Source organism: Sus scrofa, chromosome 13 (genome assembly GCF_054392235.1).
Source record: "Sus scrofa isolate SSC_HxYL_T2T_F1_AM1 chromosome 13, Sscrofa_HxYL_maternal_Yorkshire_Landrace_v2.0, whole genome shotgun sequence".
In the NCBI taxonomy this organism is placed as follows: Eukaryota; Metazoa; Chordata; class Mammalia; order Artiodactyla; family Suidae; genus Sus; species Sus scrofa.
In genome coordinates, this window is record NC_139395.1 from 89,491,679 (window position 1) to 89,635,857 (window position 144,179).

The following is a 144,179-nucleotide window of genomic DNA, read 5'->3' on the forward strand; positions in this document are numbered from 1 at the left end:
GTATTTGTACCTTGCTGTACTCCTGGGGTAGCTGGAGGAGAGTCATGACCTTCCTGGCAGTTTTCACAGTAAAGACTGGGATTAGAGAACTCCCAGGACCACAGGGGTAGGGCCTGGCACCTACAGGCAATTTTTGCTGGGCTATCTGGAATTCCTGCCCTTCAGGGATTTCAGAAGCAGGGCTTGGTGTCTGCTTACAGCTGGTCTCCTGGCAGCCCCTGGGTTTGAATTTCATGAAGGAACCAGAGGTTTGTACCCACTCTGTACTCTTAGTAGGTGGTTTCTCATTGCCTGAAAGGCTCCCAGAGGAGGAAGCCCTGATAGTGGTCCTGTCCTTCTTCCTCTCCTTCAATGCCTCTTGGTGTCTTGTCGCTCTGGTGGGACCTGGTTTCTTCTGAATACACCCTCCAGTGTCACCATCCCGCCTCTTTAGGCTGTCTCAGAGCAACCAACCCTGGTCATCTCCCTGAATCTGACTTCTGAATCCTGAATATCAGCTCCTAGCCCCCAGCCGCTCTTGGGGGATGAAGCTGGGAAGTGCAGTTCCAGGGTTCTGACCCTCCGTGCTTGCTCTTTGTTTGAGGGTTCTGACCCTCAAAATAAAGTTCACTCTTTATTTGGCCCCTTGAAAACTGCCTGCTGCTCTTTGCTTCTAGGCTCCAAAGATCCCCCTCCACTCTGGCGGATCTCCCTGTGCTGAGAGGGCTGCCCAGAGTGCGGGACCTTTTTCTCCCACACAGCTCCCTCCTTGGGGGTGCAAGTCCCATCCTGGTTCCTTTCTCTCTTTCTTTCCTCTATTTTTGTTTCTTCTCCCCCTTATCCTACTCAGGCTTATGGGGGTTGTCTTGGCTTTTCAGAAGTCTGATATCTGCTGTTGGTGTTCAGCAGATGTTCCGTGTGGATTTTTAAACTCGTAGATGTATGCTTAATGTTTTTGTGGGAGGAGGTGAGCTCTGGGTCCTATTCCTCTGCCATTTCCTCTGATCCCCCTGTAATTTTCTTTTGTTGTAGTGGCTGTGTCTGATTTTGGTATCAGGGTAATGCTGGCCTCATAAAATGGGTTTGGAAGTGGTTCCTCCTCTTCTATTTTTGAAAGAGTCTGAGAAGGAGAGGTATTCTTTAAATATTTACTAGAATTTACCAGTAAAGCTATCTGGTCCTGGATTTTTGTTAAGAGGGTTTGGATTACTGATTCAATCTCCTTATTAGTAATCAGTCTAATCAAATTTTTTATTTCTTCATGATTTAGTCTTTGTGGTTTTTACATTTCTAGTCCAGTTTGTTGGTATATAATTTTTCATAGTATACTTATGATTCTTTGTATCTATGTGATATCACTATAATTAATGTCTCTGCTTTCATTTCTTTTTCTTTTTGTCTTTTTAGGGTCATCCTCTCAGCATATGGAAGTTCTCAGGCTAGGGGTCTAACCGGAGCTACAGCTGCCGGCCCACACCACAGCCACAGCAACATGGGATCCGAGCCACGTCTGTGACCTACACCGCAGCTCACGGCAATGCTGGATCCTTAACCCATTGAGCGAGGCCAGGGATCGAACCTTTAGCCTCACGGTTCCTAGTCAGATTCTTTCCGCTGTGCCACAACAGGAACTCCATAATTTTTTTTTCTTGATGAGTCTACCTAAGGTTTGTTTCCTTAGTTTTATTTGATATATCATTTCTGCTCTGCATTATTTCCTTCTTTCTATAAATTTAGACTTAACTTTTTCTTTTTCTAGTTCCTTGAGGTCTAAAATTAGGTTGAGATCTTTCTTGTTTCTTAATAAGGCATTTACCACTATTAACTTCCCTCTTAGAACTTCTTTTGCTGCATCGCATAATTGTTAGTATGTTGTATTTCCATTTTTATTTTTCTCAAAGTATTTTTTGATTTCTCTTTTGAGGCCTTCTTTGACCCATTGGTTGTTCAGTAGCATATTGTTTAATCTCCATACGTTTGTGAATTTAACTACTTCCCCTTGTAATTGATTTCTAGTTTCATACCATCGTGGTTTGAAAAGATGCTTGGTATGCTTTCAATCTTTTTAAATTTATTGACTTGTTTTGTGTCCTGGAGAATTTTTTTATTTTTTATTTTTTTCTATTATAGTTGATTTATATTGTTCTGTCAATTTCTGCTGTATAGTAACGTAACCCAGTGATACATACATACATACATGTGTGTACGTATGTATATATAAGATATATATTTTTTTCTCACGTTTTCCTTGTCCTGGAGAATATTTTATGTGCACTTGAGAAAAATGTGTATTCTGTTTCTTTGTGGATGGAATGTTCTGTATTTGTCTGTTAAGTCCATTTGATCTAATGTGTCATTTAAGGCCAGTGTTTTTATATTGATTTTCATCGGGATGACCTACCCATTGATTAAAATAGGATATTAAGGTGCTGTCTACTTCTTCCTTTAGGAGTATTAATTTCTGCTTTTATATATTTGCTTCTATATTCAGGGCATAAATATTTACAAATGTTATATCTTCTTGACATTTTTATCATTATTTAATAACTTTCTTTGCCTCTTAAGACAGTCTTTGAATTGAAGTCTGTTTTGACAAATATATGTATAGCTACTCCAGCTTTTTTTGTTTGTTTCCATTTTCATGAAATATCTTTTTTTAAAAAATCATTTGGGCTGCAACTGTGGCAAGCAGAAATTCCTGGGCCAGGGATTAAACCTGAGCCAAAGCAGTGACAATGCCAAATCCTTAACTGCTAGGCCATCAGAGAACTCCTGGAATATCTTTTTTACATCCCTTCATTTTTTGTGTCCCTACACCCAGAGCAAGTCTCTCATGAGACTCATATAGATGGGTCTTTTTAAAAATCCTTTCAGCTACTCTATGGTTTCTGTTGTTGTTTTGGCCACCCGGTGGCGTATGGAGTTCCAGGGCTAGAGATCAGATCTGAGCTGCAATTGTGACCTACACTGCAGCTGTGGCAACATGGGACCCATTATACCACTGTGCTGGGCCAGGGATAGAACCTGTGTCCTTGTGTTGCAGAGACACTGCCTAATCCATTGAACTCCTACTCTATGTCTTTTAATTGGAGAATTTATTCCATTTACATTTAAAATAATTATTGATGTGTATGTAGTTATTGCCATTTTGTTAATTGTTTTCTGGCTATTTTGTAATTCCTCTATTCCTTTTCTCATCTCTTGCTCTCTTACTTTTTGATTTGATGGTTTTCTGTAGTAGTATGGTTAGAGTCCTGTCTCTTTGTCTTTTGTGTATTGACTGTAGGTTTTTGCTTTTAGGTTACCATGAACTTACTTAAAACAACATAATATAATAGCTTATTTTAAGTTGATAACAACTTAAGTTTGATCTCATTCTAAAGCTCTACATTTTTACTCCCACCACCATTTACCTCTTATCTTGTACATCCATTAGCAAATTATTATAGTTATAATTTTTACCACTTTTGAGTTCCCACTGTGGCTCAGCAGAAACAAATCTGACTAATAACCATGAGGACACAGGTTTGATCCCTGACCTCACCCAGTGGGTTAAGGATCTGGCATTGCCATGAACTGTGGTGTAGGTTACAGATGTGCCTTGGATCTGGCGTTGCTGTGGCTGTGGCATAGGCCAGCATCTATAGCTCCTATTGGACCTCTAGCCTGGAAACCTCCATATGCCATGGGTGTGGCCCTAAAAAGACTATATATGTGTGTGTGTGTATGTGTGTGTGTGTGTATACACACTATATTTATATATATATACACTATATTTATATACATACACTATATTTATATACATACATATTGGGGTCAGTATTCTTTTTTTTTTGTTTTGTTTTTTTTTTTGGTCTTTTTGTCTTTTTGCTTTTTCTAGGGCCGCTTCCCATGGCATATGGAGGTTCCCAGGCTAGGGGTCTAATCAGAGCTGTAGCCGCTGGCCTGCACCAGAGCCACAGCAACATGGGATCTGAGCTGCGTCTGCGAACTATACCACAACTCACAGCAACGCCAAATCCTCAACCCACTGAGCAAGGCCAGGGATCAAACCTGCAATTTCATGGTTCCTAGTTGGATTTGTTAACCACTGCGCCACAATGGGAACTCCTGGGGTCAGTATTCTTTGTTTTTTTTTCCCCTGAATTCCCTCTGGGCTCACTGGCTCACACTTGGGAGTGGCTGCACTCACAGATGACTGTGACATCGTTTGCTTTAAAGAAAAATACTGTCCGGATGGTGGTATTTCAGAAATACCAAACTGTGAAATCTCTCTCCAAAGAGGCAGGGGGAAATAATAATGTATATGTGATAAAGGTGAAGGGGGGTGGTGCATGCAGCCATGCACACAAATTTTACAAAAGTTTGCTTCTGGTCTCATGAAGCTTACTCCTAGTTACAAGGAGCAGACATCACCATGAAGGATTTTAGTGTTTTTCTAGATATGAGGAGATGCAAGAAGTGGGCTCATAAAATCTTCTAAAAATACCTAACTCTCTTGAAAACCTGTTCTTCCAGTTTTCCCAGAGCACAGAGTGCCTCACTTCTGCTCTGCTGGGGGGTGATGCAGGGCAGCCACTGCAACGGCTCATGGTTTAATCCATGTAGAGGCTGATGGCACGTGCCAATTTCCAGTACACAACACAATCTCCTTTCTCAGAGATACCAGTTATCTGGGGCAAGGCAGAGGGGGAGAGTAGAGATGGTGCCCACTTTCTGGGGTCTCTGGAGAAGACTGTGACCAGCTCTTAGGTGTGCATTTAATCAGATGCCTGACCCCAGGTCATAGCTATGAAGACATGCTAATAGACCTCTTTCACAGAAAGCCTGGCTGCGTTTTAGTCTGCCAGCCTTATGATGTGCCCTGGGGGTAGTAGCTGGTTAAAGATTGATTCTCCCTTTGTTGCAGTGTGGGTCCGGTGAATGTAAGCCCTGCTGGCCACCAGAACCAAGTGATCAAGTCACGTCCCCTAGGCAGCAGCCACAAAGACCCAGAGTCAGGCATGGGCACACGTTCCTTTTCAGGAGATTCCAGTGACCCGGAGTGAAGCAGAGGGAGCTTCCATGGCTTCTGCAGACTTTAAAAAGTACGTCAGGAGACCTCTCCATGTGTATTTAATTAGAAGCTCCCCCCTCAGGTTGTAGCAATGAAGATAAGTACTAGCCTTCTTTCATAGAAAAAGTAGGTGTTTCTTTTGCTTCCGTGTTGTGCCCTGGGGGTGGTAGCTGTTTAAGGACATGCTCCATTTGTTACAGTCCTATGAGACCCACTGGCGTAAACCCCACTGACCACCAGAGCCAGGTGATCAAGGGGTATCGTGTGAGTGGCAGCTGCAAAAATCAGGGCACCAGGCAAGTGCACCAGCTCCTTTCTGGGAGATCCTGGCAATCTGGAGTGAAGCAGAGAGTGCTGGGGTGTGGTGGCCTCCATCTTTTGGAGAGTGTTTCAGTGGACCCCTCTTTGTTAAAATGAGTGCCTGCTCCTCAGGCTGAAGCTTTTTTTGTTTTTGTTTTTGTTTAGTTTAGTTTTTGTGCACCTACAGAAGTTTCCAAGCCAGGGATCAAATGTACCCACACCACAGCAGGGACCCAAGCCACAACAGTGACAATTCTGGATCCTTAACCACTAGGCCACCGGGGAACTCCTATTTTTTGTTGTTTAATGGCTGTACTTGTGACATATGGAAGTTTCCAGGCCAGGGATTGAATCTGAGCTGCAGCTGTGACAGTGCTGGATACTTTAGCCCACTGGGCTGGACCAGAGATTGAAACCATGCTTCCACAGTGACCTGAGCCACTGCAGTCGGACTCTTAAGCCAGTGCACCACAGAGGGAATATTTATTTTTTTTAAATTGAGGTATAGTTGATGTGTGCTATATTTCAAGTGTACAGCAGTGATTCCCAATTTAAAAAGGTTATATTCCATTTATAATTATTATAAAGCCCAAAGGTTTATGATGAGCAGCTAGACCTCTTAACGGTCTGCCTCTGAACGGGGCCCTGGGATGGGGGTGTTCCCAGATCACTGTAGCCTTGTAGGTCTTGTGGACGCAAGCTCCTTTGGCTGTTAAACTGGATGTTTTGGAAGCTTGTCTCTCAGGTGCAGGTCTTAAAAGTTGGGGTGTCAGATGCAGGGCTCAAAGTCTTTGCTTCCAGGGAGACACTCCGAGTTGCCAGTTCCCTTCTGACTGTGGATTGCTGTGGTAGGGGTGGGGTTTATAGTGAGATTGGGTCTCAGCCTTCCCTTACTTGCTTTGATGTGACTCTCATTTCCTGATGTGTAAGGTTTGCTTAGCTACTTTGGGGGTTTCTTTCAGAGGACATTGTTCTGTATGTAACTGCAAATTGTGTCTCCCTGAGAGTAGAGTTCAGGAACCACTAACATCATCTTGAACTGGAGCTCTCCTTACTCAGTGTTGATTGATTTTAGGTAGAAAGATCTAGAAGCTTGATCAAATTCAAGTTTAAGTCACTGGGCTACAGGCAAGAGTACTTGGCAGATGGTCCCTGCTTCCTATTGCATTGCATCAGGAGGCATGTCTGGCTGTCTTGAGTGACCAATGACTTCAGGTATTACCAGTTTGGTCAAATATTATAAAATGCCCCATTTGCCTAGATCTATAATTTTTCATTAGGAGCTCTAAAATGGCTTGCTTCTTTCATTTCTTCTGCACTTATTGCCTGTAATTATTCAATAGGGTTTTTCCACGACTGTCATGTTATCCTGAAATGCAGTTCATACCGGTATAATTGCTTGATTCTCTCCTTTCATTTATCAGTTTCTATTGCTTTAACATTCTTTTAGGGCTTGAAAAATCCCAATTAAGTATTTGTACCATGGCTTTTCTCCCCATAAATACCTCACAAATTAAAAACACTTGATACTTTTTTTTGGGGGGGGGTGGCATGCAGAAGTTCCTGGGCCAGGGATCATACCCAAGCCACAGCAGTGACCATGCCAAGTCCTAAACCACTAGGCTACCAGGAAACTCAATACTTTTAATTACAGAACCACAAATGCTAAACAAGTAGAGATGGTTCCACCAAAAGGCACTCTTTATAGGGAGCTGGGTGCTTTTTTTTTTTTTTTTTTTTTTTTTTGTCTTTTTGCCTTTTCTAGGGCCACTTCCCACGGCATATGGAGGTTCCCAGGCTAGGGGTCTAATCGGAGCTGTAGCCACTGGCATACTCTAGAGCCACAGCAACGTGGGATCCGAGCCGTGTCTGCGACCTACACCACAGCTCACGGCAACACCGGATCCTTAACCCACTGAGCAGGGCCAAGGATTGAACCGGCAATCTCATGGTTCCTAGTCGGATTAAGTAACCACTGCACCATGATGGGAACTCCATTGCTTGACAGATATAGATTAAAAATACTTTTAGGACTATAGAGTGGGGGTCAGCTCACTATGGCCCACTGCCTACTTCTGTATGGCCTTGAGCTAAGAATGGTTTTTACATTTTAAAGAGTTGGAGGGGAAAAAAATGCCACAAAGATCAGTGGACACGAAATGTTTACTCTCCAGGCTTCTATAGAGAGTTTGCCAACCCGATACGAAGCAACCTGTATGAAAGCACCGGATTGAAAGGCGTTGTCTGTGAAGTTGTTGTAGGACCGGGAAATGTCCCATCCTGAGATGGACCACAAGAAAGGATCCTTGGCTTTGCCCAAAAATTCGTAAGTGAGCCAGAGAAATTGTGTTTATTTATAAAGATATACATTCCATAGGCAGAATGTGGCTGTCTCAGAGAGAGCAGCCCCAGGGCATGGGGACTTTATGGGCCGAGTAATTTAACAAGCTAAGGAGTTGGAAGGAATATTCTTGCTATTTTGGGGAAGGGGTGGGATTTCCCGGAAAGTGGGCCAACTGCCCACATTTTGGCCTTTTGTGGTCAGCCTCAGAAATGTCCTGGAGTAAGGGGGAGTGATTTATAGTATTACAATAAAGGTATAATGAGCTAAAGCCCAATTACCAGACTATTCTTAAAGCTATGTGGCTCTAGCCGATTCCAACCAATTTTTGTGGCATCCTTACAGCTGTGCCTCTCTTTCATTTTTCTAGAGGTTCTTTTCTCCCCTTTCCCTCCTGTCTCAAAATAGGTTTGGATTAAAGAGTGGTTTGTGTTTTTTGGGTGGGAGGTCACAGATATGAACTCTGAGCTCTATCCTACAAAAATGTCCTTATGTCCATTCCTGGGCCGTATGGCCGGGTTAAGAACTTCTGCACAGTAATATTGTATTAGTCTGCTCGGGCAGCCAAAAGAGAACTCCAGAGTGGGTGGCTTAAACAAATTTCTCACAACTCTGGAGGATAGCGAGGTGGAAGTGCTGGCAGGGGTGGCTTCTGGTAAGGCATCACCTCCTGACTTGGAGACAGCCTCTCTTTCCTTGGGGCCCATGAACTTCTGGTTTCTCCTTATAAGGCCACCCATCCTACCAAATCAGGGCACCACCCATAGGACCTCACTTAACCTCAATTACCTCCTATAAGGCCCAATCTGCAAGTACAATCACAGATGGGGTTAAGCTTCAACCTATGAAATTTTCTCTTAAGGGAGTGGGTGGGGGCAGGGAAGACACAAGTCAGCCCATAACATAAATACTAAATTTGAAGGAGCATGTGTTCTAAGTGCTTTGCTCCTGAACCCAGGCACCCTACATGCTAAGGAGTCGTATTTGTTGAATTAATGGTGATGAAGTCAAAACGAAACATAAGAAAATTCACGGAGGAAAACAAGATGCTAATAGAAGTATCACAGATTAAAATACTGCAGCAAGTCTTTTTTATTTTTTTCCCCAAACCCACAGCACTGTAAGTTGCCAGGCTAGGAGTTGAATTGGAGCTGCAGCTGCTGGCCTACACCACAGCAACGCGGGATCCAAGCTGTGTCACAGCTCACGGGCAATGCTGGATCCTTAACCCAGGCTTGTTACTGCTGAGTCAGGACAGGAACTCCAAAACACTGTAGCAATTCTAAGGAGAAAGTAAGAATAATCAAAGAAAGTTTTTTCCTTTTTAAACAATATACCTGGGGTTCCCACTGTGGCTCAGCGGGTTATGAACCTGACTACTATCCGTGAGGATGTGAGTTCAATCCCTGGCCTTGTTCAGTGGGTTAAGGATCTGGCATTGACGTGAGCTGTGGTGTAGGTTGCAGATGTGGCTCAGATCTGAGTTGCTGTGGCGTAGGCTGGCAGGTGCAGCTCTGATCTGACCCCCTAGCCTGGGAACTTCCATATGCTACGGGTGCCACCCTAAAAAAAAAAAAAAAAAAAAAAAAAAGACACCTACCTATGCTTGGAGTCATTTGCCTTTAACACACAGCAGTATAAGAAACAAAACTGAGTTGAAATGGTTTATGCAGGGTGTAGACAGATTCTGGAGTCAAGAGAAGCTGAGATCTGGAGCCTTAAAATTGTAAACTATGTACTTAAGGCCTGAACTGGAAAAACAGTTAATAATTTTAGCAGAAAATAGTACATTAGGTCATTTTTTCCGGGATAGAAATAGAAATATTTGTTTTAGCAACAGCGTGCTCATCAAGGAGATCTGAAGAGTAGCCACTTCAAAGAATTTTTTTTTCTTTTTAGGGCCACACCCACAGCATATGGAAGTTTCCAGGCCAGGGGTCGAATCAGAGCTATAGCTTCCAGCCTACACTACAGCCACAGCCACACAGGATCTGAGCCATGTCTGCCACCTATACCAGAGCTCATGGCAATGCCGGATCCCTGACCCACTGAGAGAACCCACATCCTCATGAATACTAGTCAGGTTCGTTTCTACTGTGCCACAACGGAAACTCCTCAAATAATTTTTAAATTTAGGGAGATACTTACTGCAAACTGCCAATGGAAGATCCAGTTAACACCAAATGGCTCTAATAAAACCAGGCCCATGGTTTTTTGGGGGGTAAGGAATAGGAGTACAGTTTTCTTGACAATGCCACCTGCTTGGTGGTGTAGGAATTTGTATTGTCCTAAGCTATCAATTAGCTCAGAGCTGAAAAGTGAAGGGCAGGGATGACCCTGACTCCAGTTACAGGAAAATCTGATGAAAACTTCAGGGGTTTGGTGTCCATTTGAATTTGCCTCTTGAAGAATCATTAGAAGAGTTCCTGTCATGGCGTAGCAGAAACGAATCTGACTAGGAACCATGAGGTTGCGGGTTCGATCCCTGGCCTCGCTCAATGGGTTAAGGATCTGGCATTGCCGTGAGCTGTGGTGTAGGTTGCAGATGTGGCTCGGATACCAAGTTGCTGTGGCTCTGGTGTAGGCTGGAAGCTGTAGCTCCGATTAGACTCCTAGCCTGGGAACCTCCATATGCCATGGGTGTGGCCCTAAAAAGCAAAAAACAAAAACAACACATTAAGAATTGAACAGTTTACAGCAAAGTTATGGTCTTAACTAATTTGTCCTTTAAACAAAGTGAGGTAGCTTTATATTTAGAGGATTGTGGTCATGCACATAGTTTTGGTGTTTAGGTTTAGATTAATAAAGGCTAATGCATTTGTATTTTTTTTTAACCCAGTAGAACAATATTCTTCACAAACAATATCAGAAATGTTAACTAGAAATTTGCTTTTTAAGCCAATTTTACAAATCTTTTATTGTAACGAGAATAGATACCAGACTGCTTTTTTTTTTTTAACTTATCTATTTCAACAACTATTTTGAGTCACTACTTTTATTCTTTATTGTCTTTATTTTCCAAGTTTTGGTGCCCAAACTTGGCAAACGTCATGGAGATTCATACAAACATGCATATACACATATACACACACTCATTTACGTTTAAAGTCTCGGTTCCTCATTAACCCTTGTAGCTCAGGCTCCTGTTAAAAAGACGTAAAATGGTAAGATAAAAATCAGGGAAAACGTTAATAAATTCCAATTGATAACTTCCTTATTGTTATTTAAGTAGACATTTTAAGGCAAAATCCATCACCTTGCTAAAACTTCCACTAAGTTATAGACTCAGATATTTACACGAAAATAAATAAACCAAAAGCCCCTTTCACATGTCAATATGGTTTAGCAACAACCTAGCTGAGCAGTTGTATTCTGTTGTTATTTCAGTGACTTTCCACTCAGGAACAGTTTAATATTTCAGTGATTAAAATTTCAGTTGTTAAAAAACTAACTTTAAGCAGGGTCATTGTTTCACTGAAGTGGAATTCTTCAGGTTCTTGTCTTTATGATACAAATCCATCAGAGTAACGTTCAAGCTATTAATTTGAAAAACATTTAATGTTTGGTAACTAAGTACAATTACTGTACTCTAGGGCGTTTGATTTTATTTTTCTCGGTAGGAGCTTTCCTCTTTTGTGAGAATCCAGGCCCAGGTTCCTTATTGTTCGGAAGAAAGGAAACAGCTTCTGGTAGACAGTAATTTTCTACTGGAGGTGGGGATTCCTATGAAAGGGGAAAAAAAAAAGCAACATTGTTCATTGTTTTCAGTTAGCAAACTATTAATCAGGTAATAGATTCCTTTATTCTATTTCATGACCAGAAAAACTTAAACATTTGTCTTTCAAGGTAGCTATTTAGCACTTGTCACCTTTAGTGAACAGATTCCGTGTGACAAAATTTTACCTTTTATCAGAAAAATGAGTTTATAGCTCAGGCAGAGTGGGGCCAGCTCACTCTCATATTTTCTTCTGTAAAATATGAATTAAAAACAGAATATGGAAAATATGGTAAAATACAGTAAACAGCTATCATTTAAGTGTGAGTTTTTACTGTAAATTTTTGAAAATCTTTTAATTTTTCCAATAAATGTGAGGAAGGTGTTTTTATTCTTGATTTCACAGATAAAAATAATACAATGTTACGTAACTAGCAGGTGACAAAGTCAAAAATTCATATACTTTTCCACTTGACTCCAAAACCCTTGCATTTTCTTCTTAACAACCATATTCCAACATAAAGAAAAGGACTCTTTCCTCTTATTTTCATTGTAATAAAAATTTTCTGGAAATATGGCAGACTGAAGAACACAAAAATAAACACCAGAAAATACTGGGTAAGTGCCTTTTAACTCTCCCACAGATAACAAGTATAACTTCTGACCTATAAGATACTATAGAAGTAACAAAACCAGGCGAATACAGAAGAGGGGTTCACATCTGGAAAGAAAGGCATGTAACAGGGTGAATTCCCCTTTTCATTTTTTATAGCTTGTAGTCTGAGAAGAAGACCTCTCTGTGTCATGCTGACTGGCTCAACATCTAATAGAAAACACTGAAGAAGCAGAGGACAGAATGGCAACCACAATACTAGAAACTGAAGTGAGAAATTCCAGAAAGTTTGGGGGGAACCCACATTGTGCTGTAAATGCTGACCAAATTCCTTGCTTGACCTCTAAATCATGTATGTGCAGAGACTCAAGGTAAGGCTCAAAGCAGCAAACTGCAATTTGAGCTGCCACTCACTGCCTGCTAAACAAATCAAATGTGTGAGTTCCCTTCATGGCTCAGCAGTTAATGAACTCGACTAGGATCCATGAGGACATGGGTTCAATCCCTGGCCTCACTCAGTGTGTTAAGGATCTGGCGTTGCCATCAGCTGTGGCAACTTCCATAGGCCACAGGTTCGGCCTTAAAAAGCAGAACAAGGAGTTCCTGTTGTGGCTCAGTGGTTAACGAATCTGACTAGGAACTATGAGGTTGTGGGTTTGATCCCTGGCCTTGCTCAGTGGGTTGAGGATCCGGCGTTGCTGTAAGCTGTGGTGTAGGTTGCAGACTCGGCTCAGATCCCGCGTTGCTGTGGCTCTGGCGTAGGCTGGCGGCTACAGCTCTGATTAGACTCCTAGCCTGGGAACCTCCATATGCCGAGGGAGCGGCCCCAGAAAAGGCAAAAAAAAAAAAAAAAAAAAAAAAAAAAAAAAAAAAAAAAAAAAAAAAGGCAGAACAAAATAAAAAAACAAATAAAATGGTACTCTTCAGAGGAAAGACAGAATCTACAGTTTCTACAACCGATTCATAATGTCCAGGATACATTCAAAATTACTACACACATGATAGAAACAGAACATGAATTATTCTCAAGAAAAACAATCACACCCAAAATGGAAATACTCTAAGCTAAGAAAAATACATATATACTGAAAATTTAAAAATGCTCATGAAAGGAATCAAAGACAACCTAAATAAACAGAGATAAGCTGTTTTCAAGGACTGAAAGAATTAACATACTAAAGATGTCAATCACTCAAACTGATCGGTAGGTTTAATGCAATTCCTATCAAAATCACAGCAAGATATTTTTATAGGCAAACAAGCTTACTTAAAAATTTACATATAATGATGCAGGCAAAAAAAAAATTAATGCCCTAAAATAGCAACAATTTTGAAAAAGACGAATAAAGAAGAAATCACTGCCTAAAGATCATCATATCAACTGAAATGGACTTATATATACAGTAATTAAGAGTTTTGCAGAGGGAATGACACCGAAATGGATAGAAGAGAACAGAATTCAGAAAGAGACCCCCACAAAATGCCCAACCTAACTCTGACAAAGGTCCAAATGCAACCAAATGAGGACAGTTCTTTTAACAAATGGTGATGGAGCAACTGGACATTTTGAGGCAGAAAACCCCTCAAACAACCCCTCTGTCGGTTTTGACCTAAACCTCACACCTTTTATGAAAACTGGCTCAAAATGGATCATCAACATAAAATGTAAAAATTACAAAACCTTTTTGAAAACTTCTGTTTTGCAAAAAACCCTGTTAAGAGGATAAAGGTAAAATGGATGGAGAGATAAGCCACAAACTTGGAGAAAACATGTGCAAATACATTTCCAATAAAAGACTAGTATCTATTATAAACAATTCTCAAGGGCAAAAAACAATTCAATTATAAAATGGGCAAAAAATATGCATTTCAATAAAGAGGATATAAAGATGGAAAAAAGCACACACAGAAAGACATTCACTTGGATTAGCCTTTAGGGAAATACAAGTGAAAAGATATCATCACAAGAAAAGATCATCATATCAACTGAAATGGCTAAAATAAAAAATGACAAGTAAATGCTGATGAGGATACAAAGAAACTGACTGGATCCTCATATATTGATGGTGTGAATGGAAAATATGACCACTCTGGAAACATTCTTGGGCATTTATCTCAGTGCAATGAAATCTTATATTCACATACAAACCTGTACAGAAACGTTCACAGCAGCTTTCTTCATAGCTCCAAACAGGAAACAACCCAGATGTCCTTCAATAGGTTAATGATTAAACTAACTGTGATACATCTGTACTACTCAGCAATAAAAGGTAATAAAAAGTATTATGCAATAATCTGGATGAATCTCAAAGGAATTTTACTGAGAAAAGGCAATCACCCCAATTTACATACTATATTAATTCCACTTAAGATTTAAAAAAGGGGAGTTCCCGTCGTGGCGCAGTGGTTAACGAATCCGACTAGGAACCATGAGGTTGCGGGTTCGGTCCCTGGCCTTACTCAGTGGGTTAACGATCCAGCGTTGCCATGAGCTGTGGTGTAGGTGGCAGACGCGGCTCGGATCCCACGTTGCTGTGGCTGTGGCATAGGCTGGCAGCTACAGCTCCGATTCGACCCCTAGCCTGGGAACCTCCATATGCCGCGGGAGCGGCCCAAGAAAGGGCAAAAAAACAAACAAAAAAAAAAGATTTAAAAAAGAACACAATTATAGAAACAGACAATAGATTAGTGGTCACTAGGAGTAAGAGCTGGGAGGATGGGGGAGAAGAAGGAGGTGGGTCTGGTTAAGAACAGGCAAAATGAGGGATTCTAGTAATGACAGAACTATATCTTGACTGTGGTGGTGGATACATGAATTTACACATGATAAAAGTGCAGAAATCTGAATAAGATTATTAGATTGTATCGATGCCGGAATCCAGGTTGTAATACCGTACTATACTTTTTGCAAGATGCTATGCATCGGGGGAATCTGGAGAAAGTGTATACAGGATCTCTCTGCATTATTTCTTTTACTGAATGTAGATGCACAGTTATTTCAAAATGAAAAGTTTTATTTATTTATTTTTGTCTTTTTAGGGCTGCACCCACGGCATATGGAGATTCCCAGGCTAAGGGTCAAATTGGAGCTGTAGCTGCTGGCCTACGCCACAGCTCACGGCAACGCCAGATCCTTAGCCCACTGAGTGAGACCAGGGATCAAATTTGCAACCTCATGGTTCCTAGTCGGATTCATTTCTGCTGTGCCACGACAGGCACTCTCCTCAAACTGAAAAGTTTTTTAAAAAGCAACAGAACATCTTGCTTATGACCCAAATGTTAAAAATAGTAAACAATGATTCCAACATAACTATTGTAACTGTGCTTATGCTGTAAAGGAAAATATTCTTAAAATGAGTGAAATGAGGAAATCTCAGCACAAAAATAGAAACCACAGAAAAGAACCTGAGATTTTTTTTTTTTTTTTTTGGTTGCCCTTGTGGCATACAAAAGTTCTCCGGCCAGAGACTGAACCCATGCCACAACGGTGATAACACCAGATCCTTAACTTGCCAGGCCACTGGGGAACTCTGAATCAGATATTTTGATATAAGAAATATATTTAATACCTAAAATCTTACTGGATAGGCTTAAGAACAGATGAAGATAACAGGGGGGGAAAAAAAAATCAATGAAGTTGGAGGTGAATAAACAGGAGTTAGATAGCCAGAAGAATACAGAGAAAAATAAGTGAACACAGCCTTGGGGACCTGTGGGACAATATCAAAAGGAGTAACTGAATTCCCAGACAAGAAAGAATGGAGTAGAAAAAAATAGCAGAATGAAGAAATAATGCCCGAAATTTCCCAAACTTGGTGAGAGACATAAACTTACAGATTAAAGAAGCTCTGCAGATACCAACCAGTATTAACACAAAGAAACCACACCTGAAATATCACAAATGGTTGAAATCCAAAGATGAAGAAAAAATTCCAAGCATAGCCAGGGAAAAAAATGATACATTGCATAAAGGGGAACAATTCAAATTACCACTAACTTCTCATCGGAAGCAACAGTGGCCAGGAGAGCACGAAGTCTTTATAATAGTAGTAGAAGAAAAAAAAATACCAACCCCAAATTCTATATCCTGCCAAATATCTTTAAGAGTAATGGTAAAACAGACATTTTCAAAAAAAGACAACTAGAATTTGTCTCCATCATATTTGAACTACAAAATAAAGTTCTTCAGGCTGAAGGAAAATGATGTCAGATAGAAATTTGGATCTTCAGAAAGAATACTCAAAATGGTATACATTAGGGTAAGTATAAAAGACTTTTTTTCTTTTGATTTCCTTAAAATATATAGGATTGTTTAAAGCAAAACTTGTTATACTGATATAAAATAACAGATATATATATAAAATATATGACAAACATACCACAAAGCAGGGGCCAGCAAATTCTTTCTATGAAGGACCATACATTAAATATCTTAGTAGTTGCAAATCTCTATTGCAACTACTCAACCCTGTAGTTTGCAGTGCATAAGCAGCCTAAGTGAATATACAAATGAATAGATATAGCTGACTTTCAATAAAACTTTATTTATAAAATAGGCAATGGGCTGAATTTAGCCTGTGGGGTATAGTTTACTGACCCCTGGCTTGAAGAACAGGGGAAGCAAATGAATTTATATATGGTTGCAAGATTTCTACATTTTATGTAAGGTGGCACAATATTAACTTTAGGAAGACTATGAAAAATTACGAAAGTATATTGTAACCTGTAGAGCAAAACACTCCCACCGAAAAAAGAAAGTTTTTGTTTTAGAAAGACAATGTAAGAAACGGAATTCTAAAAAATTAAATAGCAAAAAAGGAAAGAAAAAAAATAACTGAAGAACTAAAGAGACAAACCAAAAACAAACGGTAAAAATCAAATCCAGTATTAGTAAATACATCATGCATTAAACATTCCAGAGAATACAAAGCAAGACCCATCTATACCCTTTTTGCAAGAAAGCAATTTTATTTAATTAGTTACTTTTTTTGGCTGTACTCACAGTGTATGGAAGTTCCCAGGCAGGGATTGAACCTGCACTAGAGCAGTGATCTGAGCCACAGCAGTGACAACACTGGATCCTTAACCTGCTGAGCCACCAGGGAACTCCAAGAAAACCATTTTAAATATAAAGACACATATAATTTAAATTTTTAAAAAGAGAGAGAGGAGTTCCTGCTGTGTCACAGTGGGCTAAGAATCAAACTGTAGTGGCTCGGTCACTGTGGAGGCACAGGTTTGATCCACAGCCCAGCACAGTGCATTAAAGGATCTGGCATTGCCACAGCTTTAGCACAGGTCGAAGCTGCTGCTGGGATTCAATCCAGGGCTTGGGAACTTCCATATGCTATGGATGTGGCCATTAAAAAAAAAGAGAGAGAGAAATAAAACAAAACAAAACAAAACCATTTACAATTGCATCAAAAGAATAAAATACCTGGGAATAAATTTAACCAAGGAGGTAAAATACCTGTAAGTTGAAAACTACAAGACCACTGATGTAAGAAACTGAAGGAGATACAAAATAAAGGAAAAGATATTCCATGCTCATGGATTGGGAGAATTAATATTGTTAAAATGTCCACACTACACAAAGCAATCTAGTGATTCAATGCAATCTGTATCAAAATTCCAATGGCATTTTTCAGAATCAGAACAAACAATCCTAAAATTTGTATGGAACCACAGATAATCAAAGCAATTCTGAGAGAGAACAACAAAGTTGGAGGCATCATGCTCTCTGATTTCAAACTATATTACGAAGCTACAGTAATCAAAATATTATGATACCAGCATAAAAAGAGATCTATGGAAAAGAATAGAGAGCGCAGGAAAAAACTCACGCATACATTGTCAATTATGACAAAGGTGCCAAAAATATATAATAGGGAAAAGACAGTCTTCAATAGATAGTACTGGGAAAACTGAACTACTACAAGCAAAAGAATGAAACCTGACCACTATGTGACATCATACACAAAAATAAGCTCAAGATGGATTAGACTTGAATGTAAAAACATAAAAAATCCCCCACAGTTTCCTCTGTGGTGCAATGGGATTGGCAGCATCTCTGCAGCACTAGGATGTAGGTTTGGTCCCTGCCTGGCACAGTGAATTAAAGGATTTGGCACTGTTGCTGCCACAAGTGCAGCTTGGATATGATCCCTGGCTTGGCAACTCCATATGCCATGGGGTGGCCAAAAAAGGAGGAAGGAAAAAAAAAAAAGACTTGAATATAAGACCCAAAGTCATAAAACTAGAAAAAAAAAAAAATAGAAGATAGGCAGCAAACTCCTTGACACTGGCTTTGGTAATGATTTTTTTTTGACACCAAAAGGAAAGTTAACAAGCAAAAATAACAAAAGCACACAAAAAAGCTCTTGCACAGTAAAGGGAACCATCAACAAAATGAAGAGGCAACTTACCAAATGGTAGAAAATACCTGCAAATTACACATCTGATAAGGGGCTAATATCCTATATATATATAAAGACATACAACTTAACAGCAAAAAAAAAAAAAAAAAAAACCTGATTAAAAAACAGGCAAAGGATCTGAATAGATATTTCTCCAAATAAGTCAGACAGCTAAAAAAACACATGAAAAGGTGTTCAACATCACTAATCAACAGAGAAATGCAAATCAAAACCACAGCAAAATATCACCTCATACCTGTTAAAATGGCTAATATAAAAAAGACAAGAGATAACTTGTGTTGTCAAGGATGTTGAGAAAAGGGAACCTCTGTGTCCCATTGGTGGGAATGTAAATGGTGCAGCCACGATGGAAAGCAGTATGGAGGTTCCACAAAAAATTAAATACAGAACTGCCATATGATCCAATAATTTTACTCCTAGGTATTTATCCAAATGAAACAAAAACACTAACTCAAAAGATATCTACACTCCCATGTTCACTGCAGCATTTTTCTTTTTCTTTTTTTTACAATAGCCAAGACAAAGAAACAACCTAACTGTCCATCAATGAATGAATGGATAAAGAAAATGTGACACAAACACACACATATACACACACCAATGGAATACTATTAAACCATTAAAGAGGAAATCCTGCCAATTGTGGCAATATGAATGGAGCATGAGGGTATTAAGCTAAGTTAAAAAAAAAGTAAGACAGAGAAATATAAATATTGTATGCTCTCTTGTAGGTGGCATTTAAAAAACATAACACAACACCCTCAAAACTCAATAGATACAGAGAACAGGCCTGATACATGCAAGGACTGCGAGATGGGCAAACCCTGGATGAGGGTGGTCAGGAAGTATAAAATTGTTGTCAAAATAAATGTCATGGGATATAATACACAGAATGATGGGTAAGTTAATAGTACTGTATAGGATTTTTTTTTTTTTTTTTTTTTTTTTGCTTTTTAAGGCTGTACCTGTGGCATATGGAGGTTCCTGGGCTAGGGGTCTAATTAGAGCTATAGCTGCTGGCCTACACCCCAGCCACAGCCATACCAGATCCAAGCCATGTCTGTGACCTATATCACAGCTCATGCAATGCTTAACCCACTGAGCGAGGCCAGGGATCGAATTTGCAACCTCATAGTTCCTAGTCGGATTCGTTTCTGCTTCGCCATGATGGGAACTCTTGTATAGGATATTTGAAAGCTATTGAGAGTCAACCTTGCGAGTTCTTATCCCAAGATAAAATTGTAATAATGTGGGAGTTCTCATTGTGATGCAGTGGAAACGAATCCGACTAGGAACCATGAGGCTGCGGGTTCGATCCCTGGCCTCGCTCAGTGGGTTAAGGATCCGGCATTGCCGTGAGCTGTGTTGTAGGTCACAGACGCAGCTTGGATCCAGCGTTGCTGTGGCTGTGATGTAGGCCGGCAGCTGTAGCTCCGATTGGACCCCTAGCCGGGGAACCACTGTATGCCATGGGTGTGGCCCTAAAAAGCAAAAAAAAGTTAGTATGTGTGGTGATGGATATTGACTTATTGTGGGAATCATTTCACAGTATACATATACTGAATCATTATTCTGTACATCTAAATAATGTTATATACCAACTACATCTCACTGTTTAAAAAAGGGTAGCCAGGAATATCATTTTAGGCAGATGGGAAAACTCCTCACTGGGTAAAATGAAACAATTCAAGAAGCACTAGGAGAGGCTAAATCTAGGAGAGGGTGTCCAATAACTCATCCATCCGCACTATCGCACCCAGTTCAAAACTGTCTGACAAGATCTAACTATGTGCTTAGTACTACTTCTTTTTTTTCTTTTTGGCTGTGCCCAAAGCATGCAGAAGTTCCTGGGCCAGGGACTGAACCCATTCCATAGCAGTGACCTGAGCCATAGTAGTGACAATGCTGGATCTTTAAGTTGCTGTACCACCAGGGAACTCCAAGAGGATGTCATCAAAAAAATAAAATGTAAATTCAAAAAATGAAAAAACAGAAGACTCAACTGAGGAAATCTCAAAAAATGAAGATAAAATAAGTGAAAAATATAAAATCTAATTTACAAATGGTAGAAGTACAGGAAGTAGAAAAAAAATCATCATTAAAATTATTCAAGATTCCCCAGGAGTGGAGTTCCTGCTGTGCTACAATGGGTTAAGAATCTGATTGCAGTGGCTTGGGATGCTGCAGAGGCATGAGTTCAATCTCCAGCATGCTGCAGTGCCCTGACCCAAGAATTTCTATATGCTGCAGATGTGGCCACAAAAAAAAAGATTTCCCGGAATGCAAAGATAGAAGTCACCAACCAGAAGAGGTCCAACAGGTGCCTAGCATAATATAAACAGACCCTCATGTTGAAATTTCAGAAAATAGGAACTTCCCACTAGACTACAGTTACATGTAAAGGAATAAGAATGAGAGTGGAATGCTCAACAGCAATACTAGAGGCAAGGAGACAACCAAAAGGCTAAGCAGTTTCCAACCCAGAATCTGATGCCCACCCAATCAGTCAAGTATGAGCACAGAAAAAAGAATCTTTACACACAGAAAGTCTCAAACATGGTGGATCTCTCCTGTGTTCTTTCTCAAGAAGAGACCTTCATCAAAATGAGAGAGCTGATCAGGATGACACGGGATTCAGAAACAGGAGATCCAGGAGTTGCCATTGTGGCTCAGCAGTAAGGAATCAGACCAATATGCACGGGGACACGGGTTCAATCCCTGGCCTCACTCAGTGGGTTAAGGATCCAGCGTTGCTGTAAGGTGTGGTGTAGGTCACAGACACAGCTTGGATCCCATGTTGCTGTGGCTGTGGCGTAAGCTGGCAGATGTAGCTCCGATTCGACCCCTAGCCTCGGAACCTCCATATGCTGCAAGTGTGGCCCACTAAAAAAGGCAAAAAAAAAAAAAAAAAGAAAGAAAGAAAAGAAAACAGGAGACCCAACAGAGAAGAGACAAAAGATGCTGACTAGAACTCCTGGGGTGATGGCAGTGCAGAGGTATACAGAGGTGGCCATCCAGATTGCAGCGATGTGACTGAAGACATGTTGAAGGCTGTTATCACCAAGATCCCAGCGGCCATCTCTCCTAGCTTCTAACCTGACATCAGAACACTGGGGTGAGCCTATCTCAGTCTTATCTGTTCTTGGCTTGTCCTGACCATGACCTTGACAGAAAGTTCCTGCTCTCCCCTCACTGGCCTGCTCCTTAACCTACAGAACTGTTCTGTTTTGACCTACTCCTGAGAGTCAGAGGTAGGCAATGATGAACTCAGATGCAGAAATACAGAGCAGCTCTTTTCCTCAGTGCATTTCTCCAGACATCTAGTACTTGATACACATGACCACCCTGAGAAAGGTAGGGACACGAACAACCAAAAGTCAGACAGTGATGACTTCTGATGGGGAAGGAGGAAGATGCAACTGGGGAAAAGCAACAGGCAGCTCCCGTGGCACTAGCAATCTTCTATTTCTAGCATCTTTTTTTCTTTTTTTTTTTTTTTGTCTTTTTGCCTTTTCTAGGGCCGCTTCCTGCAGCATACGGAGGTTCCCAGGCTAGGGGTTGAATCGGAGCTTTAGCCACCGGCCTACACCACAGCCACAGTTACACCAGATCCGAGCTGCATCTGCGACCTACACCCCAACTCATGGCAACACCGGATCGTTAACCCACTGAGCAAGGCCAGGGATAGAACCCGAAACCTCATGGTCCCTAGTCGGATTCGTTAACCACTGAGCCACGACGGGAACTCCAACATTTTGCTATTCTTTAACTAGGACATATGTCCATGACCTATACACTTTTTATATGTAAGGAAAAAAGAAAAGAAAAACAAACCCAAATGATAGCACATATTCAAATGCTTAACACAGCACAAACTGCAAGTGATCCATCTTGGATGGCAGCTGTATCCCTGAAATAGGAACTTCCGCAGGGATGAGGTTCAGGAAGTCTCTACATCCCTCCCGAGGGTAAAAACTTAAATCCTCATATGTCTCAACAAATAGAGATTTTTAAAAAATTATTTAGAAGTTCAAGGAGAGCTATTACTGGTTTACTAATTCCTAATCAGTATGCCTCACTGCTTTATGACAAAGGCTTTGTGTTTATGTTTCAGGCATTCCTCTATTAAACCCTGACCAACTTCCAAACACAAGCAGCAATAAACACAAAACAGGTTGAGTTTTGGTTTCCCCCTATTTTTACACTATTCTGTTGAAATCCTTTGTAATAAGACCTTTATGACCATGTCTCCCATCTTGCTAATTCTGGATGGAATTTTGGGCACTCTGGTGTCAGGAAGATTTTTTTTGCCCATTCAAGTCATCTAGTGTATTATCCCTTCATGTAGCAAATGCTTGATTTACCTTATTGTCTAATACAGGTGTTTACAATGTATGAAGCAAAAGGTCAAGAAAATTTAAAAAGAACCATTGGTTAAATGTTTCTTCTTGGGCCATGGAATCAATTTCTACTTTCTTTATATTACAACATTTTAAAGAGCACTTTTAAAGTGTTTCGAGGAACCTAGGTTTTGACCGTTCTCATAGTTAACTTCCAGGCTACATGTTTATATATGTGTTCATTATTATAAAAATACTGAAATTGAAGGGAGTTGAGTAGAGGAGAATGACATTCTACGAATAACAAGCTAAGGGTTTTGTTGTGTACTCACATCTCTATGCACACAAGCGCATTTCTGATAATGAAGTCAAGGACCAGATCTTACAAACCTGCATAAGATAATCAGCAATGTATTCTGTTTTCAAGCAGTATACATTCTGGGCAGCAGCTTCTGCTATATTAACTCCTGAGTCATCTGGTTTCAGTTTATTAAAGTCAGAAAAGAGATGTGTAGCTTCTTTAAATAAAGATACAGAACGACCAGGTAGCACCTAGGGGAAAAAACCAAGGTATCACCATCAATCAGTGTCCCAAAGTACAAAATAGTTCAACTGTATAATCTATATATAAGGATTACCACCTAATAAACTACAAAAAACAAGAACTTATCACAGCAACCTCAGTTAGAAATAATTGTAAAAAACTCAGTAAGTTGATTCAATACAAACCTTTGCTCCTCCTGACTGAAGAAGGCGTTTGAATCCTGCTTCTCGAGACTGATCAACATGTAAAATAGCCTTCCACCCACTAAATGCCCCCTATAGGAAGAAAAAAAAAAAAACAAAAACAAAAGTGTTGAAATTATTTGGAAAATGAATATCAAAATACAGAAAATCCATTATTTTATCTGCAGACTTAGTTTTATGTTAATGAAAAATCTTGTAGCCTTTACTTTTGATGAACACAGCAATAACTGTATTGGTCTAAAAACTTTGAAACAGAGCCATGGTGTCTGGCACATACGCCATCAATAAATATTTGAATAATGAAGGGAAATGATTTAATGATTAGGTAACATTAAAACAAAGCAACTTGACAGTTGTTTAGTCTTTTCTAGTATTTTTTTTTCTTACAATTAATCAAAGGTAGAGCGTAAAGCACAGCTGCTTAGATTAGATGAAGCCTCCATCATACTTCTCCTGAAAATGTTTACAAATGAGAAATATAAAATATTTAAGTACAGTACTGACAAAGCCAGAGGAAATACTCTAAAAGACAGGGAATCAAGGCTAACATGGATTTGGAGACAGCAGAGAACTCAGAATACCACACAAAAAATGATATCATCCGGGTTTATAATCTTTTCATGAGCCATGGACTGGTTTGGCAATCTAGTAAAACCTATGGATCTGTCCTCTTATTTTTTTAAAATAAGAGTTTTATAGAGATGTAATTTCCATACCATATGTTCTTTAAATGTTTGAAATAAAATATAAAGTATTTTTTACAAAGTTTTTATTGAAAATTATCAAAATATTAAAAAATTTGTCACATAATAGAGGTACTTCTATATCGAACTATATAAACTGAAAATATTTAGTCAAAAGTACTAAATGATACAATATCTAATACATCCATATATATCTAGATCTACTAAATGATAATACATCTAAACTGGAGTTTCCTGGTGGCCTAGCAGGTTAAGGATCCAGCACTGTCACTGCTGTGGCTTGGGTTTGATCCCTGGCCCAGGAACTTCTGCATGCTGCAAGCACAGCCAAAAAACAAACAAACAAAAACCAAAAACATCTAGTCTACTGACTATCATAGCTTACTAGCCTACATTGACATAACACATTAGCCTACAGGTTGGCAAAATCATCTAACACAAAGCCAGCTTTACAATAAAGTGGTTGAATATTTCATGCAATTTATAGAATACTATACTGAAAGTGAAAACCAGAATGGTTGTTTACCCTTATTGATCATATGGCTGACTGGGAGCTGTGGTTTGCTGCTGCTGTACAGCATCAAAATAGAATACTATTACTGCACACTGCTAGCCCAGGAAAAGACCAAAATTGAAAATTCAAAGTATGGTTTCTACTGAATGTGTATCTCTTATGTACTATAATTTTAAAGTAGTGACAAACATAAATAATATTTCAAGTTGCAATCACATTGCAAGCAAAAATATTGGATTTCTGTCTGTGGGGCAAAGTCACAGTAGTGTTAATGATTGTATGATTTGTTGCCTAGACTCATAAGGAAGGAAATGCTAACTTTCAGTTATAGAGTAGTAAAAATAAGGTTGTATTTCCTCTCCCACCTGAGGTATATAGCCTTCCTGAATTTCATCTATAAACTCCTTTGGGAGAGTCTGTGGACTCCAAGTTGAGAAGCCCTGAAGCTAAATGCTGAAGAGATTCTTTAGAAGAAATACTGTATGAGTCATATTTTACACACATAAATGACTTTTTTTTCTTCTTATGGGCACACCTGTGGCACATGGAAGTTCCCAGGCCAGGGGTCAAATTGGAACTGCAGCTGCAGGCCTATACCATGTCCACAGCCAACACTGGATCCAAACCACATCTTCAACCTACTGCAGCTTGTGGCAATGCCAGATCCTTAACCCACTGAGCCAGGCCAGGGATTGAACCTGCATCCTCACAGAGACCACGTCAGGTCCTTAACCTGCTGAGCCACGACAGGAACTCCTAAAGGATTTTTAAAAGACCCATCAGTAGGAGTTGCCTGGTGGCCTAGTAGTTAAGGATTCAGTGGTGTCATTGCTGTGGCTCAGGTTCAATTTTTGGCCTGGGAACTTTGACACACTGCAGTGTGGTCAATAAAATAAAATAAAAAATAAAAAATAAAAGAGGCATCAACATTACATATACGTCTGTTGGTCATAATTAAAATAATTAGAAATTGAGACTAAGTTTATTTATTTTTGCTTTTTAGGGTTATACCTGCAGCAAATGGAAGTTTCCAGGCTGGGTCTAACAGAGCTACAGCTGCTGGCCTACACCATAGCCACAGCAACTCGGTATCCCAGCTGTGTCTGTGACCTACAACCACGCTCACGGCAATGCAGGATCCCCGGCCCACTGATCAAGGTCAGGGATTGAACCCGCATCCTCATGGATACTGGTTGGACTCATTTCCACTGTGCCACAAGGTGAACTCTGTAAGCTCAATTTAGAATGCCCAATTTAAGTATATCAATCAAGGGATAAAGACAAATAAAATTATTCTTTTGTCAAAGGCATTCTCTTAAAAAATAAATAGGAGTTCCCATTAGGTGAGCTGTGGTGTAGGTCGAAGATGCGGCTTGAATCCCACGTTGCTATGGCTGTGGCTGTGGTGTAGGCCAGCAGCTATAGCTCTAATTCAACCCTGGGAACTTCCATATGCCATGGATGTGGCCCTAAAAAGCAAATAAAAAATAAAAATAAATAAAAATAAAAACCTGGGATGGTCATGATATCAAATGCTATTTATATTACCTACATAATTATATATATTAATACCTCAACAATGCCTGATTCTTGTCTTTGCTGGATTTTTTTCCTCCATCTCATTGCTGCAAGTGCTAGTTTTCGCTGCTGTACACTGATTCCAGTCAAAACATCAAGTATGGAACTGCTTCCCCATTCATAGTCTTCTTCCTGGAGAATTAGTCCAACAAATTTTTAAGTTTCTAAAATATGTTCTCAAGGAGTTTACAATCTAATAAAAGTTATAAGCTATACATTTCATTCATATAAATACAGAGTACTAAGTAAGCATCAGTTTACGAGCATGGAGGAAATGCAGATTAATTTGGCTTCATAGGAAAGTCAAGTACATCTGGCTTCTAACTAGAAATGAGAAAAATAATTGGTACAACCTCTATGGAAAACAATATGGAGGTACCCCCAGAAAACTAAATATAGAACTACCAACCAGCTATAATGGAAAAAATAAAAATCATTTAAAAAAAGAAAAAAGAACTATCATATGACCCAGTAATCTCACTCTTGGGTATATACCCAGACAAAACTCCTTGAAAAAGATACATGCACCCATGTGTTCACTGCAGCACTATTCACAATAGCCAAGATATGGAAACAACCTAAATGTCCATCAACAGGTGAAGGGATTAAGAAGATGGGGTATATATACACAATGGAATACTACTCAGCCATAAAAAAGAACAAAATAATGCCATCTGCAGTAACATGGATGGAACCAGAGACTCTCATACTAAGTGAAGTAAGTCTGAAAGAGAAAGACAAATACCATATGATATTACTTATATCTGGACTCTAACAAATGACGCAAATAAACCTTTCTACAGAAAAGAAACTCATGGTCTCGGAGAATAGACTTGTGGTTGCCCAGGGGGAGTGGAAGGGAGTGGGATGGACTCAGAATCTGGGGTTAATAGAGGCAAACTATTGCATTTGGAATGGATAAGCAATGAGATCCTGCTGTATAGCACTAGGAACTATACCTAATCACTTGTCTCACATGATAATGTGAGAAAAAGAATGTATTATGTATGCGTGACTGGGTCACCTTGCTGTACAGTAGAATTTTTTTTTAATTCAATGAATTTTATTACATTTATAGTTGTACAACAATCATCACAATTCAATTTTATAGTATTTCCATCCCAAACCCCCAGCCCAACTCCCCACCCCCAACCTGTCTCCTCTGGAGACCATAAGTTTTTCAAAGTCTGTGAGTCAGTATTGTACAGCAGAAAATTGATAGAACACAGTAAACCAACTATAACGGAAAAAATAAAAATCATTAAAAAAAGAAATACATTGCACACATTTCTTTTTTTGGGGGGCATGCATTTCTAAGAAACACAGATAACTACAACTCAGTAAATGGTAATTTAGATTATCAGGTTCCACCTACTATAAGATGAACCCCACAGAAGGACATGGTCTCAGAGGAGGTATGTATCAATAGTTTGATTACCTGTCTATATTAGAGAGATTCCCTAAGGAATCCTGATTGAAAACTTCAAAAACTACATGATAGATATTACTGTGATAGTTAGAAACCAAAATATTTCAAATAATTAGTTTATTATTTTATGGGCTAACAGTAAAGATAAAAGCTTACAATGAGATACTCCTGAAAGTTTTCTAATGTTATTTGAATTCAAAAATTTCAAATCAATTAAAACTGCTATAACTAAGAATCTGGGTCTGAGATCTTTAAGTATTTTTGCTTTAATTGTTAACATGGATCTTATAAATTTGGTATAGTCTAACTGCTCATATTTGGTTATTTCAATGATATGAATGGTCAGTGTACGTGCTAAAATAAATTATTAAGACATTTACTTTCAAGAGTTCCTGTCATGGCTCAGCGGTAACAAACCCATCTAGTATCCATGAGGACATAGGTTCGATCCCTGGCCTTGCTCAGTGGGTTAAGGATCTGGCATTGCCGTGAGCTATTGCATAGGTTGCAGACATGGCTTGGATCCCTCGTTGCTGTGGCTGTGGTTAGGCCAGCAGCTGCAGCTCCAATTTGACCCCTAGCCTGGGAACTTCCATATGCCGTGGGTGGGGCCCTAAAAAGACCAAAAAAAAAAAAAAAATACTTTAGAAGAAAAAAGACCCTTCACATTAATTTGCATACACACCGGCACGAAGCGCCCAGCAGTCCTGCATGCTTCAAGGTAGGAGCGATGGAGCACCCACTTTCCAGCTGCCACTGAGGCTAAATACTTCTCGTTCCGAAGTGGATGTCCCACAACAATATGTGTACAGTTGGGATCAAAGCACTGCTTCTCAATCACTAATCCACCTTAATTAAAGAAAAATTGATACTTTGTTGATTTTTAACCTTTTCCTAGGAAAAATGTACTTGACCTATGCAGAGAATTATCTGTACAAAATGCACCAGATAACAAAACCCCTGACAATTATTTTACTTTACATATATATTTTTATAAAGTAATGTTTACTATGAAAATTTTAAATGCAAATTAGATAAAACAGTAAAATGAACTGGCTACCTAGGCTCTAAATTTATCAAAATTTTGTCATCCTTATTTCAACCTACCTCCCCCCCCTTTTTGCTTAACCATTTTAAGGCAAATCCAAGAAATCATTTTAATCTGCTCCTATGTAGTCAGTATGCATCTCTAAAATAGACGGAAATTTTTTTTACAGGTACAATGCCATTATCAGATCTAATATAATTTAAAAAATTCTTTATCTCACTACTAAATCCTTGGTCAAATTTTCTTGCTTATCTGCAATTGGTTTGTTACAATTAAGATAATACGAGGAAAAAGGTATGAGTAAAATATCAGCTTATGTAAAGCATGGCTTTTGATTTATACTTTAGAAGTTAACTTGACTACTGGTTAAGCAAGGTGATATCAAGGACTAAGATTTCAACAAAACAGTAGAACTCTGCCCATGCTTTACAGATGACTAATGATAATAGCCGTAATACTTTTGAACACTTAACTATATATATGGCAGGGACTACTGAAAGTTGAAAGTATTACATCATTTAATTCTCATAACCCTGTGAACCTTGGTTACTATTATGTGAAGTTTACACGAGGACACAGGGATAGAGTAACTCACCCAGGATCACAGTGACGAAAGAACAATACGGTAAAAATTCCATTATAAATATCAATATCTAATTCTACAGAACAAGTTTATTCTGTGATCCAGACAACAAAACAGACCCACTTATTTATGTACATCAGTTGGTTACAGCTGCTTCATTTATACAATAAAGGGTCTCTTGGCATTTCAGTATTAAAAACCCTCTAGTCACATGGAGTTCCTGCTGTGGCTCGGTGGGTTAAGAATCTGACTATAGCAGCTCAGGTTGCTTCAGAGGTGCAGGTTCAATCCCCCACCCTACAGTAGGTTAAAGTATCTGCTATTGCTGCAGCTGTGGTGCAGGTTGAAGCTGCAGCTCAGATTTGATCCCTGGCCTGGGAACTTCCATATGTTGTGGGTGTGGCCATAAAAAACAACAAAGTAGAAACAAGCTCTCATCACAAACTCTCATTCTAGCACAGTCTGCACTCATCTGTCTCTGCTCTCTGTCCTCCTAGGTAAGTCTCTGCTAGCTGCTACTACTCTTGCCCAGAATTAACAGAGATGGAGCAATATCTAGAAAACAGACACATGAAAGCATTCCATTTGGTGACCTCTACGTAAAGCTTAGCAATTCTGACTAATCTCCATCTAATTTATTAGGTAACTGGGAAACAAAGTGTTCCATATGAGTAAAGTTTCCAAAAACTATAGCTTCTCAAGTGACAGAAATCTTTAAAGAAAACAAACACAAAAATGTATATCATAGTTCTCCACAACCCTAAAAGGATAGCAATAAATGACACTTAATCTTTTCTTTTTCTTTTTAAAAAAAATGTTTAAGGGCCACACGTACAGCATATGGAAGTTCCTGAGCTAGAGGTTGAATTGGAGCCATAGCTGCTGGCCTACACCACTGTCACAGCAATGTGGGATCCGAGCTGCATGAGACCTTAACCCACTAAGCAAGGCTAGGCATCAAACCTATGCCTTTATGGATACTAGTTGGGTTTGTTTCTGCTGAGCCACAGTGATAACTCCACACTTAATTTTTTGATGATTGAAGGCTACTATTAAAAACAACCATTACTTTTTTTTCCCTCTGTCAGTCATGCTAGCAGCATGTGAAAGTTCCCAGGCCAGGGATCAAACCTGCACCACAGCAGTGACCTGAGCTGCTGTAGTGATAATGCCAGATCCTTAACCCACCACACCACAAGGGAACTCCTACCCATTACTTCCTTTTTTGGGGGGCTGTAGCCATGGCATATGGAGATTCTGCGGCTAGGGGTCGAATCACAGCTACAGCTGCCAGCCTACACCACAGCCATAGCCACAGCTACGCCAGATCCTAGCCACATGTGAGATGTACACCACAGCTCACAGAAACGCTGGATCCTTAACCCATTGAGCAAGGCCAGGGATCAAACCTGCAACCTCATGATTCCTAGTCGGATTCATTTCCCCTGCACCACCAATGGGAACTCCGAACTCCTACCCACTACTTCTTAATGTTTTCTCTAGGTCAAGCTGTTCTCTTTTTTCTTTTTCAGCTGCCCCTGTGGTATATGGAAGTTCCTGGGCCAGTGAGCAAATCCGGGCTGGAGCTGCAACTATGCCACAGCTGCAGCAATGCTGGATCCTTAATCAGCATTAAACTGGTACCTCCACAGAGATAAGCCAGATCATTAACCCACTGCACTGCAGCCACAGCAGGAACTCTCCAAGTTGTTCTCTTTCAATACTGTTCTTAATTCTACAGGGCTGCTTCGCCCCAAACAGTACCACTAGCTACATGTAGCTACTGAATACGTGAAGCACAGTGTGTCCAAACTGATGTGTGTACTAAGCATAAAATATATCCCAGATTTCAAAGACTTCATAAGAAAAAAAGTTAAACATCCCATTGATAACTTATCTTAATTACATGTTGAATATAATATTTTGCATATACCAGTTTAAATAAAATCTATATTTAAATTAATTTCACCTGTTTCTTTTTACTTTTGAAAATACAGCTGGTGGAAAGTTTACCTTTCTAGTATGTTGCTTCCAGAAAGGTGTCAGATGGAGAGCCTGACAACTAGTGGAGGAAGAATATCAATATGGAGAAGCTCCTCTCTGGGTATTAACTTAACTTCATTAAAACATAGTTTTAATTATATTTAAATCTGTAATTCCACTGACTTTTGTCCAAGATTCAACAATGAACAAATGCGTGAAGCAGCACAAGAAATTCTTAAAGCTTAATGGTTGGTTTCAATTTAAATACTTAAATCTAATGACCCAGTGACTCTAGATTTAGATTAGAGAGTTATAAAATCAAAGTTCTATTGCTGACTCAACTCAGCATATAGTCTTAGACAAGTTACCCATTCTTTTTTATCTCCATGTCTACAGCTTACAAATGATATCAATAATTAGCTTACATTTGACTTCCAAATAAGGTGGGACATTTTTAACCTAAGTAAAATACTTGTACCTAGTTTTTCAATCAGATGACAATAATCAATACGTTCTTGAGGATTCAGAGATGACAGCTGAAATATGTACTGTTTTTTTAAGTCTTCATGAGTTTCCTCTATCGTTATAACCTGGAATAAAAGAGTTTACTTTAGAAAAAAATTACATTAAAAGAGTTATCAGGTCTATGGTTCTTTTACAGTGACATTTTACTTAGTCTTCTGAGTTCTCAAGTATAGAGTAATAATAGAGTGCAAAGAAATAGTTTTCAACATCTGACGAACCCTTGATATTGATATCAACAAATTTGAATGCAGTATAACGGCAATATCCAAAAGCCTTAGCACCATACTAAGGATTAACAAACCTTTTCTCTAGGGTGTGGAGCCACAGGTGGGTTGGCTAGGGGGAAGGCAATACTGGGGGCTTGAGGCGTAGGGATCAGGTGGCTGTCTTTTATTGGAGTTTCCACTTCTTCAGAGACCGGGTGTTTTGGGGCTTCAGTCACACAAATGTTCCCAGGATCACAGACAGCTGAGGGCAATAAAATGCTGCAGTGTGATGTTATCCAAAACAAAGTCTGGGAAATATTCTCATCTGTCTTAGCCAAGATGATATTAAACACAAATTCTGGAATGTATAAAGTACATGCAAAAGAAGTAGCCTATTTCTACAGCTGATAAAAAAATGCAATTACTTAGCTTTAAAAGGGCTTTAAATGGTATTATCTGTGTGCTTTTCCAATGCTCGCTTTGTCTAGTTGTTTTTTGCTTTTTAGGGCCGCATCCACAGCATATAGAAATTCCCAGGCTAAGGGCTGAATTAGAACTACAACTGCTGGCTTACATCTCAGCCACAGCAACACAGGATCTGAGCCATGTCTGTGACCTACACCACAGCTCGTGGCAACATCAGATATCCAACTCACTGAAGAGGCCAGGGATCGAACCCTTGTCCTCATGGATACTGGTTGGATTCATTTCCGCTTCAACGGGTACCACTCCAACCAATTTCTTTTATCAGTAAAATGAAACCAAATTTAAAAAATGAGAGTAACTCTACACTTGGAGGAAATCAGAAGCAGAGATAAATCTATACATTTAGTATAGGGAAATAATCATATGATATGAAAGAGAAGGGGTGGGGGAAGATGACCTAAATAACAGATAAGAAGCATTTTCTTTTCAAGGTAGAGTCCAAGAAAGAAAAAATAAGGAATTCATAAAGAAACTCATACAACTCCAAACAACAAATTTTGTAGGTATGTGCTCAGTGGAATTTAGAAGACAACAGATGAAAACAGGAGAAAAACCAAGTATTAACTATACAAATACAAAAGGCACTGGAAAAATGGGGGGAAAAATGCCTAATCCTAGATTTCACAATATAAGAATCAAAATATATTTTTCAGTTTACTGATAAATTACCTCAATTTACAATTATTTTTCTGACTTTTTAAATTTAAACTCAAATCAGAAACATCTAGCGAGTTTTTTGTTTGCATGTACAATTCAGAGAACCACAAGGTGCTTATCTATTTTTAAGGAGTTAGCATTACCTAACACAAACAAATAAATAGACTCCTTTCTCATTACCCTGTGCAGCAATTTCTGAATCATGTAAAGGCTCCTGGAAAGGAGAATCCTCCAGTTTTTTAACGTCAACCTGAAGCTCAGAGTATTGTGTGGGACAGCTAGGCCACTGCAAATTGCTGGCAAGTCTTGCTCTCTCTTCCCTGGCTGTAGGGTCATCCCAAATGATCTGTTCATTTTGGGAGGGCTCAGTGTTGATATCAGGTACTGTTTGACGAGACTGCCTAAGGAATAAAAGTGAAAATTTAATAAACAGATAGCCATAACAAAATCCGCTCATAAATTCCCTAAGTTAGATTGTAAATTGGTAGCTCACCTTTATATGTCCATCATCTAACACACAGTAAACATTTGAAAATACTTATGAAACACATTATTTGGACTGAACATGCATACACTTAAAAGTGTTAAAGAAAGGTGAAAAAAATTCTAAAATGATTGCTGCATTTAAAAAAAGGATTTCTGGGAGTTGCCGTTGTGGCTCAGTGGTTAACGAATCCGACTAGGAACCATGAGGTTTCGGGTTCGATCCCTGCCCTCGCTCAGTGGGTTGGTAATCTGGCGTTGCCATGAGCTGTGGCATAGGTGGCAGACTCAGCTCAGATCACAGGTTGCTATGGTTCTGGTGTAGGCCGGCGGCTACAGCTCCAATTAGACCCCTGGCCTGGGAACCTCCACATGTCGAGGGTGCGGCCCTTAAAAAAAAGGCAAAAAAGACAAAAAAGACAAAAAAAAAAAAAAAAAAAAAGGGATTTCTCGGAGTTCCCATTGTGGCTCAGCGGTAACCAATCTGACTAGTATCCATGAGGATGTGGGTTCAATCCCTGGTCTTGCTCAGTGGGTAAAGGATCTGGTGTTGCTGTGAGCTGTGGTGTAGGTCACAGACGAGGCTCTGAGCTGGTGTGGCTGTGGCTGTGGTGTAGGCTGGCAGCTGTAGATCTGATTTGACCCCAAGCCTGGGAATTTCCATATGCCACGGGTGCAGCCCTAAAAAGCAAAAAGATTTCTCTTGATTATATAGCCTTGGGGAAACATGGTAATATTTAGAAACCTCATCACTTTACTTACCAGTTAATATTTGTATTCTTTTTTTGGCCATGCCTGAGGCATATGGATGTTCCCCAGTCAGGGATCAAACCTGTGCCATGGCAGTAATCAGAGCCATAGCAGTGATCCTTAACCCAATGGAACTCCCAGTAGTTGTATTTTTATCACTTGAAATAATTAAGAAATATAATTACATGGGAAGCACAGTGTTTATAGGCTGCCTTAAAAAAAAAACCACGTCCTTTTGGCTACTGGTAACCAAACCTCCCAGAACCTAAGGTAGACCAGCTATACAGTGGACTAGAGTGAAGTGTATTTTATGGTGTCACGTAACAATTCCACTGGAAAGGTGACAGAATTCCAACTATTTTCCCTCAATGTGTATATACTGAATATTCCCATGTATAAACATATATGGAATCTTAGAAAAATAATTCGCCAAAGCTGATGGCACTCCCAAAGAGTTCATTTGCCTCAAATACCAGGAAGATGGCTCTTTATTCTCAGAGTATATTTATTTATTCAGACTTGACAAAAAAATCTAGGCTCTCTCTGATAAAAAAGACCTGAAGTATATTAAACAGAGAACCATTTTTGCTGAGTACTCAGATAAAGAAATAGCCTCATGAAATACAAGTTAATGTAAGATAAATGCATAGTTCAGCTAATCAAGATATGAGTACCATAACACTCATCATACAATTAGAGATTTTTCTATCAAGGAAAAGATGAAAAAGATGAATTCATGTTATGGAACTTAAGTCACATCACACTAAGATCTGTAATCACCTTCCCTAGAAGATATGTTTATAAAGAAGATTTATAAAGACATTTACAAAGATGCATGTAGTTCCAATAAGAAATCACTGCTTAAATACATACATATATATGTACTTACTGTTAAAAATTAAAATTACTTAACTCCAAAACTAACAGGACTGTCCATTGAATCCAATTCAAACAAGACAAACTAGATCTTAAAATCACTTCTTTCTCAGAGGAGGTAATAAAATGCATTAATCATGCCTTATTGGAAGCAGGTGCTTGATATGGAACAAACCTCTGCTTCCTGTTCTCCAGTAAGAATGCTAGAACTGCTCGGAACAAGGGAAGGAAGGAGGAAAAGCTAGGAAGGCCAGGAGGAAAGAAAAGCTATTCTGCCATCAGTGACAGGTACGGACCTCAGTGCCTCTAGGACTCTACTTCGTCCGCTGCGGGCAGAGCGAGTGCTGTCAGGGGTTGAAGAGGCACTGTTACAACCACTTCTTGAAAGGGAATTCCTCTGCCCCTGGGGTTTCACTATTGAAGTTGCAGACATTATCTCCTGCAGCTGCTTTTGAAAGTTTTCTCTCATCTCCAAGGTCTGTGTCAGAGCTTGAAACAAACATAAGTACACCAATAAAGTTAAGTTTCTCCTTTTTTTAATCTACCCTATTCACAGTAATTATTAAATCTAGATTTGGTTGAACATAAATTTATTAACTTGACATTTACCAAATACTTACTACAGGCTACGGTAATATACTAAGACTATGAATCCTGCAGAACATAACAGCAGCCCTTACTGTGAGGACTGTATAGAAAGTAATCAGCAAGCCCTTTGCAAACACCTTGCTAAGATCTGCAGCCCTCACCCTTTTGTAGAGTTTCGTGCCTCCTTCTGACCCTTCAGGCTCTTAAGTCCGACAGTCACTTGTGATTGATGATTTTCCCCTATGATCCTTGAAAACACAGACCACAACGTATTTATCTTTGGTTTCATTGTAGACTAAACACTTAAGTAGGGGGGGTTCCCGTCGTGGCGCAGTGGTTAACAAATCCGACTAGGAACCATGAGGTTGAGGGTTTGATCCCTGGCCTTGCTCAGTACGTTAAGGATCTGGTGTTGCTGTGAGCTGTGGTGTAGGTCTCAGAAGCGGCTTGGATCTGGTGTTGCTGTGGCTCTGGCATCGGCCGGCGGCTACAGCCCCAATTCGACCCCTAGCCTGGGAACCTCCATATGCCGAGGGAGCAGCCCTAGAAAAGGCAGAAAGACAAAAAAAAAAAAAAAAAAAAAAAAAACACACACACACAAAAGTAGGTACTAAATATACACTTTTCTAATGGACAGAGTGGGACTAAGTAAACAGGTAAATCATAGACAGGAAAAGCTCTGGAAGAGTAGAATAAAGAAAACAGAGGAGTTCCCGTCGTGGCGCAGTGGTTAACGAATCCGACTAGGAACCATGAGGTTGCGGGTTCGGTCCCTGCCCTTGCTCAGTGGGTTAATGATCCGGCGTTGCCGTGAGCTGTGGTGTAGGTTGCAGACGCGGCTCGGATCCTGCGTTGCTGTGGCTCTGGTGTAGGCTGGTGGCTACAGCTCCGATTCGACTCCTAGCCTGGGAACCTCCATATGCCGCAGGAGCGGCCCAAGAAATAGCAACAACAACAACAACAAAAAGACAAAAAAAAAAAAAAAAAAAAAAAAAAAGAAAACAGAAAATGTTAATCCATTAAAAAGAGGACATATGCTGCTGCACTCTTTACAATAGCAAGAAGTTAGAAATAACCTACGTACCCATCAACAAGGGACAGGCTAAATAAAGTGGGCCATTTGTACTGTGAATAAATACTACACAGTTGCCAAAAAAGGGAAAAAGACAGAAGCTCCTTATGTACTAATGTGAAACACGCCACAAGATAAACTGTTAAATAAAAAGATCAAGATCAAAGTATATAGTAGTTCACCATTTACATATTTTTAAAAAAGTAGGTAAGTAGAAAACATTTATGTTTATGATTGTGTTTTGCATAAAACAGCTCTAGAAGGATCCATAAGAAGATGGATCCCACCAGAAGGTGGAAGAAACTCTTCATACCTACCTCTGTATCTTTAAAATCACGTAAACTTATGTTAAAAATACAGTACATATAATTAAACTTTTTGAAAAATACCAAAAAGAACTAAAGAACTGAAGAACAAATTCTTGAAAAATACCTTTAATTGAATAGGGCTGTGTTGCACTAACTCCATAAAATACCTAGTTTCACAAATTTCACAGATTTCACCAATCATTTAAAGCTTTGCTATTACTGAATGACTGGCATGGAACCTCAACTCAATCCTCAAACAGATGCTTTACTTATATTTAGCAACATAGAAAATAACTTTATTCATCTATCTGATGCAATGGAAGCATTCTATATGAAAGATACATATTTACAAAAAAACTTATTTTGTAATTTTAAAATATTTTACCTCCTTTAGAGTCATTCCTTCCATTTCCATTTGCTGTTGCTGATTCTTTATTACCGGTGGTCATACTGTCTATATCATTTTCTTCTATGGGCAAATGATCTGCCTATTGAAGGAGAAAAATGACAATTTTTCAAACCAAGCCTGGTATAAGATTCATGGTAACCTACGATTGCACATTCATTCAGCTTAAAGAGGGGTAAGTGTATCATACACATCATCTACCTCATCATCCATTGCTGTTGAATCAGCTGACAGTAGTCGATTATTACAGAGTCTGCCATCTTGCACTGCACTGATATCCAGACTCATTTTAGGATTATAAGTATGTGGATAAAGAGATTCAGGAAGATGTTTATACTCTTGGGCACACTGCAATACAATGGTATGCATTGAGACAGGACTGAAAAAAAAAAACCTTAGCAAATAAGTGACCTTAAGTACGATAAAGACAACCAATACATTATGTTCTAAGACAGCGAAAGTTCATAAAATTAAAGTTTGGAAAAGTAGTTGACACTTAATAATTCCACCACACAAATGATGAGTTGTCCTCACTTTTTAATGTTACGTCCATTAAAATATAAACCTAATTCTATTTCTATGCTTTTGTCAAGGTATAAATCGCATTCCAGGGAATACCCAGAAAGAAAATGAAAGAAAAGAAACACAGTTCTAAACTAATTAAACTATTTGGCATGCTAAAATAATTCTGCTCAAATTTTTATAATCTTCTATCACATCATTTTTAACTAGTGAAAATAATCAGAGAATCAGAAAAAGTACCCAGTAAAGTCCCATTAAGCATTCAAAGATTAAAGATCTTAAGTTTCTGATGCCAAAGAAATCAAATGTGTAATTAACTGAGGTTATCAACTTGTTTATACACAGGGAAGTAGGTTTGCCCCTTGAAATAATGTTTGTATACATTTTCATTTAACAGGGAGGGGAGAAAAAACTATGGCTTACTTCTAAAAGCCAGTGCTCTGAAACAATGTGTACTCCTCTTTCTTTTACAGATTTATACTCCCGATTAGTGTCATTTGGTCGCCCTTGATAGATAAAATGAGTCACTGTTTCATCAAAACTCCACCTGAAACAACCAAGTACAAAAAATTGAATACCCAAGAGGAATAAGTACGTTAAAGACATAAACAGAATACTCTTGACCTTCACAAAACTTTCAAGAACCAGAGTAAGCAAAAACATTAAATGATAGGCTCCACTTTTGTTGTCAAATTTTATATGTATATCTCTAGGAATATAAATACAGAGAGATGTCTGAAGGATAGTCTTTAAAATATTACTTTCTTTTCTGAATTTTCAATTTCCTCTTTTATAATATCACCTTATGGTAACAATAAAGATATTTTCAGGTTAATGAAATGGCAAAGCATTCAATCTGTCCTCCAGTTATTGGCAGTCACTGTTCATTGTACATTTGCTCTGTGCTCCACAGGAGACTATGTATTCCAAATAGCATTATTTCATCCATTCCTCCCAACAATCCTAGAATATTGGTATTATTTTATACACTTAACAGATAAGAAACCTGAAGGGCATGGTTAAAGTCACATGTTCAAGGATATAAAGTAAGTGGTAGAGCCAGTTTTGACTTTAAAACTCACTTTTAGCTATTATACTGTGCTCCTGATTTCTTCCCATTTAACATTTTCTTGACCTAGGAAAATAATCTAAAAAAGTAAATTATGTCATTCTTCAAAAGATCTTTTTGGGAGTTCCTGTCGTGGTGCAGCGGAAACGAATTCGACTAGGAACCATGCGGGTTCGATCCCTGGCCTCCATCAGTGGGTTAAGGATCCAGTGTTGCTGTGAGCTGTGGTGTAGGTCGCAGACACAGCTTGGATCTGGCGTTGCTGTGGCTATGGTGTAGGCTGGTGGCTACAGCTCCAATTCGACCCCTAGACTGGGAACCTCCATGTGCTGTGGGTGCAGCCCTATAAAGACAGGAAAAAAAAAAAGATCGTTTATAACTACTCAGCTCTTGCCTTGCTGTACACAAGCTGCAGTAGGTAATAGGTAAACAAATTGCTGGATTCCAATGAAACTTTACTTACAAAAACAGATGGCTGTCCTGCCCAATCCTTCATCTAGATTAGTGCTTTCAGCAAAACTGCTAACTTTAGGAACTACTTTGGAAATTGGTGGAGTGATTTCATTATTAGAATAATATATGTTTGTATATGCTGGCTGTGCTACTTGCATTTAGGGATGCCAGAAATTCTGTCATAACAGTCATAACAAACAATTATCCCTACATGATTTCTCAATGTCCTGACAAATTCTTATCAGTTAAAAAAAAGTTCTAATTAGATGAGTCTAGAACCTGTTTTACATATAAAGACAGTTTATATGTTTTGCAGTTTTAATATACACTAATATACCAGACAAGCAACTACTGAGTAATTGATGGAAGACTGCCCTTTGCTTACTTTGAAACTTTGCTAATAACTCTTGGTGAAGTCATATTACCAACAGAAATGCTGCTCATGGTATTTGAGTCTCCATATCTGTTTCAGATCTTTTTTTTTTTTTTTTTTTTTTTTTTTTTGTCTTTTTGCCTTTTCTAGGGCTGCTCCTGAGGCATATGGAGGCTCCCAGGCTAGGGGTCTACTCAGAGCTGTAGCGGCCAGCCTAGGCCAGAGCCACAGCAACACGGGATCCCAGCAGTGTCTGCAACGTACACCACAGCTCACGGCAACGCTGGATCCTTAACCCACTGAGCAAGGCCAGGGACCGAACCCGCAACCTCATGGTTCCTAGTCAGATTCGTTAACCACTGCACCACGACAGGAACTCCATCTGCTTTAGATCTATAGCTGAATCATTTGAAGTGATCTTACACATGTATGTAAAAATATAAGTACTCCATTTCCATCTAATGTTGTCAGGCATAGGCATTTACATACTAAATATACATTCTATCATTATTATCTTTTACTGACTTAATTATTTTTTATATTATAAAAGTTGATAAATTAATGAAATCCATTTCAGTAGAAGGAATGTTTTATAAATATTTGTAATAAAAAGGGAATGCCATGTTGAGGTCTGGTCTAAAAGCTTAACTGTCAGCAGGTGGAGCCAGTATCAGATGATCTCTTCAGAAAGGATGTCCTAGTCCTAACTTATGGAAGGGAACATCAGGGACATCTTCACTTGAAAACTGACTACTCTATGAACACATACATACTATAACTTCTGCATATTAAGAGTTCTTGGAGTTCCTGTTGTGGTGCAGAGGAAATGAATCCAACTAGTATCCATGAGGATCAGGGCTTGATCTCTAGCCTCACTCAGTGGGTCGGGGATCTGGCACTGCCATGAGCCATGGTAGAGGTCACAGATGCCACTTGGATCTGGCATTGCTGTGGCTGTGGTATAGGCCAGCAGCTATAGCTGTGATTGGACCCCGAGCCTGGGAACTTCCATATGCCCCAAGTGCGGCCCTAAAAAGCAAAAAAAAGAGTTCTTCCCTCTCATTCATTACCAACTCTGAGAAATCCACTTTAGGAATACATTTAATGCAAACTTTAATGCAACTGACCAGTTAAATCTTATTTAGGACTTTCAGCAATATATTTTATTTTTTCATACTGAGAGGACTGGCATTTTATTTTAAACTTTATAAAAACACAAGTCCTATATGGTCCCTTTAAATCTTACATCAAGTCCACATCCAAACAACACTCAAGGAAGCATTAAATTCTGCTAAATATGTATATTCTTACAGGGCTACTGTGAGGATAAAATGAGATAATACTTGCATTATATATACTAAGTGATCAGCAACTGGTAATAGGTAATATAATATAATAGCAGATAATTATAATATTAGACAATTATTATAGAATATATCTGTAGTTTAGACAATACAAATAAGTTATAAAAAGAAAGCTTCACTATTCTATAATAGATGAATTAACCACTAAATACTTATAACTATTGCAGATTTATTTTATTTTTACATTCTACTGATCTAATTTCTTTTCAAATAGAAAGATAACTGAAATAAGACTGACCAAAGGGAAAGATAAATCTAATCATATTCCTCAAACTGTTAGTTACTTGTAAAACTATCATTATGCTATCTATGAATGGCTGAAAACAAGTGATCAAGGGAGCTAACACCACAGACAATGGAGGAGCACAATCAACTCAGGATTGGATAGACAAGGGTCTCTCAATCCCTGAAACTGAATCCACTTGTGCTAGAGACCTGTCTCTAGTTTGGCTGAAAGGTTGAGAGTGGATCTGATAATCTATGCCTCCAAAGTAGTAAAAATGATAGAAATTAAAACAAAAAAGACAAAAAAAAAAGTTTCCATCATGGCTCAGTGGTTAATGAACCCTACCAGCATCCATGAGGATGCAGGTTTGAGGTCTGATCCCTGGCCCTGCTCAGTGGGTTAAGGATCTGGTGTTGCCATGAGCCGTGGTGTAGTTCACAGATGCAGCTCAGATCCAGCGCTTCTGTGGCCCTGGCGTAGGCTGGTGGCTACAGCTCTGATTCGACTCCTAGCCTGGGAACTTCCATATGCCGCTGGTATGGCCCTAAAAGACAACAACAACAAAAATCCTTTAAAAAGACCATTTTAATTCAGGAGTGCTGCAGTACTTGCCACTACTCACACTAAGAAAATCACTATGGTAAAAACATGCTTAATCTCAGACCTAAATGTATTACTAGACTATATAAACTCCTTGAAGACAAGGATCTTTCTAGATTGTCCTCATTCATGGATCCCAAGTTTCTAGAACAGTGAATGGCACAACATAGGTTCTCACATATTTATTAATATACCCTAAAAAGATACATATAAGAGTGAATTGATATGGGAGAGGGTATTTTAAAAAGATGCGGTAAATTAAAAGTCAATTGGAGAGATTCTATAGATATAACCAACTGAAAAGCAAAATAACTTTTTTTTTGGTAGATGCTCACAATAGTTTAAGGTTCCCCATAAATTTAAGGCCATATAACCACCAAACAGAAAGATGTGCCAACTACCTGTAGTCTGCTCCTAGAGAGGCTGCAATCCCATTTAGTTCACTCTGCTTCTTGCTGAGTTTTTTACTAACACAGACTACTACCTTGTGAAGAGGTTTTGGAGCTTCTTCCTGCCCATGGAAAATAAAAGAAACAAATCAACCATTATCGCTTTAAAGGTTTTGTGTAAAACTTACTTGTAATTAGAAATTTAATTCTACCTTTTCTGATTGGGCATCCTTCAGCTGAGGGCTGGCAGAAAGAGCAACAGCATTTCGAGAGCTATTTGCCAAAGCAAGTTTCAAGTTTCTGACAATGACTTCTGAGAGTGGTGTACTCAGTTTTCTTTTCTGCTGGCTGGGACCTCCTGGAGTTTGTAAGACTGCAAGTGCATCCTGCACATATAGAGGGGGAGAGGGAAGAAAGGAAAAGGAGGAGAAAAGGAAAGAGAAAGAAGAGGGGAGAGAAGGGAAATGAGAAATAGAATAAGAGGGGGAAAAAAGAGGTAAAGAGAAAAGGGGAATAATTCTCAATATTAACTGGATTATAGCTTTAACCCCCTCCAGCTTTCCTCCAAACTACACCAAAAGAACGAAATACTACCTGAATCTATACACAATTAAGAAAAAAAAATTTCATAGTGTCCAGCAAAATGGCTCAAAGAGACTAACAAGCTTAACACTTTCAGTAGCGTTTACCGTATTTGCTTGATCTTATAGTTGAAGTTGCAGTTAAAATACCAAAAAAACCAAACAAACAAGCAAACAAACAAACAAAAAAACACAGAGGGAAACAAGCAAGCAAGGATGAATTAAAAAAAAAAAGACATGAACTACAAGAAATATTAAAAAGTCAGATTGAGCTGAGAACTGTGAAAAATCTTCAGAGGCACAAATTTTATTCCTATTCCCAGGCCACCCTCAAGTCCCATGTGAGCAGAGGTCACTGCTGTCCAGGACTTGAGCTCATTCTCTTTCCCAGCTGTATAGTCTCCCATGTATATACAGCAGAAGGTATTTAACCAGTACTCACTGATGAATTATTATAACAATCTTTTTCCCATATAACAATGCAGTGAATAACCTTATACACACATTTTGCACATGCAAAAGTAAAGGGAAAATTTAAACAAGATGTATGCACCCACACTGACATTTCCATAAGCAAAAGCATTAATGTTTCCCATGCTTGACAGCACAGTGGTCAAGTAAACAAATTTTTCTTTTTTGCCAATCTGATAGGTTAAAAACATATCTGCATGCTCTTATATGACAAACCTACAGCCAATATAAAGTCAATGGAGAAAAGCTGAAAGCCTTCCTGCTAAAATCTCGAACAAGAAAAGAATGCCCATCCTCACCACTTTTACTCAACAAAGTATTGGAAGTCCTAGCTACAGCAATCAGACAAAAAAAAAAGTATCTAAATTGGAAAAGAAGAGGTATAACTGTCACCATATGCAGATGACATGATATTATATATAGAAAACCTTAAGGACTCCACACAAAAACTATTCCAACTGATCGACAAGTTCAGCAAAGTAGCAGGATATAAGATTAACATTCAGAAATCAGCTGCACTTCTGTACACTAACAATGAAATATTAGAAACAGAATACATAAAAAATACCTTTTAAAATCACACCCCAGGGGAGTCCCTGTTGTGGCACAGCAGAAAAGAATCTGACTAGGAACCATGAGGTTGCAGGTTTGATCTCCGGCCTCACTCAGTGAGTTAAGGATCCAGCGTTGCCAGGAGCTGTGGTGTAGGTTGCAGGCACAGCTCGGATCTGGCATTGCTCTGGCTGTGGTGTAGGCCAGCAGGTGTAACTCCGATTAGACTCCTAGCCTGGGAACCTCCATATGCTGCGGGTGCAGCCCTAAAAAGGACAAAAGGTAAAAAAGTAGAAAATAAAAAATAAAATTGCACCCCCAAAAATTAAATACCTAGGAATCAACTTGACCAAGGAGGTGAAAGACTTATACACTGGGAACTATAAGGCACTAATCAAGGAAACTGAAGAAGATTTAAAGAAATAGATACCCTATTGGAAGAATGGGATTGGAAGAATTAACATCATTAAAATGGCCATACTATCCAAAGCAATATATAGATTTAATTCAATCTCTATCAAGTTACCCATAACATTTTCCACAGAACCAGAACAATCAACATTTATAGGGAACCATAAAAGACCCAGAACTGTTAAAACCATCCTGAGGAAAAAACAACAAAGCAGGAGGCATCACTCTCCTAAACTTAGACAACATTACAAAGCTATGCTAATCAAGAGAGTGTGGTACTGGTACAAAAAAAGACATATGGATCAATGGAACAGAATAGAGACCTCAGAAATAAATTAAGACACCTACAGTCAATTCAATCTTTGACAAAGGAGGCAAGAATATAAAATAGGAAATAGACAGTCTCTTCAGTAAGTGGTGCTTGGAAAACTGGACAGCCACATGTAAATCAATGAAACTAGAACAGACTCTCACACATGCACAAAAATGAACTCAGAATGTTGCTTAAAGACTTAAATGTAAGACAAGACACCATAAAACTCTTAGAAGAGAACATAGGCAAAATTATCTCTGACATCAACCAGGCAAAATTATCTCTGACATCAACCATACAAACGTTTTCTTAGGTCAGTCTCCTAAGGCAAGAGAAATTAAAAAAAAATAAACCAATGGGACCTAATCAAATTTATAAGCTTTTGCACAGCAAAGGAAACCACTAAAAAAAAAAAAAAAAAAAAAAGACAACCTGTGGAATAGGAGAAAATGCTTGCAAATGATGCAACTGACAAGGGTTTAATCTCCAAATATATAAATAACTCATACAACTCAACAGCAAAAAATAAATAAATAATAATAATCCGATTGAAAAATGGGCAAAAGACCTAAATAGGTATTTCTCCAAAGAAGACATACAGATGGGCAACAGGCACATGAGAAAATGCTCAACATCACTAATTATTAGAGAAATGCAAACCAAAACTTCAGTGAGGTACCACCTCACACCAGTTGGAGGGTGTGGAGAAAAGGGTTCCCTCCTACAGTGTTGATGGGAATGTAAATTGGTACAATCACTATGGAAAACAGTATGGTGGCTCCTCAGAAAACTAAATATAGAAGAACTACCATATGATCTACCAATCCCACTTCTGGGCATATTTCTGGACAAACTTTCATCCAGAAAGATTCACTCATATGTTCACTGCAGCATTATTCACAATAGCCAAGACATGGAAACAACCTAAATGTCCATCAACAGGTGAAGGGATTAAGAAGATGTGGTATATATACACAAAGGAATACTACTCAGCCATAAAAGGAAACAAAATAATGCCATTTGCAGCAACATGGATGGAACTAGAGACTCTAATACTAAGTGAAATAAGTCAGAAAGAGAAAGAAAAATACCAAATATCACTTAAATCTGGAATCTAATATACAGCACAAATGAATCTACCTACAGAAAAGAAACAAACTCATGGACTTGGAGAACAGACTTGTGGTTGCCAAGTGGAGGAAGTGGGATGGATTGGGAGTTTGGGGTTAGTAGATGCAAACTATTACATTTTGAATGGATAAGCAATGAGTTCCTGCTATATAGTATAGGAAACTATATACAATCATTTGTGATTGAACATGATAGAAGATAATATGAGAAAAAGAATATGTGTGTATGTATGTGTGTGTGTGTGTGTGTGTGTGTGTGACTGGATTACTTTGCTGTAAAGCAGAAATTGACAAAACACTGTAAATCAACTATAATTTTTAAAAAAGAAAGAAAAAAACCTATCTGCATGCTTTAATTTTTCATCCTCTTATACTGAATGAAATTAAACATCTTCATGCATGTATAATATTTCCATTATTTTTGTGACCACTAACTCTTCCTATCCTTTGTTCACTTTCCCACTGAGTTATTAGTCTTTTAAAAATACTCACTTGCATAAATGTATTTATATAAACTTTTATACACACACACACACACACACACACACACACACACACACATGCATGGTGTGTGCCCCAAGCTCTCTACCGTCTCCTCCTGCCAGTCTGAGGCAGCCCAAGCCCAGTACATGGCCCCAGTAGCAGCCCCAGTAGCAGCACTGTGGTTAGGTGGAATGCCTACATCAATAACCTCATGGCAGATGAGACCTGTCAGGACATGGTCATTGTGGGCTATAAAGATTCACCCTCCATCTGGGCCTCCATCTCAGGGGGGAAAAAAAAACCTTCATCAACATCACGTCAGCTGAGGTTGGTGTCCTGGTCAGTAAAGACTGGTCAAGTTTTTTTGTGCATGGGCTAATGCTTGGGGACCAGAAATGTTCTCCGATCTGGGACTCACTGCTGAAGGAAGGGGAATTTACCATGGATCTTCCTACCAAGAGCACAGGCTCAGCCCCCACCTTCAATACGACTGCCACCATGACTGCCAAGATGCTAGTCTTGCTGATGGGCAAGGAAGGTGTCCAAGGCGGTATAATCAACAAGAAATATTATGAAATGGCCTCCCACCTGTGGCATTCCCAGTACTGACCTCACCTGTCCCTTCCCCTTCATCACTGCCCACTGCTTCTGCACCCCTCTCCTTTCCCTCCCCAACACATACACCATTTTTATTTTTTGGGCCATTACCCCACACCCTTATTGCTGCCAAAACCACATGGGTTAGGGGGCCAGGGCTGGTGGACAGACACCTCCCCCAACCTATATCCCCTTCCTGAATAAAAATGGTTAGAAAACTGTTTTGGGGGGCTTTTTTTTCCTGAATAAAAAAAAGATTCTATTAAATATATACACACACACACATCCACTATGACATACACATATTTGCTCCCAATTTGTCATTTGTCAAATTTTTGCTATGGAGAATTTTTTTAAAACAAATACTTTTTACTGCACATTTATAAAATCTACATAGTTGAATATAGAGAATTTTTAATGCTGTCAAATTTATACAAATATTTCATTTATTAAAAGGTCTCTCATGAACTGTTCTAATATTTTTAAGCCCTCATTTCTTATATTTAAATATCTGACTCTCTGAAATTCATTCTTAGCTAAGGTTTGAGGTTTCAACCCATTTGTTTTCTCAGACAGCTGCCCAGCTGTCTGAATGCCCCCTTTATCATATAATAAATTTCTTCTACCTACGGGGTGTAACCTTTTGTACAGATTTGATTATTCATGTGACAATAACACACTGCTTCAATTACTACAGCTTTATGTCTTAACAATTAGAAGGGCTAGTGCCTATGCTTAATTATTCTTTTCAAATTTTTATATTGTTTTTGGATCTATATTATCTTTTTAGATCTTTATGATGTTTAAACTTTTTTTTTTGAGAACATGGTAAGTCTTTCTATTTGCCAATGATTTTTTTTTTAATTTCTCTTTGCATTTAAAAGGATTCTTCATATGCCAAAGAAATCAGAGCTCCCACACCACATCTACCCACCTTCTGTACCTGTGCCTTGAACACTGCTTCCCTTCTGGTATTTTAGTCCACTGAAACACCAGATTCCCTCTCACCAATTCTCCCGTCATCCACATCACCTACTGCATCCGTCATGCTGGCATACAGTTATTTCTTCCATCTCAAAACAAAACAACTTTTTTTTTTTTTTTTATCATGCTTTGCCCTAAAGCTAGTACCCCATTCCTTGGTTCCCTTTTACAGCAGACTCCTCAAACATTCTCATGTTTCCATATGAACCCACTAACTTCCACCTCCAATGTTAACATTGTGACATTGTGGTCAATTTTCTGTTTTCACCTTTCTTGACCTTCCAGCAGCATCTGACACAGTTAATCACTCCTTCAATACTTTCTTACTTGGCCTCTAAGATAATCTATAGGCTTTCTCTTTCCTCACTGGTGGGGTCTCAGTTGTTTTCTCCTCTAAATGTGAGCCTCTCTGGGTGTTCCCTGGACCTCTTCTCTTTTCTTCTGCTCTCTTGGCATCTCTTCCCATGTGGCTTTAAATGTTACCTACAAACTCAGACCTCCAAATTTCTTTCTTGAGCCCAGACCATTCACCATTCCACAAACTTCAGGCTTTATGTGTAACTGCCTATGTGACAAAAGTACTTGGATATCTAACAGGCATCTCCAACTTTATGTGTCCAAAATATGAATGCTTGGTCTTTAGGCTTCAATCCTAACAAGTTCTATTAAACTCAGTTAATCAGCAGCTCCACTCTGATCTGTCAGACCAAAAATTTGAAAAAGAAGCCAAGTGCTAAACACTTAAAAACTCACCATTTATGAGGGAAAATTGACTGAGAATGATCAATATCTAGATATATCCATGTAAAACTGTAAGGCTTTAAAGACAGAAGTCCACACAGCTTTCAGGCAAAAAAGATGAAATAACTTACAAAGACAACATAATTAAATTGGCATCAAAATTTTCAAAAACAATACACATAAAAGCAAACTAGCAGTAGAGCAGCATTTTTAGGAAACTCAGGGAAAAAAAAAAAATGAAAACTAAGAATAGTACATCCAAACAGTCTGTTAAAGAAGCAAGCTTTTAGAAATACTGTTCACACGTGTCCTTCCTAAGAAATCTACCAGAGGATGAACTACATTCCACCAGAAGATGACAGGCGAAAAAAAGATGACAGGGAAGATGACAACATTAAGATTAAAACAAGGGTGAGGAGTTCCCAGTGTGGCACAGTGGGTAAAGAGTCTGACTTTAGCAGCTTGTGTCACTGTGGAGGGGCAGGTTTTATCTCTGGCCTGGCACAGTAGGTTAAGGGATCTGGTGTTGCCACAGCTATGGCTAGAATTCAATACCTGGCCAGGTAATTCCATATTCTGTGGGTGTGGCCATAAAAAAGGTAATAAAATCAAAAAAAGATAAAAGCAACAGGGTGAGGTCCATGGGTTGAAGAATAAAAGGCAGGAACAGAGTAAGGTTGGAAAAGGTCACTGACTGTACAGAAGCAATAAGCAGGGGTCAAGACCTAATTTAAAACTGACATATATAAAAGGTTAAGGAAGAAGGGGGATTAAAGCACTATAAGAAATATTAATACAAAGGTAACCATGACAATTAAACTCTTTCCTAGATAGCAAAAGAAAAAAAATCTCAAGACAGAAACGATAAGGGACAAAACATAATAAACATACATAAAACATAATCACAAAGTAATTACATTTAAAAGAGACACATGCACCCGCATGTTCATTGCAGCACTATTCACAATAGCCAGGACATGGAAACAACCCAAATGTCCATCGACAGATGATTGGATTCGGAAGAGGTGGTATATATACACAATGGAATCCTACTCAGCCATAAACAAGGATGACATAATGCCATTTGCAGCAACATGGATGGAACTAGAGAATCTCATACTGAGTGAAATGAGCCAGAAAGACAAAGACAAATACCATATGATATCACTTATAACTGGAATCTAATATCCAGCACAAATGAACATCTCCTCAGAAAAGAAAATCATGGACTTGGAGAAGAGACTTGTGGTTGCCTGATGGGAGGGGGAGGGAGTGGGAGGGATTGGGAGCTTGGGCTTATCAGACACAACTTAGAATAGATTTACAAGGAGATCCTGCTGAATAGCATTGAGAACTATGTCTAGATACTCATGTTGCAACAGAAGAAAGGGTGGAGGAAAAACTGTAATTGTGATGTATACATGCAAGGATAACCTGACCCCCTTGCTGTACAGTGGGAAAATTTAAAAAAAAAAAAAACAAAACAAAAACAAAGTAATTACAATACAGGGCAGACCTAAGACCAAATATAAGTTGTATTAACTATTTGAACAGGCTTGGAGTTCCCATTGAGGCTCACTGGGTTAAGGATTCAACACTATCTCTGTGAAGATGTGGGTTCAATTCCTGGCGTTGCTCAGTGGGTTAAGGATCCAGCACTGCTGCAAGCTACATCATAGGTTGGAGATGCAGCTCGGATCCAGTGTTGCTATGGCTGTGGTGTAGGCTTTAACTGCAGCTCCGATGTGCCCCCAGCCCAGGAACTACCATACACTGCAGGTGCGACTATTAAAAAAAAAAAAAAAAAAAAATACATGAATGGGCTTAACTTGCTTAATTGAAAGAAAACTTTTCAAAATAGCTCAAAAAGCAAAGCTCAACTCTGTGCTGTATACAGGAAACCTACTTTAAAACAAAGCAATACAAAAAGGCTAAAATTGAAGTAATGCACAGATTTATAAGGGACATAAAAACAGTAAATAAGAGAGTAAGGATTGAAATCCTGACACCGAAGTAGACTTCAAGTCAAAAAAAAAAAAAAATGAAATAAGACAAAGGACACATTCCAATATACATAATAGTTATGGATACCTATGCACTAAGACAACAATGATCTACTTAAAACAAAATCTGGAGTTTCTGTTGTGGTTCAGCAGTAACAAACCCAGCTAGTATTCACAAAGACTCAGGTTCGATCCCTGGCGCCTTGCTTAGTGGGTTGGGAATCTGGTGCTGCTGTGAGCTGTGGTGTAGGTTGCAGATCCAAGCAGTAGCTTGGATCCCACACTGCTGTTGCTGTGGCATATGCCGGCAGCTGCAGCTCCAATTCGACCCCTAGCCTGGGAACTTTCATAAAGCTGCATCTAAAGCCCCAAAAAAAGCAAAAAGAAAAAAAACCCAACCAACCACACAAAAAAACCCCTCACATCGGAGGCAAAAAAGAAATAGAAACACACTAATATTAGGAAACCTGAAAATGCCATGTAAGAGGGGTTAGATGAACAAAATATAAGAAAGGATATAAAAGATCCAAACAACATAATAAGTAATTCAGATCCTTTATAGAGAGAAAACCCTGAGAATGTATCTTATTATCAAGACATTTTCTCAAAAATCAAGGAATAGTCTCAAAAAACTGATGATACATCAGGGGAAAAAGAAAAGATCAGTAAACTCTGTGAAGTACTATAAACAAGTCTGATCACACAGAAATAAAACTAGACAAAATGAAAAAATGAAATCCTTCCATCTGGAAATTAATGAAAACTCTACATACATTACCTGAATAAAGAGTATATAAGTATCCCTTGTACTATTTTTATTTTGCAGAGAGTACAAGTTAGAAATTATTTCCAAATAAAATATTTTTAAAAATAACACCTCTTGGGAGAACAGGATTAATATGGTGGAATAGAAGGACTGGAGCTCACTTTCTCTCATAAAAAATAACAAAATTATAACCAAATGCTGAACAACCTTCAACCAAATGGACAGCAAACTTTCAAAAAGATATCCTACTCCAGAAGACAAAGAGGGAGGCCACAACAAGAGGTAGAAGGTGTGATTATGCAATATAAGCAACCCCACACCTTCCGGGTGGGAAGCCCCACAGACTAGAAAGTAACAGTACCATAGTGACTCACCTACAAGAGTAAGAGTTCTGAGCCCCACATCAGGTCCCCAACACCTGGGGATCTGGCACTGGAAGAAAGAGCTCCCAGAGGATCTGGCATTGAAGGCCAGTGGGGCTTGTGTGCAGGAGCTCCAGGGATTGGGGGAAATGGAGACCCCATTCTTGAAAGGCACACACAGACTTTTGTGTGCACTGGGTCCCAGGGCAAAGCAGAGGCTCCATGGGAATCTGGGTTGGACCTGACTGCAGTTCTTGGAGGATCTCCTGGGAAAACAGGGGGTGACTGTGGCTTGTTGTGAGGGAAGGACATTGGAAGCAAAGCTCTCAGGAATATTCATCAGCATGTGTTCCTCTGGAGGTGCCATTTTGGGAAAGTCTGGCCCCACGCATCAGCATTAAGAAGCTGCAGGCCAAACAATAACCCAGGTGCAGAGATGAAGCTTCACCCACCAGAGGGACAGGAATCAGCCCCACCTACCAGTGGGCAGGCACCAGTTCCTCCCATCAGGAAGCCTATAGCAAGCCCCATACCAACTTCAGCCACAAGTGGGGCAGACATTAGAAGTAAGAGAGGCTACAACTCTATTGTCTGCAAAAAGGAGACCACACCAAAAACCTATAAAAATGAAAAGGCACAGAACTATCACTCAGATAAGGGAGCAAGAAAAACCCCAGAAAAACAGCTAAGTGATCTGCAGACTATCAGCCTCCAGGAAAAATACTTTAGACTAATGATGCTGAAGATGATACAAGACACTGGAAATAAACTGGAGGCAAAGACTGATAATGTAGAGCCAACACTGAGCAAAGAAATATAAGATTTAAAACTTAAGCAAACAGAGATGCAAAATACAGTAACTGAAATAAAAAATTCATTAGAAGCAGCCAACATCAGAATACAGGAGGCAGAAGAACGAGTAAGCGAGGTGGAGGAGGGACTAGTGGAAATCACTGATGTGGAAAAGAAAAGAGAAAAAAGATTGAAAAGAACCGAAGACAGTCTCAGAGAACTCTGGGACAATGGTGAACGCACCAACATCCATATATAGGGGTACCAGAAAGAGAAAAGAGACAAAGGGACAGAAAAAATATTCGAAGAGATAATAGCCAAAAACTTACCTAACATGGGAAAGGAACCACTCACTGAAATCCAAGAAGCACAATGAGTACTGTATAAAGTAAATCCAAGGAGGCACACCCTGAGACAGATATTAACCAACTGACCAAAATTAAAGCCAAAGAGAAAATACTAAAAGCAGCTAGGGAAAAGAAACAAATCACATACAAGGGAACCCTGGGAAGGTTATCAGGTGCTTTTTCAGCAGAAACTCTGCAGGCCAGAAGGGAGCAGCATGATATACTTAAAGTGATGAAAGGAAAAAACTTCCAACCAAGATTACTTTATCCAGCAAGGCTCTCCTTCAGATTTGAAGGAGAAATCAAAAGCCTTACAGATAAGCAAAAGCTAAGAGAATTCAGGGCCACTAGACCAGCTTTACAATAAATACTAAAGGAACTTCTCTAGGCAGAAAAGGCCACAGCTAGAAACAAAAATACCACAAATGACAAGGCTCACCAGTAAAGGCATATATACAGTAAAGGTAGGAAATCATCCACACATAAATATGCAACCAAAATCAGGAATCATGAGAAAAGGAGGGTACAAATGCAGGACACTGGAGATGATGCACTTGCAATTAAGAGACCAACAACTTAAAACAATCTTGTATATCTATATAGACTCCTATACCAAAACTTCAGGGTAACTGCAAACCAAAAAACCTACAATTGATACAAATATAAATAAGAAAAATCAACTCAAATACAACACTAAAGATAGTCATCAAACCACAAGAGGAGAGAACAAGAGAAGAAGAAAAGAAAAAAGGGCAACAAAAACTAATCCAAAACAGTTAATAAAATGGCAATAAGAACATACATATCAATAATTACCTTAAATGTAAATGGACTAAACACCCCAAACCAAAAGACACAGACTGGCTGAATGGATACAAAAACAAGTCCATATTCATACTGTCTTCAAGAGATCCACTTCACTTCTAGGGACACATATTAACTGAAAGTGAGAAGATGGAAGAAAATATTCCATGCAAAGAGGAATCAAAAGAAAGCTGGAGTAGCAATACTCAAATTAGACAAAATAGACCTTAAAACAAAGAATATTACAATAGACAAAGAAGGACAGTACAGGAGTTCAAGTCATTGCTCAGTGGTTAATGAATCTGACTAGGAACCATGAAGTTGCAGGTTTGATCCCTGGCCTCACTCAGTGGGTTAAGGATCCTGCATTGCTGTAACTCTGGCGTAGGCCAGTAGCTACAGCTCCAATTAGACCCCTAGCTGGGAACCTCTATAAGCCGCAGGTGAGGCCCTGGAAAAAGACAAAAAAAAAAAAAAAAAAAAAGAAAAAAAAGAAGGACAGTACATAATGATCAAAGAACCAATTCAAGAAGAAGATACAGCAATTGTAAATATATATGCGCCCAACATAGGGTCACCTCAATATATAAGGCAACTGCTAACAACCTTAAAAGGAGAAACTGACAACACAATAATTGCAGGGGACTGTAACACCCCACTTACAGCAGTGGACAGATCATCCAGATAGAAAATCAACAAGGAAACACAGACCCTAAAAGAAGCATTTGACCAGATGGACTCTACAGAAATTTATAGGACATTCCAACCCAAAACAGCAGAATACACATTCTTCTCAAGTGCACATGGAACATTCTCTAGGATTGATCATATTCTGGGCCACAAATCAAGCCTCAGTAACTTTAAGAAAACTGAAATCATAACAAGCATCTTTTCCAACCACAATGGTATACGACTGGAAACCAACAAGAAAAAACTTCCAAAAACACCAACATGTGGAGACTAAACAAATGCTACTAAACAAGTAATGGATCACTGAAGAAATCAAAGAGGAAATTAAAAACTACCTAGAAGCAAATGACAACAAAGATACACTCCAAAACCTTTGGGATGCAGCAAAAGCAGTTCTAAGAAGGAAGTTTACAGCAATACAAACCTATCTCAGGACACAGTTCAAAAAGCTCAAATAAAAAACCTAACTTTACTCCTAAAGCAACTAGAGAGAGAACAGACAAAACCCAAAGTTAGCGGAAGGAAAGAAATCACAAATATCAGAGCAGAAATTGATGAAACAGAAATGAAGAAAACCACAGACTAGATCAATGAAACGAAAAGATGGTTCTTTGAAAAGAGCAACAAAATTGATAAACCCTTAGCCAGACTTATCAACAACAAAAAAAAAGAGGACTCATGGAGTTCCCGTCGTGGCACAGTGGTTAACGAATCCGACTAGGAACCATGAGGTTGCGGGTTCGGTCCCTGCCCTTGCTCAGTGGGTTAACGATCCGGCGTTGCCGTGAGCTGTGGTGTAGGTTGCAGACGCGGCTCGGATCCCGCGTTGCTGTGGCTCTGGCGTAGGCTGGTGGCTACAGCTCCGATTCAACCCCTAGCCTGGGAACCTCCATATGCCGCGGGAGCGGCCCAAGAAATAGCAACAACAACAACAACAAAAGACAAAAAGACAAAAAAAAAAAGAGGACTCAAATCAATAAAACTACAAATAAAAAAGGAGAAGTTACAACAGACATCACAGAAATACAAAGGATCATAAGAGCAACTACAAGCAACCATAAGCCAATAAAATGGACGACCTGGAAGAAATGGACAAATTCTTAGAAGAGCACAATCTTCCAAGACTAAACCAAGACAAAATGGTAAAGAAGAACAGACCAATCACAAGTACTGAAATTGAAACTGTGATTAAAAAACTTCCAACAAACCGAAGTCCAGGACCAGATGGCTTCACAGGTGAATTCTATCAAACATCTAGAGAAGAGCTAACACCTATCCTTCTGAAACAATTTCCAAAAACTGCAGAGGAAGGAACACTTCCAAACTCACTCTATGAGGCCACCATCACCTTGATACCAAAACCAGACAACACCACAAAAAAAAAAGAAAGAAAATTATAATGAACATAGACGCAAAAATCCTCAACGAAATACTAGCAAACTGAATCCAACGATACATTAAAAGCATTGTACACCGTGATCAAGTGGGATTTATCCCAGGGATGCAAGGATTTTTCAATACCCGCAAATCAATCAGTGTGATACACCACATTAACACACTGAAGAATAAAAAACATCTGATCCTCTCAATAGATGTAGAAAAAGCACTGACAAAATCCAACACCCATTTCTGATAAAAACCCTCGAGAAAGTGGGCATAGAGGGAACCTATCTCAACATAATAAAGGCCATATAGGACAAACCCAGAGTTAACATCATTCTCAATGGTGAAAAGATGAAAGAATTCCCACTAAGATCAGGAACAAGACAAAGATATCTACTCTCACCCTACTATTCAGCATAGTTTTGGAAGTCCTAGCCATGGCAGAGCAGAAAAAGAAATAAAAGGAGTCCAAATTTGACAGCAGGAAGTACAACTACCACTATTTGCAGATGACATGATACTATACTTAGAGAATCCTAAAAATGCTACCAGAAAACTGCTAGAGCTCATCAATGAATTTGGCAAAGTCACAGGATACAAAACTAATACACAGAAATTATGGAAACAATCCCATTTACCACTGCATCAAAAAGAACAAAATACTTAGGAATAAACCTACCTAAAGAGACAAAAGATCTGTACTCTAAAAACTCTAAGACTCTGATGAAAGAAATCAAAGATGACACTAACGGATGGAAAGACATACCACACTCTTGGATTGTAAGAATCAATATTATCACAAAGACTATACTACCTAAGGCAATCTACAGATTCAATGCAATCCCTATCAAATTACCAATGGCATTTTTCACAGAACTTGAACAAAATATTTTAAAGTTTGTTTGAAGCACAAAAGACCCAGAAGAGCCAAAGCCATCCTGAGAAAGAAAAATGGAGCTGGAAGCATCAGGCTCTCTGACTTCAGACTATACAACAAAGCTACATCATCAAAACTATATGGTACTGGCACAAAGAAGAAAGATAGATCAGTGGAACAGGATAGAAAGCCCAGAATTAAACCCACACACCTACAGTCAACTAATCCATGACAAAGGAGTCAAGAAAATACAATGGAGAAAAGACAGTCCCTTCAATTAATTGGTGCTGGGAAAACTGGACAGCTACATGTAAAAGAATGAAATTAGAACACTTCCAAACCCCATAAACAAAAATAAACTCAAAATGGATTAAAAACCTAAATATAAGACCAGATACTATGAAACTCTTAGAGTAAAACATCGGCCAAACACTCTCTGACATAAACCACAGCAATATCTTCTCAGATCCACCTCCTAGAGTAATGACAATAAAAACAAAAATAAACAAATGGGACTTCATTAAACTTAAATGTTTCTGTACAGCAAAGGAAACCCTAAACAAAACAAGAAGACAACCCACAGAATGGGAGAAAATATTTGCAAATGAATCGACTGACAAGGGATTAATCTCCAAAATTTATAAACACCTTCTGCAGCTCAATACAAAAACAAAAAAAAAACAAAAAAAAAAACAACCCCATAGAAAAATGAGCAGAAGATCTAAACAGACAATTCTTCAAAGAAGACATACGGATGGCCAAAAAACACATGAAAAGATGTTCAACATCACTCACTATTAGAAAAATGCAAATCAAAACCACCATGAGGTACCACCTTACACTGGCCAGAATGGCCATCATCAAAAAGTCTACAAACAATAAATGCTGGAGAGGGTGTGGAGAAAAGGGAACCCTATCACACTGTTGGTGGGAATGTAAATAGATGCAACCACTGTGGAAAACAGTATGGAGATGCCTCAGAAAACTAAAAATAGAACTACCATTTGATCCAGCAATCCCACTCTGGGGCATCTATCCAGAGAAAACCATGACTCAAAAAGATATATGCACTCCAGTGTTCACTGCAGCACTATACACAATAGCCAAGACATGGAAAAAACATAAATGTCTGTCGACAGAGGAGTGGATAAAGATGTGGTACATATACACAATGGAATATTACTCAACCATTAAAATGAACAAAATACCAGCATTTTTAGCAACATGGATGGGCCTAGAAATTACCATGCTAAGTGAAGTCAGTCAGTCAGTGAGACACCAATATCAAATGCTATCAGTTACATGTGGAATCTAAAAAAAAAGGACACAATGAACTTCTTTGCAGAACAAATACTGACTCACAGACTTTGAAAAACTTATGATTTCCAAATGAGACAAGTTGTGGGGTGGGGGGGACACGCTGGGGGTTTGGCATGGAAATGCTATAAAACTTAGTTGTGATGATTGTTGTACAACTATAAATGTAACTAAGGAATAAAAAAATACTATAGAAATAAAATAAAAAATAACACCTCTGGCAAGGATGGGCAAACTAGGTGCGCAATACTCTGTTAGTGGGAGTGTAAACTGGTACAACCATTTGGACAGCTTGTCAGTCTCTACTGAAGGTGAAATATGACCTAGCAATTTCACTTCTAGGTATATACCAAAGAGAAATGCATGCACACATATTCTAAGATCATGCACAAGAATGTTCACAGCTGCAGTATTAAGAGCAAAAAACCAGTAACCATCTAAATGCCCATCAACAGTGGACTGAGTGTGTAAATTGTGGTACATCCCTACAATGGACTGTTACACAGTATAGAATCCATGAATTATTAGAGGTTAACAACATGGACAAATCTTCTAAATGAAGGCTGAACAAAAGTAGATAGACTTCCAAAGAACACATGCTATGATTCCACCTATTTAAAAGTGAAAAGTGAGCATAATGAAGCTAGTGTTAGATGTCAGAAGTATTGCCTTCGGAGAGGAAGCAGAGATGGGGAAGGGGCATGAGGAAGGTTCTATAGTATTGGCAATGATCTTTCTGAACATGTATTATGGTATCCCATCTGTTAACAGTGATGGTTCATTTATTAGCATAATTGGTGTACTTTTCTGATGTGTCAATTAAAAATTAAGTGTAAATAAGGGGTTTTTTTTATTGTGAGGCCTAATATATGTTCAGTTTTGTGATCCATATTGAATCATGGGCCCTTCAGTTTTCAGAGGAAAAATTCAATTTACCATATCACATAATTTGGAGAATCACTGATTATAAGATGAAGTACTATTTTATATGATCAGAGAGAGGAGAGCGAGGGAGAAGGAAAGGGAGAGAGAGACATTGCTAAATAAATTATGACTCTAAACAATGAAACCTTTAAATGTCTTTTGCACCTTCACTGAATCATCAGCTTTTAATTGCAAGGTATCTAAAGAATGGTCTCAATGACTTGAAATGTTTCTGTATTTTCTTGCCTCCTAAAATTATTCCATTTACTATTCAAAGAGTCTACGTGTTAGGAAACCTAGAAAACATTTAGATACGCTCCATGATTTTACAGATGGAGATAATGAAACCCAAAGAGGCTAACTTGCCTTAAAAGGCTGCATGAGACAAAGAAGAGGCTTGATTCTAGATTGTGAAACTGTGTCAATCACAGGACAAAATGTTATTACAGAAGAAATTTGATCAAAGATTTAGCTTGGAGAAAATTTCCCCAGGGATCAATTTCACTTTGTGAAGATGAACAATCTGTCAACTTCATTTAAGTCTGCTCTAAAACACACTAGTAAAAATACTAAACTCCATGAGCAAAACCTCAATAAATAGTACAATAATTTTGCAAAGGTTCATAGATAAAAAAAATCATAGACAATGGTTTGAACAGTCACTTGAAAAGGCAAAAGCTACTAAAGGAATCATGAAGATAACTATCTTTGGAGAATAAAAGGAAACCATTTGAGAAGGCTGAATTAGTCCTTGATTTGTGTATGAATTTTTAAGAGAGGGAGCCATATTCCAGCACTCAGAAGTTCAAAGAAAGATGCACACTTGACTCATCTTTGTAAAGGAAATGATTGAATATAGACATTTCCAGAAAGAGAGCACTGGGTGTACCCCAGAACCAAAAAATAAGTAGCAATGTATTTACATTCTTTTATACTTTATGAAATTATTCCATCATACCATTCTACTTGATCCTTACTGAAAAACCTGTAAATTTTCAGTGATATTATCCTTGCATAAAAGAAGAAACTGTTGCTCATGATATGTTAAATGATCTGTGAGTCATAATGTTCATGACAGATATAGGACTTGAACTCAGATGTCCTGATTTCACACTGTACATATTTCCAGCTCACCTCTGGGTATATACTAGGACTCAATACTACGAATCTACTTGCCAACATCTCTGAAAGTTACTACTACAAACTTCTGAGAAGATGGAGAATTCATTGCTTTAACTTTATAAACTATAAAAATGTTATTTCCAAGACGATTTTCTATAAACCTTACCTTCACATCAAAGGAAGGCTTGAAGAGTTTGTCCTTGGAGAGGAATTTTGATGGTGTATCCAGGTGTAATGAGGGCTCCTTCTGAAGTGGCTGTCCTACCGCAGGGGAGACTGAAGCCTGTCCGGAGTGCTGTGAAATCACAGCGCGAAAAGCTTTGCTCTGAAAGCGATTCATATCTAGAGGTGTAATGGCTGTTTTTCTTTGAGTTTCCAGCTGTTTGACAGGATGCTCTGGAGTATTTGGATTTAGATTCACCCCGTTTGTTGTTCCAGCTTCCAAACTTTGTTCTAGAGATTTAAAATGAAAAGAAGTGATTTTTTTTTTTTTATCTTGTTGGTTTTCCTGTGAATTCTCAAGTATACTTCAAACCACAAAGTTATATATATACACCTACTTTCCAAGAAACAAACCACATGATATATTAAAATATATATTTAGTTAGACAAGCACATCAAGAAGAAATTAATGAAATTAGATTTCCCATTTCATCTTATAACTTAAAGATATTCTCAATAAACCTCATATAATTTGCTCTAATTTATATAAATAAACATCTTTTTTTTTTGGTCTTTTGTCCTTTTAGGGCTGCACCCATGGCATATGGAGGTTCCCAGGCTAGGGGTCCAATCAGAGCTGTTGCTGCCAGCCTACACCAGAACCGCAGACATGCCAGATCCGAGCCACATCTGCGACCTACACCACAGCTCATGGCTATGCCGGATCCTTAACCCACTGAGCAAGGCCAGAGATCGAACCCACAACCTCATGGTTCCTAGTCGGATTCGTTTCCACTGCACCACGATGGGAACTCCAATAAACATCTTCCTTAATCAATGGCAGAGTAAAAAGAATATCCCAATTACATGTACTCAGACTTAACAACTACTGTCAAGTTTTTGAAAAGTCCTTAATAAGTAATGCCTCTGAAAGCTATTCCCAAGCTTCCCTGAACCTGCCTAGGGATGCCATCATTTATTTACAAGAGGGCCTACTGTGTCCACCCACCTTGCCTCCTACCTTCTTTCAACGTTTAATAAAAAGGCTTATTAGATGGCTGCTCCATGCCAGGCCCAATGCTAATAGAAATATAAGATGCATAAGACATCCATATACTCCCTGCCTTTTCAGAGCTTATAGTTGAGTAGGGAACCATGGAAATAAACTAGAAAGATAACACTGAGATAAGAGCTATAAATGAAACAGGGTGCAAGAAAAAGGCCACACCTGGTGAGTCAATGAAGGCTTTCCAGGGAAAGTGACATCCAAGCTGAGAACTGAAAGAAGAACGGGTAAGCACGAGATGGGCAAGAGTAAACATGGAAAAGTCCAAAGATGGGGAAGAGAGAGCACTTTAACATCAGTGTGAGGAACAGAAGGGACAGTAAATGGGATCCAAGCTCGCATCTTTAGACTTCAAATACTGAGACCCTAGAATGCTCCTATATTGTTTTGTATCCTCTAGTTTCCAGATAGTGACTACACTTGATAGTATAGATGGAAATTAAATATTTGTGCTATGAACACAATTTATTTTGCCTACACACCCCCTAATAATGAATACCCAACAGTGGCTCACATGAAAAGGAAAAATTAATGACCTTCCCTAAAAACAAGATTTAGCACATTCATATCCCCAAAACCATTACATTGTAAAACTTCATATAAAAAACAAAGTAAAGCATTAACCTTCTTTAGGTGGATTTTCAATCAGAAAACAGCTTTCATTTGCTCTCTTTCCCATTCTAGCAGTCTCCAACAGCCAAGCTATAGTGACTGCTGGTAAATTCCATTTCTTGGCAGCTTCATATTTAGATCCACCTGGTTCTTTCAGTACAAGATGTGTACTGGCAAACATGCCTTTTTTGGCATTGGATTTGCGAACGAAGTATTCTTGAACACTGAAAGATACATTTAAATAAAAGCAAATGGTCATATTCACAATTAGTCAGCAAAGTCAGAATAAAGTGTCTAATACAATGGAAGAGTTCTAAGTGTAAGAAAATACTCACAGATTAACTAGAAAAATGATCTGTTTAGTCATTACCCACCCACTTTATCTTTCCTCCCAAAAGAGGTAAGGAACAATTAGGGGAGCAAAGGAAGTATAAGAATGACACATTTTATCTTTTAGCCTACTACAACTGCTCTAAGCATTTTCACTATCTCATTCGATCCTCTCAACATTAGTGAAATACCAATAGTTTACAAATAATTGCAAAGAGATAACCTGGGAAATACAGGGAAATTAAATGCCTTGCTCAAGACCACAGAATATTAAAGGGAGCATGGGGGCAGAAACAGAAGTCCATGACTTGAAATACAAACAGAATTGTCATTTCGGACCTCTGGATTTTCGGTCCTAGCTCCCCACTTTTAAGATTTTTTAATTTTTATCTTATTTTTGTCTTTTTAGGGCCACACCCACAGCTATGGAGGTTCTCAGGCTAGGGGTCCAATCAGAGCTGTAGCCACTGGCCTACGCCACAACAAAAGCAACATGGGATCCAAGTCATGTCTGCAACCTCCACCAAAGCTCACAGCAAGGCCGCATCCTTAACCCACTGAGCAGGGCGAGGGATTGAACCTGTGTCCTCGAGGGTCCTAGTCGGGATTGTTAACCACTGAGCCATGATGGGAACTCTGTAATTTTTTTAAATCTCTCACGCTTTTCCTAGTACTTTTATGGATTGATTTTTCATATTTAACCCACTGATCAATTAATTTGGTACTTATTTTCGTATGCAATATGGCTCCAACTTTACTGAATCATATTATTAAATAAACCACCAATCACTTCTTTACTAAGCTGAAACATCATTTTTATCATATATTAATTTCCTGTTTGTGGTCTGTTTGTAGACTTTCTGCTACTTATAGACACACTATTATTCAGTGAGGTTTACAAAATATATTTAAATAACTATTCTACTCCAGAATTTTATGACCTTTCTGCTTGCTAATTTTTTCTTATGAATTTAAGAATTACTTTGTTTGTTGCCCTCCCTAAAAAATTCCTTCAGCTTTTTTATTAAGATAGTAAATTTATACATTAAAATAATGGAATTATCACAGCCTTGTAAATTAACTATACTTTAATAAAACTTAAAAGGCACACATACAATGCAAATAAAACTAAAATAACAATAATAATAAAGAAGGGGATAAGAGAAACTTCTTTGTAATGTTTAGTCTTCCTGTCCAAGAATAGGTACATTTTTCCTACTATTCAAGTCTTACTTTGCTCCCATCAATAGCATCTTACAAGTTTCTGTAATTCTTACAAGTTTCACTTTCAACTTTTTAAAAAAATTGAAGTATAGTTGACATATAATATCATATTAGTTTCAGTGTACAACATAGTGCTTCAACATGTAAATACATTACAAATGATCAACACCATAAATCTAGTAGCCATCTGTCACCACAAAAAGCTAGTACAATATTACTATTTTCCTTATGCTGAATATTAACTTCCCTATGACTTTTTTTTTTTTTTTTTTTTTTTGTCTTTTTGCCATTTCTTAGGCCGCTCCTGCAGCATATGAAGGTTCCCAGGATAGGGGTAAAATTGGAGCTGTTGCTGCCGGCGTACGCCAGAGCCACAGCAAGGAGGGATCCGAGCTGCGTCTGTGACCTACACCACAGTTCACAGCAATGCCAGATCCTTAACCCACTGAGCAAGGCCAGGGATCAAACCCGCAACCTCACGGTTCCTAGTCGGATTCGTTAACCACTGAGCCACAACGGGAACTCCAACATCCCTACCACTTTTTAATTTTATAACTGAAATTTTGTACCTCTTAATCCCCCTTCAGCTATTTTGCTCTCCCCCCTGCCCCCACCACTTCTTTCTTTGTTCTCTATATCCATGAGCTTATTTTGGTTTTATTCTGTTTAGTTTTTTTTTTTTTTTTTTTTTAAGACTCCACATCATGTTGCTAGGTACTATTTCTTACTACAGACTTTGTAAGAGACCTTCGTTTTCATTACCTTTTCTAACTGGTTGTATATATATGAAGGTCAGGGACTTCTGCATATTAATTTTCTATATAGCCACTTTGCTGAATTTTTCTGTGAGCACTGCTTTAGTTGTACCCCACAGAGTCTGTTGCCATATTTTTGTTACTGTTATTCTAGATTTTCTGCAATTTCAGTTTTTTCCAAAAGCTTATTGCTTAGTATAATTCAGACACAGAACACAGCAAAAGGGAAATATACAATGTAATTAATTATCATAAAATGAAAACCCTTATATCCAAATCCACGTCAGAAGATAGAATCTTACCAGTCACTTCAGAACCTCTCCAACATGCCTCTTCTCAGTTACAATCCCTCTTCCCTTTCCCTTCCTTTTTAATAGTAGCCCTATTTAGATATTTATGGTAATCATTTCCTTACTTTTCTTTAGTTTTAATCAGAGTGTTTTCCTTAAATACTACATTTAATTTTTTATGTCTCTTAGCTTGTAGGTTCCCTCTTCTTTCCCTGCCATCTTAATACATAGTTGTTGAAAACACCAGATTTATAATGTAGTTATCTCAGAATCTGGATTTTGCTGATCTTATTGCTATGCTGTAGTTAATCAAGTTATTATCCTGTCTGTATTTCCTATAAATCAGTAGTTAAATCTAAAGGCTTCAACAGATTGAGGTTTTGTTATTTCGGTAAGACTACTTTAAGGTGGTAGTGTTTTCTTCATCGGAAAGCATATATTGTCCAGTTTTCTCTCTATTATGTGATTAGCTGTTGATTTTCAATGACTAGATTCTTTATTCATTAGGAATCACAATCCTATCACTCCTTTTTTACTCATTTGTTGGGATACCTCTATAAAGTGAAATTCCATCTTATCTATTATTGTGGTACTCTGACACGGACTGCATAGGAAAGGAAGGATAAATGCTTGATCCTTTCTCTACTTATCAGCTTTCAAAATAATAGGTTGGTTTCCTAGCAACTTTCAAATGTGACCAATTAGCTTAGTTTGTTTGATGCCCTTATGAAGTTATGATTTAAACATTATTTGATGTGTCTGGATTCATTGCCATTATTATCTCTCATGATACTTAACTCTTCTTGTCCTTGGTTAGTGGATGTCCTTTTGTTACAACCCTCCCTTGTAGTCTGATAATATACTTGCTATCTGATCTGACAAAATGTTGCAGATTCACTAATATCCTTTCTGCCCTAGACCTGGAAGTGATCATTCCTTTAAGCTTTAGTTTTTTAGTGGGAATTGGTATTTTAGGTTCACGATGTAGGCACGGGGATTCTAGTTTTCTTGCACTGTGATTATAGAGAATATGGTCTCCACTCTTTCTACTTTAGAGAATTTACTGAAGTTTCCTTTGTGGCCAATTTCTTTACGAGTGTTCCATGTGCACCTGAAACAGTACAGTCACTGTTTCACGGTAGACAGCAAACTGTAACTAAGTCTGTATCCTTCCTTGTTTTCTCTTTGACCTGTTACAAAGGAAAGGTGGTCTCGATGTGTTTCTGCTGATTCCTCCTTGTATTTCCTATTGTTTTTGTTTTATGAATGGTAGTCATGCTCTTTTTGGTATATATTTTTAAGCTTCAGTAAAAAAATACCTTTTATTCTTTTTTATTTACTCTTTTCTTCTAATGCCCTTTGATTTGAATCCAAATTGTCTGACATTAAAATTGCAATCTCCAGAGTTCCCATCGTGGCGCAGTGGTTAATGAATCCAACTAGGAACCATGAGGTTGGGGGTTCGATCCCTGCCCTTGCTCAGTGGGTTAACGATCCGGCGTTGCCGTGAGCTGTGGTGTAGGTTGCAGATGCGGCTCGGATCCCGCGTTGCTGTGGCTCTGGCGTAGGCTGGTGGCTACAGCTCCGATTCAACCCCTAGCCTGGGAACCTCCATATGCCGCGGGAGCGGCCCAAAGAAGTAGCAAAAAGACAATAAATAAATAAATAAATAAATGAATAAAATTGCAATCTCCTCCTTCCTTTCTATTTGCACTTACTTGACATATCTTTGCCCATCCCCCAACCCCACCAAATGTTTTGAATCACTTTGGTTTAGATGTGTCTCTTGTTTAAAAGGATTTTATATCTAATTTAAGAGAACGTTCCCTTTAATGGAAAGGTTTAGTTCATTTATATGTATTTAGTAAGTTCCCATCGTGGCTCAGTGGTAACAAACCCGACTAGTATCCATGAGGACTCGGGTTCGATCCCTGGCCCTGCTCAGTGGGTTAAGGATCTGGTATTGCCATGAGCTGTGGTGTAGGTCACAGATGCAGCTCAGATCTGGCATTGCCATGCTTAGGCCATCAGCTACACCTCCGATTTGAACCCTAGCCAGGGAAGTTCCATATGTCACAGACGTGGCCTTGATAAAGACCAAAAAAAAAAAAAAAAAAAATCCATTTATATTTATTTATAGAACAGTTTTCTACCTCTTTTTCAAACAGCCATCATCAAATGTTAACTTAGGGGTTGGGCTAATCTGGATTTTGGAACTTTTAAATTCATTTTATTCCTCCCTGAGTATTCAGTATTCCACTTAACATCTGCACTACAGAGAAACGATGAATATATACTCAAAAAGAATAAATCATCCATCTGACATATGGAAGGTAATAATGCTTACACAAGCAATATTCAATAATTGCTCATGTATCAGCTTTAAATATTCCCTTTCCTGGCAGGTAAGCATTAATGCCTATAGACTTAACATCTGCCAGGAATCCATCAAATAGCACTCTCCCTCTCCCACTGTGAGCCATCGCATAGATATACAACATACTCCCCATAAGAATTATAAAGATGCCCTGCCAAATTCTAATTTGAATGCTGTTCAATAGGTCAAAACAAATCCAAAGTACTCCAAGACAGCAGGTGCACTAAAAATACTACTTACCTTGCTCCAAGGCGATTTGCTAAAAATGTCAATGAATCTTTTTCAGCTCCTGCACACTGGCTGAATGAAATAACACAATCCTCTAAAGGAGTCATTCCTGCCATTACTGGGACTGGCGTGAAGAGAGGATTTGACTTTGGATCAATTAAAGTCTGATAGTCTATACAAGTTACCTTTTAAAAACAAAAGAAACAATAATATCAACCTGAAATAAGCAACCAGTGTTAACCACATATGCATATGGAGTTCCTGTCATGGCTCAGTGGTTAATGAATCTGATTAGTATCCATGAGGACATGGGTTCAATCTCTGGCCTTGCTCAGTGGGTTAAGGATCTGGCGTTGCCGTGGCTGTGGTGTAGGCTGGTAGCTACAGCTCTCATTCTACCCCTAGCCTGGGAACCTCCAGCCAAGGGAACAGCCCTAAAAAGATAAAAGAAAAAAAAACGAAAATGAAAACAAAAACGAAATGTGCATATGCTCATTCTCAATATATTTAAAATTATAATATTTGAAGAAATACATACATGTCAATCTATTATATATTAAAATCAGATTTATTATTGAAATTATTGAATGTTGCTTTAATTTCTTCCAATATGTTCGTTTAAAATTTTTTCTCTTAATTCTCAGAAAATGAAATTATCAGTGATAAGCCAATAACATGGAATAATACAAATAATACGTGCCATGCTTTGTTTGTGAAATAGGGAAACTGAAATAATATGAGATGATCTGGACTAACTCCCTAATTAAGAACATTGCTGGTGTGGCCCCCCAATACAATAACCTCTATTCTACTAGGCTTAGGACCAAGAAGCTTGCATATTTTATTATTTATAATTTCCTCTGCTAAAAGCAAAATTCAGACAGTGCACAAATACAAATACCAACTTACCAAAACTGAACTAAGAAGTAAACATTAATGCTCTTAGCATTCAGATATCCCTCAGCACTACATTTCAATTGCTGCAGTGTTTTCTTACCAGCCATGTATTTGTAACAACTTCTCCCACAGTTGCCTGTACTTCACACCCCAGCAGAGGAACCACAGCATAATCAGCAACAATTCTGCTCTGAAGGGAGACAATTTTTCCAGCATTTTCTCTTATGATAGTTGCAATATTAGACTCGTTTTCATTACTAAAACCCAGAATAAGGAAACTCTTTTGGTTAAATAAACCTTCTTCAGTAACTGTAGAAGCATCAGGGAGGCAGTGACTGACAGAAGACTGGTTCTCTTCTTGCAGAGAAATATGAGTAGACTCATTAAGGGGCTCAACATGAGTAGAATCATTAAAGGGCCCAACTTCAGACTTCGCAGCTTCAACTGGAATAGAAAAAGAAATGTTTGCTAACAGATAATTGATCTTATAAAGATTATTTTCTAGTAAGGACATATTAAAGTATCATGGAGGCTGAGAATTGTGATATTAAAAAAAAATTAAGGCTTTATGAGTATACAACGAAGAAAGAATATAAACCCTTGTCTTCTGTGTTCCCAAGAGTGTTATCAGTACTATCTCGCATTGGAAGGACAATAGCAATCATGTTACTATTCTAAATATTTTGATTGTACTAGAAACTCTAATTAGTTCAAACTCTAATTAGCTGAAGTTCCAATAATTCCATGGGCCTGTTCCAAAACTGGTTTATATAATTCACAACAGAATTAAGAAAATATCATTAAAGAAAAAAACAGAAGTAACAGGCCTAAGGAATAAGCTCTTCAGATGGAAATAACTGAATAAATGCAATAATAAGAGAATTATGGTTACTTAATTCTCTTTCAAAAACTCCTAAAATGTTTTATACTGAAATTGGAGCTATTTAGTTTCCACACATATTTCTTAAGAGAACTGATCGGCGTTCCCGTCGTGGCATAGTGGTTAACGAATCCAACTCTACCATGAGGTTGCGGGTTCGATCTCTGACATTGCTCAGTGGGTTAAGGATCCAATGTTGCTGTGAGCTGTGGTGTAGGTCACAGATGTGGCTCAGATCCTGCGTTGCTGTGGCTGTGGCATAGTCCAGTAGCTGTAGCACCAATTCGATCCCTAGCCTGGGAACCTCGATATGCCATGGGTGTGGTCCTAAAAGACAAAAACAAAAAAACCCCACAAATAAGCAAAGTGATGGAAGATAGACGGGTGAAAATCACTGATGCAGAACAGAAAAGAGAAAAAAGACTGAAAAAAAATGAAGACAGTCTAAGAGAACTCTGTGACAATTTTAACCACACCAACATCCATATTATAAGTATGCCAAGAGAAGAGAGAGAGTGAAAAGGCCAGAGAAAATAACTGAAGAGATAATAGCCGAAAACTTCCCTATCATGGGAAAGGAATCACTTACTCTAATCCGGGAAGCACAATGAGTACTACATAAAATAAACCCAATGACACATTAATCAAACTTACCAAAATTAAAGAAAAAAAGAAAAAATTCTAAAAACATCTACGGGAAAGAAACAAATCACATATAAGGGAACCCTGGTAAGGTTATCAGGTGCTTTTTCAGCAGAAACTCTGCAGGCCAGAGGGAGTAGGCACAATATACTTACAGAGTCATGAAAGGAAAAAACTTCAATCAAGATTACCCTACCCAGCAAGGCTCTCATTCAGATTTGAAGGAGAAATCAAAAGCCTTACAGACAAGCAAAAGCTAGGAGAATTCAGCACCACTAAACCAGCTTTACAAAAAATACTAAAGGAACTTCTCTAGGTGGAAAAGAAAAGGCCACAACTAGAAACAAAAATATTACAAAAGACTCACCTGTAAAGGCACACATATAGTAAAGATAGGAAATCATCCACACACAAATGCTACCCAAACTAGAAATTGTGAGGAGGGTACGAACACAGGATACTGGAGATACATTTGCAATTAAGAGATCAACAACATAAAACAATTTTGTATATCTATACAGACCCCTATACCAAAACCTCATGGTAACTACAAACCAAAAATCTACAATAGATAAACACACAGATAAGAAAAAGCAATCCAAACATGACACTAAAGATAGTGGTCAAACCACAAAAGAGAACAAGAGAAGAAGGGAAGAAAAAAGACCAATAAAAACAAATCCAAAACAATTAATCAAATGGCAATATGACACAGATATCAATAATTACCTTAAATGTAAATGGACTAAATGCCCCAACCCAAAGACACAGACTGGCTGAATGGATACAAAAACAAGTCCATACACATGCTGTCTTTAAGAGACCCAATTCAATTCTAGGGACACATACAAATTGAAAGTGAGAGAATGGTGGAAAATAGTCCATGCAAATGAGAACCAAAAGAAAGCTGGAGCAGCAATACTCATATTGGACAAAATAGACCTTAAAACAAAGAATATTATAAGAGACAACGAAGGACATCACATAACCATCAAAGGATCAATACAATAAGAAGATACAGCAATTGTAAATATATATGCGCCCAACATAGGGTCACCTCAATATATAAGGCAACTGCTAACAACCTTAAAAGGAGAAACTGACAACACAATAATTGCAGGGGACTGTAACACCCCACTTACAGCAGTGGACAGATCATCCAGATAGAAAATCAACAAGGAAACACAGACCCTAAAAGAAGCATTTGACCAGATGGACTCTACAGAAATTTATAGGACATTCCAACCCAAAACAGCAGAATACACATTCTTCTCAAGTGCACATGGAACATTCTCTAGGATTGATCATATTCTGGGCCACAAATCAAGCCTCAGTAACTTTAAGAAAACTGAAATCATAACAAGCATCTTTTCCAACCACAATGGTATACGACTGGAAACCAACAAGAAAAAACTTCCAAAAACACCAACATGTGGAGACTAAACAAATGCTACTAAACAAGTAATGGATCACTGAAGAAATCAAAGAGGAAATTAAAAACTACCTAGAAGCAAATGACAACAAAGATACACTCCAAAACCTTTGGGATGCAGCAAAAGCAGTTCTAAGAAGGAAGTTTATAGCAATACAAACCTATCTCAGGACACAGTTCAAAAAGCTCAAATAAACAACCTAACTTTACTCCTAAAGCAACTAGAGAGAGAACAGACAAAACCCAAAGTTAGTGGAAGGAAAGAAATCACAAATATCAGAGCAGAAATCGATGAAACAGAAATGAAGAAAACCACAGACTAGATCAATGAAACGAAAAGATGGTTCTTTGAAAAGAGCAACAAAATTGATAAACCCTTAGCCAGACTTATCAACAACAAAAAAAAAGAGGACTCATGGAGTTCCCGTCGTGGCACAGTGGTTAACGAATCCGACTAGGAACCATGAGGTTGCGGGTTCGGTCCCTGCCCTTGCTCAGTGGGTTAACGATCCGGCGTTGCCGTGAGCTGTGGTGTAGGTTGCAGACGCGGCTCGGATCCCGCGTTGCTGTGGCTCTGGCGTAGGCTGGTGGCTACAGCTCCGATTCAACCCCTAGCCTGGGAACCTCCATATGCCGCAGGAGCGGCCCAAGAAATAGCAACAACAACAACAACAAAAGACAAAAAGACAAAAAAAAAAAAGAGGACTCAAATCAATAAAACTACAAATAAAAAAGGAGAAGTTACAACAGACATCACAGAAATACAAAGGATCATAAGAGCAACTACAAGCAACCATAAGCCAATAAAATGGACGACCTGGAAGAAATGGACAAATTCTTAGAAAAGCACAATCTTCCAAGACTAAACCAAGACAAAATGGTAAAGAAGAACAGACCAATCACAAGTACTGAAATTGAAACTGTGATTAAAAAACTTCCAACAAACCGAAGTCCAGGACCAGATGGCTTCACAGGTGAATTCTATCAAACACCTAGAGAAGAGCTAACACCTATCCTTCTGAAACAATTTCCAAAAACTGCAGAGGAAGGAACACTTCCAAACTCACTCTATGAGGCCACCATCACCTTGATACCAAAACCAGACAACACCACAAAAAAAAAAGAAAGAAAATTATAATGAACATAGACGCAAAAATCCTCAACGAAATACTAGCAAACTGAATCCAACGATACATTAAAAGCATTGTACACCGTGATCAAGTGGGATTTATCCCAGGGATGCAAGGATTTTTCAATACCCGCAAATCAATCAGTGTGATACACCACATTAACACACTGAAGAATAAAAAACATCTGATCCTCTCAATAGATGTAGAAAAAGCATTGACAAAATCCAACACCCATTTCTGATAAAAACCCTCGAGAAAGTGGGCATAGAGGGAACCTATCTCAACATAATAAAGGCCATATAGGACAAACCCAGAGTTAACATCATTCTCAATGGTGAAAAGATGAAAGAATTCACACTAAGATCAGGAACAAGACAAGGATGTCTGCTCTGGCCACTTCTATTCAGCATAGTTTTGGAAGTCCTAGCCATGGCAATCAGAGAAAAAAAGAAATAAAAGGAGTCCAAATTGGAAAGGAAGAAGTAAAACTATCACTGTTTGCAGATGACATATTATACCTAGAAAATCCTAAAAATGCTACCAGAAGACTGTTAGAGATCATCAATGAATTTGGCAGGATACAAAATTAATACATAGAAATCAACTGCATTTCTATATACTAACAATGAAAGATCAGAAAGAGAAATTAGGGCATAGATATATGACTGGGTCACTTTGCTGCGGAGCATAAATTGACAGAACAATGCAAATGAACCATATTAAAAAAATTTTTAAAAAGGAACCCTTATTATTATTTTAAATTGATAACCTAGCACAACCCTTCAGGAGTTCCCGTCACGGCACAGTGGTTAACGAATCCGACTAGGAACCATGAGGTTGCAGGTTCGATCCCTGGCCTCACTCAGTGGGTTAAGGATACAGCATTACTGTGAGCTGTGGTGTAGGTTGCAGACGTGGTTTGGATCCCGTGTTGCTGTGGCTCTGGAGGAGGCCGGTGGCTAAGGCTCCGATTAGATCCCTAACCTAGGAATCTCCATATGCCGCGGGATCAGCCCTAGAAAAAGCAAAAAGACAAAAAAAAAAAAAAAAACCACACACACACACAAAAACCTTCAGATAGCAATATGTATCATGTTAGAAAGATGAAGATGTACATAACATATCCCATGAATCAGCCATGCCAACCCTAGAAAAATTCTTGCTCATGTGCACAAAGAGATAAGCATTAACAACAATCTTAGGAGTACTGTATTAGCAAACAGGAAAACAATGAAAATGTCCTATTGGTGGGAAAAAAAATTGTGGTGTGTTTATATACTACTGTGGTATATTCATAACCAGTTACCTGGATGAGATGACTATCTCTCATGTTCAGAACACGGAAGTAGAACTGTACTTGCCATGTATCATTTACATTAAGTTATAATATATACACAATGAAACAATGAATATATATATATGTAATCTATAGATACATACACATTATAAACCATAAAGAAAATGGAGAGGGATTTACTGGAAAATTTTGAGTAGAATATTCTATATTTTATAGCTAGACAGTAGGATATGGTTACTCAGCAAATTACTCTTTATATCTTTTGGGGCATATTAAATACTTCTTAATAAATTTTTTTTAAAAAAGAAGAAATGTTGCTCACAACTCTACTGGCAATTTTGCCTACCATACTGTACTACATCCTGAGACTACAGCCCAGAATTATATATGGTAAAGACCACGATAACCAACCAAGAGGCATTTGTTACAAAGTTAAAATGAAAGCTCAGGTTGTTACAAACTCACACAAACCAAGTGATGCCTGTAAATAAAACAGAAGTGGAACAGGTGAGCTGAAGAGAGAAAAGGGGGTCAGAAGGTCCAGAACCCCTTAGCCTTAACTGCTTAAAAAATGCAACAAATGCAAAATTTTAAGGGAAGAAAAAGGCTATATTAAATTGAATTCTAGAAAATTTGGCAAACACAAATCATTCTTTCTTACCTACTGTTGCATCATTAGTCACATATTGAGAGAGCAGATCTTCATCAGCTTGCTCTTGCTTTTCACTAGGACCAAAGTCTTTCTTAGAGAAGCTGCTGTTTTTTCTTTTTAAAAGGGCTGTTTTACTTTCAGGTTTATTTGAAACTGGAATTTCCACTGGCTGGTAGTTAGCATGGATATACGGTTCTTCGGGAAGCATATAACCTTTATTAAAACACTCCAGCAACCATTTTGCTCCCACTACATGAGGCCTACAAAAATAGTACATAGTTTATATATTAGTTTAAACTATCAGGACCGTTAACCCACTTGCCATGCAGTTTCTATAACTGCAGGGACATGCAATTTTAAGAAAAATCACTACAGGGTAGAAATTGCTTTGAATTAAAAACTGACAAAACCTGTGGGCTGATTTATCCCAAAACTGCTTCAATTCATCATCATAATCTCCCACAATAACATGAGTTACATCTTCATTGAGCTGATTAAAACGAACTCCACCTCCACTGTTAATAAGCCTTCTCAGTTTATCTAGCTTTCTGCCACTAAAACCGCAAAGATAGATCTGCAAAGAAAGGAAATATTTACTTTAGATTAATGCAATTAAAATGGTTTATTTCTCAATAGAAACTTATTTATTAGAAGTACATATCTAAATCCATTGTGTATAAATAAGACAACTCTTGCGTACATTTTAAGATATATTAAGTGCAGTATATTCTGAAACTCTGATTTTTCTTTTTTAAAAGAATTTTTTGGTATGGAGTTCCCATCGTGGCTCAGTGGTTAACGAATCTGACTAGGAACCATGAGGTTTCAGGTTCCATCCCTGGCCATGCTCAGTAGGTTAAGGATCCATCGTTGCCGTGAGCTGTGGTGTAGGTTGCAGACATGGTTCTGATCCCGAGTTGCTATGGCTGTGGTGTAGGCCAGTGGCTACAGCTCCAGTTAGACCCCTAACCTGGGAACCTCCATATGCCACGAGAGCGGCCCTAGAAAAGGCAATAATAAGACCAAAAAAAAAACACAAAAACTTTGGTTTTATTTTTATCACTTCTTCACAATGCCATAGCAGTATTATCCTTTACAGTAGACACCTGATAGGGATTTTGAGGCTTTAAAATAATTACAGAAATAAACTGGAGTTAAATGTGTGAATTCAGAAAATCTACATTTAAATTTTGGTTCAGTGGCCAATGATTAACCACATGACCAAGTCAAGATACCTAAGATTCTCTAAAACCAATTCCTCTTATTTATAAATTGAGAGATCTTTTTCAGCTAATTAAACAAAGAAATTTAAGTCAATGAACTGAGCACAATGCTTTGAGGATGATACATATGCAATAACCTATTTTTAACTATCAATATGTACATATTTAAAACTAATTTAATCAATTTAACAGTCTTCTTCAACTCTTTTTTTTTTTTTTTTTTTAAAGGGCTGTACCCTCAGCTTATAGGAAGTTCCCAGGCTAGGAGTCAATCAGAGCTACAGCTGCTGGCCTATGCCACAACCACAGCAACGCAAGATCCAAGAGGAGTCTGCAACCTACACCACAGCTAACAGATCCTTAACCCACTGCATGGGGCCAGGGATCAAACCCACATTCTCATGGATACTAGTTGGATTCTTTTCCACTGCACCACAATGGGAACTCCCTTCCAGCTCTATTTTACATAATGTGTTTTCTAAAAATTTCTCAAGAATGACCCATCTATTCCTAACTACAGTTACATTCAAAACTAAGTAACTCCGTTACTAGAATATATTTTAACAAAAATTAGGAATCTTACACTTATTATAAGTAAAGAATAATTAAAAGTCACAACCAGGGAGTTCCTGTTGTGGCTCAGTAATTTAGGTAGATAAGGATCAAGCCCAACTCTGAAAGGTATTCACAGTGAAGCTAGAAGTACTAATGTACATTACCACTTACTGCTTTAATTATATGACAAAGACATACCCGACAACCATCCAGTAAATCTTCAGGGGCTTGAAATGCACTGACATCCAGATTTTCCAGATTTTCCAGAGTAGGCTCCACTTTGCTATTAAGAACTGAATTACATATTGATTCATTTATACAACTTGCATTGATGTTGGAAATATGGCTGACATCTGAAAGAGTACGACCTACATATTAAACAAAAATGTATAAATTTATGGATACAAAATAATTGAGATTATATATTTTCCTATAGATTAACTTGCCTTATATAAAAAGAGCTATGAACAGTTTCCAAAGTAAGAGTCAAATGCTGGAGTTCCCATGGTGGTGCAGAGGAAACGAATCTAACTAGGAACCATGAGATTGTCGGTTCGATCCCTGGCCTCGCTCAGTGAGTTAAGGATCTGGCATTGCTGTGGTGTAGGTAGCAGACACGGCTCGGATCTGGTGTTGCTGCGGCTTGGTATAGGCTGGCAGCTGCAGCTCCGATTCAACCCCCAGCCTGGGAACCTCCATATGCTGTGGGTGTGGCCCTAAAAAGACAAAAAAAAAATAAATAAATAAAGAAAGAAAAAGAAAAAGATTCAAATGCTTTTACTGAAATCTTGGTGCTAAGTATGAAAAGGGAAAATGAAACTAATTAAAATTCATTTATTTAAAGGAAAATCTATTTAAAACATTTTCTTTCTTTTTTTGCTTTTTAGGGCTGCACCTGAGGCATATGGAAGTATCGGACACATATGCCAACATATGCCACAGCCACAGCAATACAGGATCTGAGCTGTGTCTGCAACCTACACCACAGCTCACAGCAACACCAGATCCTTAATCCATTGGGCGAGGCCAGGGATTGAACCCACAACCTCATGGATACTAGTTTGGTTTGTAAACCAATGAGCCATAATGGGAACTCCCTGTAACTTTTGATAAATTGCTGACATGGTACCTCCAAAACAGAAGTGGCTTTAAATTTCATATGAACACAGATGATCTATAACAATTGCAGTAAACAATAAGGAAAACGTACTAATATGTACATGCCAGTCAAAATTAGTCCTCTTATTTTAAGTCTTTAGTATTTTTTTTGCCTCTCTCTCTTTTTTTTTTTTTAGGGCTGCACCCTTGGCATATGGAGATTCCCAGGTTAGGGGTTGAAATGGAGCCACAGCTGCCAGCCTGCACCACAGCCACACGGAATCCGAGTCAAGTCTGAGATCTACACCACAGCTCACAACAATGCTGGATCCTTAACTCCACTGAGCAAGGCCAGGGAATCGAACCCATGTCCTCATGGATCTTAGCTGGATTCGTTTCTGCAGCACCACAACAGGAACTCTCTACAACTTTTGTTAAATTGCCAATATAGTACCTCCAAAACAGAAGTAGGTTTAAGTCACATAAGAACACTGATGATCTATAACAACTGCAGCAAACTAGTAAATGAGGAAAATGTACTAATATGTGCATGCCAGTAAAATTCTAAAAAAAAAAAACCTCTTATTTTAAGACTTTATTAGTATTCTTAATTTCTTTAATCATCTTCTGCATTATATTAGGGTATGAAATAAAGTATGCATTCAATATAAAAAGAAATAATCAGGAGCTCTGGACTAATTTTTTAAAATACAATTTGGTTATTATACCATTATACCTGGAAGCACAGTAAGAAAAGATGAAATCCCTCACCATATCTCCTTGATCCTATTAACAAATCAATTCTAACACAGTAAACTGCCTTAAAAATGACTGTTTACTTGAATCCCAAAGAGACCTACTATCAATAGTGTTGATCTGACCAGTAGGAGTTGAAGTATCAGGCAGGGTCTTTGTTTCTGGTCTAGGCTCCGTCTTGTATATGGATTCATCCTGACAAAAACCCTTCTCAACACTGTCAAAAAACCACTGTGTGGTCACACAGTGTACATTCCATCTCTTTGCACATTCATATTTTTGACCTAATATATTCATTAAAAAAGAGAAAGAGAGAGAAATATAAACCATTGAGAAAATCTACCTTTGCAGAAATATTCAAATTACAGTAGGTTATGAAAAAAACACACCTGAGACAAAATTAAAGTTACCAGTAATTAGCTATATAGTGTATTAAAAAGTAACATTATAGGTTATTACCCAGTTATATTTTCTGTTAGGTAAATACTCATGCTATATGAGGGAGTTATCTCTTACAAAATTGCATAGAGACAAAGGCAACTGTGGGGTAACTGAAATGAACTCCATATTAGACTTGGATTGAGTATAGCCTCCATCACTTAAATTCTTTAAACAAGTTTCTTTTTCCTTTTTGGCCATGCCTGCAGCACAAGGAATTTCCTGGGTCAGGGATGAAACCTGAACCATAGCAGTGACCTGCGCTGCTGCAGAGACAACGTTGGAACCTTAACTTGCTGCACCATAAGAGAACTCCTGAACCAGTTTCTTAATCTGTAACACGGGGATAACTCACAGAATTATATGGTTTTAATAAGGCTGCATAAAACAATTGTGAAAACTGTAAACACGTGCAATATAAAAAAATACCAACTTTCAATAGATTACTCTGACTAGGAGGAGGGTTCTATTTGACATCCAGGACAGACAGGCAAGTAGATAAGTCATATTAAAAATGTGTCTTTTTATTACTTTAAAAAAAACTTTAACACAATGTATTTTGAAATGATGTCATAGAGACATTGAGGTCAATATGTAGTAAACAATAACATGAAAGTGTGTGGTTTTTTTACATCCTTGAGAGCTAAGAGATGAACTGCCTTCAGATTCAGAAAACTAAAAGCAGTTATCAAGTTAACTCACAATCATAAGATCATAATTGGCCACACCTAAAGCTCACTTAAGGACAATTACCAATTAATTTTAACCTTTTTTTCTAATTTTACCTTTTAGGTAGTTTATAGGTAGTTTAGTAAAACACAGTATAGATATAAAAAGATAATAAAAACACTAATAAAACTCTTCTCTCATTAATTTTTATACATTTTAAGAGTACTGGTAAAAAATATTTTCCAGAATAAAGGTTTTAGAACCCCAAAATTATAGCAATTTTAAAGAATTCTTCTTAGTAATGTATTTCTCTTCTTTTAGTTGTCTCATATTCTGCAAGATGTATTTTCAAGTTAAAATTTGTAGCTCATTCAGTAAAGCCGATTCATTCATTTACAAACTAAGCCAAGCCTTTAGAATTTATCATCAGAAAGAAATGTAATTTAGCAACATCTATTAAGTTTCCTGCTCTGCAACCAAATTTCCTGTCTCTTTTAAGTATTTTTTTTTTTTGTCTTTTTGCCATTTCTTAGGCCGCTCCTGTGGCATATGGAGGCTCCCAAGCTAGGGGTCTAATTGGAGCTGTAGCCGCCAGCCTACACCAGAGCCACAGCAACATGGGATCCGAGCCGCATCTGCAACCTACACCACAGCTCACGGCAACACCAGATCCTTAACCCACTGAGTAAGGTCAGGAATCGAACCCGCAACCTCATGGTTCCTAGTCAGATTCGTTAACCACTGAGCCACAATGGGAACTCCCTGTGGGGACCTTCTTTAAAAAAAAAAAAAAGATCTGATAATAAATTTAGGTAAAACACCACTGGAAATTTTTGTTTTTTAATATTTAGTCAATGACCTGATAAACACTAGGATAGTTATGTAATTTTTCTACAGACTGTACTTTTTTTTGGCTGCACCCATGGCATGCAGAAGTTCCTGGGCCAGGAATCAAACCTGTGCCACAGCAGCAACCTGAGCCCCTGCAATAACAACACGGAGTTCTTAATCCTCTGAGGCACATGGGAACTCCTCTACAGACTGTAAACCAAACTATCGAACTATTTTTGGAAGACTTTAGGGAAAAAATATCATAGCAGATTTATGACATGTCAGAAGTAAAAGCCATTCTATAAAGACCTTAAAATGTTAAATCCTGGACAACTTTACATTTGCCCATTTGGAAAACAGTTTTACCTTTTGGTTCTTGCACAATGAGATGTGTACATTCATTCATTTTCAACTGTCCCATGTATTGACCTCCATGCTTAACTGTGAGTCGCTGAACTGCTTTCCTGTCTAAGCTACATAAGCCAGTCACACAGATTATGCAACCAAGAAAAATAGGACACTTGAAGTCTTCCATGTTTATATCCGTATACCTAGCTATCTTTCTGGGGAAAAAAAATGATAAAAAGGAAAAAACATTAACATATGAAATATACCAGATAGTTTAAATTTCACCACAACAATGACAAGACAAACAATATCACCAAAACAATGACAAGACAAACAATAGAATATCTTTAATGTTTTACTCATTTTTTTAGGATTTTTTTGTTGTTGCTTTTTAGGGTCTCATCTGCAGCATACAGAGGGTCCCAGGCTAGGGGTTAAATTGGAGCCACAGCTGCTGGCCTACACAGCCACAGCAACGTTAGATCTGAATCGCGTCTGCGACCTACACTAAGCTCACAGCAACACCACACCAGATCCTTAACCCACTGAGCAAGGCCAGGGATTGAACCTTCAACCTCATGGTTTCTAGTCGTATTCGTTTCCGCTGCGCCACTACGGGAACTCCTATAATCATTTTTAGTAACAGGGAAACTGATAAAGACACTTCACTCATCTAGCTCAAAATATGTCTCTGATAAAAATTAATATTTCCAACAGAGTCTCTCGAATAGAACTGTTTTAAGGGAAAAGGGAAGAAATATATGTATTTCATTAACTCTAAGTCCATGCTGGTCAAAGTGATGCATTTCCCAAAACCGTAAGTCTAAATTTCTACCTAAAAAGCCAAAGTTTCTTTGGTTGCCCTCTCGAAAAATATACTTTTAATTCTTCTTTTATACTATACAAATAATAAGCAATGATTTTTAGCAAAATAACAACAAAAATATCATTATTCTGTTGCCATGTTAGGCAGATGTGCTGATGAAACAGTCTAGGAATGAGGCTGCCAACATCAAGACATGTTTAGGATGTGCTGGATTGTGTTGAAAGGAAGACTGAAAAAATGCCTACTGAATTCTAACAGTGGTACCTGGACTTATTGGCTGTTAATCTAATTTTAAAGGAGACTCTATTCTACCCTTTGAAATAGGCTCTAAGCTCCACAAGGGCAGGGATGCTGTCCTGTTTTTGCTCTCTTTATATCTAATGCCTTGCTCAGGTCACATAAAATAGGTTTTTATATGTTTACATTTAACTCTTTACATATACCTTTGGGAGGGAATACAAATACCAAAGTGGCTAAAACTTACACTCCATCTTAACTACGGGCACAGTATTGATGGATAATGCAACCTAAGAGCTACGGTTGCCACACTGATTTTCTCAACTATTTTACAAACATTATTGCTGAAAACAATTCTATTATCAAAGCTTTTCTCACCTTTCAGCTGATGCTAAGTACACAGCTCATTCTACCTATCAACTTGATGATGAGAGCTTATAGGTTATATTTTGTTTATATTAGAGAAGAGTAACAATTTTTTTTTGTCCCCAAATAACAAATCCAAAGAGAGTGTCATAAAACCTCCCCTATGAAAGCCCACAATATGCCAAAATGATTGAATGCATCATTTTTTCAAATCTAGAAAATATCTAAATATTTTTCTTACTTCTCTTGTGATTTCTCCCAAAGTGTTTTTATCCAAGAAGGAAGCAAAATAGGTTTTTTTAGGTTTGCTGCAACTAAATATTTTTTGCTACCAACTTCTCCTGCAATAAGGTGAGTTACTGATACGTTAAGGTCTCTGTATACGCGTCCACCCATCATTTGTACATATTTATGAACTTCTTCCTGTAGCCCCAAAAGAAAATACTTTATTAATAGGGAGGAAAACTATATCTCTTCCACTTATTATGCAATATCCCATAAACATCTTTTGTTGTTAGTTTGAATGTACAAATGTTCACCACCACCATAAAATTAAATAATTGACAAAATTACTTGTGGGAATATAAAGTATACGTTTTAGAATAGTTATCTTTATACACATTATCTCCCTACATTTATCTTCCATAAATTTAACTATGTTGCTTCTACAATAAAAAATAATTTTTACGCCATGTACATACTCAAAAAATATAAATTATACACGTAATATATAAAAACATATACATAGCTCTCAGAAGCCTTTTTTAACCAACTATGATGGAAAAATATAAATGATTCAAAAACAAACTCACTGATTATACAGAGGAAAAAACTGAGCTTCCTCTTTAAATCAAAACAAAAAACTTCAACTAGCCAGTTTTCAACAAAAGATTCCACTGTATTCAATTTATTTATCAATTTTTTTTCTTTTGTGGCAGCCCCATGGCATATGGAGTTCCTGAGCCAGGGATCAGATCCAAGCTGCAGCTGTGGCAACGCCAGATCCGTTAACCCACTGTGCCAGGCCAGGGACCAAACCTGCGTCTTAGTGCTGCAGACACTAGATCATGTTGCACCACAGCAAGAACTCCTTAATTTATTAAAAAATTAAAAAAGATATACACTGTCATCTTGATTTTGCTATAAGTCATGAACACCAAGTGCAAGGTCTTTTGAAGTATCTCCTACACAGTGAAAAATTAAGTGTGGAAATATATATATTGATCATGATATTCCTCTCAACACCTCAACACCTACCCTTTTGTCTTTTTCCAGGCTTGTACAAGATACAGTTACATCAGACATAACCATGTTATAAACTGGATGCTCCGCTCTTGGGACACATCGCTGGTGGTGCATACAAAATATGACCACTTGAGGACCAACAATTCTGCAGCCAAGCTACAAAAACAGATAAAGTTTAGTAAGTAGGAAAAGACCTTCAGTCTTACATTAAGATTACATTTTGTAATATTTACCAATTCTTTATAGGAGTTGATGACCACTGCAGAAAAATCACCAAATTGTTACAAGGAAAAAAAAAAAAAAGACCATTATATGATTTCTCAAACACACACCACGTTAAAACACACACATACAAGCAAATCAAACAATGCAGGCTATCAAAAGAAATAAGCTCTAAAAGCCATACTCAAAGTTGCCATTAAATTTTTAATCTCTAAAACAAATGCAATCTTAATGACAGGGGATGTGAATTAACAGTCTCATGCCATTAGAATTAGTAAATATCTACATTTACTTTTCAAATGAAGCTTTCAGCCAATAAAGTAGTTTAAAAGTATGAGCTCAGATAAAGTCCCTCTAAAATACCTATTATGTTACCCCAAAAAAGTATAATCCTAGGCAGTTTCTGTATTTGTTTTTTTAAAATACTTTGTCTTCAACTTAATGTCTTTTCAAGGAAGATCCACAAAGACTTCTCCTAAGATACTGCAGGTTGCTCAAAAAAAGAAAAAGAAAAAACCTTTTATTTTCATTGCTAATTGAGAAAGGTGACAGTCTTGCTCAATTCAGCACTCCTGGGCCAGACTAAAAAGCCTACTGTTGCCAAAGTCACCAAAGCATGACTGATTTAAATATCCACAGAGCAAATGATTGTTGCTACCTTTTTGGTCAGTCATAAGAAAACTGAGTTTTTTTTTTTTTTGTCTTTTTTTTTGTTGTTGTTGTTGTTGTTATTGTTGCTATTTCTTGGGCCGCTCCTGCGGCATATGGAGGTTCCCAGGCTAGGGGTCGAATCGGAGCTGTAGCCACCGGCCTACGCCAGAGCCACAGCAACGCGGGATCCGAGCCGCGTCTGCAACCTACACCACAGCTCACGGCAACGCCGGATCGTTAACCCACTGAGCAAGGGCAGGGATCGAACCCGCAACCTCATGGTTCCTAGTCGGATTCGTTAACCACTGCGCCACGATGGGAACTCCAGAAAACTGAGTTTTTGATGCTGCTGATTCTACCTGACAAGCAGTATTATTTCAAGACCAACAATGCTTTTGGCAAAGGTGGGCACAGACCTTCTGTACACTGTACAGACAGTACTGCATCTACCTACTCTTCTATGTTTTCTTCTTCTTTAAACAAGAATTAAGTTCTTTGTAATCTGGATGGAATTATAGTCAGTTTACTCTTATTTCAATGCTTCTCTCTTGTCCAGACACCAAAAAAGTAATGAGTCAGTAGACTCTAGAATCAACAAAAAGAAATAAGATGGCTCATTGGTATATTAGTAATGCTTAACCCCAAAATGCTTCTGTTTAGCATATCATTTTTCAGACCCTATAAAGATATGAATACTAAGGAGTTCCGGTCGTGGCGCAGTGGTTAATGAATCCTACTAGGAACCATGAGGTTGAGGGTTCGATCCCTGCACTTGCTCAGTGGGTTAACTATCCAGCGTTTTCCTGAGCTGTGGTGTAGGTCGCAGATGCGGCTCGGATCCCGCGTTGCTGTGGCTGTGGCGTAGGCCGGGGGCTACAGCTCCGATTTGACCCCTAGCCTGGGAATCTCCATATGCCGTGGGAGAGGCCTGAGAAATGGCAAAAAAAAAAAAAAAAAAAGATATGAGTACTAAAATTCAGGAGCACATAGGAAAGACAGTAAGTAACCAAGCTTTAGGTTGAGGTCTTTTCCTACTCGATTATTTTTTCCTGATAAATCTTACATTCAAACTGTGTTTACAGTGCAGTGGAATTTCATCAATAAAATGCTTCATTAACACAGGATTAACTTGTACCAAATGAAGTTAAATTCCCTGAAATATGAACTTACATATTAACCAAAGCTTACTGAAACACAATTAGCCTTAAAAAACACTATTTCCAAAACCAAAGAATTTCTCTGATTTCATAAATTGCAAAATATTTCATGGTCAGTAAAGAACTTATGTCTGCTGAAGCAAAAGCAAACCAAAAAACAGATTGCTGAAGGAACACACTAAAAGTTAAAGCAAACCTTTTTGAGATGGTCGAAGACAACACCACTAAAAGGGTCACAAATATAAAGTGATCTATCATTCTCCTTTATCTTCAATGCTTCCTCTTCTGTAATAATCTGAAGATATTCTTCTGATTGGAACTCTTTTATTGACTGAAACAAAAAATAAATAAAAATGTATCAGAAATTATTCACCTTTATTTATGTCCTATGAATTCCATCTTCAAAATCCATCTCAAATCCATCCTTTTTCCTATCTCTCATTAGATCCCTCCAAAGTGGTTCCTTCTCCCTCTCTTGCCCTAAATCTATTCTCCACAGAGCAGCTAGTTATCTTTTCAACAATACAAATCAGGTCAAATCACTCTGTTCAAAAATTCCAACAGCTTCCCACTACACTCAGAATAAAATCCACATTTCTTAAAATCACTTATAAGACTGGCCCCTGCCTGTCTCTGCCCTGCTCTCCACTTACCTTCTTCCTCTCATCCCTTTGGCTCACTCTTTCTCTAGCCACTCCTGCTTTCTTGCCAGGCCTGGAACAATTTAAGCATAACTTCATCTACATGCTCTGCTCTTGTTCGCACTGACTGAAATACTGTTCTCCCAGAACTTCACCTGACTTGATCTTTCACTTCGACCACATCTGCTCAAATGTCACCTCCTCAGAGATGTCTTTCCTGATCATACTTTTCTTTTGTTTTGCTTTTTCTTTATGGCCGCACCTGCAGCATATGGAAGTCCCCAGGCTAGGGGTTTAACCGTAGCTACAGCTGCCAGCCACGGCTACAGCCACAGACACAGCAACGCAGGATCTGAGCTGCATGTGCAACTTATGCCATGAGACATGCCAGATCCTGAAGCTACTGATCAAGGCCAGGGATTGAACGCATATCCTCATGGATACTAGTCAGAGTCTTAACCCACTGAGCCACAACAGGAACTCCCCGATCATACTTTTTAAAATAATCTTGTGCCTCTAGTGTACTTTATGAAGAAAAATAACACATATATATCAATCTCTCTATATATTCATATATCTATAGTTTTTGTCTCTCTCCTTTACAAGAATGAAAGTTTCATTCTCTTTCTTGTTTGCCAACATATCATGACTCCCAGTAAGCACTTAAGAGTATTTTCAGAATAAATTTTGAAGTTCTTATGTTAAATACTTAGCATCATCCTTTTTAAATTAAGTCAGATTATGTCACTCTTCAGAGTATAACTCTCCAGTGGCTCTGTTTCACTGCAAGATAAAAGTCAAAATCCTTACAATGGCCCACAAGGCCCTCCTGACCTTTCTACTCTTACTCTCTGAAGTAAACCTAAACAGTCTTCCCCCATCCCTTGCTCACTACTCTTCAGCCACATTATTGCTGAACAGACACTGTGACACTTTCCCAGGGGCCTGTGTGTGATTATTCTTTCTGCCTGAAACCTTTTTCCCCAGATATCTATATGGCTCATTATCTCACCTTCAAGTGTACTCAAATAGAACCTTCTTCATAAAGTCTACCCTGATCACATTCTATTTAAAATAAATTGTTATCTTCCCTTCTCCTTTTCCCCCAACAAACATCCTCCAGAACCCTTTAACCTGTTTTGCATTTCTCTCCCCACGGTACTTAGCACCTTTAACACACTATAGTTTCTTCATTTATATGTCTGATTAATGTCTATTTCCTCCTAGACTAAAATGAAAACTCTGAAAAACTATGGATCTTTGCCTGCTCTGATCACTGACACATGCCGAGTACTAGAACAGTGCTCATCAGATGAAGGATACTCAATAATTACTTGCTGAATGAATGAACTTTAAAAAGAAACCTGCTACAACAGTGGTTTTTAAACTTTAACAGACCCAGGATCTTGGTTTTTTTTTTTTTGCTTTTTAGGGCTGCACTCACGACATATGGAAGTTCCCAGGTGGAATGGGAGCTAAAGCTGCTGGCATTCACCACAGCTATAGCAACACAGGATACAAGCAGAGTCTAAGACCTACACCACAGCTCATGGTAACGCTGGATCCTTAACCCACTGAGCAAGGCCAGGGAAGGAAGCCGCATCCTCCTGGATCCTAGTAAGGTTTGTTAACTGCTGAGCTACTAAGGGAATTCCTGAACACAGGATCTTGTTAAAAACCAGATTCTAGCTGCTAAGTATGAGTTAGGGCCCAACTCTCAGGCCATGGTGATGCTACTGATGATGTCAGTGAGTAACAAGGCTCTACACGACCCTACCTGCTCTGATACAATACTGTACATAACAAAACATAGTTTTAACAATTAACATCAACAAAAAGAAAGTGTAACCAATACAGGACTCACATTTTTTTCAACAAAGGTCTGTGGTTTGTAGACAAAAAGAAATTATTTTCAGAACAGCAGGTCCACCACTTTCAACAGAAATGTCATTAAAGATTTCATGCACCCCCAAATATATAATGTTTACATCAATTCAAAAATGTGTAACAATGAGATATCTAATAATGTAGACTACAGTAAAACTATTATGAACATAAAATAATTATGAATAAGACATAATAGGCCTAATAAATCAAAACAACTAAAAACAAGAAAAGGAATTCACTGCATCAAACAAGACATTTTCAAGTATTCTTACCTCAAGAGCTTTAAAAAAACATTCGGAATTGTCTGAAGACTTTAAAAACTTCACAAAAAACGGTTCTTTGTCATTTTTGGACATTTTTGAACTGTCAAAATAAAGGAACCGTTAACAAGAACATTACATATGAAGTTAAATGTTTAAAGCACCTATTTTCCTGCATAGATAAGAATGCCTCAGGACAAACATTCTGGCCTTGCCTTTGAATTCATCATTACGGTTTGTAGAAAACACTGGAATGTGGACAAAGTCAAGGAAAAAGATGACAACACCAATCCTTGCAAATAAATCGGATAACGAAATTAAGGTCGCTAAATTGAATCCGTCAAGGGCCTGTGCTCAGGGGCTCTAAGTTCCTTAAGCCAAAGCGCATTCAATTGTACTTAGCTTAAAGATCCTCTGAATGAATCGGTCCCTGCGGGAATCCGCGGCCCTTGAGGTACGTTCAGCCCTCAGTAATGTAAACGTTTAAATATAAACGTGAAAACAAGCGAGCAAAGTCATGCCCCGTAATAGGCCGCCGAAAAGCGCTTGCTCCCCAGCTCCCGGGGCAAGGCCCGGCTCTTGGTCCAGCAAGCAGTCATGTCCTCTCTGGCGTCTAAGTTCCACCCGCCGGTCCCGGGCCGGTTACAGGGCCCCAAAGGCCAGAGACAGCGTCCCGAAAGCACCGAGGGATGGAGAAGGAGCTGACTCCTCTCTCCGAGCTTCACTCACCACGGTGGCGCCTGGGGGTCTCCGGGCGGCGAGAGTGGGGCCGCGCAGCCGGCAAGACGGCTGCTGGGCTCGGGCGCCAGCCCGGCGCACACCCGCCGCACCCGGCGGCGCCCCCGGCCCAAAGCAAGCGCAGACCCGGAAATTGCCGAACCCGAACTGACTTTCGCGCCAACTGCAGAAACTTCCGGCGGAAGTGACATCAACGGAGTCGAGCGAGGCGGGCAGAGGCGTCTAGAGACGTGGTGGGCGGTCGCTATGGTGAGGTGGGACCCCAGTCTAGGTGTTCTGGAAATCTAGGGCTAGAGCCTTTGGGACCTCCGGGCTCGGAAGGGCGAGCTGGGCTCCGCTGGGAGTTGGCCAAGCGCTGAGGACTAGCGGGTAGGGGGCCCGGAGTTCCTTAGAGGAGGCCCCAATACACCCAAAAAATAAAGCCAGGGGAAAGAGGGTTTTCCTCGATAAATATTTTACACCTAGAGACCATGTATTATCGTCCAAAACAACACTGTGGGGCAAATAGTGGTATCTCCACTTTATAGATGTAAAAACTGTGGCTTAGGGAAATTAAGTGACGTGCTCAAGGTCACAGTAAAGTAGAATTTAGACTGCTTCCGGGTCTGTTTCACCCTGTGGACTGGCGGACTGGATTCTTTTCCTTTCAGTGTATTATGAATGTATTCATCAGCTACCTCAGCCAGGAAGTCTAAAGGGAAGAAAGGTGTCAGGACGACCTGAATTACACACCTGGTGCAAAGAGATCTTCACCAAGGTCTTCTGTGATTCCCCCTTCCCTTAAACCTTTCAATGAGCATCTCATTTTCCTTCTCTGTAACCACTTGAGTTAGATTCTGGGATGGAAGCTACTGTTGAGAAGGCAAAGATCAGGGGAGAGGAGGTGAAACAGGATCGCTGGATCCTGGCTGGTTGATGGACAATGACAAAGTGCTGAGTTAGCATTTTCTCCTCAATTTATTCCAGACGAGGTTGATAAAGTCATGACTTGAGTAATGTTGAGAGTTTAAGGCCCTGTACCTTGATTGTTTTTCTTTTCCGTTTTAATGTCTCAATATAGCAAAGAGCAGCTTGGGTCTAAGTGTGTGAACATATCTGTGGAAGGGTAGTCAGAATAACACAGGGGCTCAAAGGTAAAGCACTGTTATCAGGGAGATGGTGAGGCAAGTCTACATACACATGAGTGAAAGTTACTAGAGTTGTAAAAAGAAATGGCACCGCCTCAGTTCACTGTGAAGGAGCAAGTCTGTGGTGAGCTGTGTAGTAATTACTGTTGTCAGGCACCCCACAGTGGACAGGGGACTCCTGCTTGCCCTGTTCCTGCTCACTCTACCCAGCGTTCTGCCCTAGAATGTGGGCATTACTGTCCAAGTCACCTAGATGGGAAAGTGAAGCTCAGGGCTGTGTGACTTGCCCAGGGCCACCCACCTGGGAGGTGGCTGTACCTGCATTTGAGCTGAGGTGCTGTGGCCAGAAGGCTTAGCTCCTCCTGACCCACCACAGGGGTCCCGGTTACAGGCTGCCACCCATCTCTACAGGGAGGTCAGCCCTGGGGCAGGAGCCTGATCCTGACCATTCCTGGGGCCCAGTGGAGGCCTCATGGGAGGAGGAAGGGACTCACAGATGCTGCTAATGAGGAGGAGGAGGAGGAGGGGGAAAATGAAATCAACCCTTTAGCTTTTCGTGGCTGGATCTGAATAGCAAGGGAGTCCATCTCCTCTTGAGAACAGGAGACCAGGGGCCAAGTTTTGCCATCTGTATCTGCACATGGGCAAAGAGGGTCTGTCTCGGAGGCCCCTAATCTTGGGCATTAGCTAGAGCCCTGGGTCTTTGTCTGGTGTGGTGCCTGGACCAGCAGCATAAGCATCACCTGAGAATTTGTTAGAAATGAACATTCTTTTTTTTTTTTTTTTTTTTTTTTTTGTCTTTTTGCCTTTTCTTGGGCCGCTCCCATGGCGTATGGAGGTTCCCAGGCTAGGGGTCTAATCAGAGCTGTAGCTGCCAGCCTACACCAGAGCCACAGCAACGTGGAATCCAAGCCACGTCTGCAACCTACATCACAGCTCATGGCAACGCCCGATCCTCAACCCACTGAGTGAGGCCAGGAATCGAACCCAAAACCTCATGGTTCCTAGTCGGATTCTTTAACCACTGAGCCACAACGGGAACTCCAGAAATGAACATTATTGAGTCAGACTTCTTGAAGTGCGGAGTTGGAGGGTGGGGCTGCTGCTCTGAGTTTTAACAAGCTGATTCTAATGCATATTAAGGTTTGCTTGCATAGCAGTCCCTTAGGAAAGAGTGAACGTGGTTATACAGGTTGCGGTCCATGAAGATTTCAGTAAAAACAGGAATAGTTGTGATGTGCTCTCTGGCAGCTACCTTTGGAAGATAAATCTGGGCCTTAACTTTACTCTTACCTCCCTCACATTAATCCCTGTTTCTTTGGCATTTCTGTGACCTAGAGCCAGAAGCTTCAGACCCTGCCTGGAGTACAGTTATAGGGAACCTTATGTTTGTAGAATGAAGAGACACAGGAAATAAATATAGCAGGGCAGTTACTTTTAAAATGTGGATGGTGAGAAAACGAGTATTTCTTGTCCTATTTTGCTACATAGATAAGATTTCTGAAAACTAAAAAATAAACTAAAAATAGATTGTTTTCAGTGATAGGGTTTTATATTTGTTTTCAGTGCTGTAAATGAATACGTACCTACATATAAGGAAATGTATAATTAAAAAATGAGATTAGTACATATAGGACAGACTCTTGGTTGCCAGGGGGGAGAAGGAAGGGGTGGGATGGATTGGGAATCTGGGGTTAGTAGATGAAAACTCTGGCATTTGGAGTGGATGGGCAATGAGATCCTGCTGTATAGCACATGGAACTATGTATCTACTTACTTGTGATGGAACATGATGGAAGATATTGTGAGAAAAAGAATGTGTGTATATATGTATGACTGGGCCACCTTGCTGTACAATAGAAATTGACAGAACATTGTAAATCAATCATAATAAAAATTTTTTAATAAATTAAAAATGCAAAAAAATGAGATTAGTAAATTATCTTTCTTGCTGCAGAAATAGTCTTTGCTGCAGCACAATATTTATTTGTTGTCTGTCTTCAATAGCTGGATGGTAGAACATCGGCCTACTGAGTCTGCTAAAGTATAGGGAAAAGGAGGTAAAATGGAATGTTAGTGGCATGTGTTGGTGGCTGTTAGCTGCATTTAATTAGGTATTATAAGAAAGTAATAAACTCAGAAGAAGTGGCTTGATTTCAAGCAAAAAATAAGAGAAAAAAATCCAGGAGTGCCCATCATGGCTCAGTCTTAACCACTAGACAACCAAGGAGCTCCCTGGATGCCTTCTTAGGTCTGTCTCGTTTCTCTAAACTGTGTTTCTTTTTTTTGTCTTTTTGCCATTTCTTGGGCCACTCCCGAGGCATATGGAGGTTCCCAGGCTAGGAGTCGAATCAGAGCTGTAGCAGCTGTCCTAATCCAGAGCCACAGCAACTCGGGATTCAAGCCGAGTCTTCAACCTACACCACAGCTCATGGCAACGCTGGATCGTTAACCCACTGAGCAAGGGCAGGGATCGAACCCTCAACCTCATGGTTCCTAGTTGGATTTATTAACCACTGCGCCACGACGGGAACTCCTAAACTGTGTTTCTTTACTTACCAAATAAAACATTTGAATAGTCTTGTCTAAAAGTGTGATTTCTAGGGAAACTCAAACTAAGACAAAAGACCCAAGACATTTGCTCCTCTTGATAATGTGTGTTGTTGCTGGAACAGAGTGCTCAGCCACAGATTCCAGTTCCCATCCTGTTTGCATCTAGGTGGGATCATGTGACTGAGCTATGGCTGATACAATGTAAGCTGAAGTGATGTTTAGCACTTCTGAGCCTGGTCCATGCCAACCTCTCATACTGGGTCCCACACGTCCTTATTCTAGATCCCAACACAAACAATAGTCTTGGAAACTGCATGTTGAAAATTGCAGAGCTCTGAATGTCTGTCAAGAGCTCCAAAGATGAAATCTCCACCCCCCCACCCCACCCACCCCACCCCCCTGCCTCTTCAACAGATAAGCACTACTGCTGCCAACTGGGTTTTATATTAGCAATAGTTTACTGTATTAAACCACTGAGATTGAGAGTTTCATCTGTTATGGCGACTGGTACCAACCTAATCAATTCTGAAGTTGGCAGGGTTTATTTTTTATTTTTATTTTTTTTCTTTTTCGAAGTTGGCAGGGTTTAAACAGATGTGTTGCCACTTCAAAAACTGTCTTTGCAGAGTTCCAGTAGTGGCTCAGTGGGTTAAGGATACAGCATTGCAGTGAGCTGTGGTGTAGGTCACAGACACGGCTCAGATCCCACGTTGCTGTGGCTGTGGCTGTGGCTGGCACCTGAAGCTCTGATTCGACCCCTAGCCTGGGAACTAACATATGCCGCAGGTGCAGCCCTAAGAGGAAAAACAAAACTGTCTTTCATTACCAGAAGGCCCTTGGAAAGAGGAAAGAATGAAGTGACTCCAGAGGCCACCTGGGAAAAAACATGGACTTGGAAGCAGGCTGCCTAGTTTTTTTTTGGGGTTTTTTTTTTTTTGTAACCTAAGAATTTTATTTTTTAAAGTTTTATTGAAGTATAGTTGATTTACAATGTTGTGAAGGCTGCTTAATTTGAATGTCAGCTCTGACATGTACCGGCTGGCTACCTTGTGCAAATTACTTAACCTCCGTGTACCTCACTTTCTTCCTGTATAAAATGAGATGACAACAGCATCTACCTTGTGGGTTTATTTTAATATTAGAAAAACACTTAGCTCAGTGCCTACACACAATGATCAATTTACAAATCCCTGATTTTCTAAAGGTCATCATGAAGTCTTTAAAATGTTTTTGACAATACAATCTAACCTTCTGCTCTGCTATTGTGAGAGATTATGCCAAAGCAACAAAGATGGCTTTGGCACCATGAATGGCCTTCCTTTGCAAGATGACTTTGTCCCCATATGTAGGAAGTTTCCATAGTTTGCGCTACTCAGAGGTCAGAGGGCACCTTGGCCTATTGGATTTAGGCTGTTAGCTTTAGGTAGATCATCAATCTTAGCAGCAATATGCACCCCTTGACCCTAATTGGTCTTTGCTGCAGGCTTACGGAGACAATTGCTCAACCTACTTTGGATATAATCCTGTGCATTTATTCATCTATTTGTTAATTTTTTGAGCCTTATATTAGGCACTATTTTCCAATAGGATCAACACATTGAACAAAACAAATGTGATCTCTGCCCTCATAGACCATATTTCCTTTCAAAGTTAGGAGTAAATGGAAGACGAGCTAAAGAAGTTACACATGAGCACAGTACCCTGTGAAATTCATTTAGTAACAATACACTAGAGTCTTAAAAAATAAAGATTAGGAGTTCCTGTTGTGGCTCAGCAGGTTAGGAAACTGACTGGTATCCATGTAGATGAGGTTTTGATCCCTAGCCTCACTGGTGTGTTGGGTTTCTGTGTTGCCATGAGCATTGGTGTAGGTTGCAGACGTGGTTTGAATCCTGCATTGCTGTGGCTGTGGCTGTGGCTGCGGCCAGCAGCTGCAGTTCTGATTCAACCCCTAGCCTGGGAACTTCCATATGCTGCAGGTGTGGCCCTGAAAAAAAAAAAAAGATTAAAAATGAGTAGCTAATGTCATCCTTGGCTAGTGCTTCTGCCATGGTGAAGTAGCTTGTGCAGGAATTATACTATTGTTGAATAGATCTAGATGTGGAGAAAGCATCAGAAAACATCTATTTCTTTTCTTGTTTTTTTTCTTTTTTCTTTTTTTTTTTTTTTTTTTTTGCCTTTTCTAGGGCCGCTCCTGCGACACATGGAGATTCCCATAGGGATCTAATCAGAGCTGTAGCTGCTGGCCTACGCCACAGCCACAGCCACAGCAACGTAGGATCCGAGCCTCGTCTGTAACCTACACCACAGCTCACGGCAATGCCAGATCCTTAACCCACTGAGCAAGGCCAGGGATTCGAACCCAAACCTCGTGATTCCTAGTCGGGTTCGTTAACCACTGCGCCATGACGGGAACTCCAGAAAACATCTATTTCAAGAGCATTAGAAATTAGGAGTTCCCGTCGTGGCTCAGTGGTTAACAAATCCGACTAGGAACTATGAGGTTGTGGGTTCGATCCATGACCTCACTCAGTGGGTTAAGGATACAGCGTTTCTGTGAGCTGTGGTGTAGGTTGCAGATGTGGCTCGGATCCCATGTTGCTGTGGCTCTGGCTTAGGCTGGCAGCTATAGCTCTGATTAGACCCCTAGCTTGGAAACGTCCATATGCTGCAGGTGCAGCTCTAGAAAAGAAAAGAAAAAAAAAAAAAAAAAGAGTATTAGAAATTAGAAGTGCCAAATTTCTGGAAAAGGGAGGGGGTAACCCAGAGGGTTGAGATGACATTCTGCAACCACTTGGGGGAGTTTTCCACTTCCAGGCACAAGGCAAAATGTATCTGGCTTTGCCTAAGCAGTGGGCCACTCCTAGCAGAACCTCAGTGCTGGAAAAACAATTGGAGACAAGATCCCAAGGAGAAGAGAGTACAGAGAGCTAAGCCTAGCACATAATCAGTTTTCCTCTTAAGGAATTTGGCACAATGTGAAGCTCCATAGAATGAATGGGAGGCAGAAAAATAAAATTCCACAAAGGTCCCAAAGAATATAGCAAGTGTATTAGTTTACTATTTCTTCTGTAACAATCACCACAAATTTAGCAGCTTAAAACGATGCAAATTTATTATCTTATGGTTCTGTAGGTCTGAAGTCTGAAATGGATCTCACTGGGCTAAACTCAAGGTGTTGGCAGGGCTGTGTGCTCCTTTCTGAAGTCTCTACAAGAGAATCCATTCTTTTGCCTTTTCCAGCTTTGAAGCTGCTCACATTTTTTGGCTCATGGCCTCACCCCCTTCCACCTTCAAAGCCAGCAACTGTAGAGTCTTTCTTACATTGTCTCTCTCAGATACTAACTCTTCTGCTTCCCTCTTCAACATTTAAAGAATCCCTGTGATTGCACTGACCCAACCAAATAATTTAGGATAATCCGTTTATCCCCAAATTGCCTGATTAACAACTCTAATTCCATCTGCAACCTTAATCCTCCCTTGCCTTGAAACATATTCACAGTTTGTGGGATTAGGACGTGGATGACTTTAGAGGGGCCATTTTCTGCCAGCCGTACCAGGCTTTCAGTGTGAAGATATAGGAAGGAGCCTATTAAAATTGCAAACTAGTCTTGATTCAACCAAATCTCAGATGGATCCAAGTGACTAGTCCCCATTCTATCTTCTTAGCAGAATGAAAGAGCGAACTCCCCTTGGAAATTATGGTATATTGTCTAGAGCCTCTAAAATATTTTATATGCAATATCCAGTTGTTCAAGCAAAAATTAAAAGGCATGCCAGGAGAACTGTATGTCAAAAAAAAAACCTAGTAGAAAAGCTCACAATATAAATACATCCACGAATAATCCAGATACTGCAGCTAGCAGACAGACAAGGAAATTTAGCCATTTACTTATTTATTTAGGGCCACATCTGCAGTATACAGAAGTTCCCAGGCTAGGGGTTGAATCAGAGCTGCAGCTGCTGGCCATAGCCATGGCAACACACAATCTGAGCCATGTCTGCAATCTACACCGCAGCTCCTGGTAACACTGGATCCTTAACCCACCGAGTGAGGCCAGGGATGGAATCCGAGTCCTCATGGATACTAGTCGAGTTTCTTACCTTGAAGCACAACGGGGAACTCTGACAAGGAACTTTAAAAACCATAATTAGGAATTCCCATCATGGCTCAGTTGGTAACGAACCCAGCTAGTATCCACGAGGATGCAGGTTCTATCCCTGGCCTTGCTCAGTGGGTTAAGGGTCCAGCATTGCCGTGAGCTGTGGTGTAGGTTGCAAACATGGATCAGATCCTGCATTGCTGTGGCTGTGGCTGTGGCTGGCAGCTGCAGCTCTGATTCGACTCCTAGCCTGGGGACTTCCATATGCTCTCTGTTAGGCCCTTAAAAAAAGACAGCCACCCCCCAAAAAATCCCCACGATTAGTAGAGTCAAAAAGTAGAGTAAAATGTGATAAAAATGGAAGAAAAGATGGTGAATATAATGGAAAAGATGGAGAATTTCTTTGGTGAACTGAAATTTATGAAGAAGAAGTCAAATGGAAATTCTAGCAGTGAGAAAGGCAATAATTCTACTACAGATCTAAGAAAAAGTGTCTTTGCGATTTGTCTTATTGTGGTAGGCAAAACTGGGGGAAATACAGGAATTATGAAGCTATGGAAAGAGAGTCTTTGCAACTCAGAAATAACCTTGTAAACAGCAAAGAACCTGTTTTACTCCAAAAACATCTAAAACATGAGTTTAAATGAAAATGCAACAATTGATGTTAATTTCTCATTAAATGGATTTAACAGTACAAATAGACACAGAGAAGAGAGAATTAGTAAGCTGGAAGACAGGTTAACATAAAATATCTGAACTGGAACACAGCAAGAAAAAAAAAGACGGAAATATAGGGAAAAAAAGCACGATATATGTGCATATTTTAAAAAGAGTACTACACAATTACAGTCATAGAAGTAGAGTCAAGAGAGAATAGACAGGTGTTCCTGCTATAGTGCAGTAGGTTAAGAATCTGACGACCAATAGCTTGGGTCTTCGCAGAGGCTTGGGTTCAATCCCAGGCCTGGCACAGTGGGTTAAAAGCTCTGCAGTAGGTTGCAGCTGTTGCTGGGATTCAATCCCTGGCCTGGAAACTTTCATATGCCATGGCTGCAGCCATAAAAGAAAAAAAAAAAAGAATTTTCCAAGAGTGATGAAAATAGAGCACACAGTCACAACTAGGATAAAATCACACTTAGGCATAATATAGCCAAACAAAAGAAAATAAGATGATAAAGGGAATATTTTAAAAGCAGCAATATTTGACTTCACAACAGAAATTATGGACAAAAGAACACAACGCAGAGACAATATTAAGGAAATAACCAACAGAGTGGAATATTACACTTGGTGAGGAAAAAAAAAACTTAGAAGACAATTAGTTAAAGATATTTAAGGAGTTCCTACTGTGGGTTAAGAATAGTGTCTGTGAGGATGCAGGGATTTTTTTTGTTTGTTTGTTTGTTTTAGGGTCGCATCCGAGGGATATGGAGATTCCCAGGCTAGGGGTCTAATCGGAGCGGCAGCTGCCATCCTACGCCACAGCAACACCAGATCCGAGCCTCGTCTGTGACCTACACCACAGCTCATGGCAACGCTGGATCCTTAACCCACTAAGCGTGGCCAGGGATCGAACAGCAACCTCATGGTTTCTAGTTGGATTTGTTTCCACTGCACCACGACAGGAACTCCAAGTGTCCATGAGGATGAAGGTTTGATCCCTGGCCTCACTCAGAGGATTAAGGATCTGCTGTTGCCACAAGCTGTGACACAGGTGGCAGATGTGGCTCTGATCTGGTGCTGCTGTGGTGTAGGGCGGCAGCTGCAGCTATGATTGGACCCCAAGCCTGGAAACTCCCACATGCCACAGTGCAACCTTAAAAAGAAAGGGGGAAAAAAGAAAAGAAAAAAAAAGGCATTTAAGACCCTGAGAAAATTCTTTGCAAGAAAATTTGTACCAAGGGACAGAAATTCTTTTAGACAATAAAAATGATCCCAGATGGAACCACGGAAATGGGGAAGAAGTCAAGAGAGTAAATATGTGGTTAACCATAAATCAATACTGACTTAACAAACATAAAATTTTGTGACTTTCTAAACTATAAATGAAATTAAAAATGCATAACATAACACAATAGTCAGAAAACAGTAAGTGAACTTGTTATAAAGTCCCTAGCACTAGCAAGGAAGTCATAGAAGTGATAATGCTCTTTACACTTTAATAAGTCAGGAGGTTGTGTTGCAATCTATTGGGTACTCATTAAAAGAATAGGAAAATAATATGTAACTAACAAGTAAATAGGAAAAAATGGATGCATTTTTTAAAAATGATTAAAAGAGGAGGAGTTCCCGTTGTGGCTCAGTGGTTAACAAATCTGACTAGGAACCATGAGGTTGCGGGTTCGATCCCTGTCCTTGCTCAGTGGGTTAACGATCTGGCGTTGCCGTGAGCTGTGGTGTAGGTCACAGATGCGGCTCGGATCCCGCATTGCTGTGGCTCTGGCGTAGGTTGGCAGCTACAGCTCCGATTAGACCCCTAGCTTGGGAACCTCCATATGCCGTGGGAGCGGCCCTCAAAAGGCAAAAAGACAAAAAAAAAAAAAAAAAAAAGATTAAAAGAGGAAAAGAATGGAAAGTATATAAAAGAGGTTAGCCAAGTAGAAAACAAATAATAAGGTGATAAATAACACCCCAATACATCAGTAACTACATGAAATGTCAGCAAACTATATGCCAATTAAAAGCCTAAAATTATCAAATGGAATTTTTAAAAATCTGTTTCTTATAAAAGACATACTTTAGACAAAAAAAAAAAAAAGATGTACTTTAGCTATAAGGACACAGAAACACTGAACACAAATGGAGTAAAAAAAATATCATGCCTATAATTGACTAAAGAAACCTGGTTTAATTATATCAATATTAGATAAGACTCTAAGGCAAGAAACATTACTAGAGATAAAAAGAGGCATTTTGGTGGGTGAGGGGTGGACTGGGGTTTGGGATTGGCATATGCACACTGAGGTCTATGGAATGATCGGCCATAGGGACTTGCTGTATAGCACAGAGAACTCTATACCCAATATTCTGTGATCGTCTATGTGGCAAAAGAATCTGAAGGAGAATGGATGCATGTACATTTATAACCGAGTCACTCTGTTGTACAGCAGAAATTACCACAAATTGTAAGTCAACTATACTTCAATAAAACTTTAAAAAATGAAAAAAGACATTTCATGATGATCATACTTATAAAAGAAATAACCCACCAGTAAAATAGCACAATCCCTTGGAGTTCCCCTCGTGGCTCAGTGGTTAATGAATCCAACTAGGAACCATGGGGTTGCAGGTTCGATCCCTGGCCTTGCTCGGTGGGTTAAGAATCTGGCATTGCTGTGAGCTGTGGCGTAGGTTGCAGACAAGGCTCAGATCCCGCGTTGCTGTGGCTCTGGCGTAGGTCGGTGGCTACAACTCCAATTGGACGCCCAGCCTGGGAACCTCCATATGCCGCGGGAGCAGCCCAAGAAAAAGACAAAAAAAAGAAAAAAAAGAAAAAAAATATATAAAACAAAAGTTGACAGAATCAAAAGAAACAGACATACCGCAGAAATCAACATAACATTGTAAATCAACCACACTTCAATAAAACTTTTTAAAAAGTAAAAAAAAAAGAAGAAATAGACAAATCTACAATCATTGTGGGAAACTTTAATACAACTTTATCTGGCACTAATAGAAAAATCAGATTGAAAAAAAACAAAGATAGGAAAACAAAACCCAAAGAAATTCAAGAGAGCAGAAATCAGTGAAATAAGTGAATTTACGATAGAGAAAATCAACAAAGTCAAAAGTTCACTCTTCTTGAAGATTCATAAAACAGATAAAACCCTGCCAAAATGAATCAAGAAAAAGGAGCAAACATAAATAGCAACATCAGCAACAAAAAAGAAACGTTCTAGCAAGAATCTTTCATACATTAAAAATGTATAAGAGCTTCCAGGATGGTGAACATTTATTTTCATGTGCTGGGAGGGTGGTGCACTCCAGTTTCTCAGGGACAGAGGCTTCTCTATGCAGGACCCTTCTGGACCTCACCAATGAACCTCTTCATCTGTATCCTTTGTAATATCCTTTATAAACTTGCAAACAGAAAAGCATGAACAAAGATAATATTGTGACCAAGCTTATAATAAATTTCAAATTTGAAGTTTAGATGAAAACAAAATGTACCAATTCTAAAACTTCAAGAATCAGACAATCTGAACACTTCTCTAACTATTAAAGAAATTTAATCTGAAATTGAAAACCTTTCCACTATGAAATTTAATTTGAAATTGAAAACCTTTCCACCCATCTAGAGATGAATGACTTTACTGCTAAAGTCTTCCAAGAATTTAAGAAAATAGCACTAGTTTTACATGTCTTCCAAAAGATAAGAAAAGAGACATTTCCCACGTCATTTTTGAGCCATCATAACTTTAAAACCAAACTTAAAGGGAAATTAAAATAAAGAAAAACTGGAGAATGATTTCTCTCATGAAAAAAGATGAAATGGATGCAAAAAAATCCTCAAGAAAATATTAGCAATTCAAAGTCAGCAATATATAAAAAGCATTACACATACTAACCAAGTGAGGTTGAATACAGGAATGTAATAGTGGTTTAACATTTAACAATCAATTAGAGTAATTCTCCATATTAATGCTAAAAGGAGACATAATCATGGTGATGTCACTGTGGCTCTGCTTACAGCTGTGGGGTTGGTCGATCCCTGGCCCCAGAATTTCCTACCCCATGGGCATGGCCAAAAGCCAACCAACCAAACACAAAACAAACAACAAAAGGCAAACTAAGAAGAAAAATAGCTTCCTTAAGCTAAACAATGTCTAAATAATATCTAAAACAAAACACCAGCAAACATTTTACCTAACGGTGAAGTATTGAAAGCATTTCTCCTCTATCACTAATTTTATGCCGTGATGTATTGTAAGTTCTAGTCAGTGCAGTAAATCAAGAAAAAGACATAAAATTATAAGGATTGGAAAAAAGGAAACAAAATATTACTGACAAAAATACAAAGCTTTACACAGAAAATCCAAAAGAAACTCTTATGATTAACTATTAACTATTATAATTAATAAAAATTTAATAAGGTCATTGGATTCAAGGGCAACATAGAAAAACTAATTGTTTTTTCATATAGCAGCGATGAACAAGTGGGAAAAGAGTTAAAATCATGATACTGTTTATGATAGCACCAAAAAAACCTGTGCTATCTAGGAACAAATCTAGTAAGGATGTGCCAGGCCTTCAAAGTGAACACTGTGAAATATTATCCACAGAAGATGTAGTAAAGAAGAGCTAAATAATTGGAAGGATATACCATACTCATGTACTACAAGGCTTAATATTATCAAGCTGTCACATCCCTCCAAACTGATCTATATTTTATGTAATTTCAATGAAATCTCTGCAGTTATTTTTTCCTGGAAATTGATGTGCCAATTCTGAAATTTACATGTAATTGCAAAAGCTAAACTAACATCAATAAACCAACAAATCCAAGTGCATCTTGAAGCACAAATGGGAGGACTTAACGATGAGTTTTGAAGACATTATAAAGTTACAGAAGTCAAGGAGTTTCCATTGTCGCTCAGCAGTAACACACCTGACTAGTATGCATGAGAATGTGGGTTATATCCCTGGCCTCGCTCAGTAGGTTAAGGATCTGGCATTGCCGTGAGCTGTGGCGTAGGTTACAGGTGCACCTTGGATCCTGCCTGGCTGTGGCTGTGGTGCAGGCCGGCAGCTGCAGCTTGAATTCCACCCCTAGCCTGGGAACTTCCATATACCGCAGGTGTGACCATAAAAAGATAAAAAAAAAAAAAAACAGAACAGTTTGGCAGCAATTATTAAAGCTGAACATAGGCATTTGCTGTGAACTAGAAATTGTGCCTTTGTGTATGTAATCAACAGAAATACATACACATGCTTACAGACATGTACAGGGATTTTCACAGCAGTATTCCTTCATAATAGCCTCAAACTGAAAGGAGAAAAAAACAAATGTTCATCAATAGTCATTGATACATTCACCATTGGAATACCGCACAGCAATGAGAAGGAGCAAATTGCATATGAAACGGCATGGTGGACTGTCATGAATATTATGTTTAGACAAAGAAGCAAGACAGAAAACAGTGCTTATTTTATGATTCCATTTGTCTAAAATACAAAAACAGGTGAAACATCTATGGTGTTCAAAATCAATAATAGTCACTTTTGATCACTGGTTACATTGGTGTGTTCACGGTGTGTCAATCCATAGGCTGTACACAAGATTTGTATGTTTTCTATATGGATGTATAAGGTCAATAAAAGATTCACACTAAAATGATATAAATCTCTTTTCCTCTAGATTAAAAATAGAGGAAGGGACTGTTATTCTCATTTTCAAAAATTCTAAAGGTCAAAAGATTCCTTGAGTGGAAAAAGTAGAAGTAGCTGAGAGTCCCAGCACAGAATCTCTGGTCTCTAGTGTCCTTGGCAAGGGGTGGGTAGCAGGCAGACTTCAGGATTATGTCACCATCACAGCAGGCCCAGAGTAAGGGTATAGCTCTTAGCAATCTCTGTGGCAGGTGCCATGCTAGGGACCTCCTGATAAGTGTCTCACCAAGGAGAGGACTTGTTCCTCCTTTCCTTTGGGATGACGTTAGCTGGATTGCTGGTCCAGAGGTTGCTTTAATCTCTAACCAGAACCATACTGGCTATTTCTAGCTCATGAGCAGATGGGCTGTCGTCATCAGGGACCCTGCCTCTCTGCCCAGCATGGACCTTGGGTGACTGAGGCTCCTAAACCTTTCTCAGTGCTTTCCAGCTGGCCTCACTCCAAAGCACAGAGGGTCACCTCAGAAACTAACCAGATGTGAGAGGAACCCTTCTCCATCCCCCTACTCATCTGGCACATAGAGAGGGACAAGGTACATTTCTTGAATTGAAAACTGAACACAGTTGGCTAGAGGTGTGTGAAGGTGAAGAGAATAAGGACAATCTCCCCTTAGTTGTCGAAGGATGGTAATGTCTGCAAGATGCAGAAGGAAGGGGATAAGCAGTTTACTTTGAGGCGTGTGTGTGTGTGTGTGTGTGTGTGTGTGTGTGTGTGTGTGTGTGTGTGTATTCCAGAGAGAGCCCAGGTTTGTGTATCATAGTTTCATGCCCTTGACCTTGTGACCTCTATGATTTACAGCCTCTTCCCACTCCCTCAGGACTGTCTCTGGCCTCAGTGGAAGGCAGAGTTAGTTTCTGCAGAGGGAAGAACTTTCCATAGTCTTGGTAGGAGCTGAAACGAACAACATTTCATTTCCTTAGCAAACATTCACCCTTTGCACGAGAAGAGGGGGCAGAATAAAGAGTAATGGTGGGCTAAAATGATAAGACTGACAGCGATCTAAGCCACTGCAGTGACAACGCCAGCTCCTTAACCTGATGCAGCACAACAGAACTCCAGCATTCACTATTTACAACAGCCCAAACTTGAAACTTCCATCATTAACAGGAAAGATAAACAGTGGGCCCTGCATACACAATTTGGGGTCATACACAATACCCAAATCCCTGGAAGGGCAACTATGCACAACAACATAGATGCATCTTACAAATACAACCTTAAGTAAAAGAAACCAGATGCAACATTGTACATACTATAAGATTCGATCCCTATAAAGTTAAACAATCAGCAAAATTAGTCTACTGTTGCTGGAAATCAAGATAATGGATATGATGTGGCCAGAGCCACTTCAGTGACAACAGGATATCCTCAATAGGCTGTGCCACAGAGGAACTCCAACCTTCTGTTTCTAGATGTGAATGCTGGTTATAAGGATGTGCCCACTTGGTGATAATTCATAAGTAAGAATAGTCAGAATATGTGAAGTTGTATGTATGCATGTAAGACTCTAACTAAATTTGAAAGACTTCCCCCAGATAGAGGTCACAGATTATAGGAGGATAGGGCTGCAGGGTGCAGGGGCGAGTAGAAGGAGCACTTCCTGGGTTCAGCGCTTCACCACCCGACCTCAAGCTTCAGAAGAGGGTTGCCAGGGACCGCGTCACGGGGAAGGAGTGCTGCAGAGCTTCTGGGAGGGCCCTGGAGAGGGCTACCGAGACGCTTCGGAGTAGTCCTAGGATCCCTGAAGATTGTGTTCACTACATTGTGTATACGCGTGCGCATTCTTTCCTGGGGGACGGGTCCACAGTTTTTACCTCCTGGACCGACCCTCAGTCCCAAGGAGTCTGTGTTCAAAGCATCTAAGAGCTGTTTGTCTATACGACGGTCTGGGGGTCAGGGAACCTGCATTCGAGTAGCTAACCTGGGACCCAGGCAGTCACTCTCGTCTTGGGCCTCAGTTTCTCTCTCTGCGGCGTAAGGTGGTCATTGCTTCGGGCTCCGAGGTTGCAGGGGCTCGTACCTCCGGGTTGCGGACCCTTAGCCTGCGAGCGGAGATCCAGCCTCTCAGTCCCCGGCCCCGAGGCAGAGGGTGCAGTGGAGGCTCTCGGGCAAGGTGTAGGGGTGTGGCGAGCGTGATCAGCCCGGAAGGGCGAACCTTTTGGAGGAGGCGGATCCGCCCCCTCTCGGGCAAGTAACAGCTGGCAGAGTCCAGGGGAGCCGGGTCGGTGTCGCGCGCCGCTTCACAGAATGAGGCTCGCTTTCTGCGTCTTGCTGTGCGTGGGGTCCCTGGGTGAGTGAGCACTGGGAGCCGGGTGGGGGCTGGCCCTCTAGGGTAGGGACCGGGTGCCAGCCGAGAGTCAGCTCCCGAGCGACACTGCGCTGCCTGGTCTAAGCGGCTTCAAAGCAGCGCGGCGTCTGGTTGACTCCGAACTGCCTCCCACTCGCTGGTAGTGGTACATCCATGCACCTGACAACTTTCACCCTTGCAGAAACCCTCCAGCACCAGGCAGGGGTTCACAAACCATCACCCGCCAGCCAAGTCCGCCAGCCCCGTCTGATAAACAGCTGAGTTGAGCTACATTTTTCCATGGGTGAAAGAAAATAAAAAGAATAGTTTTGACACGAGAGACTTACATGAAATTCAAATGTCAACATCCATGAATGTAATTTCATTGGAACGCGATCCTGCTCATGCAGGTCAGTATCGTCCATGGCTGCTTCCAGGCTTTAAGGGCAGAGGTGCATAGTTGCCACAGAGAGTGTAGGGCCCACAAAGCTAGTAACTGACTAGCTTTACAGAAAAAGTTCATAACCTCTGGCCTGGAGGGTGTTAATCCTGTTTACAGTGAGGGAAATGGTCAGCAGAGAGAAGGGATTTTTCCCAGGGCTCACAACTAAGAGGGAGAGGGGCACGCGTCAGGTAAGCTTGTCATGTCAGATATCTAGCTAGAAGGATTGTTCCTGCTCTGAACTGTATGATGCCAGCTTCCATTTGTACCACGCACCAGGGAGGAGGAGGAGGAATAATGGGGGGAAACAACCACCCTAGAATGGGATCCACCCACCACTCAGTTCCACGGGACTCTGGGTGGTCCAGTGCCTTCTCTGAACTAATTTCCTTTTCACAACACACAGTTGCTGTGCCCAAGGGCACAGGTGAGTTATCACTGGAAAAAATCCGCACGTAAATATTGGGGTCCCCTTTCTGTGTTGGGGTGGCAGGGCTTATGGCTGGGTAACTGTAAGGAAGGTCATGGTGGAAAGCCACTGTGCTCATGCAGGTGGAGATCCCCTCATTCCTTGATTCTACAGCTGGGTTCTATCCAGCCCTGGTTCAGTCAGGTCTCAGGCTGTCTTAAATCATTTCCAAGGTGGGGTACCTATCGTGCAGGGAGGGATTACCTGGGCCTGGCAGAAGAATAAGTCAGGAAACGCAAGGAGCGATTGCAGTGGGCCCTCCGTGGCCCAGTGCTGCCCACCTAGGGCCACAGAGGGAGCTCTGCCGGGTCTGGGGAAGGCTGGCAAGGGCCCTACAGTTGTGGTCTAACTGTGGCTGGCCACAAGAAATCCAGAGGCCGCTGGTCTCTCTGGCATTCTTCCTGGTGAACAGGGCTTGTATTATTTGTTCCATCTCCATCCTCTCTCTTGGCAGTGTCAGGCATGGCCCAAAAGTTTGTTTTCCCAGTCTGCTCTGTGTTTACAAACCAGAGGCAAGAGCTGCCCCCCACCCCGCCTCTGCCGGCCCCACCCGCAGCATTCCTTCCCTCTTGGCCCCCGGACCAGGCTGGAATCTAGGACACACTTTCTTCAAAGCTCAGTGTTCTTCTCCAGCAAAAACTCTTCTAGCTTAAACAGAAAAGGTCTGAGGAGAGGGAGTGGTTATTCCTGGACCTCCACCTTGGCTCCCACTTCTTCCTTCCACCTCTTGCTCTTTCCGGGAAAAGACTTCTCCACAGAGTGAGCATGTGGCCAGCTTTTCATTTCAAGGATCAGATTGAAGTATTCACCGTGGGCCCTGATTGCCCCTTCTTGAAATCGTCACTGGTTGGATGAGGTGGTATGGATGGCTGGCCTCCTTTATGTTACTTGACCCCATTGATCTTTAGCTTGCTTGAACACGCTCTCTTTTTAAAATCATTTTTTTTATTGAAATATAACTTACATATAGTAACATGCCCTCCTTTAAGTATACATACAGTTCAAAGAATTTTGACAAATATGCCTACTTTCGTAACTACCATCACGATCAAGATACAGAGCATTTCCATCACTCCTAAATGGTCCCTACCCTTCCCAGCCATTCTTATTTTTTCCCACTTTAGGTAAGTTTTGCTGTTTCTAGGATTTCACATAAATGGAACCATATAGTCACATAGTGTTTGGTGTTTGGCTTTTTTCACTAAGCATAATTGTTTAGAGGTTCATCCCTGTTGTTGTGTGTACCAAAGTTCACTCCTTTTTATTGCTGAGTAGTATTCCATATGACTTTACCACAGTTTGTTTTCCATTCATTTGTTAGTGGATATTTAGATTGTCTCCACATTGGGGATATTGTGACTAAAGCTGCTATATTAGTATACAAGTCTTTGAGTGGGCATATTTTTCATTTCTTTTGGGTAATTATTTCATTTCTTTTTCTTTCTTTTTTAGGGCCGTACCTGCGGTATATGGAGGTTTCCAGGGGAGGGATCAAAATGGAGCTGTAGCTGCCAGCCTACACCACAGCCATAGCAACGCCAGATCTGAGCTGCATCTGTGACCTACACATCTCACAGCAAGGCAGAATCTTTAATCCACTGAGCAAGGCCAGGGATCGAACCTGCATCCTTATGGATGCTAGTCAGATTTGTTTCTTCTGAGCCAAGACGGGAACTCCCAGAAAATGTCAGGTTTTGAGTAGTTGTACCATTTTATATTCCCACCAGCAATATGAGAATTTCAGTTGCTCCACATCTTGGCAATACTTGATGCTGTCAGTATTTTCATATTTAGCCGTTCTAATAGATGTGTTGTGGTATCTCACAATAGTTCTAAATTGCACTTCTCTGAGTAATAATATTAAACATTTTTAAATGTTTTTATTTTTATACTTTATTTTAATTTTTTTATTTTGGCTGCGGTATGCAGCGGCTTGATGTGGGATCTCAGTTCCCAGATCAGCATTGAAACTGGGCCACAGTAGTGAAAGCACCTAACCATTAGACAACCAACACTTTTTTTCATGTTTTTTATTGACCATTCTTATATCTTCTTTTATAAAATATCTGTTCAAGTATTTCCTCATTTTTGATTGTATTGTTTGATAATTGAGTTTAAAAACACTTTATATATTCTAGATGCTAGTCCTTGGTCAATGTACTACAATTATTTTCTCCATGTTTGTGGCTTAGCTTTCCATTTTCTAAATGATATCTTCTGAGGAGCAGATGTTTTACATTTTGATCAGGTTCAATTACCTAATTTTTATTTTTTGTATTATGTTTTCTGTCCTCTCTAAAAATATAATTGGCTACCCCCAAAGTTGCAATATTTTCCTCTCTGCTTTGTTTTAGAAGTTTTATAGCTTTGGCTTTTATGTTTTGGTCTTCAATACAGTTTTGGTTAATTTTTGCGTATGGTATAAAGTAAGAGTTGAGGTTCACTTTTCTCATATGGATATCCAGTTATTCCAGGACTTTTTGAAAAGAATGTTCTTCCCCCTTTGAATTACCTTGGCATCTTTGTTTAAAATCTACTGACTCTATATATGTGGGTCAATTTCTAGACTCTTGTTTTGTTCCATTAAACTTTCTTTCTTTCTTTGTGTGTGTGTGTGTGTGTGTGTGTGTCTTTTGTCTTTTTAGGGCTGTACCCACGGTATATGGAGGTTCCCAGGCTAGGGATAGAATCAGAGCTGTAGTTGCCAACCTACACCACAGCCACAGCAACGCAGGATCTGAGCTGCGTCTGTGACCTACACCACTGCTCACGGCAACGCCGGATCTTTAATCCGCTGAGCGAGGCCAGGGATCGAACCTGCATCCTCATGGGTGCTAGTCAGATTCGTTTCCACTGAGCCATGATGGGAACTCCCTGTTCCATTAAACTTTCTGTCTATCCTTGTGCCAGTATCATACTGTATTGGTTACTGCAGCTTTATAGTATATCTTGAAATCAGGTGGTATAAATCCTCCAACTCTGTTGTACTACTTCAGTGTTGGTTTTGCCATTTAGATCTTTGCATATCCAAGCACAGTTGTTTTTTTAATTTTGTTTTTGGCTACAGCCATGAGCCAAGACACAGAAGTGACAACACTGGATCCTTAACTGTTGAGTCACCAGGAAACTCCCAAGCACAGTTTTGAATCACAAGCACAATTTCTATAAAAAAAAACTTAGGGCTTGGATTATTTTGGGGTTGGCATTTAATTTACAGATTATTTTGAGGAGAATTGTCACCTTAATACTGAGTTTTTTTCAACATTGTAAATCAACTATACTTCAATAAAATTTTTAAAAATGAAAAACAAAACAATGCAATACTCTGTTTTCTAATCCATGAATATTCTGTATCTATTTATTTAAGGCTTCTTTCATTTATCTTGGGAGTACTTTATAGTTTTCAAGTACCAGTCTTGTTCACAATTTGTTAAATTTATCCCTATATAGTTCATATTTTTGGATGCCATTGTAAGTAGTATTTTTAAAGTTTCATATTACACTTTTTTCTTTTTAGTTGTAGAGATTCAATTAATTTTATTTTATTTATTTATTTATTTTTATCTTTTTGCCATTTCTAGGGCCGCTCCTGCAGCATATGGAGGTTCCCAGGCTAGGGGTCGAATTGAAGCTGTAGCCACCGGCCTACGCCAGAGCCACAGCAACGCAGGATCCGAGCCACGTCTGCAGTCTACACCACAGCTCATGGCAATGGTGGATCCTTAACCCACTGAGCAAGGCCAGGGATTGAACCCGCAACCTCATGGTTCCTAGTCAGATTCGTTAACCACTGAGCCACGACGGAACTCCAAGATTCAATTAATTTTAGTATTTTGACCTCAAATCCTATTTCTAAATTCATTTATTCCTTTAAATTTTCTGTGTAGAGAAGTGTTATCTGTGAATATAGACAATTTTGTATCACCTTTTCCAATCTCTATGCCTTTTTTTTCTCTCTTGAAGCTTATTAAAAGGGTTAAGACCTCTAATACAATGTTAAATAGAAATGGTGAGGAGTTCCTGTTGTGGCTCAGCAGAAACAAAACCTGACTAGTATCCATGAGGATGTAGGTTCAATCCCTGGCCTTGCTCAGTGGATTAAGAATCTGGCGTTGCTGTGGGCTGTGGTATAAGTCACAGACGCAGCTTGGATCCCATGTTGCTGTGAAAGCTGAAGCTACGATTTGACCCCTAGCCTGGGAACTTCCATATGCTACCAGTTCAGCCCTAAAAAAAAAAAAAAAAAGGAAATGGTGAGAGTGTTTATCTTTGCCTTGTTTCTAACCCGAAGGGGAAAGCATTTAGTCTTCACCATTATGTATGATATTAACTGTGGGTTTTTGTAGATGATCTTTATCAGGTTGAGGACATTCCTTCCCGTTCCTACTTTGTTTGGAATTTTGAATTGGCAAGTACTTTTTCTGTTCTATTGAGATAATCATATGGATTTTTCTCTTTTATTCTGTAATATGATGAACTATACAGATTAATTTCTGTATATTAATTCAACTTTGCCTTCCTAGGTAAGGGAAAACATATTTGTGTGTATGCATGTGTGTGTTCATGTACTCACATTTTTTGTCCGGCGGGGAGCGGGTGGTTGGATTTGATCTGTTAATATTTTGTAAATGATTTTTGTGCCTATGTTTATGGGGGATATTTGGCTGTAGTTTTCTTTACTGGTAATGTCTCTGGATTTGGTATCAGGTTATTGCTAGTCTTAGAAAATGAGTTAGGAGTATTCCTATTCTTCTACTTTACAAGATAGTTTGTGTAGCATTGGTGTTATTTCTCTTTTAAGTGTTTGATAGAATTTGCCTGCGTTACCACTTGGGTCTGGAACTTCCTCTAACATACATTGCAGTGCAAATTTGCTGTGCCCAAATTCTCCCAATACTTGTTTGTCTGAATTTATTTTTGCCTTCAATTTTGAGAGTTACTTTCATTGGGTATAGATTTCTAGATTACAAGTTATGTTCCTTTTAGCACTTTAATGCTATCATTCCATTGCCTATGATTTGCATGGTTTCTGACCAAAAGTCTGTGATATTTATTGTCTTTGTTCTTCTGTTCCTAATTTTGTCTCTTTTTTGTGCGGCTGTTTTAGAACTGTGAAACTGTAGTTTTTATGTTAGGAAATATTCTGGACAAATATTTCTTCATATGTTTTTTTCTTGCCACTTTTCCTAATTTTTCTCCTGAACTCCAGTTATACATATGTTGTATTACTTAATACTGTATGACAAGTCACTGAGGCTCTGATCATGTTTTTCAATATTTCTTTCTCTCTGTGCTTCATTTTGGATAGTTTCCAATAATGTCTTCCATATCATCTTTTGTCTTCTGCAGTATTTAATCTGATGTTAATCTCATCCAATGGAATTTTCATTTTAGATATTCTGTCTTTCTTTCTATCAATTCTTTTTCACTCTTTGTATCTTATATTTGTATCCTCATTATGTTCTTGTTTTTCCTTAAATCTCTCAGCATATGTATAACATTTTAAAGAGCTGTTTTAAAGTGATTTTGTGTTAATTTCATTACTACTTTCATTTCTAGTTCTGATTCTCTTGACTGATTTTCTTCCTGGTTATGGGTTACATTTTCTTGCCTCTTCATCTGTGTAGTAATTTTATTGGCTGCTGGACATTGTGAATGTTATCTTGCTGAGTACTGGATTTTGTTTTTTTAATTTAAGGAGTATCAACTTTTTTTCTGGCAGACAGTCATATTATCTTCAGATCTGTTTCATCTTTTCAAGACTAGTTTTCAAGATTTTTAGGCTGTGTCTAGAATACCCTTCACTCTATATCTAACTTAGCTTACTTCTAGAATTTTTCATAAATGCACTATTTATTCAATAAGATTTTCTCCACTCCAAATGGTAGAACTCAGCTTAGGCTCCTCATTAATTTTTTTTTCCTAACAGTTGTCCTTGCCTGGCCACCACAATGCTCAGGTTGGTATTTAGCCAGAATCTTAGGGGTATGAAGCATCTGGATCTCAACCTCTCTTTCTTTCTTCACTCATTTTGCACTCCCTGCTCTTTGGTACTCTGTGCTGCACATTCTAATGACCTCCTTCTTACCAAGCTATGATCTCTGTCTCCTCACCTTGGGATGACCATCAGGCTGTATGGTTTTCCCTTCTCTGCCCTGCCATCCAGTCCCTTTGTCCAGGAAGAAAGCTAGAATGATTGTAAGGGCTTGGTTACCTACTTGCTCCCTGTCTGTCAGGGATCACAGACTTGTACTTCCTGTTGTTCAATATTTTAAAACACTTTTTCCAGGTTTTTCATTTGCTTCTTTTTTTTGGCCATGCCCATAGCATGTGGAAGTTCCCAAGCCAGGGATCAAACCTGTGCCACAGCAGTGACCCAAGCCACTGCACTGATAATGCCAAATCCGTACCACAAGAGAACTCCCCAGATTTTCTTTTGTTGTGTAAAGTGCTAGGGCAAGTCCCATATCAATTATCTTTCACAGGCAGAAATAGAAGTCCATCCTCATTTGGGTTTTGGTTTGTTTTGTGTTTTATTTTTCTTGCATTTGTTTAGTTCCCTGTTTTAGTACCATGTTTCTGTGAAAACTTTAGCTTTTCCCCTAATGAAGCAAACTTCATTCACCTATATTATACTCACACTTTTATTTATTAAAAAAAATTTTTTTGGGAGTTCCTGTCATTGGCATGGCGGAAACGAATCTAAGAACCATGAGGGTGTGGGTTCAATCCCTGGCCTCGCTCAGTGGGTTAAGGATCCAGCATTGCTGTGAGCTGTGGTGTAGGTCGAAGATATGGCTCAAATCTGGCATTGCTGTGGCTGTTTTGCACACTGGCGTCTACAGTTCTGATTAGACCCCTAGCCTGGGAACCTCCATATGCCATGGGTGGGGCCCTAAAAAAACAAAACAAAAAAAAATTTTTTTTTAGTTGTTAATTTTTTTTTTTTGCTTTGTCCAAGAGCTCCTGGGCCAGGGGTCAAACCATAGCAGTGACCCAAGGCACAGCAGCGACAACACGAGATCCTTAACCATGAGGCCAGCAGGGAACTCTGATTCTCACATTTTTAAAAACATTGCTAAATGCAAAGCTAAAGTCTTAATCATTTGAACATAAGCAGAAGTAACTGAAAATACAGACTTTCAAAAAGGCTTTCCCAATAAGTTCATACCTTTGAAAAAGAAAAAAAATCCTACACTTGTGTACAGTACCTCTTTATGTAACTTAACCTCCTCTCTAAGCTATTTTCATTTATAGAGTTATATTGTCTCTATGGTTACCAGTCATTGCCAAGCACAGAATGTTTTAAGAATCTGGATTAGCAAGCAGAGTAAACATGCTTTGAAAGGCTCAAAATGCAAAGTGAGCCTTTACTCTGAACACTTGTATTTTACTCAAGGCACATGGCTCCATTCTCTCGATGACTCTCCTTCCCTGGGCTGCTACTATTGAAAGGCGTTTTTTGTTTTGTTTTGTTTTGTTTTTGCTTTTTTTTTTTTTTTTTTTTTTTTTTTTTTTGCTTTTTAGGGCCTCACCCACAGCATATGGAGGTTTCCAGGCTAGGAGTAAAATTGGAGCTGCAGTTGCCAACCACAGCCACAGCAAGGCAGGATCTGAGCTGGGTCTGCAAACTTCACCACAGCTCATGGCAATTCCAGATCCTTAAACCACTGAGCAAGGCCAGGGATCGAACCCACAACCTTATGGTTACAAGTTGGATTCATTTCTGCTGTGCCACAACAGGAACTCCTTAATTTTTTTTATTATAGTTGATTTACAATGATCTGCCAATTTCTGCTGTAAAACAAAGCGTCCCAACCATATGTGTACACACACACACACACACATTCTTTTTCTCACGTTATCCTCCAACATATTCCATCACAAGTGGCTAGGTGTAGTTCCCTGTGCTACACAGCAGGGTCTCACTGCTTATCCACTCCAAATGCAATAGTTTGCATCTACTAACCCGAAACTCCCAGTTCATCCTGCTCCCTCCCCCTCCCCCTCTCTCTTGGCAACCACAGTCTGTTCTCCATGTCCATGTGTTTGTTTCCGTAGAAAGGTTCATTTGTGCAGTATATTAGATTCCAGATATAAGTGATATCCGAAAGCCTTTTCAAACAGAGCTGAGGCATTCTGTTTGTCACTCCCAATCTTTGATATGGGATTCTCTCCAAGGAAGTTTGACATCTGCCCCATTTCTTCTGAAATTTCCTACTTACAGACAGTTAAAAGGCAACACAGATTTTGGAGTCCAATAGACCTGGATGTTTCAAGTATTAGATTCATCTCAAGTTGTTTGATGTCTCTGACAAGTTTCTTTTGTTTGCCTGTTTAATCTCATCTACAAAACAAAAACACCAATATCTAACCCACAGGGCAATTGCGGGCATTCAAGGCCTTCGTGTGTCTGGCCCTTGTCAAAAACTGTTAGCTATTACTGATGTTACTTTCATCTTCTAGATTTCATCTAAGATAACATTTTGCTCAAATACCACAGATTTGTAAATAGCATTTTGCCTTTCTTGTATTTTCGGCACTAGTTACTACAGCTTAAAGTGACAGTGAAATAATAAGGCACTGATTTTGACATTCCAGCTATAATACTGTGTAAGGTTAGAGGATCCAGGGTCAAGAGGAAGACTAAATCACTAGGCCCAAATCTCCTTTCCCATAAGATTTTTTTTTTTTCCTTTTCTTTTTTGGAGTGAAATCCACTAACATAAACATTTTATTTATTTATTTATTTTTCTTTTTTTTTGTCTTTTTGCCATTTCTTGGGCCGCTCCGGCGGCATATGGTGTTTCCCAGGCTAGGGGTCCAATCGGAGCTGTAGCTGCCAGCCTATGCCAGAGCCACAGCAACGTGGGATCCGAGCCGCTTCTGCAACCTACACCACAGCCCACGGCAACGCCGGATCGTTAACCCACTGAGCAAGGGCAGGGATCGAACCCACAACCTCATGGTTCCTAGTCAGATTCATTAACCACTGCACCACGATGGGAACTCCACATAAACATTTTAAAAGTTAGGGGAGTTCCCATTGTGGCTTAGCGATAATGAACCTGACTAATATGCAGGAGGACATGGATTCGATCCCTGGCCTTGCTTAGTGGGTTACAGATCTGGTGTTGCAGTGAGCTGTGGTGTAAGTCACAGATGCAGCTCACATCACGCATTGCTGCAGCTGTGGTGTAGGCCAGCAGCTGTAGCTCCGATTCAACCCCTAGCCTGGGTATTTCTATATGCCGCATGTGTGGCCATAAAATAAAATGAAGTAAATAAAATAAAATAAAATAAAATAAAATAAAATAAATAAAATAAAGCAAAAAAATAAAATAAATGTTAGTACACTCATAGGGTTATGCAACTACCACTTCTATCTGTTTCCATCACCCAAGAGAACATCCTGTACACAGCCTCCTCCCCCCGCAGCCCTGCCCACCACCAATTTGCTTTCTGTCTCTATAGATTGACTTATTCTAGATATTTCATAAAAGTGGAATCGTGTAATGTGTGGCCTTTTGTGTCTGACTTCTTTTGTATAACGTAGTATTTTTGAGCTTTGTCAATCCTATAGCATATAGCAATGCTTTGTGTTTTATGGTAGAATCTATTCCATTGTATGGATATACTGTATGTTGTTTATCAGTTCATTCACTGATGTACATTTGGGTTGTTCCCACCTTTTTGACCATTGTGAATAGGGCTGCAGTGAAGATGTGTGAATATGTATTTGAATACCTGTTTTCAATTCTCCTATACTTAGGAGTAGAATTCCTGGCTCATATGTTAATTCTATATTTGACTTCTGGGGGGGGGGTATCTTTGGCCTTTTTCTCCAAGGGGAAAGGCACAATCAGAGAAGTGGGACCTGAGAATTTGTGTGTGCCAGGCAGCCAGTCCACTTTCTGTTTACCCCTCTCAGTTAACCCCTGACCTTGTCTTTAACCTCTTCTTCCAGTAGAGAAAGGTGAGTGCTGTGGGTCCCTTATACCTCTGGCCTCTCTCCCCTAGGGCTGTGTCTGGCTTTTCCTAAGGAAACTGTGAGATGGTGCACTGTCTCAAGTCAAGAGGCCAGTAAGTGCTCCAGTTTTCGTGACAATATGAAAAAAATCCTTCCAGTGGAAGGTCCTCATGTCAGCTGTGTGAAGAGAACCTCTTACCTCGAGTGCATCAGGGCCATCTTGGTAAGTCACTGCAGCCTAAAGGCAGTGGAAGAAAATCCTTACTTTCTCCTTCTTCTTCTTCTTTTTTTTTTTCCTTTTGCTTTTTAGAGCCTCACCTGCAGCATATGGAGGTTCCCAGGTTAGGGGTTGAATTGGAGCTGTAGCTGCCGGCCTATACCACAGCCACAGCAATGCCAGATTCGAGCCCCATCTGCAACCTTCACCACAGCTCCTGGCAACGCTGGATCCTTAACCCACTGAGCAAGGCCAGGGATCGAACCTGTGGCCTCATGAATCCTAGTCAGATTCGTTTCTGCAGTGCCACAGTGGGAACTCCATACTTTCTTCTTCTTTTTCTGCACTTGTTATTGTTTACTGCTTCAGAACAGCTTTCTCCTCACAGGAATTAGACCAGGCTTTAGAGGAGAAAGAAATGAGAAAAAGACCCCAAATCACGGAGACTGTGTGAAGATGAAAATATAGGTGCTCAAATTCATTAATAGTGAAAATAACAACAGTAATAATTAAACAACTGATAGAGAAGGATTCAGTGAAAATGTCCATGGTAAAGCAAAGCTGGACTTGCACTGGAGGAGAGATCTATCAAGTCTCAGGTATAAGAGTTCCCTGTGGCTCAGCGGGTTAAGGATCTGGCGTTGGCACTTCTGTGGCTCTGGTTACTGCTGTGGCACAGGTTAGATCCCTGGCTGAGGAACTTCTGCATGCCACTGGCATGGCATGAGAAAAAAAAAGAAGCTCTAGTATCACTATAATTACTTAATACTGTTTTCAAAATTTCCTGGTGATGTAATAAGATATAAAATGCATGTGAGATAGCAACAAAGAACATAGCAATATTTTCAGATGCTTTTGTGCCTAGAAAGTACAATGGAATTGAGAGAAATGTTACTATAATTATTTATTAATGAAACATTAGTTTGTTAAGAGGTAATATATCACAATTAATGTCATTTTCATATATCAACAGTCACTAGTTGAGGAAAATTAGCCCCAAAGTGCCAAATTATGATATCATTTATAATGATATACGGAAAATGTCTATGAGGAAAAATCATATGAGAGCTCTGCGTGATTATTATAATACAAAAGTCTGGGGCAGATGAACAATAATTACTGATAAAGTAAAACATGCCATTTTCCTAGGTAGCAAGACAAAATATCATATATGTGCATATTCTTTTAAAGTTAATTCACAACTGTAACATAATTTTCATCAAAATTATATTAAATTTTTTTAAAGTCGAAGTTTCCATTGTGCCTCGGCAGTAACGAAGCTGACTAGTATCCATGAGGTTGCAGGTTCAATCCCTGGCCTCGCTCAGTGGGTTAAGGATCCAGCATTGTCATGAGCTGTGGTATAGGTTTCAGATGAGGCTTGGATCCCTTGTTGCTGTGGCTGTGTGTAGGCTGGCAGCTGCAGTCCTGATTGGACCCCTAGCCTGGGAACTTTCATATATCCTCAGGTGTGGCCCTTAAAAAAGCAAAAAAAAAAAAAAAAATTTAAGTCAATGAAATAATTTTAAAAATCTTAAGTGTGGATGAGAATGTAAAATAGTATTATGAAAAGTAAATTTAGCAGAGGGGTGGTTGAGGCCTGCCTGAACTACAGCATATTAAGTAATAATATTACAGAAAGCAGGGTCCTCAGACAGATGTGGGAGACATGGAAGCTTTCTATACATACATGCATCTATCTGATTATCTATATGATGTGATGTAGATGCAAACTATAATGAAAGTCCAACATTAGGGCACTGAGGTTGGTTTTTGTTTTTTGTTTTTTGTTTTTGTTTTTTTAGGGCCTCATGTGTGGCATATGGAAGTTCGAAGGCTAGGGGTCTAATCGGAGCTGCAGCTGCCAGCCTACATCACAGCCACAGCAACTCAGTATCCAAGCCATGTCTGTGACCTACACCACAGCTCACAGCAACATCGGATCCTTAACCCAATGAGCAAGGCCAGCCGGGTTTGTTACTGCTGAGCCACAATGGGAACTCCACAATGGGAATCTGTCTAACTCTAAATCTGGTTAAGCAGATTTAGATATTGTATGATAAGGCAAGCTTCCCAACAAAATGGCTGAGAAAGGATTTTTCATTGTGCAACTGGATGGCCGTTTAGAGATAAAACCAATTGAGATTTTTAATCTGTTTACCAAATAAACTCCCAGCTTGACTCAATTTGGCTAATATAGGTAGATATAGCAAGATAAATTACAAAAGCAGACAAATTTGGAGATGTAAAAATTTTAAATCTCTTACAAAGAAAAGAAATATAAAACCCTAAGCATACCAGAAAATATATTCAATCAGCTATGACAAAATAGCATAGTGTAAATGCTATATGAAGATTTCATTTAAATTTATATGGAATGCTTAAGAATAATAAAGTATAAAAAACTACTCACAGGGAGTTCCCGTTGTGGCTCAGTGGTTAATGAACCCGACTAGCATCCATGAGGATGTGGGTTAATCCTTGCCTCACTCAGTGGGTTAAGGATCTGACATTGCTGTGGCTGTGGCATAGGCCAGCAGCTGCAGGTCCAATTCTGCCCCTAGCCTGAGAACTTCCATATGCCGGGTTCACTACTGCTGAGCCACAGCAGGAACTCCTATAATAATACTTTTTAAATGATAGCATTTCTTGCTGGTAATTTTGTGTGAAACTGGTATGCATTGCTATTTGCATTATAAGTTATAAATTTCTACATCATTTCTGGAAAATAAATTGGAAATATTCAGTAAGGGTCATAAAGATGAACATGAACTTTATTTTTCTCTAATTCATTCATAAATATATATATATGTAAATATACGGTGGAGATTGATTTGTTACAGAAATGTATATGAATACATAATATAAAATATATGTAAGGAAAAAATGGGGTGAGGAAAAGGGAGGCAAGTATATGGAAACATAGTATTATATTTATAAAAAGCTAGAGTTCCCTTGTGGTACAGTGGGTTAAGTATCCAGAATTGTCACTGCTGTGACTCGGGTCGCTGCTATGATGTGAGTTTGATCCCTGGCCTGGGAACTTTTGCATGCTGCAGGTGCAGCCAAAAAAAAAAATTTATCAAAAGCTGAATTACTTTAATGTCAATTAATAAATGAATAAAAAGCATTATTTACAAGTGTCCATCAGTAGCTGAATAAATAAAGAAGATGTGGTACATAGATGCAATGGAATATTACTCAGCCATAAAAAAGAATGAAATCTTAACATTTGTAACAACATGGATGGACCTTGGGAGTGTTTTGCTAAATGAATTTATAAGTTAGGCAGAGAAAGGCAAATACTGTGTGATGTCACTTATATGTGGAATCTAAAAAACTCAACAAACAAACATAACCAAATAGAAACAAAGTCAAAGATACAGACTTTGTGGTTGTCAGAGGTGGTTATCAGAGGTGGTGTTGGTGAGGGAGGAAAGAAATAGGTAAGGGAGATTCCAGTTGCAAAAATAATTTTTTTCCATGATGGATAGGGAGAGGCTATGAGGTTACTGCTTCTCTCAGAAAGGAAGGACCCCTTGGCTGATAGATTTTCGAGTGGGGAATCAGATCCAAGAGTATAAAACATGACTTTTTTTTTTTTTTTTTTTTTTTTTTTTAGGGCTGCCCCTGCAGCATATGGAGTTTCCCAGGCTAGGGGTCTGATCAGAGCTACAGCTGCTGGCCTATGCCACAGCCACAGCAATGTGGGATCCGAGCTGCATTTGTGACCTACACCACAGCTCATGGCAATGCCAGATCCTTAATCCACTGGGGCCAGGGATCGAATCCGCAACCTCATGGTTCCTTGTCAGACTCACTTCCGCTGTGCCATGACGGGAACTCCCAAACATGACTTCTTATGGATGGAAATATCCTACAATTCATTCACTCACTTACTCAACAACATTTATTGAACACCTACTGGTAGTAGGTGCCAAGGCTCAGGAGGCTAAAACAACACAACAATAATGTCCCCACCTTGGTGGAGCTTGCATTCCAAAGGAGAGGACAAACAATAAACGAAACAAGTTTGTCAGATGGTTGATGAAAGTTGAGGAGAAAAACAGAGGGCTTCTGGTATTTGTGAGGTGGTGGTTTTAAGAGCATGGTTGGGGACAGTCTCACTGAGAAGGCTTTTGAACTGACCCGAGGCAGGTGGAGGTCTGAGCCGTGCAAGTGTCCACAGGGCCAGAGTCCCTGCCAGAGGGTTAGGTGAGCCTTCCTTGGAGGTGAGGGGCTCCCCGTTCATGTCTGGCCTCTTTTCTTTCAGGCCAATGAAGCAGATGCTGTGACCATCGATGGAGGTTTGGTGTTTGAGGCAGGCCTGGCCCCCTACAACCTGAAGCCTGTCGTGGCAGAATTCTATGGGTCAAAAGATGGTGTGTCCTCCATGGGGACCCAGGACTCTGTTCTGACGCAGCAGCCACGGGGGTGGGGGTGGGGGAAGCAGGGACTCTGTCAGCCTTACACTTGCAGGGGACAAGGTTGCTGGAGCCCTTTGGACTGTATGAGGCTGTCACCTCACTGACCCCTGGGGGCTGGGACCTTGGCTCTCTCTGGGAAGCTAGGAACTTTGCACATCCTGATGGGCCTGGCATTGGTGCTACTGAGTGAGAAGGGGAGTCCAGAGTCCAGTGCCTACCCAGGAGGGTTGCACAATGGGAAGCCCATCTCTGGAGACACATAGGCCCAGACAGCCCCTTCCCTGGGCAGAGTCTCCTGCAGGTGTGAGAGCACACCAGCCTGTGAATGTTGCCAGGAAAGATTGTGGGGGGTTGAAGGATGGGACTTTGCCTCCACCATGCTGGTCCATCTGCGTCACCAGTGAGTGTGTGAACACGGCCTGCCACAATTTGAATCCAGCTTTCAGAGCTCTGGCAAAATCCAGGGGATGCCCACACGTACCTTCCTCTCACACCTTCACCTTCATGTCTGGGCTACAGACAGAGAAGCAGAGAAGGGGCAGAAGTTTTTGGGGAGAAATAGTAACATCACAATGACTGGGAGCTTCAGGCTCTGTAATAGCAGGTGCAGAAAAAGAACTAGGGTGTGAGTCTGTTTCTGCGTTGTAGGTAGGTTCATTTGTGCCCTATTTTAGATTTAGAATGGATAAGCAATGAGGTCCTACTGTATACCACAGGGAACTGTATCCAGTCTCAGGGGATAGAACATGATGGGAGATAATGTGAGAAAAAGAATGTGTGTATGACTGGGTCACTTTACTGTACAGCAGAAGTTGGCACAACCATGTAAATCAAGTATGCTTTTTAGCAAAATATAGTTTCAAATGCTACTTCCTTAAAATAAAAACAACCCAAAACCAAAAAACTAGGGTATATTGCCTTGAAAAGGCAGTTTTCTTTCTCCTGTCAATCAAGGGCCTTTCCCTTTCCTTTTCTGCCTGCTTCGCAGGAGATGCTGTAGGTCCTAGGATCCCCAGAAGGTCCCCATTGCACACACTCCAGATTAGTAGCAATGATGTGGCATCTTCCTTTGGCCCTTCTTTTTTTTTTTTTTTTTTTTTAAATTCTGTAAATTTTTTTTTATTTTTTTTTATTTTCCCACTGTACAGCAAGGGGATCAGGTCATCCTTAGATGTATACATTGCAGTTACAGTTTTTTCCCCCACCCTTTCTTCTGTTGCAACATGAGTATCTAGACATAGTTCTCAATGCTATTCAGCGGGATCTCCTTGTATATCTATTCTAAGTTGTGTCTGATAAGCCCAAGCTCCCGATCCCTCCCACTCCCTCCCCCTCCCATCAGGCAACCACAAGTCTCTTCTCCAAGTCCATGATTTTCTTTTCTGAGGAGATGTTCATTTGTGCTGGATATTAGATTCCAGTTATAAGTGATATCATATGGTATTTGTCTTTGTCTTTCTGGCTCATTTCACTCAGTATGAGATTCTCTAGTTCCATCCATGTTGCTGCAAATGGCATTATGTCATCCTTTTTTATGGCTGAGTAGTGTTCCATTGTGTATATATACCACATCTTCCGAATCCAATCATCTGTCGATGGACATTTGGGTTGTTTCCATGTCCTGGCTATTGTGAATAGGGCTGCAATGAACATGCGGGTGCATGTGTCTCTTTTAAGTAGAGCTTTGTCCGGATAGATGCCCAAGAGTGGGATTGCGGGGTCATATGGAAGTTCTATGTATAGATTTCTAAGGTATCTCTAAACTGTTCTCCATAGTGGCTGTACCAGTTGACATTCCCACCAGCAGTGCAGGAGGGTTCCCTTTTCTCCACAGCCCCTCCAGCACTTGTTATTTGTGGATTTATTAATGATGGCCATTCTGACTGGTGTGAGGTGGTATCTCATGGTAGTTTTGATTTGCATTTCTCTTATAATCAGCGATGTTGAGCATTTTTTCATGTGTTTGTTGGCCATCTGTATATCTTCCTTGGAGAACAGTCTATTCAGGTCTTTTGCCCATTTTTCCATTGATTGATTGGCTTTTTTGCTGTTGAGTTGTATAAGTTGCTTGTATATTCTAGAGATTAAGCCCTTGTCAGTTGCATCATTTGAAACTATTTTCTCCCTTTGGCCCTTCTTTCTCTGTTCCTTTGCAGATCCACAAACCCACTATTACGCGGTGGCCGTGGTGAAGAAGGGCAGTGACTTCCAGCTGAGCCAGCTCCGAGGCAAGAAGTCCTGTCACACAGGCCTTGGCTGGTCTGCTGGGTGGAACATCCCCATGGGGATACTTCTTCCTCCTGACTCAGGGGAAGAAGGTAAGCTGGCAGGGTGGGGGTGCCCTCAGGCCAGGCTTCTACTCCCATTCCCACCTGGATTGTAGTAGGGCCTTACAATTACTATCAGGTGGGTGGGTTTCAGAAACTCCAAGATGGGCTCAGGACCACTTGCTTTACACATGTGCTGGCTGGGTTTGCTACCCCAGCGACCCTCGGGAACAGGCAGCTGTCTTTCCTTCTCTCACAAATAAGCCCCTGTCTCTGAGCTCCTGACAGCCCCACCTTCACGGTAATCCTATAGCAATTTGGCTTGACAAGGGCCATTGTGGAGGCTCCTGAGAAAGGGGAATGCCCTTCCAGCTGCCCAGGAAGACTCAGTAGGGATGACAACTGCACCACCCAGAGTCTGGCCTCAGTGCCTTGGGGGAGGGCTTGGGTTAAAAGCCAGAGGGGATGGTGGCCCAGAGGGATGATTTTTTTGTATGCTCTTCTCTTGTTCAGTTATAATGAGGCAAGGTGAGCCAAGGCCTAGGGTGCCTTTTCAGCCCCTGAAAGATGACAGCCAAATTTTCTGCACTCTACAAAAGTTTTGTCTTTTTGAGTCCTCCCCAAGTCTACAGCATTCGTGTTTCACCTGTGTTAGGGGCTGCTGGGGCCAGATGGGCTGCAGCTCTGGCCATGGTTGCCCTTTCTTGGGGTTCCCACTTGCCTCAGTGTCAGACATTGCTGGACATCTGTCTGGGTGGTTATAAGGCTGCTATTGACACCACCCTACCACCACCAGGCAGGTTATCCCAACCCCCATACCGAAATTCCTGGAAGAGGGATCCCTGAGAGCCACCCCAGGCTCAGGAGAGGGGTGAGTGGGGCCATGTCCTGAGATAAGGAAGGGCTGGCAGGGGTTCCTGCATGTTTAGAGAGAGTTCTGCCTGCCCAGCCCCCATGTAGATGGGTAACTCATCCTACCAGCTCACGCCCTGAGGTCCATATGTCTGTGTTGAGCAGCAGCAGCCAAGTTCTTCTCTAGCAGCTGCGTCCCCTGTGCGGACCGGATGGCCTTCCCCAAAATGTGCCAACTGTGTGCGGGGAAAGGGGTGGAAAAGTGTGCCTGCTCCAACCATGAACGGTACTTCGGCTACTCGGGCGCCTTCAAGTGAGTGGGGCCCCCTTTCTTCTCCCCCTCCTCACTCTGATGTTGGGGAAAACAAGGCACAGGGAGTGGCCAGGCCTGCTCCAGACCACGGAGCGACAGTGTGAAACCCAGGCCCTGAGTGCCTCCCCTCTGCCCACCCTGGCTCCTGCCCAGCCCAAGGAGCAGTCTTCTGCAGGGGAGCCCCTACTCTCTCCCCACAGCCTGGGGTCTGGACCAAGGTCTCTGGGACCCATAGACACAGGCTGGGGCCAGACCAAAGGCCAGGACCTCCCCGGCCTCCTTCTTTTGACTTGGCATCTCATGTCAGGGATGCTGCTGCCTCTCCCCACCTCCTGCTTAGCCCCCTCCCTCCAGGCCCCTCTCCATGTGCCACGCACTGCAAGAAAAGTAGGTACCACTTAGAACCAGAGCAAAACTGACCAAGAATCTAAGGCTAGCTGGAGTTGTTATCCTCAATGAAAGAGGCTTTATACTTCTTTAAAAAACAAAAAAAACAAACAAACTAAAAAAACTGAATAGATAAACAACAATGACTTACTGTAGACTGCAGAGAACTATATTCATATCTTATAATAACCCATAATGGAAAAGAATCTGAAAAAGAGTATGTATATATATATGTGTGTGTGTGCATAACTGAATCACTTTGCTGTATGCCTGAAACCAAAACAACATGTAAATCAACTATACTTCCAAAAAAAAAAAAAAAAATCTGTTGCTTTAGGCTGCCTAAAGAGGAAGGTGAGGGTCCCTCTTTAGCACCATCCCTCCCCAGGGGCTTTAGGGCTGCTGCCTGCTTCAGACCTGGACTTGGCTCTGGGGCTTCAGAGTCTCCTCAGACAGGACCATCACCTCCGTGAGGCAGACTGAAGCCCAGGAAACTGTGGGTGAAGCCCTGGGGCAGAGGCTAGGGAGAAGAGGGGCAGGGCTGCTTCGGAAGGGGTAAGACTGTGTGTGGAGACTGGCCTGACCACAGCCGCTGTGCTTCTCAGGTGTCTGCAGGAAGATGTTGGGGACGTGGCCTTCGTGAGGCATGTGACTGTGTTCGGTAAGTGCTGTGGGCCACACCCTGGCCAGGGGAACTAGTTCTTTCCTAAAAGTTTCCTTACATCTAGAGATGGGTGGTGACAAAATCTTTAAGGAAATAGAGTTTCTATACAAAAAAATTTCTGTTATTTGTACTTTATTTAGGGCTCAGTTTGTTCAGTCTATAAATCTACTAAACAATTTTTTTTTTTGGTCATTTTGTCTTTTTAGGGCCACACTGGTGGCATATGGAGATTCCTAGGCTAGGGGGTCTAATTGGAGCTGTTGCTGCCGGCCTACACCACAGCCACAGCAACACCGGATTCTTAACCCACTGAGCGAGGCCAGGGATCAAACCCGTAACTTCATGGTTCCTGGTCGGATTCGTTAACCACTGACAGGAACTCCACGACAGGAACTCCAATTTTCTGAACATTTAAACATGACCTACCAATTAATAACACAAAACAAGTTTTAATAATCAGATTCTCTTAGTCCCCGAAACTGCAATTTCAGATCTAATCATGTTCTCCCTGAATGCATCACTATAAATGGCTCCAAAATGCTTTAACCACCTAAAGCAAACACAAACTATTACAATGATTTTGGAAGTTATTAGCACATCTACAATTAAATCTGTTGCAAAAGCATTACTACCAACCATGGGAAAAAATGTTTTGTTTTTTTGTTTTTTTTTGTCTTTTCTAGGGCCACACCCATGGCATATGGAGATTCCCAGGCTAGGGGTCTAATTGCAGCTGTAGCTACCAGCCTACGCCAGAGCCACAGCAATGCCAGAGCCAAGCCTAGTCTGTGACCTACGTCACAGCTCATGGCAACCCTGGATCCTTAACCCACTGAGCCTGGCCTGGGATCAAACCCACAACCTCAAGGAACTCAGCCACAACAGGAACTCCCCAAAGGCCACTACACTTCTCTTTCCTATTAGGGCAAGACACCAGGCTGTGAAGAACTAAGGCCCCTAGAAAAAGTGAGAATGCAAAATTCTCCTTGAGGTAGCAGACACTGATTTTTAAAATGAACCTAGCATAGACTATACACTTTTGTTTAAACATCTTACGTGATACAAGGGTGTTCTATGTCAGATAGAATTTTTTTTTTTTTTTTTTGGTCTTTTTGCTATTTCTTGGGCCGCTTCCTCGGCATATGGACATTCCCAGGCTAGGGGTCTAATCGGAGCTGTTGCCGCCGGCCTACACCACCGCCACAGCAACGTGGGATCCGAGCCTCGTCTGTGACCTACACCACAGCTCACGGCAACGCCAGATCCTTAACCCACTGAGCAAGGGCAGGGACCGAACCCGAAACCTCAAGGTTCCTAGTCGGATTTGTTAACCACTGAGCCATGATGGGAACTCCAAAAAATGTTTTTCTTCTTTATTTCTTTCCTTTTTTTTTTCTTTTTTGGCCACCCCAAGGCATACGGAGTTCTCAGGCCAGGGATCCATGCCAGTTGTGACCCATGCCAAAGCTGTGACAGCGCTGGATCCCTAACCCACTGTTCTGGGCCAGGGATCAAACTTACTATCCAGCTTCTTTATTTCTATATTAAAAAAAAAAAAAAAAAAACACTGTTACAGAGTTTTGGGCAATTTATCAGAAACAAACTAGTATTTCAAACAAATTCAGCTTACAGATTTTGGATTTTATAGCCAATTAAATTTCTGACAGGAGTTCCCATCGTGGCACAGTGGTTAACAAATCCGACTAGGAACCATGAGATTTCGGGTTCGGTCCCTGCCCTTGCTCAGTGGGTTGGGGATCTGGTGTTGCTGGGAGCTGTGGTGTAGGTCACAGAGGCGGCTCGGATCCCTCGTTGCTGTGGCTTTGACATAGGCCGGCAGCTGCAGCTTCAATTCGACCCCTAGCCTGGGAACTTCCATATGCCACATGTGTGGCCCTTAAAAGACCCCCCAAAAATTTTTTTAATTAACAAAAAAAGCAGAGTAGTGATCTTTTTTCCCTGGTCAGGCATTCACAGTTCATTGTCCCCCTCATTATTACACACTGACCTGGTTTGTTAGCATTTCGGCAATTGGGGCATGTCTTATTATCAGTAATTTGAATTAGTGGGGTCATCTATGGGTTTCATCTCCCAGAATCAGGTTGTTCCAGATAATTATCATTGTTATTTCCTCTGCTTGCTCAAGTTAGCACAGTTAGGCCATTGGGTAGCATCTTACACTCACCCTAGAGTATTGAAAACCTCCTCACTTTCCGAAAACAATCGGTTGTCTGAGACCATCCCGATTTCCCTCTGCCAAGAGTCCTGTGTCCACTGTTACACAAGAGCCCTTGTTGCCTTTTAAGTAGAAGTTTCTGAGAAACTACACACTAGGCTGTAGTGGTAAAATGAGTGTAGGTAGTGAGCTGCTGCCACCACTGGGCCCTAGAGGGACAGAGATGGAAAAATTCTTTCTTTTGGAAGCTATTGGATCATATTGATTCTTTTAATTCTAGCATGAGCTGAAATTAGAAACAATATTTTTCGTTTAATATAAAGATTTAAAATGTACTTTCTCTGCACCATGCCTGATTAAAATTGAACCATTCACAAGAACTCTAATTGTATCATACCTTCTCTCTCAATAAGATATTTTATCAACCTAAGATCTATATGAGTTTGCTAGGGCTGCCAGAACGAAACACAGTCATCTCTTGGTATCCATAGGAGATTTGTCCCAGGGCCCCTGAGGATAATAATATCTGCAGATGCTCAAGTCCTTTATAATGGTGTAGTGTTCACATATAACCTATATACATCTTCCTTATACTTTAAATCATCTCTAGATTACTTGTAATTCCTAACACAATGTAAATGCTATATAAATAGTTACCTAGGTGGAAAATTAAAGTTTTGCTCTTTGGAACTTCCTAGAAGATAGATAGAGATCCTATGGATACTGTGAATTGACTGTATCCCAAACTGGGTGGCTTAGCAACAGAAGTTCATCATCTGAGTTCTAAAGGTTAGAGTTCCAAGATCAAGGTGTTGGCTGGGTTGGTTCCTTCTGAGGGCTGTGAGAGACAGCCTGTTTCATGCCCTTCCCGTAGCTTCTGGGTTTAGCGGCAATTTTCGGCATTCCTTGGCTTGTGCTTGTATCACCCCAATCTCTGTCTTTCTCTTCATGCGGCATCCTCCCCGTGTGTATGTCTGTCTGTGTCCAAGTTTCCCCTTTTATTTCTTTTCTATTTATTTTATTTTATTTTTTGGCTACATCCATGGCATATGGAAGTTCCTGGGCTAAGGACTGAACCTGTGCCCCAGCAGCGACCTGAACCACAGCAATGACAATGCTGGATCTTTAACCTGCTGCACCACAGAGGGAACTCCTAAATTTCCCATTTTATTTATTTATTTATTTATTTATTTTGTCTTTTGTCGTTTTAGGGTCGCACCTGTGGCATATGGAGGTTCCCAGGCTAGAGGTCTAATCAGAACTATAGCTGCTGGCCTACGCCAGAGCCACAGCAATGTCAGATCCAAGCTGCCTACACCACAGCTCACGGCACTGCCGGATCCTTAACCCACTGAGTGAAGCCAGGGATCGAACCCACAACCTCATGGTTCCTAGTCGGATTCGTTTCTGCTGAGCCATGACGGGAACTCCTAAATTTCCCGTTTTAATAAGGACACCAGTCATGCTGAACTAGGGGCCCACCCTACTCCACTGTGACCTCATCTTAACTAATTCCATTTGCACTGTTTCTACTTCCAAGTCTCCTTCTGAGTTACTGAGGATTAGAATTTCAACCTATGAACTTTAGAGAAACACAATTCAAGGCAGAGCTCCTAGACAAGGGGAATCAAAGAGCCTGTTTTCCTCACAAGGCTCTCTGGTCCTTCTTTGTACCTACAGAGAGTCCTGACTGGGCTCTGAGGCCTCTGCCCAGCCCTCAACTCTTCTGCCACCTTTCCTTAGCAGGCTTTGCCCCCAGGGAAGGGATGTCCCTTTAGTCGAGGACCTGGATTGTCCTAGCGGGGTGATGTGTCAGCATCAGACTTAGCTGAATCTTTGACGAGTTACCCTCTAAGCATCCTTCTGCTCATCTCCAGGATGGGGTAACCACATTACCAGTCTCTCCCAGTTGTTATCGGGGGTAAACAAAACAGAGCATGGAGAGCCTTCAGCTCTGTCTTTGATAGGCTGTGAGCACTTAGAAAATATTTGCTGTCACCATTCATGTTAGCAGAGCCCTGGGCCAATCAGGCCTCAGCATCCTCATCTGCCTAAAATGCATTTGCTTTTGTGTGTGTGTGCTTTTTCAGGGCCACACCCATATACGGAGTTTCCCAAGCTAGGGGTCAAATCAGGGCCATAGCTGCCAGTCTACACAGCAGCCACAGCAACACCAGATCCGAGCCATATCTACTACCTACACCACAGCTCATGGTGACACAGGATCCCTGACCCACTGAGTGAGGCCAGAGATCAAACCCACATCCTCATGGATACTAGTCTGATTTGTTTCCGCTGTGCCACAATGGGAACTCTCATAAAATGTATTTGGAAAAGATTCCCTGTACTCCTCTTCAGGCTGTTGTAAATGATTAAAGAAAACAGTCGAGGTGATACAAACTTTAACACTTCTTGAGGTGGGCAGTCTCTGTTCAGAGGACTACGAAATGGGGCAGAAGGCAGGAAACTTTGATAGGATAAAGAGTAAAGAACAAGGAAGAGGCAGGTAATGTGTGATTGGCTGGGGCTGCGTGGTCCACTCTGCTTGGGGTGAGAAGGAAGAAGGAAGTCAGTGTAGAGCTCAGAACTGGCCTGGCCTTGGGGGCTGGATGGACTGCATTTCTGATCAACTGGGGCACTTACAGGCACACAGAAGTTATTTAAGTTTCGGTGCTAATGTGGCCTCCCAGGAAGGAGTGGCTCCATTTTGAGCTTAGAAAGTTATTTCAACAAATCCCCAAACAATCTGGGATTCAGGGAGGGTCAGGCACTGCAGCTCATGCTCTGCCTGTGGTCCACTCACCTGGGCTTCCCTCCCCAGAAAACCTGCCTGACAAGGCTGACAGGGACCAGTACGAGCTGCTCTGTAAGGACAACACCAGGAGGCCTGTGGATGAGTACGAGAACTGCCACCTGGCACAGGTCCCTTCCCACGCCGTTGTGGCCCGGAGTGTGGATGGCAAGGAGGACTTGATCTGGGAGCTTCTCAACCAGGCTCAGGTATCCCCACCCACCGTCCTCTCCTCCTGCGTATGGGTCCCTGCTTGGATTTGGGGTGCTTTCCTTCATTCCTTTCCAGCCACTCTGGAAGCCCTGGGTGTCGGGCACAGCAGGAACCATGCCATTCGTCCTCCATTCCACTGATAAGCACTCAGTCTGGATACATAGTGGGCAACAATAACCTTAAAACTCCCTCACGTGGTATCAGTGACACAGTGGGCCAAAAACTCTGCAGAAGCCCCTCATTGCCCCCTTTTTATTCTTCTTAGTTCTAAGGGGTCCTCAGACTGCAGCGCAGATGCCTCTCCTCCATGAGGTGCTCCCCTCTTATCCCATTGGCTAGGGACCTCTCAGTGGCTGTCCCCGGCGTGAGCATTTTATGTCCTACGCTAGAGGCCCTCTCCCCCAGCCCGCCCTCATTTGCCACCTCTCCCACCTCTGGCAGCACCCTCTGCTCAGCACTGGGCGTTCAGAGATGAACTAGACAAAGACCTGCCCTTGGGTTACTTACAGACGACTGTGGAAGTTACACACGTCATACACACAGATCATCACCAGAGGGCGCCACTTTGGGGGCAGGGGGCATGGACTGTGTCTGTTCAAGGGTCTGATTTTCAGGGTGTATCTGGGAAGTTTTCTGGGCCCCAGGAAGTAAGCTGTGGGCACCCCAAGGAAGTGTGGGTGCTTTCCAGAGAAGGCAGCCAGTGACATTTCATGCAAACTCACTGCAACAGCAAAAAGCAGACAGACATTGCAAAGAGCGTCAGCTACAGTCAGGCGTGGCTTTGGGCCAATTAGCAGGAGTCAAAAGCAAAGAGCCCTTCATTTCTTTGGGGGCCACAGAGAGGAAGTGACTGGTTAAAGTCCTTCACTGGCAGGCCTGGGCCTGCAGACGTGTCCAAGACTCCTGACCTCCAGGCTTGATGGTCCTGGATCACCACCTGCTCCAGGATGAAGCCCATCAGAACCCCCCGGGGTGATCAGATGTCCAGCAACAAGGCTGAGGCATAGGAGAGAGGCAGCTGCTTAGCCATGGCAATCATTACCCTTTATACAGACCCGGGGGACAGCCCCTGGCAGTTTCCCTGAGGCTTCAAAATGCACACAAGCTGGGATTTCAGGAAAGCATTTACTGGAGAAGACTTATTTGAGCCATAGGGACACTGGAGGGCCTTACTCAGTCATCACTCTCGGGCACTCAGATTTCCCTCCCTTTTTGTTCTCCTTGTCTGTTTGGGGAGGTGTTTTTCTTTTATTTATCTCTGCCAGCCTCCTTCCTTCACTGTTTCTTTTATCCTTTGAACAGGAAAATTTTGGAAAAGACAAGTCGGCAGAGTTCCAGCTCTTCAGCTCTTCTCATGGGAAGGATCTCCTGTTTACAGACGCCTGCCTTGGGTTTTTAAGAGTCCCACCGAAAATGGACGCGAAGCTCTATCTGGGATATGAGTATTTTGCTGCCATTCAGCATCTAAGGAGAGGTGTGTAAGGTCCTGGGAGGGACCTGGAGAGCCTGGCCTGTGGGGCCACGGAGGCTTTCCCAGTGCTTGCAAGCCTCACTGCACCTGGGCTTCCCTGGCCTTCCCTGGCTTGCGGGGCCTGAGGAAGCTGCCTATTAGACTGAGTTCATGCAGTGATTTTCTGCTGAGCTGGGGAAAGGCCTGAATTATGGGATCACAGTCTGGGTTTGGAAAACTTTCAGCCTACAAGCAACTTGAAGTAATGATGGTCCTGGCTCCTTTGGGTTACCCAGGGTTGCCCCACCCCGCAGTAGGTCTATTTGTGGGGGAAAAACAACCCATCCTAATCTGGAGCAGGGACCTCTGCCACCATCAGGAACAGAGCTAGAATTTCAGAGGAGTTTTTTGTTGTTGTTGCTTTTTTCTTTTTTGCTTTTTAGGGCCACACCCGTGGCATATGGAAGTTCCCAGGCTTAGGGTCAAATTGGAGCTGTAGCCACCAGCCTACACCACAGCCAAGGCAATACCAGATCCAAGCTGCATCTGCAACCTATACCACAGCTCATGTCCAAGGATCCTTAACCCACTGAGCTAAGCCAGGGGTAGAACCTACATCCTCATGGATTCTAGTCATGTTCGTTAACTGCTGAGCCACGAAGGAAGCTCCCTTTCAGAGGGTTTTGATCCAGCTCTTGCCTTCCTTTGGATCTCCATGGTTGGTTTCTTCCTTCCTTCTTTTTTCTTTTCCTTCTCTTAGCCAGTTGTTATTGAACATCTCCCAAAGCCACTGTGATTGTGGGCATACTTGGGGAGCAAAGACATTGGGTGGAGGGAAGCAAGCAAGCCCACCTGGAGCAGATGACCCTGGCTTCCAACTAGGAACACTCCCCAGATGGGAGAATCCCATCCTGTAAGAGAGAACCCCAGAAGGCCCTGAGCTTGTCTGGTGCTCAGAGAGGCCCTCCTCAAGGGGAGGCCACGAGGGGGGTTGCCCTTACCTTCACTGCTCTGTCATCTCATTTACAAGCGGTGGCATGGGCATGAGACATGCCAACTCTGTTGCTGTTAAGAAGGGCCCCTTGGGCAGCCACTGGGAAGCCAGAGACACTAGACCCATCGCTGTTTCTTCTCCACCAGTCCAAGGGACAGAAGAACCCCAGAGGGTGATGTGGTGTGCAGTAGGCCAGCACGAGAGGACCAAGTGTGACAGCTGGAGTGTCCTGAGCGGCGGCATCTTGAATTGCAACTCGGAGGACACCATGGAGGACTGCATCGCTGCCATCGCGGTAAGGAGGGCCCCCCCGTTGAAAGCTGGGGCCCTTCCCGGATGCCTTTCCATCAGCCTCAAGGCTGAGAAGAACCTGTTGTGGGCTGCCCCCCACGCTCCAGAGCCCCACCCACTGCCCTCACAGGCCCCTCCAGCTCCAGCCTGGTGGAAACTTGAAAACACAGAGCAGCCCCAGACCCAGACTCAGCTCTGGAGTCCAGGGAGCTCGGAGGGGCCCTGCTTAAGAAGTGGGATGACAGCCCAGGGTGTGGTCAGGGCTCCTGTGGAATGTGAAAGCAAATCAACCTTTTCAGTCCTTTGGAAAGGTTAAGATTTTCTTTTGGGGGGTTTTTTGGTGATAAAATATCACATGCAGAAGAGAAATGAAAAATACTGTTTGTAACTCCATAACTCAGAACTCAGTACCACATAATTTCTGAGTTATGCCGTAGTGTTGGCTCTTACCTGTCCATTTTCTTTATGAGCAGATATTTTTGAAATCAGAAAAAAAAAAGTTTATAAATAAAAGTGGAACAATTGACAAACAGGAGAGACTACAATTTTCGTAAGAAGATCATGATTTTGATAAATCTCCCTAGGACCAGCCCATAATATTAAGGCCTTGCAATTTAGATAGTCTCCTAAACTTGTCAATTATAAGAATTAAGTGAATATGAGTGCTTGTAAGTTCACCTGGCATATAATAAGCAATTAATACATGTTAGGAATTGTTACTATTTCAGTTCTTGAGTACAGCTGATACACTTTTTTTAGATAATGAAAGAATCATTTGAAATATGTTTTTAAAGGCTGCATAATAGCCCACCAAATATTTCTGTCTCATTTTTTTTTCTTTTTATGGCCACACCTTTAGCATAGGGAAGTTCCCAGGCCAGAGGTCAAATTGGAGCTTCAGCTGCCAGCCTATGCCACAACTTGTGGCAATGCTGGATTCTTTTTTTTTTTTTTTTTTTTTTTTTTTTAGGTCCACGCCCGCTATATATGGAGGTTCCCAGGCTAGGGGTCAAATTGGAGCTGCTGCTGCCAGCCTGCAACTCAGCCATAGCAACGTAGGATCAGAGCCATGTCTATGACCTACACCACAGCTCACAGCAATGCTGGATCCTTAACCCACTAAGCAATGTGAAGGACTGAACCTGCATCCTCATGGGTCCTAGTCAGGTTCATTAACCACTGAGCCACAACAGGAACTCCCAATGCTGGATTCTTAACCCACTGAGCAAGGCCAGGGATGGAACCCACATCCTCATGGAGACTAGGTCAGGTTCATAATCTGCTAAGCCACAAAGGGAACTTCTTTTTGCCTCAATTTATTTAATCAATTTTTAAATGCCTGTACTTGAATTATTTCCAAATCCTTTGCTACTATAGATATTATAGGATTGGAGATTTTTGTTCTCTACCCATCGATATTTCTCAATATATCTTTACTGTTAATGACAGTGAATATATCTGGAGTTACTTGCTATGTGCCACGTGTGTATAGGAGCTTTTCACTTGCATTAATTCATTTAATTCTCATAATAAACCTATGATGTAAACTTTTCACCCATTTTATGGATGAAGAAAATGTATGCAGAATAGTATTTAGAGATGTGTCCCCTTGGAGCCATCAGGGCTGGAAGCTGTGTTGCATAGTGGTTGTGAACAGAAGCTAAAGAATAAAACTACCAAAGTGTAAGTCTTAGTGATCATCTCTTGGATAAATTGCAACCTCTCTCTGCTTCAGTTTACTTAAGTGTAAGGGGGGGAGCATTACATACCTGCCTTATTTGACTTTGTGAAGAATACATGAGGTAATCACCATAAAGTGTTTAGAAAAAGGCCTGGCACATAGTAAGGAACTGATACACTTTTTTTGTTGTTTTTTGCTTTTTTCTTTAGGGCCACACCCACAGTGTATGGAAGTTCCTAGGCCAAGGGTTGAATCAGAGCTACAGCTGCCAGCCTACGCCACAGCCACAGAACCCAGATCTGTCACATCTGTGACCTACATCACAGCTCACGGCAACACTGGATCTTTAACCCACTGAGCGAGGCCACAGATGGAACCCTCATCCTCAAGGATCCTAGTTGTGTTCGTTAACCGCTGAGACACAAAGGGAACTCCTTGACACACTTTTGTTTCTATAGTTACTACTGTTTTAACATAGGTTTCTAGAAGGGCAGTTAACAGAGGAAGAGCAAAGAGCATGCCTGTTTCTGTGTGTTTTTTCCCTGATGACCTAATCTGTGACTATAAGTACACATTTTTTTTTTTTTGCTCTGTTGTTGGAAACATTCATTGATTAAAATCATAAGTTAATTATTGATTTGATTAGAGTGGAATGCTAATGGGGTTATAGGAATAGAACCCAGTGCTGCCATTTGGAACAGATTAAATACATACCCTGAGCCTAACTGTGTGGCTTTTGAGTGAGTGACAGTGGTTGCAAAGAAAGTGTGGTGAGGGAATGTCAAGTATTCAGAATGGGGTCTCATGGGGGACACAGAGATGAACAGAGAGCGTGACCTGGGTTGAGTGCTTGCTCCTGGGTCAACTGGCTAAAGACACTTCCAGTTTTCTAAACCCTGTCTATGTGCCAAAAACTTTGGGTAATCCACCATTTGGTTTATCACAAGGACATCTGACACGGAGTCTCTGAGGGTGAGTCAGAACAACAGCCTCACTTTTGTGTTATTATTGATTTATTTCTTAACTGCAGAAAGGAGAGGCTGATGCTATGAGCTTGGATGGAGGCTTCCTCTACACAGCGGGCAAGTGTGGTCTGGTGCCTGTCCTGGCAGAGAACTACTGTGAGTGAAGCAAAGGGTCTCTTGTGTTTTCTTCCCTCTGGGCCATAGACATAGAAAGATGAGGAAATAATTTAGTTCAGTGCAGACATAACAATAGCTACTGTTGGAGCATAGAGGGCTAATAGATAACATCTATCTTCCCCAGAGTCAGAACCAATTAAGATAGAGAAGGGGGAGTTAGTCAGAAAGAAATCAAAATAGCACCTTTATGACTTAAAGAGTGAGGTTGAAGGGCATGGCATCGAGCTGGCCACAAGGTTTGCCAAACTGTCCTTGAGTTAAGAGTTGCCCACTGAAGTTTCCGTCGTGGCTCAGTGGTTAATGAACCCAACTAGCATCCATGAGGATGCAGATTTGATCCCTGGCCTCACTCAGTGGGTTAAGGATCCAGTGTTGCCATGAGCTGTGGTGTTGGTTGAGACTCAGAAGGCCTGCAGCCACAGCTCCAGTTCGATTTCTAGCCTGGGAACCTCCATATGCCGTGGGTGCGGCCCTAAAAAGACAAAAAAAAAAAAAAAAGTTGCCCACCAACTCAGGAGAACAAGTGTTCTGGCTGACCCCACTGTTGAGGGCAGAGGAAGACACATTCTGTCATAGGTGAGAAGATGGAAGCCACCCCAATTTTTTTTCTTTTTATAGCCACACTTGCAGCATATGGAAGTTCCCAAGCTAGGGGGGTCAAACAGAGCTGCAGCTGCCAGCGTATGCCACAGCCACAGCAACACTGGATCCTTATCCCACTGAGCGAGGCCAGGGATTGAACCCACATCCTCAAAGATACTGTGTCGGGTTCTTAACCTGCTGAGCCACAATGGAAGCTTCCCAGATCCTGGCTGGTTGATGGCCAATGGCCCACCGCTGAGTTAGCATTTCTCATATTATTCTTGACTGTTGAGATTGAGAAAATCATGACTTGAATAATGTGGGAGTTTAAGGCCATCTACCCTGTCTTTTCCTTTTTAGTGTCTCAAGATGGCAAAGAGCGGTTTGGGTCTAAGTGTGTGAATACACCTGTGGAAGGTGAGTCAGAATAACACAGGGGCTCAAAGGTAAAGGACTGTTATCAGGGAGATGGTGAGGCAAGTCTACAAATAAGTGAAAGTTACTAGAGTTGTAAAAAAAAAAAAAAAAGATGGCGCTGCCTCAGTTCACTGTGAAGGAGCAAGTCTGTGGTGAGCTGTGTAGTAATTACTGTCGTCAGGCACCCCACGGTGGACAGGGGACTCCTGCTTGCCCTGTTCCTGCTCACTCTACCCAGCGTTCTGCCCTAGAATGTGGGCATTACTGTCCAAGTCACCTAGATGGGAAAGTGAGGCTCAGGGCTGTGTGACTTGCCCAGGGCCACCCACCTGGGAGGTGGCTGTACCTGCATTTGAGCTGAGGTGCTGTGGCCAGAAGGCTTAGCTCCTCCTGACCCACCACAGGGGTCCCGGTTACAGGCTGCCACCCATCTCTACAGGGAGGTCAGCCCTGGGGCAGGAGCCTGATCCTGACCATTCCTGGGGCCCAGTGGAGGCCTCATGGGAGGAGGAAGGGACTCACAGATGCTGCTAATGAGGAGGAGGAGGAGGAAAATGAAATCAACTCTTTAGCTTTTCGTGGCTGGATCTGAATAGCAAGGGAGTCCATCTCCTCTTGAGAACAGGAGACCAGGGGCCAAGTTTTGCCATCTGTATCTGCACATGGGCAAAGAGGGTCTGTCTCGGAGGCCCCTAATCTTGAGCATTAGCTAGAGCCCTGGGTCTTTGTCTGGTGTGGTGCCTGGACCAGCAGCATAAGCATCACCTGAGAACTTGTTAGAAATGAACATTATTGAGTCAGACTTCTTGATGTGTGGAGTTGGAGGATGGGGCCGCCGCTCTGTTTTAACAAGGCTGCAGTCTGATTCTAATGCAATTAAACTTTGAAAACCATGGTGATGGAGGATCCTGAGATGGAAACAGGTATTCACTTGGGTTCGGATTTATTTTTTTCTTTTTAGCACCTCATCCGCAGCATATGTAAGCTCCCAGGCTAGGGGTCCAAAAGGAGCTGCAGCTGCCAGTCTATGCCACAGCCACAGCAACATGGGATCTGAGCCATGTCTGCGACCTACTCCACAGCTCAAGACAATGCTGGATACTTAATCCACTGAGTGAGGCCAGGGATCAAACCCGAATCCTCATGGATACCAATCAGGTGTGTAACTTGCTGAGCCACAATGGGAACTCCTGCAATTTCTTATGAGACAGGAAAGCTGGGGGAGGTGGGTGAGTTTGGGGTATCATAGCACAAACTTGGGGCCAGAGAGTCCACCCACCTCCACAAAGGCCTCAGGAGTAGAGGCCACTTATCTGGCAGCAGCTCTGCTTTGAGTGCAGCAGGACTCCAGCCCTGGGATATGTTCTTCTTCTGCCCTGTCACTTTCATGGCTAACAGTCTTCTCTGAACTGGGTGTATCCCCAATCCTAAGGGCTGGCATTTCATTGTTCTGATTATAGAACACATGAAGTTAGAAAGAACTCCAGTTGCCTCATGAATTTCTAGAATGTAAAGTCAAACACACATGTAGGCCAATGAGGATGCTTAGGAGCTGGTTCAGAGTGATGGAGAAGGTTAGATTTGATTAAGGATGGAGAGGGGTTAACCCTGAAGCTACACACACATACACACACATGCACACACACACCAGATGACAATAATTAATGTTATTTGTGCAGACATCGTCACAGCTCAAGAAAGGCACTGTAACGGTGTTTTGCTGAGTCTGGTAGGCAAGAGCTTGCTGAGGCCTCAGGAGAATCTGCTTCATCAAGAGGGACTCTGGCACTGCCTTTGCTGTTAGCAACATGATTGGAAACCTAGCGATGTCACCTTCCCTTCCCATTCCTAGGGTGCAGTACGCTCCTATTAGTTCATCTCGTTCCTCTAAATACCCCCCTGCAAGGGTATTACTCTTACCACTTTACTGAGGAGAGACTGGGATCCTAGAGGCTGAGTGACTTGTCCGAGGTCATTTAGTAACTGACAAGGCAGGTCTTCACCAACTGCCAAATTGACTCCCAACTTTTCCAGGCTTTAGTAAATAGAATATACTTACCACAGCAGCAAGTAAGGGTGTGTGTGTGTGTGTGTGTGTGTGTGTGTGTGTGTGTGTGTGTGTGTGTGTTCTGGGTGTGGTGGGCATGGTGGTGGTGAACCACATTACCCTCGATTCCAATTGTATACATTCAGCCTTGCAGCTTAGGCCTTATTCAACAAGCACAATTGTGTTACAGAACATTGGGATAGGAATATGTCGAATATCAATGGTGTTCCCATAAAAATCAGGAGCAAGACAAGAATGCCCCCCCAAGATATTTGGCATTATTTTGGAAGCAAATGAGGTAGGATAAGAAAAAGGGATTTTAAAATATACTGGGGGGAGTTCCCATTGTGGCTCAGAAGAAACTAATCTGACTAGGATCCATGAGGATGCAGGTTCAATCCCTGGCCTCCCTCAGTGGGTTAAGGATCTGGCGTTGCCACGAGCTATGGTGTAGGTCACAGATGCGGCTCGTACCTGACATTGCTGCGGTTATGGTGTAGGCCAGAGACTACAGCTCCCATTCCACACCTAGCCCAGGAACCTCCATATGCTATGGATGCAGCCCTAAAAAGACAAATATATATAAGAAGATATAAGAAGATATTAAATTGTCATTATTAGAAAATGGTATTATTGTTATAAACCTGAATCAAGAGGTGTTGGCAGCATGTCATCAAGGAAGAATGAAGCAACTCACAGGGAAGAATATATAGCAGCATCCCATTGGAAAAGTATGTAGCTTATAAGTGTGTGTGTGTGTGTGTGTGTGTGTAAATATTGGTGAGTGTGTGTATGAAGACATACCTGCAAAACAGCAGAATCAGACTCTTGGCCCAGTTACTATCGGTGATGGTTACAGGGAGGATCTTCTGCCCCTGCTGGAGTAAGGTGAGGGCCATAAGCTGTGCCCCCTCCCCGGGAGAGTGGCAGGTGGCAGCTAGCCCAGCAGCTCTGATGTACATTTTTGGATGGCCCTGAAGGTATTGAAATTGCACCTCAGTGTCTCTGTCCCAAGGTTATTATGTCGTGGCCGTGGTCAAGAAGTCAGATGCTGACCTCACCTGGAACTCCCTGAGAGGCAAGAAGTCCTGCCACACAGCTGTTGGCACTTCCGCAGGCTGGATCATCCCCATGGGTTTCATATACAACCAAACCGGGTCCTGTAAACTTGGTAAGTGTGCTCTGGGTGGTGGTGTGGCAGCCCTTCCCTTGGCCTGTGCCTGTGTAGGGGAGAGGTTCAGTGAATGGCCAAGTGGCTGGTGCGCTCAAGGGCTAGACGGCCATGTAGGTGTGCTTCACATCTCCCTAGCAGGGCTCTCAATCTCTTCTCCCGTGGCATCCCAGGGGAATGGCTGGTCCCAAAGGACAACTCTCAGGGAAACACTCAACTCTTTATGTCTTTCCTCTGGCTCAGGGAAGAAGCCAGAGCTGCAAAGTAAAAATAATGTGTAGGTGTGCACATGTGATGGGTGTGGGTTTGTGTGTATGTGTTGTTTTCCCATATAAACCGAATTGGCTGCTTTTTTTTTTAAATGAAAAAAATGTTCTATTATGATTCATTTACAATGTTCTTTGAATTTCGTCTGTGCAGCAAGCGACGCAGTCACATATATATATATATATATATATATACATTCTTTTTCTTGTATTATCTTCTATCATGTTCTATTGCAAATGATTCGATATAGTTCCCTGTGCTATACAGCAGGACCTCATTGCTTATCCATTTTATTCTTTTTTTGTTCTTTTTTTAGAGCCACACCTGTGCCATATGGAGTTTCCCAGGCTAGGGGTCAAATCGGAGCTGTAGCTGCTAGCCTACACCACAGCCACAGAAACACTGGATCCTTAACCCACTGAGCGAGGTCAAGGATCGAACCTGCATCTTCATGGATACTAGGTAGATTTGTCTCCGCTGAGCCACGACGGGAACTCCTGCCTGTCCATTCTAAATGTAATAGTTTGCATCTACTGCCCCCAAACTCCCAGTCCATTCCACTCCCTCCCCCTCCCCCTTGGCAACCACGAGTCTGTTCTCCATGTCTGTGAGTCTGTTTCTTTCTATAAATAGGTTAATCTGTGCCATATTTTAGATTCCACATGTAAATGATATGATATGGTATTTGTCTTTCTCTTTCTGATTAACTTCACTTAGTGTGATCACCTCTAGTTGCGTCCGTGTTGCTGCACATGGCATTATGTTGTTCCTTTTTATGGCTGAGTAGTGTTCCATTATGTATATGTACCACATCTTCATAATCCATTCATCCGTTGATGGGCATTTAGGTTGTTTTCCTGTATAGGCTATTGTGAATAGTCTGCAATGAACATAGGGGTGCATGTATCTTTTTAATGAAAAGTATTGACTGGATATATGCCCAGAAGTGGCATTGCTGGATCATATAGTATTTCCATATTTAGTTTTCTGAGGAACCTCCATACTGTTTTCCATAGTGGTTGTACCAATTTACATTCCCACCAATAGTGAAAGAGGGTTCCCTTTTCTCTACACCCTCTCCAGCATTTGCTATTTGTAGACTTATTAATGATAGCTACTTTCTTAATCATAAACCTTCCACCAGAAGGTCTTCGAGTGCTTTATCTTTCACTTTCAGCCTCACCTCTCTTAATTTTCCAAATTAGTCATTTCAGCAACACTCTTGCCTATACCTAAAAGGCTCCTGGTCCCCTGCTTTCCCCACCATCTGACACATCCAAGCACTGCACTAACCTGCACCTGGGCAGTTGAACACAGCTGGAGAATGTCACAGGGCAGAGCAGTTCATACCATTGAGATGCTCCAGCTGCTGGTCTCAGAGGGCACCTCTAGCGCTCAAGAGCACCCCTGCTGTTTCTCTGCTCCACACGCACACTTCCCATCATCATCCTAATGTCCTACTTGTTCACAAACCTCCATCCCACACCAACCTATCTATCCCCCTTTCTCAGCAGATGATCTCATCTGCACCTGCAAGAGACACTTGAAACCATCAGGAACGTAGTTTTCTGTCAACACCCCACTGCCAAAGCTGGGGGCTCCTGCTGGCTGCATCTGCTCAGCCTCCCTCCATAACCCTGCCAGTCCTCCTACCTGTACTTGGGGGTGGGCCCCTGACCTGTCCCCGCCCCACCCAGAGCCTCACCCTCAGTTACCACGTCTTCCTCTGGTATATCCGACAATTTCTTCAACATGTAGATGAATCCGATGTCTTCCATCTTTAAAAATCCTCCCTCTCCCAACATTTCCCTCCAGCTCCTGCTTCTCCTACTCCCCTTTACAGCCAGACCTCTTAGAAGCACGGTCTGAGCCACTCACCCCAGTCATGGCTGCACTCCCTGCCCCCTGGCTCCTCTGCCTCCTTCCACAGGGAGAAGTCTGGTCAAGGCCACTAGGATCTCCATATTGCCCAGCTTGAAGGATGTGCCCCAGTCTGTTCCTCCATGACCTCCTCTTCTTCAAATCACCTTAAAGCACCACCTTCTGGCCTTTGTGAAAACACGCTGGCTTCTTTTTTTCTCCTACCCCTACAAAGTCCCTCTTTCCCAACCTGGTTAATAAATGTTTGAGTTGCTTAAAGCAACTCCCCAACCCCAGCTCTAAATTCAACCTCTGAGCCCATACATGCATGCCTATAGCCTGGATTTCCATCTAAACAAATATTACATGTACAAAGCCAGGGACATAGCAAATACTGGATAAATGTTTGCTGCTATCACTATTATCATGTCTATATGCTGATAACTAAAGTTTTTGCCCCCAGCACAGATCTCTCCTTGACCTCCAAACCTATGTATTGAACTGCTTGTTTAACATTATCTAGTCAGATATCTTAAAAGCACATTGAGCTCAACCTGTATGAAATGGAATGCATCTTCTCTGCCAACCCACAGTTCCATCACAGTGATGTCAGCTTTTCCTCCCTCCTCTCGCCCCCTCCCTTTGTGTTACTCTGCTCCAGGCTGGTCTCATGTCCCCTGACCTCCTGCAGGAGCCTATGGCGGGCACCCCACATCTGCCCTGGCTCACCCTGCTGCTGGACCCCTGGGCCAGCATTGTCTAAAACCCTTCAAAGCCTTTCTATTTCTCTATGGACAAAGGGTAAGACATCACATGTGGTCTGGACCCTGCACCCTCCCCACTTACTAGACCACTGGGTGGTCCAGGCTCAATGGCCTCCATTAAGCTTTCTGTGCCATTTCCCACCTCCCCCAACCCCTAAGCCTTTGCAGATGCTGTTCCCTGTCTGGAAAGCTTGTCCCTTTGCCCATCCTTGGGTAATTCCCAGTCATTCTTCACTTGAGGACTTCCCTGACTCCCAGGTCTGTGCCGCATTCCTTTATCTGTAGCCATGGAACCATGTTCTTTTCCCCAGAGCGTGGTGGGAAACTCAAATTCACTAGCATGGTTACTTGAGTCATGAATGTCACCCCAGGAACTTGAAGTCCAAGAGGGTGAGGCCTCTATGGTTTCCTCACTGGTGCCTTGAGGCCCAGCACAAGGCTAGATGGCTGGGCCTCTCAGGCCCCTTCCTGGCCTTGAGTCACAATGGCAGAGCTTGTAAGGAAGAACAAAGGCAGCAGACGTCAGAAAGTGCAGGACCATCAACCAGCCAGGACTTCCAATTTTGCCCACTCTCTTAAAGTTAAGTCTGTGTCTACCCTTCCATGCTGCCGCCCTGTACCAGGACTGCTGTGAGCTCACGGACCCTTGTTCTAGCTGCAGCCAGGCCCTCTTTGCTCCAGCTGTAAACTTTTTTTTTTTTTTTGTAATTCCATAATGTTCTTATTTCTACCTCAAGTATGTCTTTATGTCACTCAGTCAATTTTAAGGACAAAATCTGAGGCTTTCTTGCCAACAAAGGCAGGAAAAGCTGACCGCCCCTGTCCTCCTGTGCAGATGAGTTCTTCAGTCAAAGCTGTGCCCCTGGGTCTGATCCAGAGTCCCGTCTCTGTGCTCTGTGCAGTGGCAGCATCAGTGGGCAGCCAGCCCACACCTGTGCCCCCAACAGCCACGAGGGGTACCACGGCTTCAGTGGGGCCCTCCGGTGAGTAGCATCTGTCCACCAGCTTTGCTTTGGCACCAACCCAGTGAACTTTCTGTCCTTTCACCGTTTTCATCACCCCCCCCCCAATCTGGGTGCTGCATTTAGGAGGAACCAGAATTAGAGAATAGAAAGGCAGATTCCCAGGGGCCCTGAGGGTTCTAGTCTGCTCTGGAGCCCTCTGCTCAGGGAGGACCAACTGATGCAGGGCACCAGAGAGGTGCAAGGATGATGGGTGCAGAGTCCCAATCCCGCTTCTACTTGTGATCCTTTCTTCTGTGTGATTGTGGACAAGTCACAGCTTCTTTCAGCATCCCAATTTAAGATCAAAGGAAGGCCACTGGACTCGTGCTTCTTCTACCTGGTTGAGGAGTATGTTTATTTATTTATTTTCC

General features: G+C 40.6%; 2 protein-coding genes and 1 pseudogene across 13 annotated transcripts in view; 2 read left to right on the forward strand and 1 right to left on the reverse strand.

Moving 5' to 3' along the window:
• Window positions 1-10,669: 10,669 nt before the first annotated feature.
• Window positions 10,670-88,608, reverse strand: TOPBP1 (DNA topoisomerase II binding protein 1). Of its 11 annotated transcripts, none has more exons than XM_021069467.2 (28): window positions 88,484-88,608; window positions 87,767-87,857; window positions 85,163-85,297; window positions 82,949-83,092; window positions 81,933-82,114; window positions 80,281-80,477; window positions 78,102-78,260; window positions 76,321-76,490; window positions 74,755-74,918; window positions 74,354-74,604; window positions 68,412-68,755; window positions 67,427-67,599; window positions 62,223-62,434; window positions 60,537-60,823; window positions 42,933-43,106; window positions 42,733-42,842; window positions 38,670-38,793; window positions 37,926-38,072; window positions 37,704-37,806; window positions 35,647-35,839; window positions 33,422-33,642; window positions 32,194-32,360; window positions 31,846-31,957; window positions 28,439-28,602; window positions 26,319-26,456; window positions 23,511-23,600; window positions 23,172-23,333; window positions 10,670-11,399 (listed from the first exon to the last, which is right to left on the reverse strand). In XM_021069467.2, the coding sequence occupies exons 2-28, from the start codon at window positions 87,848-87,850 to the stop codon at window positions 11,256-11,258; spliced, it is 4,551 nt and encodes a 1,516-aa protein (XP_020925126.2). In that variant the 5' UTR covers window positions 87,851-87,857; window positions 88,484-88,608; the 3' UTR covers window positions 10,670-11,255. The 11 variants fall into 11 exon arrangements, with proteins under 11 accessions (XP_020925126.2, XP_020925125.2, XP_020925124.2 ...); XM_021069466.2 differs by having other exon boundaries at window positions 76,321-76,475; window positions 78,081-78,260; XM_021069465.2 differs by having other exon boundaries at window positions 78,081-78,260.
• On the forward strand, window positions 43,896-47,270 carry LOC100737323 (profilin-1 pseudogene; annotated as a pseudogene).
• Window positions 88,609-104,827: 16,219 nt separating the features above from the next.
• INHCA (inhibitor of carbonic anhydrase) overlaps window positions 104,828-144,179 on the forward strand; it is a 46,740-nt gene continuing 7,388 nt past the window's right edge. Inside the window, 13 exon segments of one of the 2 annotated variants that reach the window (NM_001444538.1) lie at window positions 104,828-104,953; window positions 115,882-116,054; window positions 120,322-120,430; window positions 122,632-122,793; window positions 123,760-123,907; window positions 124,900-124,955; window positions 129,956-130,134; window positions 131,441-131,612; window positions 132,729-132,877; window positions 135,585-135,675; window positions 136,639-136,695; window positions 139,743-139,913; window positions 143,640-143,787. In NM_001444538.1, the coding sequence (NP_001431467.1) occupies window positions 104,911-104,953; window positions 115,882-116,054; window positions 120,322-120,430; window positions 122,632-122,793; window positions 123,760-123,907; window positions 124,900-124,955; window positions 129,956-130,134; window positions 131,441-131,612; window positions 132,729-132,877; window positions 135,585-135,675; window positions 136,639-136,695; window positions 139,743-139,913; window positions 143,640-143,787 (1,658 nt within the window). In that variant the 5' untranslated portion in view covers window positions 104,828-104,910. 2 annotated transcript variants of the gene reach the window in all.

Excerpts from the sequence above, each read along its gene's own strand:
- TOPBP1 (XM_021069465.2), bottom strand. The coding sequence starts at position 87,850 with ATGTCCAAAAATGACAAAGAACCGTTTTTTGTGAAGTTTTTAAAGTCT. Across the intron at positions 76,491-78,080 it reads TCAGATCAACACTATTGATA|GTCGTACTCTTTCAGATGTC; the intron begins GTAGGTCTCTTT and ends TTTAATATGTAG. Across the intron at positions 42,843-42,932 it reads AGGATGCCCAATCAGAAAAG|GAAGAAGCTCCAAAACCTCT; the intron begins GTAGAATTAAAT and ends TTCCATGGGCAG.